This window comes from Phyllobates terribilis, unplaced genomic scaffold (genome assembly GCF_046119375.1).
Source record: "Phyllobates terribilis strain yellow unplaced genomic scaffold, ASM4611937v1 Scaffold_5__5_contigs__length_657084704, whole genome shotgun sequence".
NCBI lineage: Eukaryota > Metazoa > Chordata > Amphibia > Anura > Dendrobatidae > Phyllobates > Phyllobates terribilis.
This window is the reverse complement of record NW_027362765.1, coordinates 145,678,728-145,822,906: the sequence shown is the minus strand read 5'-3', so window position 1 is coordinate 145,822,906 and position 144,179 is coordinate 145,678,728.

Sequence of the window (144,179 nt, the reverse complement as noted above, 5' to 3'; positions counted from 1 at the left end):
GCTTTGTCCTTTGGAGGTTCCCAGTGCTCCTTGGACACATTTGGCTATGGACTTTATAACTGACCTTCCCCCCTCTGAGGGTTTTACTGTCATCTGGGTGGTCGTGGACCGTTTTAGCAAGATGTGTCACTTGGTTCCCTTCGTCAAACTGCCCTGCGCTAAAACTCTCGCTAAGGCCTTTGTCAAGGAAATTGTCAGACTTCATGGCGTTCCTACTGACATTGTTTCTGATAGGGGTCCTCAGTTCGTGGCTCGTTTTTGGCGTGCCTTTTGTGACAGGTTGGGAGTTCATTTGTCGTTCTCGTCCGGATATCATCCTGAATCTAATGGCCAGACAGAAAGGAAAAACCAGGATGTTGAGCAGTTCTTGCGTTGTTTTGTGGCAGACAATCAAGAGGGGTGGTCTGAGTTTCTGCCACTTGCTGAATTTGCTCTTAACAACCATACATCTTCTTCTGCTGGTTGTTCGCCTTTTTTTTGTTGTTCTGGGAGACATCCGTCGTTTGGGTCGTTCTCCAAGTTGGGATCTGCCGTGCCTGAGGAGGAGAATTTTTCCGGTGATTTGGAGAGAGTTTGGACGGATGTGCGTGGTAATCTTCAGGAGGCCAACAGAAAATCTAAAGACTACTTTGATAGGAAACGACAGGAGGTTTTGTTTGCTGTTGGTGACATGGTTTGGTTGTCCTCTAGGAATCTGCGGTTGAGGATTCCTTCTAAGAAATTGGGTCCCAAGTTTGTAGGGCCCTTTAAGGTGCTTCAGGTTGTCAACCAATCTGCTGTTAGGTTGGAGGTTCCTACCTCCTGGAGAATTAATCCGGTATTTCATGTCTCTCTGTTGAAAAAAGCGGTTGTATCGGATTGTGACGCCTCTGCCTCTGTTCCTCCGGTGGTGGAGGACGGGGAATATGAAATTTCTCGCATCCTTAACTCTAGACGGTATAGAGGTAGTTTGCAGTATCTTGTGGCCTGGAAAGGTTTCGGACCCGAGGATAACTCTTGGGTGAGGTCGGATGATGTTTCCGCGTCCAGACTTATCAGAGCGTTTCACAGGAGATTTCCTGATAAGCCTGGTCCTAGGGGATCCGGAGGATCCTCTTAGAAGGGGGGGTACTGTTAGAACCTTGCTCTTAGGTTTTTTCCTTTGCTGGTCACATGACCTTGTTGGCCTATTTAATCCTGCTCCGCCCTTCTGGCTTTGCTGGACTTCATTGTATAACTACTTTCTAGCTAGCCTGTGCTCTGTATCTAACTCTGTTAGTTTGCTTGGTCTACGGACCTCTATGTTCTATATATTTTGTTTGTTCGTCTGTCTGCTACTATTTCTGTTAGGAGGTGTCCCATTTTCCTCCCAGTCCTTAGTACTTGTAGGGATTCCTTCCCCACATCTATAGGTCTCCGTACAGACTAGCTTAGGACTTTAGCAGGTCTGATCGCAGGATCAGGTTCCCTGTTACATCGTAGGGATTAAGCTGAGTTCTATCGTAGGGACAGATCTCCTCTCTTTCCTTAGCTCTGGTAGCAGAACATAACACAGTGTCCCGAGCCAGTGGCTGCGGACTTTGTTGGGCGATGTCCTTTCTGTCCCCTTTGTCCTATATGGCCACCTTTTCAGCGAATGTGTGTGGTTTTTGGCTACGGCACGTGAATATACCGCAACCTCCGGTTTGCTAGCTGAGTCTTGCAGTCCTCCACTAGTCTGGGGCCGGTCCCCCTCTGCGGCCTGATCCCTTCACGGTCAGCGTGAACTCGGGCGCACGGGTGGCATCCCGCACTCGCCGTACCCCTAGGATCACTTCTATCTTTGGAGCCCCTCTCACTGCTCCAGGGTTCTCTTCTCCTGGGCATCTTTTACTGAGCCCTTTCGCTGTCAGGACCTTACTCCTCATGGTCCTCTGAACAACCAACTCCACTCAACTCCTTCTAGCTGTTTCTACCCTTGCTTTTATACTGTTCTGTCAGTGCTCCCCTCCACCCACCTCCTCTACTTAGTTCCACCTTCCTAACAGGGACCAGGCCTGTGCTCTCCCTTAGGAGCTATCTGGACCTTCCCTTATGAAGTGGTGTAGTGTTGGATGTGAGTGGTTGGGTCCCGGGTAGTGCTCCCTCCTTACCTGAGAGTGGGGTACCACACCTCTGGCTGAGATGCAGTACCTCTGTGGCAACAGGACCCGCAGGGGCGCCACATTAGTGATGTACACTGTTTTGTGGCACTACTACAAATATTGTAACTTCTTTCTATTACACGTGTAAAACTCAAGGCTCGCTGGCTGAATCTGCTCCGTCACATCATTTTATGTAGCCTGTGAGGCCTCGATGCAGAAGGACAGGCTCTCCACTTTTCCCATAAGCCCTAAGGAGGAAGTGAAGAGCCGATCTTTCTGCATCCTGCAACTGTGAGTTTCTGAACAGAGCGGTGTGGAGTTGGGCGCCGGAGCTCAAAATCCGAGATGACACCCACTTCCTGTGCTGGGACCCCCGCCCCCCCTTTGCTAAGCGCTGGCTGCGTCCTATGCCGTGCGACGCAGCCAGTTATTATGAGGGAGAGGATGCCATCTTGGTTTCTGAACTCCATACTGCTCTCTGTTCAGCAACTCACAGGTGGTAGCCAAGCTCCGTTTGCCCTACCCAGAAACCATAACCACCCTCCAAGATACGAAGCTCAGTGCTAAAGAGGTGGAAGGGGCTGGCTATTATCAAACTTGGCCCTAAAGGAAATCATTTAAGAAATCTTTTACTGACCAAGTGGCGCACCATAATATCCCTGGTGGAACAATTTATCAGCAACCTATAAAAAAGGTGTCTGCACCATGGAAGGTCTGCTGGGACACATCTATTTGGTGCAACTCCTGGCCGTTTACACCATGGGCCTCCGGTTTTGTATGTAATCCCCGCATCCGGAGTGACGGATATCTCCCCTCCAGTATTTTACCAGTGACCTTCTCACACCCCCCCCCCCCTGTCCAGAGCCGGGGATTTTGGCACCGTCAGTCACTAAACAGGGCATCTGCGTTACAGTTTAGTTTCCCGGGCCTGAAGTCCTGCAGCGCTAGAAACCACCTAGTCACCCAGGCATTCTTCCCCTTCCTTTCTCTCATCCATCTCAGGGGCACATGGTCTGACACTAGGCTGAACTTTCTGCCTAGCAGGTAGTATCTCAGAGTGTCAATTGCCTATTTGATGGGCGAGCAATCTTTCTCCATGATAGCATAAATCTATTCACAGAAGGAGTTTCCTACTTAGGTATAGGATTGGATGTTCCTCACCATTTATTTCCTATGACAACACAACTCCCAACCCAACCTCTGAGGCATCTGTCTGGACCACAAACTCCTTATTGAAATCAGGTGCGACCAAGACTGGCTGTTTACACAGGGCGAGATTCAACTCGTGGAACATCATCTCCTCTTCGGAAGACCACTTGGCCATCAATGTCTTTGTGTCCTCGGTCAGGGTTGTGGCTATCGTGGCGAAATTTGGGATAAACCACCGATAGCATCCCACAGTTCCCAGAAACGCCCTAACCTGTTTCTTCAAGATAGGTTGCGGTCAATTTTGGATCGCCTCTACTTTGTTCACTTGCAACTTTATTTCGTCCCTCCTGACAATATACCCTAAGTATTTGGCCTCCTCCTCCCCCATGGCGCACTTCTTTGGGTTTATGGTAAAACCTTGCCTTCCTCAGTGCATCTAGTACTGCCTGGACCTTCTGCAGATGACTTCCCCAATCTGGGCTGAAGATCACATTATCGTCCAAGTAAGCTGCAGCGTACTTCTTGTGAGTGGCTATGTTACCGTCCATGGCCCTCTCAAAGGTGTCTGGGGCTACCTGCAGCCCAAAAGGCATTCTGATGTAGTGGAAGCAACTGTCAGGTGTAGAGAAGGCCGGGTTATCCTTGGCACTTTAAAACAGGAGAATTTGCCAGTACCTTTTTACCTTTTAGTTAGGTCAAGGGAGATGATGTATCTGTCTGACACTAGCCTTTCAATGAGTTCATCAACCAGGGGCATTGAATCAACTCATCGAACTTGAACACCTCATTCAGCTTCCTATAATCATTACAAAAGTGCCATTCTCTATCAGGCTTTGGCACAAGGACAATGGGGCTGGACCAGCAGCTCTTTGACTCCTCAATGATGCCCAGTCTCAACATTCTCCTCACCTCCTTTGAAATCGACTCACAGCGGGCTCCGGGAATTCGATATGGCTTTAGGTTTGCCCGCACATGCAGTTCCGTCAGGATTTTGTGCTCGACGACCTGTGTACATCCTGGCAACTCTGGAAACAGGTCTCGGTTCCGCTGAAGCAGTTCTCTGCACTGTTGTTTCTGGGCCGATGACAGTGTCACTGCCACTGTGACATCCTTGACCTTGGCTTCGGGATTGACCCCCAGGCACATAGCTTCCACCTGTTCCCTGTCTCGTCATAGCTTAAGCAGGTTGACATGGTACACCTGGTACGGTTTTCTTCTACCTGGCTGGTGGACCTTGTAGTTGACGTCGCCCAGCTTTTCGACCACTTCGTATCACCCCTGCCACTTGGCCATAAATTTACATTTGACAGTGGAAATCAGCACTAATACCCGATCTCCAGGGCTAAATTGTCTCAGCCTCGCTATCCGATTGTAAACTATTGCCTGGGCCTCTTGTGCCTGAAAGAGGCTCTCTCTCACGCATCACCTTCACAATCCTTTCCTGCATCTGGGCCACATGTTCGATGATGCTCCAGTGGGGTGTAACCTTTGCTTCCCAGGTTTACTTTGCAACATCCAGAAGTCCACGAGGGTGCCGGCCATACAACAGCTTGAATAGAGAAAACCTTGTAGTGGCCTGTGGGAGTTCTCTAATGGAATAGCAGATACGGGAGTAGACAATCCCAGTCTCAGCCATCCTTCTCCATGACCTTCTTGGCATTGACTTCAAGGTTTTGTTGAACCTATCCACCGGGTTGACCGTCTGTGGATGGTACACCGATGTCCTGAGTTGCGTAATCTGGAGAGCCTTACACAACTCCCTCATCACTTTAGACATGAAAGGAATTCTTTGGTCCAACAGGATCTCCTTTCACAGGCCCGTCTGGGAAAAAATATAGATTAGCTTTCAGGATATACTCAGGGCGGAGCAGTTTCTCAGTGGTACTGCCTCCGGGTACCATACTGTGTAGTCCATGACCACCAGGATATATTGGTGACCTCTGGTGGACTTAACTAGGGGTACGACAAGATCAATAGCAAAGCGCTCAAATGGGATCTCTATAATGGGACTGGGGGACTAGGGAAGTAGAGACTGGAGCAGTTAGCTGACAGGTGGGACAGGACCGGCAATAGTTAACAATCTCTCGATGATATCCAGGCCAGTAGAACCTCTGAAGGATCCGCTTTTGGGTTTTATCTACGTCCAGATGCCCACCCAAGACATGAGAATGTGCCGGGTCTAACTCCCTACGCCTATAGGGTCCTGGCACTAACAGTTGCTTTATTACCTCCCCCTTCAGTTTAGTAACGCGGTATAACGAGTTTACTGCAAAGTATGGCAACCTGGTGTTGGCCCCGGCTCTTGAATGACCCCATTTAGAAGAGTAACAATTTCAAACACCCCTTTTAATGGTCCTTCATTTGAGCAGTCCCAAAATTTTCACCGGTCACCCCTAAGTCGGGAATATTGGTCTCAGGGGACACAACCTCCTCATCCCCCACAAGGACACAAAAGGGAAACCTGTCAGACTCTAGGGGTGGTGACACTTCTTTAGGGGTGACTCATCTCTTATCCGAGTAACCAAGCTGTGTCTCCTTCTCCCACAAGTCCCAAAACAAACAAAAGTCCCGGCATATGATAATGGGGAGCAATAAGTGCTGGACCACGCCGACCTTGTGGGACTCAGTACCTTGGGCCGTTTCAATGTCTTCTCTGGCAACTGGATAGTCTTTAGCATCCCCGTGGATGAAGCGGATGCTAACCTTCTTCCCAGGCATCAGCTGGAGAGGAAGTGTGGCTCTCACGAGGGTCACCAAACTCCCTGAGTCTTGCAGTGCAGTCACTTTCAAACCATTCACCTTTACGGGACAAGTTTTTGGCCCCTCGTTGGGTGAACGGTTCACACTTAAGGCCGGATACTCATAGTATGAACAGCAGTGTCCCAGGCTACAGTCCATCTGCTCGGAGGTCAGGGGACAACGGGTACCGTGACATTTCCAGCATATAATGTCGCCAGCTAGGACCTTCAGCACTACCTCCATGTGGTCTGACATTGCTTGCTTGTTGGCTTATAGCCGTCTTCACCCAGGATTGTAAAACGGATTGTACACGGACTGCACAAGAATGACAAGTGAGAAAAAAATCGTCCCACTCTCCTGGATGAGAATGGGGATGATTTTTTTATATGACCCTAGCCTAAGGGCGCAGACGGATGGCCGTATAACACGGACGACGATCGCATCGCAATGCTCGGACTGGCCGGCGGATCTCCTGACCCAAGCATGACAGACTGTGTTTCTTTGCAGCTGTCACTCTTGGGTCAGGAGGGCAGCCAGCCAGTCCGAGCATTGCGATGCGATCATTGTCCGTGTTATATGGCCGTCTGTCTGCGCCTTAAGACCGAGGTCGCATTAGCGTATAGCATCCGATGCGATATGCTAATGACACTTATAACACATTGTATTTTGTGTTAAAAATAATTTTTGCAATTGGGTTTCATTCAAATTTCTGCATGGTTTGGGTTAAAGGCTATGTGCCCACGATGCATAAATGATGCAGAAATTTTCCTGAGTGTTTCTGCATCTCCTTGGCAGAAAAAAACACATGCGGATTTTACATGCGTTTTTCTGCCATGCGTTATTTCAAGCACCTTCCAAGTGATTTTGAGCATCACTTGGAAAAGTGCTTGACAAGTTGGTCACCCAAAATAAATCCATGCAACTGGCATGGATTTATATTATGTGACCAATTTATGCTGCTTTAAATGCAGCATCAATAGTAAAAAGAAAAGAATTAAAACGTAAAAAAAATGAAAAAAAAAACATTATACTTACCTCTCCGGTGGCCCTCGGTCTCCTTCTTCGGTTGTGTCCTCTGTCCTCGGCATCCCGCGGTGTTTTAAAAGAACTTGCGCTAACGTAATTTAGTCAGCTGACAGGTCACGCGACCGCCGACGTTAGCGGTCGCGTGACCATCACATTACTAAATGACGTCAGCGCAGGTCCTCTCAGAACACTGCGGGATGCCGAAGACAGAGGATACAACCGGAGAAGGAGACCGAGGGTCACTGGAGAGGTAAGTATAATGTTTTTTTTTTATTTTTTACATTTTAATTCTTTTTTTACTAATGGTACCCGGGTCAGATGAGAGTCTCCTCTTCTCCAGACCCAGGTACCATCCGCGCATTGAACCACATAACATCCGCATGCATACATGTATACATGCGGATGTTATGCGGTTCAATGCAAGTCAATGGCGGCAATTTCGCTGCGTTTACGCACAATAAATGGTTGTGCTGCGGATTTTTCTGCAATGATAATCCGCAGCGAAAATTTCCGCAGCATGTGCACATGCGGATTATCATTGGGAAACATGGCAGACAACTTAACAAGCGTTTTTAATGCGTTTTCGCTTCAGAAACGGCACCGCGGAAACGCATTAAATCCACATCGTGGGCACACAGCCTTACAGGCTCTTTTGTTTCCCTGTAAATTGCTGATTGCAGAATAAATGAACTAAGAATGTGTCAGAGAGCTCCTCCTTGTAAGTTTTATGTGTCTTTTTTGCACTCCTCTTAGCTGAGGTATGGCCACAAAAGTTCAGCTCAACTTTCATGTGGTCATAAATCTGCTGAGAAGAGGTTAAAAAAAGACAGCCATAACAGCTAAAAACTGTCAATCAGATCAAGCTCACTGATGGATTCTCAGCTAACTAATTTTGCAGCCAGCAGAAGGCAAACAGTGCAAAATTTAGAATGAAACCCAAATACAAAAAATATTTTTAGTCCAAAGTATATTGTTAATACACTTTAGGACTTGAATTCTAGTGCCATCTATTGGAAGTAGCAGTCCTAAAAGTCAATATTGACCTTTAACGAGTCTTGCTACATGCCTTAGGATATGAAGTCAAACCAGAGACTCCATTTACACACAGATGTTTCGGGGTGTTTATCCCTCATCAATGCAAAGCAGGAGATCTGATTTGGCTAAGTGAGAGGCCACAGACGAGGTGTCTAAGGAGGTATGTTTTTTCTCGTGGAGAGCGCCATGTCGTCGTAAAGAGACTTATAGGCCATGCAATGTGCCTCTGGCAATTTAAATATGCATGGCACTGAGGGGCAAACACCCCTAAACACGTGTCTGCAAATGGAGTGTCTGGTTTGGCATATTATTCTAAGTCATGTAGCAAGGCTCGTTAAAGAGTCAATATTAACTGTTATGATTGTTACATCTAATAGGTTGTGTTAGGGTTTAAGTGATGGCACCAGGTCTCCCGGGGCTCGCCTGACATTGTTACGCAATGTAAGCCTTGCAGCTAATCAGGGGTCGCTTCCCTTTCACTTCCTTCGGAAGTAACTGACTTACTTTTCCCGGGTGTCAGTTTCGTCTGAAGGAAGTGAGAGTGAAGCAGTTGCATAATAACATCACCAGGTAACTCAGTGCCATCATTGCTGGAACACCGCCGGCACCAGAGTGAAGGTCCAACATATGCAACTCTGCTGCATTCAATAAGAAGCTGCAGAGTTCTCGGGATCACTGGGAGTCCCAGTGGTCGAACCGTCAGTGATCAGCACGTTATCTCCTATTCTATTATTAGAGGATAACTCAATTTGTTGGAAATAATCCTTTAAAAAAGGAGTCATTCAACTGCGTGGAAAAAAAACAAAAACGTGTATAGAAAATGCTGTAATAAAGATAAACTATGAAGTAGAAGGAACAAACACTTGGAGGCAGAGTAAAGGTTTGTAGTGTCGGAGGGCCCTCTAATGGTCATAACTGGTTATATTTTCTCATTTATTAAAGTAATGTTTTTAGTGCTCTAGTCTTACACGTAAATGTATTTTATTGATCATGATTTATTTTGCTTCTGAATACTGTGTTGGGGGCCGTGGGATCATACTGTGTGGGAAGAGCTGTTGATCAAGGTACAAGGGCTGAATAACAGGAACAGTATTATTAATAAAATTTATATTAATATTTATTATTTGTAGTCAAATATATAGTTTTAGCTGCTACTGATAAGAGTCCTACCATAACATGTATTAACATTTTTGTGTGCACCATAGCAGATAGCGAAGGTGCCTAGTACTGTGAAGGGTTAATAATAAAGCTGTAACAACAAAACGACTGTTCATACAGTCATATTGGATTAAATTTGTGAGGGAGGGTCATGAAGGTATTATAAGTTTTAGTGTGGGAAGAATATCCCATCCCCTTTAACCTCAGTGTGTGGGTCATCAGGAACCGTGATATCTGACCCCCTGGAGAAATTGGTGATGGAGCGGGTGCAGCTGCAAGAATCCTCCTGGCTATGGGATATTATGGCCCGGTGCCATCAGCAGGGCGAAGAGCCTTTGGAATTCAGCCGTACTGAATCGCTGGGTCCACGTGGCAGGCTGCATCGCAGAGTCCGCCCAACGTCTTGCTTGTCACCAAGTCCTCCCACACGTCCTGCGAGATCTGCCGGAATTGGATCCAGGGTTTTTCTACCTTGGCCTATAATGTTTGTCAGTGTTTTCCTTTGAAAGGAGAGGAACTGTTCATTTACATGGATACAATCTTTGGTGCCCACAAGCTGCACAGAGGTTCGGCTTGGTGGCGCTTTGACAAGGAGTTACGCCATCAGTTGGCTTTGTCTCCCTCAATCGGCTGGGTGGCAAAGGCAACTGATGTATGGATTCAATTAATGCTTTCTCAAAAAACCCAGTCATGACCTCCCTTTCACGAGGCAGTCGCTACAGGAGCATCAGTGGCTGCCATGGTGGCCAAGGGTCCTACATAAGCCTGTTGGCTCTTCAATTAAGGCCACTGCAGATTTCTTGCCACCTGTAAGTTCCGCCACGAATGCACGATTTGTGGTGGGGCACACTCAGCGCTCTGTTGTTTTAAGAGACAGCCTGAGAACGTGACATTGCCCAGTACAGAAGAAAACACCGGTACGCATCAACGTGATGCAGCATTGGTTAGAGCAGTACCCCAGGAAAAAGGAGGCAAGCCTTCTAAATCTAAAACCTCTGATTGTGTCAGAGCATCTGCACCCAGTAATCTATGTGATACCTCGTTCGATTCAGGGTCTCTTTGCTTACATCAGGTTGCTCTCTGATGAGGTACCAAAAACCTGCTGACAAATTATTCTCTTTATGGAGATTGGTCTGTCACAAGTAGGTCCTTTTTTCTATGGATCCACCCTTCTTGAACCTGAGGGTATCTCCTCTTGGCCTGGTCCCCAAAAAAGAGCAAGGCAAATTCCGGCTTATTCATCACTTATCTTATTCTCCTGGAGACTTGGTCACCAATGGGTTAGCTAAGAAAGAAACTGCCGTGTCTTATACACCTTTCGACATGCCAGTTCAGTGGGTTCGTCGCTACTGAAAGCCTTGCTTGCTAAATCTGCTATAGAGTCGGCGTTTCGTTTGCTGCCCGTTCACCTTGCATGTTATCATCTCTTGGGTTGCAGTTTAGACGGTTTCTTTTTTGTGGATATGTGTCTGCCAATGGGCTGTAATTTGAAGTTTTTGCATCGTTTCTCAAATGCATGGTTAGATTTGAGTCTGGAGTTCCATCGGTGGTTCATTATTTAGACGATTTTTTCTTCGTCGTTTCTAGTATTGCCAATGCCTGTGCATATTTATTGCATACTTTTAGGCATTTTATGGGTCACATTGGCGTTCCTATCGCTGATAACAAGAAGGAAGGTCCGACAACAAATCTTTCTTTCTTGGGCATTGAGCTTGGTACACTCTCTATGGTTTCTCTCCTTAAGAATGAAAAATTGCGGAGCCTGGTGCTCCTTGTTTATCATTTTATATTAGGCAAGAAAGTAAAATTGAGGCAAGTCCAGTCATTGTTAGGTCTCCTGGTTTTTGCGTGTTGAATAATACCTATGGGTTGGGTCTTTTGGAGACACCTGTCATTTGCGACTAGCGGCACTTAAAGACCAGACCATTTTATTCACATTACGAGAGCAATAAGAGAAAACATGTTAGTGTGGCATAAGTTCTTAAAAACATGTAGTGGTAGATTGATGTGCCAGGAGGGTGAAGTGTCCAATTTGGATTTGCAGCTTTTTACTGACGCTGCTGGCAATTCAGGTTTCGGGGCCTTCCTGGGCTCATCTTGGTGCCAGGCAACTTGGCCTAATCGCTAATTTGATGTTTCTAGAGCTTTTCCCTATAATAGTGGCTGTCGAAATTTCAGGTTTAGAATTGGCTAAAAGGCGTATTTGTTTTTGGACGATTAACATCTCTGTGGTACACACGATCAATTCTCTACCCAGCTCTTCTCTGACGGTTTTAGCTTTATTATGGTATCTGATGTTGCGGTGTCTTCAGTTGAACACCTGGTTCAAAGGCCAACATGTCTTGGACGAGGATAAAGAAATCGCACATGTTTTATCTCGTTCGCAGATGAACCTTTTCAGAGTGCTGCATCTAAGTGCATCAGAGGTCGGTTTCCACTGCCCAGATCACTTGTGGGCCCTGTTAGAGCCAAGCTGTTGTGACTAGTGGAGTTGTCAGTGGCACAGTCTATATGGCGGAGTCATGGTACAGCATGGGATACTTGGTTGAGTATTGCCCGTCGTAGTTTTCCTTCAACTGTTTAACAGCATTTAGATATAACTTTGTCTTTACTCGATTTCTGGAGAAAGAAGGGCATTTCCAGTGCTAGTGTGCAAAAAGGGCTTACTGGTACTGGCATCGCCTTCATGCTAAAATTGTGTGGTGCATGTGATGTGACAAACTAATTTGTTGTTAAACAGATTGATAAAGGTTGGAAGAAGGAGAGACTGATGCAGGATCGCAGGCGTCCAGTATTCTTTGCTACGTTGACCCATATTTTTGGTGTGTTGACATCGGTTACAAACAACTCTTTCGAGGCCAGTCTCAGCAGCGATTTTTTCGCTTGCCTTTTGTTCGCAGCATTATACGACGGTGAATTAATCCCACCCAGTGCTGGGTGGTTTGCAGTCCAGCGACATCATTGCCTTCGATGAAGGTTTAAAAATTTGTGTAAAAAAAGTCCAAGATGGATCAAAGCGGTAGGGATTTTTGGTTAACAGTAAAAACCTTCAGGGTCTATTTTGTCCCACTCAGCTGATTAAAGATTTTATGGTTAATTATCCTTCAGGTCCCCAGTTTTTGGTACATGAATCAGGTACCTTTTTAACACGCTATAATTTAAGTCGGTTTTAAATTGTCCTTGCATCTTATCGGGATGGATGAATCACAATTCGTTATGCATTCTTTCAGGATCGGTGCAGCATCAAAGGTCAGCGTGCTTGGTTTGGACGACAAGGCGATTAAACAGTTGGGCAGATGGAAGTCTTCTTGTTTTCGAACATATGTTAGGCCAGATCTGTTATAATGTGATTGGTTTTTATTGCATGTGTGGTATTCCTTAATTTGTTAGAACTCATTGGTTCACTTGGTCTAATGGCGGGGTGGTTTTGTGTCATCGTATGCTGGAGGGTAACAACCAAGATTTGCTGTTGGCAATTGGAGTTCATCTAAAGTCTATTGGAAACAACATTTTCGTATCTGATTTACAAGATGGCAAAGAAGATGTGTTAGAATGTTGGGTGGCAATGGTCAGAGGGTTGAATAGGTGTTTCTACCGCCTCCCTTGGTGGGTTTTTGGCCCTGATATTTTCACATGCTCACTGCCTAGTGCAGTGACCTGGCATAGGGTGGAGTTTTGTTTGATTATACAGAGTTCAAAATGAAAGGTTATGCATCGATTGTTTTATTATAATTAATAATGCTGTGGCCATTCGTTTACCCAACACTAGTGCTTTTGAATCATACAGTATTTAACCCCTTAAGGACCCAGCCACTTTGTACATTAATGACCGGGCCAATTTTTTCAATTCTGACCACTGTCACTTTGTGCGGTAATACCTCTGGAACGCTTCTTCAGATCCCCCTGATTCTGAGATTGTTTTTTCGTGACATATTGCACTTCATGATAGTGGTAAAATTTATTTGATATGACTTGCGTTTATTTGTAAAATAAACTGAAATTTGTCGAAAATTTTTAACATTTTGCAATTTTCAAACTTTGAATTGTTATGCCCTGAAATCAGAGAGATACAGTACAGACCAAAAGTTTGGACACACCTTCTCGTTTAAAGATTTTTCTGTATTTTTATGACTATGAAAATTGTACATTCACACTGAAGGCATCAAAACTATGAATTAACACATGTGGAATTATATACTTAACAAAAAAGTGTGAAACCACTGAAAATATGTCTTATATTCTAGGTTCTTCAAAGTAGCCACCTTTTGCTTTGATGACTGCTTTGCACACTCTTGGCATTCTCTTGATGAGCTTCAAGAGGTAGTCACCGGAAATGGTCTTCCAACAAGGTGTGCCCTGTCAGGTTTAATAAGTGGGATTTCTTGGCTTATAAATGGGGTTGGGACCATCAGTTGTGTTGTACAGAAGTCAGGTGGATATACAGCTGATAGTCCTACTGAATAGACTGTTAGAATTTGTATTATGGCAAGAAAAAAGCAGCTAAGTAAAGAAAAACAAGTGGCCATCATTACTTTAAGAAATGAAGGGCAGTCAGTCCGAAAAATTGGGCAAACTTTGAAAGTGTCCCCAAGTGCAGTTGCAAAAACCATCAAGCGCTACAAAGAAACTGGCCCACATGAGGACCGCCCCAGGAAAGGAAGACCAAGAGTCACCTCTGCTTCTGAGGATAAGTTTATCCGAGTCACCAGCCTCAGAAATCGCAGGTTAACAGCAGCTCAGATTAGAGACCAGGTCAATGCCACACAGAGTTCTAGCAGCAGACACATCTCTACAACAACTGTTAAGAGGAGACTTTGTGCAGCAGGCCTTCATGGTAAAATAGCTGCTAGGAAACCACTGCTAAGGACAGGCAACAAGCAGAAGAGACTTGTTTGGGCTAAAGAACACAAGGAATGGAAATTAGACCAGTGGAAATCTGTGCTTTGGTCTGATGAGTCCAAATTTGAGATCTTTGGTTCCAACCACCGTGTCTTTGTGCGATGCAGAAAAGGTGAACGGATGGACGCTACATGCCTGGTTCACACCGTGAAGCATGGAGGAGGAGGTGTGATGGTGTGGGGGTGCTTTGCTGGTGACACTGTTGGGGATTTATTCAAAATTGAAGGCATACTGAACCAGCATGGCTACCACAGCATCTTGCAGCGTCATGCTGTTCCATCCGGTTTGCGTTTAGTTGGACCATCATTTATTTTTCAACAGGACAATGACCTCAAACACACCTCCAGGCTGTGTAAGGGCTATTTTACCAAGAAGGAGAGTGATGGGGTGCTACGCCAGATGACCTGGCCTCCACAGTCACCAGACCTGAACCCAATCGAGATGGTTTGCGGTGAGCTGGACCGCAGAGTGAAGGCAAAAGGGCCAACAAGTGCTAAGCATCTCTGGGAACTCCTTCAAGATTGTTGGAAGACCATTTCCGGTGACTACCTCTTGAAGCTCATCAAGAGAATGCCAAGAGTGTGCAAAGCAGTCATCAAAGCAAAAGGTGGCTACTTTGAAGAACCTAGAATATAAGACATATTTTCAGTTGTTTCACACTTTTTTGTTAAGTATATAATTCCACATGTGTTAATTCACAGTTTTGATGCCTTCAGTGTGAATGTACAATTTTCATAGTCATGAAAATACAGAAAAATCTTTAAATGAGAAGGTGTGTCCAAACTTTTGGTCTGTACTGTATGTCACACAAAATAGTTAATAAATAGTTAATAAATAACATTTCCCACTTTACATCAGCACAATTTTGGAACCAAAATTTTTTTTTGTTAGGGAGCTATAAGGGTTAAAAGTTGACCAGCGATTTCTCATTTTTCCAACAAAATTTACAAAACCATTTTTTTAGGGACCACATCACATTTGAAGTAACTTTGAGGTATCTATATGACAAAAAATACCCAAAAGTGACACCATTCTAAAAACTGCACCCCTCAAGGAACGCAAAACCACAATCAAGAAGTTTATTAACCCTTCAGGTGCTTCACAGGAACTGAAGCAATGAGGAAGAAAAAAATTAACATTTAACTTTTTTTCACAAAATATTAAATTTAGACCAATTTTTTTTTATTTTCACAAGGGTAACAGATAAAAATGGACCCCAAAATGTATTGTGCAATTTCTCCTGAACATGCTGATGTCAAATATGTGGCGGAAAACTACTGTTTGGGCGCATGGCAAGGTTCGGAAGTGAAGGAGCGCCATTTGACTTTTTGAATTCAAGATTTGCTGGAATAATCAGCAAACCCCATGTTGTGTTTGGAGAACCCCTGATGTGCCTAAACAGTGGAAACCCCCCACAAGTGACCCAATTTTGGAAACTAGACCCCTCAATGAACTTATCTAGATGTGTGATGAGCATTTTGAATGCCCAGGTGCTTCACAGAAGTTTATAACATAAAGACGTGAAAAAAAAAAAATCACAAAAATTTTCTTTTAGCCCTCAATTTTTTATTTTCACAAGGGTAACAGGAGAAAATGGACCCCAAAAGCTGTTGTGCAATTTCTCCTGAGCACGCTGATACCCTATATGTGGCAGAAAACCACTGTTTGGGTGCATGGCAGGGTTTGGAAGGGAAGGATCGCCATTTGACTTTTTGGATTCAAAATTTGCTGGAATAATTAGCGGACGCGATGTTGCGTTTGGAGAGCCCCTGATGTCCCTAAACAGCAGAAACCCCCCACAAGTGACCCCATTTTGGAAACTAGACCCCTTAATGAACTTATCTAGATGTGTGATGAGCACTTTGAACCCCCAGGTGCTTCACAGAAGTTTATAACCTAGAGACGTGAAAAAAAAACATCACAAAAATTTCTTTTTAGCCCCAAATTTTTTATTTTCACAAGGGTAACAGGAGAAAATGGACCCCAAAAGTTGTTGTGAAATTTCTCCTGAGCACGCTGATACCCTATATGTGGCAGAAAACCACTGTTTGGGCGCATTATCCGGCTATACGCTGAGCACTTACTTTGGGGTTTCCATCTAAATCTCCAAATGAGGTGATTCAGATGAAACCCCTGAGGAATCCATTCACTATAATGAGATAAAGCAGCAGAGTTACTCTGGACTCCGTCTGGCCTCTGTTCAGCGTTATCCTTCTTTTCAGAGGTGCACAAAACTGTGGCTGACCGCGCTTTTATTTACGCCTAAAAAGATGGACATCGCCGGATCATAGGTCAGACGCCGTCCACAGTGCCTCCATCAGTCTCATTACAGGGAATCTTCCGTCAGGGGTTTCCGTTTGAATCACGTATTTCAGAGATTTACACGGAAACCCCGGTGTAAGCACTCAGCGCAGAGCGCAGGATAAATGTGCGCTGAGCCTTACTGCGATCTTTGGGAGGTAGAATACACAAATCAGCAGCAGGTGAAGAATTGGTTTTATATATTTTTTACGTCATTCCTCATGCAGTAAAAGTGATTAGACGACTTTATTCTTTGGGTCGGTGCGATTATAGCGATGCCAGATTCATATCGGGTTTTTATGACTGACAACTGTCACTCACTAAAAGACGCTTTTTTTTGCTAAAAACTAATGTTTGCATCTCCATATTTAGAGAGCTATAATTTTTCCATATTTCGGCCGACAGAGTCATGTGACAGCATGTTTTTTGCGGGATGAGTTGACGTTTTTATTGGTATCACTTTTGGGTAAATTACATTTTTTGATGGCTTTCTATTCAGATTTTTGGGAGGCAGAATTAACAAAAAACAACAATTCAGGATTTTTTTTGTTGTTGTTATTTGTGTGGTAAAATTGATAAGGTAGCTTTATTCTTCGGGTCAGTACGTTTACAGCGGTACCACATTTATGTAATTTTTTTATGTTTTTGCGCTTTTACATAATAAAACTTTTATAGAAAAAATAATTATCGTTGCATCGCTTTATTCTGAGCGCTGTAACTTTTTAATTTTTTGGATGATGGAGCTGTATGGCGGCTTGATTTTTATGGGACAAGATGACGTTTTCAGCGGTACCATTTTTATTTTCATCTGTCATTTTGATCGCGTTTTACTCCACTTTTTTCCAGCGGTATGATGAAAAGTCATAGTTTCTAATGTTTTTTTTTTTTTTTTACGCTGTTCACTGAAAGGGTTAATTAGTGTGACACGTTTATAAATCGGGTCGTTACGGAGGCAGCAATACCAAATATGTCTACTCTTTTGTTTATTTTTATTTTTTTTACCTATAAATCTGTATTTATTAGTGTAATATTTTTTTTTTTAGATTTTTACAATTTTTTTTTGTTTATTTTTTTTTACTTTTTTACTTAGTCCCACTATGGGACTTTCACTTTTTTCATAGATATAATGTATTGCAATGCACTAGCATTGTAATACATTATACCTATATTGAAAGCTCCTGAGACCATGCTGTGCATTGGTCTCAGGAGCTTTCTGTAGCTTGGTGACCCCTGGTTACCATGGCAACGGTCGCGCCCCCGCGATGACGTCACGGGGGTGCCGACCTGAAGGCAGAGGGAGCTCCCAGCCCTCTGCCGGTCTCCTGAATGCTGCGATAGCGCTCGATCGCAGCATTCAGGGGGTTAACAACCAGGGGCGGCACTGACACCGCTCCTGACTGTTTAGTGCCGCAGCTCAGCCACTGGCAGCGCTGAGCTCCGGCACTGATAGAGCAGCAGACGCTGAAATTTCAGCGTCTCCTGCTCCATCATGCTGTGATCGGTCAGTCAGATTGACTGACCGATCGCAGCGATCTGGGTGCAGGGACCGACGGCATGGGTCCCTGCACCCCTTCTCGTGCCGCTCAGCTGTTTACATGCTGTGCCAGTTCAAAGCTATGACGGACAGTGCACGCCAATGAGCATTAACTTACACCCGCTCATGCAGTGCAGTGTCCGTCATTGAGCGTTATGGGGTTAATAGGTATAAGACTTTTGTTGTTTATTAAATGAAAGCAGTCATAGCTACTCAACATTCTTAATTCTGCTCAATATTAAGCAATAAAATTAATAGTAATATAATACAATCATAATAATATGTTAATATTAATATCGAACAGAATTAATTTGAGCTTATTGGTTCATCCCTCCTGAACAGTCACAGCCCCTTGGGAAAATGAATTGCACACACCTATTGCAAACTATAGGACTAAAACATTTGCAAAAGGTATCAGCAAATAGAGAATGATATTTTAATGCCAAATCATTTGTATACTAGCTTGAAGGTAGGGGCATAAGTATAGTGCCAGGGTTTCAGTCACATATGGTCCCTAGAAACAAAGGTGTGATAGTGATTGGGGGACCTGTTGGATATTTTGCATTGAAGCCCACAAGCTCCAAGTTACACCACTGCTTGAAACAAGCATTTGCATTGGGGTTCACACGTTTCAAGTAACTTAAAGATAGTCTAGAATGATGTTGGTGCTATATCAGCTTCACTGGCGGACACGGACAGAAAAGGTTCCCTGTGCAAGAACAATATACTGGATCTTTGCAGATCAAGAGCTGCTAAAAATGCAAAATTGCATCTGCTTTGGAGATAGAAATTGGCCCACTTACCTCTTGGTCCCCTGTGTGCGGCTGCAAAGGTTGCACCGATGATATACACCTACTCACCGTGGTCACGGCACGGCTTCTCCTCATGTCAGGCCGTCTTGCTGAGTTTGCCTTTTGCAGCACTCCTCAGCACTGCTGCATCTGCATGTGGTTACCATTTGGCTTTAAGGGCCTGTCTCTGCAGGAATTTAACCCTGCTGTGTCCAGGAGAGATTAGGTTCCCTGGAATATCCTGTGCCAGCTTATTAGGCAGCTTCTCCCACCACTCTTTGCCTGAACATTGGTACCTAGCCTCCTAGCACTTTGTTTATTCATATCTCTGTATTCTGTCTCCCATTATTGACCCGGCCTGTTTACCCACTCTGTTTGACTTCTCCATGCCTGACTCTGGCTTTGTACTGTGAACCCCTGCTACCTTGCTCTGACCTCAGACTGTCTGACTACGCTTCTGTCTTGCCCTCCTGTACCTCGAACCAGCATCCTTGACCCTCCGGTACTGCCTTGGAGTGGTACCTGGTGTCTACCGGCAACCCAGCCTATCCTCACCATCAGAGGCCCTAGAGAAGACCTGGTAGACACTTAGTCACATCCCTCCAGGGTAAGGCCGACCCATGGTGCAGTGTGTCCACACTCACTGGCGTTACATACAGCAGTAATGTTTAAGTTCCTTTTGTGTCCAAATACTGTAGAACTGACTGCTCAAACCGTGACACTTATACCTTAGCATTGTCCTCCTTTTCTGCCCCCATACATATTTGTGGTCCCAGTATAGTAGTGATATTCCCCTATGTGGCCCCATACATTAACAAAGACCCCCATGTGCCCCCCATATAGTAATAATATCCTTGTATATGGCCCCCATACATTAAATATATCCCCCAGGTGGTCCCAATATAGTAGTAACTTCCCCTAATTCTAGCCCTATAAAGTTATAATTCCCCACCCATGTGGCCCTCATATAGTAATTATGTCCCCCAATTCTGACCCCCATAAATTATGTCCCCCAATTCTGGGCCATATATTGTAATGTCCCCCAATTCTGGCCCTTATAAGTTGTACCCCCCTATGTGGCCCACATATTGTCATATGGTCTGCCAAATCTGGCACACATACATTAATATTGTCTCCTAGTTTATCATAATGTTCTATTTTATTGACTAAAAATGCATGCGAAGATGTTCTAACGATATACTAATAAAGTTGAGGATTTTAACCGTTGAGCTGGATTCATTCTATCATATGTTCGATCATTATCATCTTTGGCAGTGACGTTTAGTCCATGCTCCAGAAGAACCAACCAATCACGGTGAGCTGGCTTTTTCCTTTCTTTCTGAGATACAAACAATGTAGCATAGTTGTTACCACAAAATAGCTGAGTTCGTACAATGATGTAGCAGAGTTGTTACCATGAAGAAGCAGAGTTGGTACAATAATGTAGCAGAGATGTAACACAATGTTGCAGATCTACAACAATGGTGTAGCAGAGTTGTGATTTCAGAGTCTGAGTAGCTGAAACGGTGCTCAGGGCAGTAGCTGTAGGCCTAGTGTTATGTGTCCGACACCCTGGCATGTTCTTACAAAAAAGACGAGCCTTCTGTGTGTGTGTGTGTGTGTGTGTATGCTGGCAGTGTTGCTATTGGTACCTTCACCTTCATGCCGGTCCATTCCACTCCTCACCAGGGCAATTAGACTTCAAGACAAGGACGCCAGGCACGTTCTTAAAAACAAGGCACTCTTTACTTGGCAACACACTTATGCACACAAGGCAGCAGGCAGTACACTTTACAACTTCTTCTGTCTCATACAGAGGTATGTTCCTATTGGCTTCGAGCAACGACACTTTACATGTGGATGGTAAACAAGCAGAGCAAATGAGATAAACCTCTATCTTCCCAGTGCAGGGACACACAGATTGATATGTTATGCTGTGTACCCTGCAACAGGGGCGGACACAGACTGTAGTGGGCCCCTGTGCAAGAAATTTTGGGGGGCCCCCCCTGCCCTTCATAAGGCAACAAAGTTATGTAAACATAACCCCCTATGTGCATCTCTCACCCCCCCCATGTGCAGCTCTCATCCCACCCATGTGCAGCTCTCACCCCCCGTGCATCTCTCATCCCCCCATGTGCATCTCTCATCCCCCCATGTGCATCTCTCATCCCCCCCATGTGCATCTCTCATCCCCCCATGTGCATCTCTCACCCCCCCATGTGCATCTCTCACCCCCCCATGTGCATCTCTCACCCCCCCATGTGCATCTCTCACCCCCCCCATGTGCATCTCTCACCCCCCCCATGTGCATCTCTCACCCCCCCATGTGCATCTCTCACCCCCCCATGTGCATCTCTCACCCCCCCATGTGCATCTCTCACCCCCCATGTGCATCTCTCACCCCCCCCATGTGCATCTCTCACCCCCCCATGTGCATCTCTCACCCCCCCATGTGCATCTCTTACCCCCCCCATGTGCATCTCTGATTCCCCCCACTCATAGTTAATTAATTGTATTTAAAAAAAATAAAACTTGTTATACTTACCCCCATGCAATCCCTGCAGAATCCTGGCGCTCGTCCACGTCGCTGCCACCAGGTTCTCCTGACGTTCGGCCATGTGACGGCGCCACATACATAGCCATCAGCTTTTGTTTTGGCCAAAAGATTTTTAAAGCCGCCACCATGATAAGGTAGACTCTTCTGGGCGGGCCCTACTCTAACCTATTATAATTTTCTTAAAATATCCAATACTCTTTTTAGATATATTTTTATTTAGTTTTCTTTAAGGGAATGTGTCATATACATTTTTTTTTTAAATGACCAATAATACCACATACAGGGAATACCGCCACACCATGACCAGACCACATATTACCACAACATAGTGACCGAATAATACCACACAGAAGGGAGAAAAACTGCCACACCATGACCAGACCACATATTACCACTACATTACTAATATTACCACCACATTACTAATATTACCATAAGTGTCATTATACACGGGAGCTCTATACATGGTATGTATAACGTAAGTGTCCAGGTAATCTAGTGATCACCAGTGAAATTATACACAGGAGCTCTGTATATAGTGTCAGTGTACAGGTAATACAGTGATCACCAGTGACATTATACACAGGAGCTCTGTATATAGTGTACAGGTAATACAGTGATCATCAGTGACATTATACACAGGAGCTCTGTATATAGTGTCAGTGTACAGGTAATACAGGGATCACCAGTGACATTATACACAGGAGCTCTGTATATAGTGTTAGTGTACAGGTAATGAAGTGATCACCAGTGAAATTATACACAGGAGCTCTGTATATAGTGTCAGTGTACAGGTAATACAGTGATCATCAGTGACATTATACACAGTGTACATGTAATAGACTGACTCACCGGTGACGTCTCTAGGTGAAGTCCTTCATCTTCGCTTTTCTCCTTCATCCAGCACAGACCGCCATCACGTCTTCCAGCCAGGACTCGTCTCTGCATAAAATAACACAGTTATCTAGAGCACATTCCCCAACTTCTACATTACGCAGCTGAATACAGACGTGCATCCACCATCAATATATGGTTAGTTATTATGCAACCTACCATTCCAAATATAAATTGTAATCCACCACTGTGCCCCCATTAACTGTAAATAGGCACTTAATATATAATTTAATTAGAACCTCTACTCTTTCCGCCAATTTGTTACCAGTCACACTCCTGCATCCGCAACGCCCCCTACTCTATACTTCCTGCTCCCCGCATTCAATATTTACATGCACCCCCTGCCCCAATTCATTATATCATGTCCGTGCTCTCCCCACCCCATCATCATTTATCATTTACTCTCCCCCACCCCACATTCGTTATGTGCAGCTCATTATCCCCCTACTCCCAATTCCTCCATGTGCAGCTCTCAAACCTCCCCATGTGCAGCTCTCATCCCCCCCATGTGCACATCTCTCACCCCCTCCCCCACATGTGCCCCTCTCGTCCCCCTCCCCCACATGTGCCCCTCTCTCATCCCCCTCCCCCACATGTGCCCCTCTCTCATCCCCCTCCCCCACATGTGCCCCTCTCTCATCCCCCTCCACCACATGTGCACCTCTCTCACCCCCCCCACATGTGCATCTCCCATCTCCCCCCCCACACATGTGCATCTCCCATCTCCCCCCCACCACATGTGCATCTCCCATCCCCCCCCACACATGTGCATCTCCCATCCCCCCCCCACACATGTGCATCTCCCATCTCCCCCCCACCACATGTGCATCTCCCATCCCCCCCACACATGTGCATCTCCCATCTCCCCCCCCACACATGTGCATCTCCCATCTCCCCCCCCACACATGTGCATCTCCCATCTCCCCCCCACACACATGTGCATCTCCCATCTCCCCCCCCACACACATGTGCATCTCCCATCCCCCCCACACACATGTGCATCTCCCATCTCCCCCCCCCACACATGTGCATCTCCCATCTCCCCCCCCACACACATGTGCATCTCCCATCCCCCCCACACACATGTGCATCTCCCATCTCACCCCCCCACACACATGTGCATCTCCCATCTCCCCCCCACACACACACACATGTGCATCTCCCATCTCCCCCCCACACACACACACATGTGCATCTCCCATCTCTCCACTCCTAGTTAATTGTATTTTAAAAAAAATAAAACTTGTTATACTTACCCCCATGCGATCCCTGCAGAATCCTGGCGCTCGTCCAAATCGCTGACAACAGGTTCTCCTGACTTCCGGCCATGTGACGGCACCGTCACATGACCGGAAGTCAGGGGAATCATGAAGGCGCTGCTGCAACAGCGCAGCTCAGCGCTGAAAAGTCCCGGACCCGGCGCATAGCATGGGGCCGGGGGCCCCATGAGGAGAGAGACGCACAAGAGGGGGGCCCCCGAGGGGGCCCCTACCGGCCGGGCCCCATACTGGAGTCAGGGCAGTCATGCCCTGATGGCGGCCCTGCTGGAGGCTGGAGGGGCCCCCTCTCCCTCGGGGCCCCCGTTCAATGAACCGGCTGCACGGGCGGTAGTTCCGCCCCTGCCCTGCACCCAAACAACAGTCTGTGACCCCTTACAAAGGCTGCTCCTAGAGCCGCTTCCCTCTTCGGTGTCCTCAGCTGGGCAGCACCCTTCCTTCAAAGGGCCCCCCATGTCTGGGCAACACTGGACTCACTTCTTCCTTTACTTATCCCGCTAATGGGTTTCACCCACTTGCCTGCTGAACTGGATCTCAGTCGCCTCTAAAGTTCCTTCATGCTGCCTCGTGCCTCTCAGCTCCACACTAGTTCTGCTCTCTCTAGAACTCTGTATACTCTCTAACTGCCCTGGCAGTTAGAAAATGGCAGTTGGACAGGGCAGGAGACAGGTAAGACATGCAAGACAATTAAACAAACTTGCTTCCAGGTCATCTTTTTGGCAAACAGTAGTCACCATTTGTATCTGTGCCATTTATACTCTGGTTGCTACAATCATCCACATTCACCGTTCACCCACAAATGCGGCACACTTCATCCATATTAATCCCTCACTCCTCTCTTCTCCTATGTACAGTTGTCATGCTCTCTTCACAATGTTATACCACGCAGATCCATTCATTCCCACCATACAACGCAGGAAACGCTCTCACAAATCACTCAATCATCTGCTCACTCTCTGTATCTTCCTTCTATTAGTCGCAGGTGATATTTCTCCCAACCCAGGACCCTCCAGTAATAATAACACTAACTCTTTCCCTGTTACATTCAGAAACCCTGCTAATCTCATTAATATTCCGTGCATATCTTCTGTCTCATTCAACTGTGCCCTTTGGAATGCACGCTCAGCTTGTAATAAACTCTCTTACATCCATGACTTTTTCCTCTCTAATTCCCTCAACCTTCTGGCTCTCACTGAAACCTGGATCCAGCAGTCGGACACCACCGCCGCTGCAGCTCTCTCCTATGGTGGCCTACATTTCTCTCATACCCCGCGACCTGACAACAGATCAGGTGGAGGTGTTGGTCTGCTACTTTCAACAAAATGTACTTTTCAGGTTATCCCCCCTGTACCCTCCCTTATCTTCCCGTCCTTTGAGGCCCACACAGTCAGACTCTACCGGCCCTTCTCCCTGCGAGTGGCGGTTGTCTATCGCCCCCCAGGTCCCCCCCGTCAATTCCTGGATCACTTTGCTGCCTGGCTTACAAATTTTCTATCCTGCGACATCCCCACGATAATCATGGGAGACTTTAACATCCCAATTGGCGATCCTCTTTCCCCATCTGCCACGCATCTTTTATCATTAACCTCCTCCTTCGGCCTTTCACAGCTTGCTAATTCTCCTACACATGAGGACGGGAACACATTGGACCTGATCTTCTCCCGGCTTTGCTCAGTACATGACTTTACTAACTCTCCCCTTCCACTCTCTGACCATAATCTTCTTTCATTCTCTGTCAAGAACTGTGACTCTACTCAAGACACTCCCACCGTCCACACTTATAGAAATTTACGCGCCATTAACACCCAGAAATTTATAAAAAGGTTGCAATCATCATTGGCCCCAATTTCCTCCCTCTCATGTCCCGAATCTGCATTGAAGCATTATAACAAAATAATGCTATGCGCCCTGGATGAAGCCGCACCTCCTACACAAAGAACAATTCGGCATAGACGGCGACAACCCTGGCACACGCCTCAAACACGTCTTCTCCAGAGGTACTCCAGGTGCGCTGAACGGCTGTGGAGAAAATCAAATCTGCCCGAAGATTTCCTCCACTATAAATTTATGCTGAAAACATATAACTCTGCCCTTCACCTCTCCAAACAAACCTACTTTAACAACCTCATCATCTCACTTTCCAATAATCCTAAACGACTCTTTGACACGTTTCATTCTCTCCTCAATCAAACAGCACAGGCCCCGACCACCGACCTCAGCGCTGACGATCTGGCTAACTATTTCAAAGAAAAAATTGACCATATCCGACAGGAAATTTTCTCCCAATCCCCAAATGTTATGCATGCTCCCCCCCGCCACATTGTATCTTGCTCATTTTCTGACTTCGAACCAGTCACGGAAGATGAAGTGATCAGGCTCCTTGCATCTTCTCGCCCTACCACCTGCACCAGCGACCCTATTCCCTCACATCTCCTTCAGTCCCTTGCTCCAGCTGTCACCTCTCACCTAACTAAAATTTTCAACCTCTCCCTCTCATCTGGTATCTTTCCCTGTTCTTTTAAACACGCCAGCATACAACCATTACTTAAAAAACCATCCCTCGACCAGAACTGCACGGCCAACTACAGACCTGTTTCCAATCTTCCCTTTATCTCTAAACTCCTGGAACGCCTGGTCCACTCCCGTCTAATCCGCTATCTCTCAGACAACTCTCTTCTTGACCCTTTACAATCTGGTTTCCGCTCTTTACATTCTACTGAAACTGCCCTCACTAAAGTCTCTAATGATCTACTAACAGCTAAATCTAATGGTCACTACTCCCTGCTGATTCTCCTGGATCTCTCTGCAGCATTTGACACTGTGGATCACCAGCTCCTCCTCACTATGCTCCGCACTATTGGCCTCAAGGACACGGTTCTCTCCTGGTTCTCCTCTTATCTCTCTGACCGCTCCTTCTCTGTGTCTTTTGCCGGCTCCTCCTCCTCCCTACTTCCTCTTACTGTCGGGGTTCCTCAAGGATCAGTCCTAGGCCCCCTTCTTTTCTCCTTATACACCGCTCCTATTGGACAAACAATCAGTAGATTCGGTTTTCAGTACCATCTCTATGCTGATGACACCCAATTATACACCTCTGCTCCGGACATCACCCCTGCATTACTACAAAAGACCAGTGATTGTCTTTCTGCTGTGTCTAACATTATGTCCTCCCTCTACCTAAAACTGAATCTGTCAAAAACTGAACAACTCGTCTTTCCTCCCTCCATTAATCTACCTGTGCCCGATATTGCCATCTCCGTTTGTGGCTCAACCATTACTCCCCAGCTACAAGCCCGCTGTCTTGGGGTCATTTTTGATTCAGATCTTTCTTTCACTCCTCACATCAAATCACTCGCTCGTTCATGTCATCTACACCTCAAAAACATCTCAAGAATCAGGACTTTTCTCACCTTTGACTCGGCAAAAACTCTTACTGTCGCTCTTATTCATTCTCGTCTTGACTATTGCAACGCTCTACTAATCGGTCTCCCTCTTACTAAACTCTCCCCTCTCCAATCCGTCCTGAACGCAGCAGCCAGGATCATATTCCTCGCCAACCGCTACTCAGATGCCTCTTCCCTGTGCCAGTCATTGCATTGGTTGCCCATCCAATATAGAGTTTGTTTTAAACTTATCACGCTTACCCACAAAGCGCTCCATGCTTCAGTACCCCCCTACATCTCCTCCCTTGTCTCAGTCTACCACCCTACACGTGCCCTCCGTTCTGCAAATGACTTGAAACTAAAATCCTCCATAATCCGAACTTCCCACTCCCGTCTCCAAGATTTCTCGCGTGCTGCGCCAATTCTCTGGAATGCACTACCCAGGACAGTTCGATTAATTCCCAATACCCACAGTTTCAAGCGAACCCTAAAAACACATTTCTTTAGACTGGCGTATCACCTAAACACACTCTGTCCATCCCAGCTTTCCCCCATATTAAAATCTTCTTCAACTTCGGGTTCAAACCAACCATGCACATAAAAGCCTCTGTCAGGACTGCACACATACTGGCTGGCGACCAGTCCATGTATTATTATTTATCCTATTCAGTATATCAAGGCTGCATTATACAATATATGTACTTTTTACCTTTTGTGTCTCCCCCACTTCCTCATAGACTGTAAGCTCGCGAGCAGGGCCCTCACTCCGTTCGATATGAGATATGCTTATTCTGTATTGTCTGTATAAGTCCCCCCTAAAATTTGTAAAGTGCTGCGGAATATGTTGGCGCTATAAAAATAAACTATTATTATTATTATTATTACTCTCCTCTTAACTCAACTGATTCACTGAACTTCCTGCAAAATCTCTAACTACCCAGAGATTCCTGATGCTCCCACCCACTATGGTCTGTCCTTACAGTTAACACTCAAACTGTCCCTGTTGTCTTGTTGCTGGGCAAAACTTAACCTTTCATCTAGTTCTGTATAAGAGTGAAAAGAAAGACGGTGACATCTTGTGACGGTTAGTTGGCACTGTAGCCCACAGGGAAATTAACACTTGTTACCGGAAGAAAACGTATTTCACACAACAATAACCATTAGCATCTTGCCTCGACGTTTTCTGGGGGGAACAGGACTCATTGTTCACCCTCTTACATAGCAGTGCCAGAACAACAATGTAGCGGAGCGAATATGGATGAGGCTGATGTAGCAGATCAATAGAAAAGGAATAGTTGATGCAGAGAGGAGGTTCTCAGCACAAACTAGTGTCAGGACACCAACTACCTGAATGTTTAGGTGGAATCCTTTGCCGCCCGTGCTGGATTAAATAATTTAGCGAGATGATGTCATAGGGGTGCATTTGGTTGCCTTGGTAGTGTGACGAGCAGGAGAGGGGACTGAATCTGGTTAGGAAGAGCAGTGAAACAGCCCTCAGTCTTGAAACCAAGACAAGTGAATAACATTTTGTATGCCTGTGATCATTTATTGAATTAAACTTGTTAATTTCTCATTGGGATATTTGAACCTCTTTGAGACACGGGGTAATAAGAGCCCCTCTTTTTCTCATTTTGGAAGTTGACTTTTTCGGTAAATTTTTTATTTTACTACAGTTTTGACTCCACAGTGTTAATAACTTCTGGATCTTGTGTTTCATCTTACAGTTGCCATGACGATCGTATCTGCATTTTTTACTTCTTTTTAAATTCAAGTCTGTTTTACCCAATAGACATTTAAGAATTTCAATCCAAACTCTTGTATAATGCAAAAAAAAAGGGAGCAAACTAACCGAAAACTGACTTTAGGTCAGCTCTTAGAACTATTTTCAAATTATATTGTCAGTGTGATTTTAAAACAATTGAGATGTAAAACTCCTTAATCTGCCCCACCACATGTGTTTCTTTTTCTTAATTCTGTACCGCTTGCTCCTCGCTCTGCTGTCCTTTGTCATTACAGGTTATTATTGGCCATTGGTATATTTTTCTAATTAGTAAAACCTCCACTTTAGACAATAAAGTAAGAAAAATAATTCTTTCAAATTTTTCCCTTGGGATTAATTAATTAAGCACAAAATAATATTCAATTGAAGAGTAAAAAAAAAGGCCAAAGTTACAAAAAAGGTGTCATCATTACTGTATAATTCCCCATTCCAAAGATAATCAACTCCTCATCATATACAAAGTCTGCATAAATCAAAGCTATCTTTACACTGTTAATTTGCATTAACATTTTACATCTAAACACCTGAAAGGAATTATTTAATGAAGAAATGACCTACTGTGTAAATCAAGTTTTTGTATTGAATGCACTTTTTTTCTCTTAATAATATATATTTTTATTTTCTATATCACTACTAATATTAAAAAATAATTAAAATCTTGTCATTTTTACACTGTCCACTAATTCTAATACTAGACTCATACTTGCTGTTCTTTACAGAAGACTTTTCAGCAGTCTTATTATCATCACAGACAATGTGAACAGTTGTGCTCAAAAGTTTACATACCCAGGCAGAATTTTTCCTTTCTTGGTCTTGTTTCAGAGAATATGAATGATAGCAAAAAACATTTTCTCCACTCATGGTTATTGGTTGGGTGAAGCCATTTATTGTCAAACTACTGTGTTTTCTCTTTTTAAATCTTAATGACATCCAAATGACCCTGATCAAAAGTTCGCATACCCTGGTGATTTTGGCCTGATAACATGCACAAAATTTGACACAAATGAGTTTGAATGGCTACTAAAGGTAACATCCTCACCTGTGACCTGTTTGCTTGTAATCATTGTGTGTGCATAAAAGCTGAGTGAGTTTCTGGGATGCAAAGAAAAACCCACAAATAACATCAGCTAAAATTCAGGACTCTCTGAAAACTTTTTGTTATCATTCATATTTTCTGTAACAAGGCCAAGAAAGGAAACTTTTGAGCACAACTGTATATATAGTCAATCAGATAGAATCTTCCATTCACAATAGGTGATGTCATAGTTCCCTCTTCTCCCTTTCCCTTCACAATGACCTTTGCCTAGATCAGAGCATTGCATTTTTACAGTAGTTGCTGAAAATTATTGAAAGTATGAGTCTAACTTTAGGGCTAATGGCCAGTGTGAAAATGGTAAGATTTCAGATTTTTTTTTAAATACAAATAGTGGTGTAGGAAATAAAAAAAAAAATATCAGTGTATTTTTAGAAAAATACATTGATCATAAAAATCTGATTTAAACAATATGTAATTTTGTGATGACAGATTCCCTTTATATTGTTATTGTAACATACCTGGCGGCGTCCTTGCATGGTGGTCCATCTCCCACTGTGCAAGAGCGCGCACTTGATCTCCAGTCCAGAATGTCTCTCTGGCTTCCCTCCATGCTGTCTGTTTGTGTCTGCTTCTGCTGCTTAAGGGCGGCGCCCGATCACTTCCTGCTTTTTGTACCTGCTGTGGGTCACACCCCTTGTGCGTCCTCAGCCTATTGCTGTCTGTCACCTGGTATATAGCTCAGCTGCTCCCATCTATCCCTGCCTGAGCATAGTGTTTCTTTCAGTGTGTGCTTGCACTCTGAAGGTGCCAGGTCCCGTTCTTTGTCTCCTGCTTTGCGGTATCTGTTCCCGTGTCTGAACTGAGTCCTGTCTGTCTCCTGCCTTGCGGTTTCAGTTCCCATGTCTGAACTGAGTCCTGTCTATGTCTCCTGCCTTGCGGTATCAGTTCCCGTGTCTGAACTGAGTCCTGTCTGTGTTCTCTTGTCTGCCTATCCTGGAGGCTGTATTTCCAGGCCTGTCTGAACACGCTCCTAGCCTGTTCCTCCCGCCTTCTAGGGGCCGATTATCTAGACCCGCTCCGGTATCTTGTCTGTCCTGTCTGAACACGCTCCTAGCCTGTTCCTCCCGCCTTCTAGGGGCCGATTACCTAGACCCGCTCCGGTATCTTGTCTGTCCTGTCTGAACACGCTCCTAGCCTGTTCCTCCTGCCTTCTAGGGGCCGATTACCTAGACCCGCTCCTGTATCTTGTCTGTCCTGTCTGAACACGCTCCTTGCCTGTTCATCCTGCCTCTCTGGGGGCCGTATTCCCAGACCCGCTCCTGTATTCCGCTGCAGTGTCGGTCTCCTCCATACACTCAGTTCCAGTCTGAACTCTCTCCTATCCTTTACCTGTTTTGCCTCTATGTCCGTTCCCTTCCTTTTTCTGCAGAGTCTGAACTCGTACCTAACTCCTGCTTGTTGTCTCTGTACTCCCGTTTGTGAGTTTGTGGTCCACTCGCTACTTCACTGCAAGTACCCTGTGGGTATCTGGCTCTGCCTTTCCCTTCCTGTCTGTTCCGTGTGAACAGAGCCCTGTCCCCCCTGCTCAGCCTTGCCTGCTCTGACTCCTTTGCTCACCGCTCCGGCGGTTCTAGCCTGCTCTGACTCCTTTGCTCACCGCTCCGGCGGTCCTAGCCTGCTCTGACTCCTTTGCTCACCGCTCCGGCGGTTCTAGCCTGCTCTGACTCCTTTGCTTACCGCTCCGGCGGTTCTAGCCTGCTCTGACTCCTTTGCTCGCTGCTCCGGCAGCCTTGCTCCGCTCTGACCCTTTTGCTCACTGCTCCGGCAGTCTCGCTCCGCTCTTATCCTTTTGCTCACTTCTCCGGCAGTCTTGCTCCACTCTTGCTCACCGCTCCAGGCGGTCTCGTCTTGCTCCACTCTTGCTCACTGCTCCGGCAGTCTCGCTCAGCTCTGACCCTTTGCTCACCGCTCCTGGCGGCCTTGTCCTGCTCTACTCTTGCTCACCGCTCCAGGCGGCTTTGTCCTGCCCTGTTCTCGCTCACCTCTCTGGGCGGCCTCACTCTGCTGTGTTTGTCCGCCACATCTATGGTTCTGTTCCTGAGTCCCAGTGTGTACTGGGTCCTATCCCGCCAGTGTCCCTACCTGCTAGTGCCTCCCTGTCTGCACTCTAGCTGTGCTTGCCTGTACCCCTCTGCCTGTATTGTTCCTGAGTCCCAGTGTGTACTGGGTCCTATCCCGCCTGTGTTCCTACCTGCTAGTGCCTCCCTGTCTGCACTCTAGCTGTGCTTGCCTGTACCCCCCTGCCTGCATACCCGCCTGCCTGCATACCAGTTGTGCCTGCCTATACCCACCAGTCTGTGTGCCAGCCTACCAGTCTGTTCCTGTATTCCCCTGTGTGGGTCAACAGCCGTGTCCGGGGTCTGTCCTGGAGTAGCACCTGGTCTCTCTGCTCGGTTCCTCCTTGGTGCACTGGCGTCGTATGCCGTCGTGCCACCTTGGTCGGATCGGGCAGATACTTAGTTACGCCCCTCCAGGCACTCTCTGGTTCATGGCACAGTGGAATCACTACATAAACACGCACACGCCAGTCAGTCCGGGCGTGTGCATAACAGTTATTCCTTGAGATAGACTTACCACTTTGATATTAAGGAGCCTGCTTTCGGCAGCCAGTTAGCTGATGAAGGAGATTGGCTCATCTACATAATTCCAAATCCGGAAGGTCATATATTTTCAGTTAGTGTGCTGTCTACATGCTCAACAGACAGCACACTGATCCAATAATAACTGGTGTTTCTGTGCACACCAGCATTTTTTGACAAGAACCAATCACTCATATGGAAAAAAATTGCAACATGCACTAGGTTGGTCCTATAGTGATACTCTATCAATGGTCGCCGGGCAGCTTAAAATGGCTACCATGGACAGGCTTAGAGCAGGCCACTCCGGTTACCAGATCCCACTGGTTGCCCTGGCCTCAACGTTTAATCCCTGTACAGGGATCTAGACTCAAACAGGACCCTCTGTGTTGGGGCCACGCAATAAGGTGCTGTTTTGTGGTGCAGGCTGGCAGGAGTGGTCAGGTAGACAGGTCAGAAACAAGAGGGCAGGAAAAGTACAAAATATACAGAAATATGCAAGAATAGTCAGTAAACCAAGCCAAGGTGAAAACAGGAAACATTGATAATACAGAGGAACTGAACTGACAAGACTAGACCAAAAGAACACAAGACTATATCTGGCAACTTCCAGCAGTAAGCTGGGAGCTTAAGCAGACTGCTTTTATATCTATAAACCTAAAACTTTAACCTGGATTATCTTATATAATAATAAAACATAATAATAATAAAACACAGTACCACCCCCTGTTGGGTGAAAATTGGCCACAGGTTAATTATGATTATCCTAAACATATCACCAACCACTTTATTCAAAATTCCAACCGCATGCCGGTCACCGTACTACAGTGAGCATGTGATTTTAATGCCAAAAATTTCCCGCCAGCTGTGACAGAATAAACAGAACTTGTATCAAATATTAACCACCAATATCAAACGAAACAAAAAAATACATAACAAAAGGGGGAGGAAGGGTGGGTGTTTTTCCACAGCAGGAGGTCAGAGGGGGTTCACTTCCTGCTCTTTGACATAAATACCCCTTTCTGACCCTCCCTCTTCCCCACTTGCCCAACCAGCACATAACGAACTCTAAATATGTTTAGCTGTAAACGCCGCAACACTAGATGTCGTAGTGATGCTAAGACCGGCAACAATGAAGATGATAATGAATTAACTGCATTGACCACTGGTTTATTATCAGACCAGAAACTAATGTTTTTATTCTCCAAAGCATAATAATAATAATAATCATTTTTATTTATATAGCGCCAACATATTCCGCAGCATTTTACAATTAAGCGGGGACATGTACAGACAATAAATTCAATACAAGGTGAGACAGTTTAACAGTAACATCAGGAGTGAGGTCCCTGCTCGCAAGCTTACAATCTACAAGGAAATGAGTGGACACAATGGGTGAAAAGTGCTTGTCTGGTCTGGCAATTATAATAAATAGGGATTTTCATGTAAGGCTGCATGATCCGGTCATCAGCCCGTATGTTTAAGTGCAATAATCAAGTATCGAGTGCAGTTATCATGTGCATGGAGGGTGTGGAGACAGATTAATAGTAGAGAACAGATTGTGAATACTATTTAGAAGAAGGGAACAGGGGAAAGTTAGTTTACTGAGTTGAGGTGGTAGGCTTGTTTAAAGAGATAGGTTTTTAAAGCACGCTTGAAGAGGTGGTGGCTAGGCATCAGTCGGATCTTCTGGGGTAGAGCATTCCAGAGGACTGGCGCAGCACGAGAGAAGTCTTGGAGATGAAGGTGCGAGGTTCGGATTATGGGGGATGTTAGTCTTAGGTCATTTGTTGAACGGAGGTCACGTGTAGGGCGATAGACAGAGATGAGAGAGGAAATATTAGGCGGTGAAGAACTATGGAGGGCTTTGTTGGTGAGAGCGATGAGTTTATTTTGGATGTTACACGCACACCGCTAGGTTCAGATAGGGCGATACGGGTTTCATGAATTCTTTGGAATCCTGGGTGTACTGTTACTCAGGGCGACCATAGGATGCAGCTTCTCTCAGGCACACGATAGATTCAATTGTTGACCAGACACATCTGACAAGAATCTTTTTGAAAAGTTTAACAGTGGAATTTAATCTGAAGCACGGCCAGTGCAATTCAGGGATATTACAGCAACAATCTTCATTACAGTACAGCCTGAGTTTCTTGAGCAACCGACTCCAGTAACAATGCAGCAGTTTCTTCACAAGGCACAGTATTATAGTCTCTTCAGTAGCATAATTCAGCATAGATCACATCTCTTAGCAGCACACTTCTATGCATACACAACCACAAGTTTTTCCTTCACAACAGCACAATAGTACACAGCATTCTTTATCCTGCATGAAGATGGAGGGGGGAGGGTTTGATGAGGGAGATGATCCCTATGACAGGATTCCTTCCAGTCCTTATCTTTCTGACCGATAATACTCCACACTGTTAGCTCAGGGAGTCTATCTGACCTGTGTTTAGCTTCCCTCCTGACCTGAATTCTGTTCAGTTGCCTTCTTCAGATACAGATAACACACTACCTTCCTCTTCAGCTTCAGCCAGACTGTAAACCACTTTCCCACAATCCGCCTGGGGCTCTGCTAAAACACTCCCTGTCTCCTGTGACTGTGGTAATCCCTCTAGTTACTGGATGCTTCTGCAGCACACTTCCTGTCTCCTGTGCTTGTGTTACTAATAGTTGCTGGATGCTTTTGAAGCAACAGCACTACTTCTGCATGTCACATGGACACTGTAGCGAATGGGTAACCAGTGTAATGACTGGCACAAGATGGAGGCATCTGTGAAATGGCTGGACAGAAATACGACCCTGGCTGACTCATTCAGGACGGATTGGAGAGGAGAAAGTTTGGTAAGAGGGAGACCGATCAGAAGAGAGTTGCAGTAGTCCAGACAAGAGTGAATAAGAAGGACAGTAAGAGTTTTAGCAGTTTCAAAGGTGAGAAAAGTTCAGATTCTGGAGATGTTTTCAAGATGCTGGTAACAAGAGCAGGTGAGTGATCGGATATGGGGAGTAAAGGAAAGTTTAGTGTCGAATATGACCTCAAGGCAGTGGGCATGACCCCAAACGACTACAATGATGGAAATAATGTTACGTCATTTATTATTGCCTCCTCATGCCACTCGTGTGGCCAATCGGATCGACACCACGGCTGGCAAAAAAACGTGCCAAAATCACAGCAACCAGATTTCCGTATCCTGACATATCAACCTCCCATTGAAAGCGTGCAAGATAGTCCTTCATACCCTCAAATCCTCCTTCTCTAAATCCTGACAAAATGATTAGGCCTCTCGATGCCTCTTGTCGCCAAAGACAAGCGCCTGGAAAAAACTCGACCAATAGGAATTATCCTACACGCAAAATCCAGCAAGCCTAATAGGGATTGAACCTGCCGCAACCTAGCTTTTTTTGCCACTTGAATTGGTCAATGAGCGATGTGAGCTTCGATAATTTTACTTCCGGCAGGCGAAAAACGATTGAAACAGTATCAAGCTCAATACCCAAAAAGGAAAGGTTTGTAACTGGGTCTTCCGTTTTTTCTTCCATGACTGGTATGCCTATTTTAGCCATTAACCGCCGAAAAACGTGCAACATGTACGCACACGAATTATCGCTTTTTGGACCTATAAAAGGAAATTGTCAAGGTAGTGTATAACCGACGGGATGCCTAACTCCATGCGCACCATCCACTCAAAAAATGCTGAAAAAACTTTGAAAGAATAGCATGATATCGAGCATCCAATAGGTAAACACATATCCACAAAGTAACTGTCGTCAAAACTGCAACCCAAAAGAGGACAAACAGGTAAGAGGCAGAAGGCCCATTCAATTTCTGACTTAGCCAGCAAGGCTCTATTTGCATACCGTCACACCCACTGTACCGCCGCATCCTCCTTTGATATCGCATCGTTAACCGATTCACCCGTCGGATACAACAAATGTATCAAACAAAATTTACTGGTCTCTTTCTTTGGAATCAATCCCAGAGGAAACACCCTTAAATTTGAAAAGGGGAGAAAAGAAAATGGACCTGCCATGTGACAGGCCTCAATCTCTTTCGCTAACTTGGACCTTGTCTCCTCAGGGTGCTCCAAAACCGATTTAATTTTTTTTTTAAATATTGCACAGGATGATGGCTGAAAGGGGATCCTAAAACTGAAAGAAAAACCTTCAAACAGATGCTTTGCCTCCTCTCTCCTGGTTTACTGGTCTAACCAATGCTGCATCACGTGGATGCGCACTGGTGTTTTCTTCTGTATGGGATCCTGCAGCTTTTTCAGGCTGTCCATTTCTCCTAAAACATCGGATTGCTGAATGAGGGCCACCGCAGATCATGCACTCATGCCTAAATTTGCACGTAGCGAAAAACCTGCAGTGTCCCTCGTTAAAAAGCCAACATGCTCTTGTGGGGCGCTGTGCCACCACTGAAGCTGATGATGCTCCCGCACCGGCTCCCCCGTGAAAGGAAGAGCATGACTGCGGACGCTGCGACAGCATGAGCTGTATCCATACATCGGTTGCCTTTGCCGCCGAACCGATGTTAGGGGACAAAGACAAACACCGCCTAAACTCTTCATCATAGCGCAACCAAGCCGCACCTCCATGCAGCTTGTAGGCACAATGAATCATGTCTAAGTAGACAAATAGCTCTGCTCCTTTTTACAGAAAACACTGTGAAAGTATATACGCTAATGTAGAAAAACCTTGTATCCAATTACCGAATGTCCTAGCCACTCTAACATTTCTATCTTCTCCCCTCTCAGCAAAATGCTCTTTGTCCACCGTCACATGATCCACGGGAATGAGAGACCACACGTCTACATATTCTTGTTTTACTATTTTTTCTCTCGTTTCCGAGGGCACGTGAGTCCCTAATGGCGCTACTCCGCAAAAGATAGAATCGCAAAATGCAAAATTGGTGCCAGTCTCAGGCTGACCAGGCGGGGCAATTGCCCCCCCCTGTGGGTCCTGTGTTTAACGGTCTACCATCCCCTTGCTCCAATTTTGCTAAAAACCCTTTTAACATATCTACAAAATTATCACGTATATTTTTTTTACTATATTCAACTGCCGACGGCCATGGCCCCTGGCTGTGGTGGTGTTGTAACGTCTTCACGGGTTGGACCGGTTGGATCCGTAGGTGTACTCCTTAGTCTGTAGTCCTACTTGTGACGAGGCTCGTGCAGATGAGCTCTTCGTCTCCACCTGTGGCCCTCCCATGGTGATGATTCAATTGTGGACGATGACGTAGATGATGAATCAAATGAAGATGAAGGGCTCTCAGTGTCCTTTCTCTGCTCCAATTCTCGATGACTTCTCCTATGCTTCTGGTGGCGTTGACGATGGGTCCGAATCCCGCTGCTGCCGTAGCTACCTGTGAAAAGTAATGGAGAGCAAGACACTGTCCCAGCACTAGATGACCTATCTTCTTGCCTCCGAACTGTGCTTGAAGTCCTGGCCCTTTGCCTATCGCTCTCCGACAGCGGATAGTCCACAAAGGAACTAGCAGACATAGCAACATTAGCCCCAGGCGCAGCCTCTCTTAGCTGCCCTATAGTATTGTCCCTCCTAGTCTTTAAAGACTGAGGGGTATGGCACGGCCCCTGTCTGGGCCTTACTACATCTGCCTTCTTCCTCTCCCCGCTTTTCTTGCTGCCTGTGCAGCCTATTTGCCCGTTCTGCAGCCATACCATATTGCTTGATTTGGGCTGCCTACCTTGTTTGCCCTTCACAGCAGCACGGCTTGCAGTCTCCTGCGTAGGCCCTGTTTTCTTTACTGCCACGCCCCTTTCTTCTTCCCGTCTCTATCTTGCTAAAGGGGCCTATTCCGGCCACCATTACCGCTCGGCGCGGTCAGCTCCAACACAGCGGAACCAGCTGATCCCACCCTCTCCGACCAAATGCATGATGACGATCCGCAGCTGCCGGTCTCGTGATACCCGTGCGAGATGCAAGGTATTCGGGCTGGGGGGCAGGTGGTTTGGCGTGCGCACCCTCCGATGCGGCCTACCGCAGGGTGCAGGAGAGCCGTCCTGGCTACACAGAATAGGGAGCTCACCGCTTCACTATTGTTGCGTGCGGACCAGCATCTCAACCAGCCAGGCAGATTCCTGCAGCGTCACCCGGTCCAAAATGTCCCTCTCCAATGCGTCATCCATGGTGGTGCCCGCTCCCTGTTTTACCACAGCAGGGGGTCAGAAAGAGGAGGTTCACTTCCTGCTCTTTGATATAAATACCCCTTTCTGACCCTCCCTCTTCGCCACTTGCTCAACCAGAACTCTCTCGCCTCCTTTGACCATCATGCATTTATTTTTTGATTAACCCTAGCAGTCCCTGGCACCTTCACTAAACACTGTGGTGCCTACAAGGGTGTGGTGCTCTCCAACTGGCTGGAGGAGGGATCTGATAACTACAGCAGGACAGCACACCCACCCACACTGTCAGACTGGAAGGCAATGCAGGTCTAAGCCACCCTAATCTAAATGGCTGGACAGTGCCTATGCTGTCCAGAGCTTCTGGTTCTCTTCTATCACCAGTGCCGCCCGCAGAATGAATACAGCGGTGCCTAGCGACAGAAGCAGACGTCGCAGGAGCAGGTCCTGGTGGAGATGTGACAGGTCCCTTTTAATTAACCAGACTAGAGCATGTCAATGTAGGAGCACACAAAGTCTATCCCATCTGCAATTTGTACCCATGACTGGCCCACTTTTTTCATATGACCATTTGAACCTGGGCTTATTGTTTACGCAGGCACAACGCCTCCTATACAATACATGTGGCTATGGTTGTGCCACGTTAGTCCTTGTACTAAAGCTTAGTCCTATTCACACCTAAGGATAGGCTATGAATATTAAAGAGTCCTGAAGCTACCTTTTAAAATTTGCAATTACAATTTTATACTTGGAAATGATGGAGCCCATTTGAAGATGCTACTCGTGTGAGCTGTGAAAATCAAAGCACATTTCTGCATTGTCTAAACACATTACAGGCAGAGCTTTGAAATAAAGAAGTTGATTTGCATGACAGAAAGACACTGGTGTGTACGACATGAATAGGAAAAAGGTTTGCATGCTACAGATACAGACATTGTGATAATTTAGCCGTTGTAAAACAGTTGTCCCAGGCAGGTATAATGAGGGGCTTGCAAGGGGCTCATTAACTTGATGTCTTTGAAGGTGTAATAGAGATCTGATCGTTTGTGATTTATGGTATTGGGGCTGCAATAGGTATGCCCTTTATACCAGCCCGTCTCTGGAATGGCAGTTTTAACAGCTGCTCATAATTAAGAAGCCTCCTAATTCTGCAGCAGATGCTTATCATGCTGCCTGCAAGATCATGTTAATTTGAGCTTAAAGGAGATAGGGTGCTAAAGACATAGGGAGACATTATTATGCATGTCATATATTTCTGAGGGTTATTGCAATTATGCAAATTGTAAAATTATCTTTGTGTATGTAGAACCCTTAACAGTCTGTCTGGCAGCCCAGCAAATGGGTCGTATTTTAGAGAAAGACACAGAATTCGTCAGTGCATGAGAGTCGCTTTGTATGAAAGGACTGCTGCCTGCCTCTTGTTATAGCTTGTTACTCTGTAAAGACATTGACTCATGTTGCTCCATATAAAGGATAGGCTGCAGATAGAATCACTCTCTGCTCAATGATCTGACCTCACCTCCGCCGCTGTATCCTCTTTTTAAAGGTCTTGATTTCTCAAAAGTATTTTTGCTGTCTCTTTAGGTTCTAAAAGACTAAATATATAATGAATTTACCTCTAAGCTGACGTCTTTGAGGCATAAAGTCACTTTAACCCCTTCACCCCCAAGCCTGTTTTCACCTTAATGACCAGGCCAAATTTTACAATTCTGACCAGTGTCACGTTATGAGTTAATAACACTGGAACGTTTCAATGGATCTCACTGAGTCTGAGATGTTTTTTTCGTGACATATTGTACTTCATGATAGTGGTAAAATTTCTTCAATACGACTTGCATCTATTTGCGAAAAAAGTGGAAATTTTGGGAAAATTTTGAAAATTTTGCAATTTTCCAACTTGGAATTCTTATGCCTGTGACATGCAGAAGTAGTGATGTTGCAGAGTATGACATGCAGAAGTAGTGCTGTTGCTTTAAAAGCATTCAGCAACTATTAGAAGTAACACAAGCACGAGACAGGAAGTGTTGTGCTCTAGAAGCATCCAGCAACTAGAGGGGTTAACACAGTCACAGGAGAAGGGGAGTGTTTTAGCATAGCCCCAGGGAAATTGTGAGGAAGATGTTTACTGTGAAGCTGGAGCCAAAGAAAAAGGTGGTGTGTGTATGATCTGTATCTCACAGAAGCGCCCAAGCAAGTGAAAAGGATTCAAGTCAGGAGTGAAGCTAAGCAGTGCAGAGTATTGTCAGGAAGAAAGATAAGGACTGGAAGAAATGGTGTCACAGGGATCATCTCCCTCAGAAAACCCTCCCCCCTCCTCCATCTCACTGTGCTGTAAAGAATGCTGTGTTCATTAATGTGCCTTTGCATTAGAACTGTGCTGTCCTTCCTACTGTGAAGACTGTGAACTACTGTGCTGTTAAGGAAACTATACTGTTTGTCACTGGAGCCTGTTGCTCGTAAGACTTAACTTGCACTGGCGGTGCGGCTTCTTATTAAATGCTACTGTTCTACTGTTTATGAGGACTCTTGTCAAGTGTGTCTGGTCAAGTGAAACAACCTACGTGTCTGTGCCTGAGGGCCAATACCCCTATGTGCCTGAGAGAAGCAGCAGCATATGGTCTATGGTCACCCTGAGTAACGGTTCCCCCAGGATTCCAAAGAATTCATGTAACCTGTCTTGCCCCTATCTGAACCTAGCAGCGTGCTTGTAACATTGGTGGCCCATACGGGGAATCCTGAGCGGGAATTAACGTGTAGAGGGAGAAGAGGAAAAGTGTCTGGAAAAACACAGCAGCATAGCACCTCAACTCAACTCTGCTACATCAGTTAAAGGGGACCAGCCCTAAAGAAAATCTCACTAGCAGCAATGGATGTGGAAATACAAATGGACAGAATTAGTGAGCTGCTTCTTCAGTTAACCTGTGAAGAATTGAGAATAGTACCAGAACATATAAAGATGTTAGTAGAATAGATTTCCAAAGCACACAACCACAGGCAACTGTTAGCTGCCATTAATGCAAAAATGGATGAGCTGGGGGAGAAGAAGCTGAATACATCATGGGGACATTCCTCCAGGACCTAACACAGTCTCTAACCAGGTTGAAGTTGGAGGATGGAGGGTCGGCACCAATTACCAAAAGTGGGAATCTCTGTCCACAGACTGAACTACAGGAATTGAAAGAACAATTCAAAGCCCTAACAACAGCCCTGCAGGAATCGACCAAAACCTCTGAACGGGTGATAGACTCAGACAGGACCTTTAACCTGCTCAGGTTAGATAAATCAGGGAGACGGTCCTCTCTAACACCACAAATTACCATAAGGAAAGAATTTAAGATTCTGGGACAGATTGGAGAGTGTGAACAGAAAGAGAAACTGTCTTATATGAACTTGTTGCACCAGATCGATGCAGGCTTACAGAAAGGCTACCAGCCAGATGAGATCATTGAGGGGGTGGTGAAAGCGATCAGCCCAGGACTGAACCTCCGTAGTATGCTAGAAATGAAAAGTCAATTGACCTTACAACAGCTAAAGATGATTTTAAAAGACACTATAAAGAAGAGAGTACTTCAGAATTGTTCCATCGACTCATTAACCTCTCACAAAAAAGTAATGAATCATCCCCAAATTTCTTGTTCAGAGCAACTGAACTGAAGGATAGACTGTTGTTTGCATCCAGAGATGTCGAAGCGTAAGAGAAGTTTGATGCTGGACTAGTCCAGAAGAAGTTCTTGAGATCATTGGGAACGGGATTAATCAGCAAAGATATCAAGTTGCAGCTGAAACAGCACTTAGAAGATCCTGGCATTTTGGACGAAGTCCTAATTGAAAAAATGAATGAGGCCGCTAGTTTGGAGTCAGAGAGCGAAAAGAAGTTAAAGAAAGGCTCTGCTCCTAAAATCACCAAAATTAGTCAGCTGAAGTTGGAGACCCCAGGTGGCCAGTCCGAAGATCATCATAGAGACCCTCCACTGCCACCTCCGAGAGGGAACCTTAAATCACCAATAAAAGAGAGGCCTGCCAGCGCTGACTGGGAGGAAGTAATAGGAGAAATGCGAGTCGCGTTGATTGAGGTGAAAAAGTTGATTCGTTCCAGGCCAGAACCGGTATCCCTCAGACCCAGGAGTTGGTTCCAAAACAGAAGATACCGTTCATCAAATCAGAGTACGGTGTGTGTCCACTGTCTAAGATGTGGTGAGGAAGGACATTATGCCAAGGAGTGCCAATGGTCACGCGGAAACGCATTAAATCCGCATCGTGGGCACATAGCCTTACTCTTATAGTTCACAGCAGTGTCACCGAATCCTTATCTTTCAGTTGGTGAAACTATTATAGGGAATCTGTTATCAGTTTTTTGCCACCTTATCTGAGAGCAGCATAATGTGGAGACAGAGACTCTGATTCCAGCAGTGTGTCATTTACTGGGCTGCTTTTTGTTTTGTTAAAATCACCAATTTATCAGCAGGAGATTATCACTAGAGGACTAGTAAAACCTGCAGGTAGTCCTCCATATTTGAGCTCTGTATAACCCCACCCCCACTACTGGCTGACAGCTTTCTGCCTCTGCGCAGTGTAGATAGAAAGCTGCCAATGAATGGTGTGGGCAGGGTTATACAAAGCTCAGCATTAAGAGAACTGCTAGATTTGCAGCAGAAAAAATAATAATTTTATCAGAACTGCAGCAAGCAGCTCAGTAAGTGATATATTGCTGAAATCAGGGTATCAGCCTCTACATCATGCTGCTTTCAAACGGGGTAGCAAAAACCTGGTGACAGATTTCCTTTATATAACTTTGATTGGATATTGCCCAGACAATGAGGGGAACTCCATTTGCAATTCCTGAGGTCAATTTATTTAGAGTTCCATGGGCACTTACACAGGCCTGAGGCTGTGTGGCCACATGGGCAGCAAATGCTGATGCACTTTGTGCTCTGACACCTTGCTATCATAGCCACAGTAAGTTTTCCAGCAATAAGTGCTACAGTGCCTCTTGTGTAGATTTGGACTAGACGGACTAGCCTTCATTCCCCACAGGCTTCAGGGAGCATTGGGCACTCAGTTGTCCTCCCTTTGACTAATTTTGGTAGGTAATAACCACTGCATACTAGGAGCTGCCTACAAGACCTTACTGTTTTGGAGATGTTATGACCCAAGTCTAACCATCATAATTTGGTCGTTGTCAGATTCATTCAGATCCGTACATTTACAGATCAATGCATTCATTCAGATCCGTACATTTACAGATCCATGCATTCATTCAGATCCGTACATTTACAGATCCATGCATTCATTCAGATCCGTACATTTACAGATCCATGCATTCATTCAGATCCGTACATTTACAGATCCATGCATTCATTCAGATCCGTACATTTACAGATCCATGCATTCATTCAGATCCGTACATTTACAGATCCATGCATTCATTCAGATCCGTACATTTACAGATCCATGCATTCATTCAGATCCGTACATTTACAGATCCATGCATTCATTCAGATCCGTACATTTACAGATCCATGCATTCATTCAGATCCAGCCACTTTTCCTGCTTCCAAACATCCAAACATCAACTTCAAGAGCTGCCTAATATATCCAACGCTGACAGGTGGCATCTTGATGAGGCCGTCAAAGGGCCCAATTGATCACTTGCATTTTTTTTAAATCTCTTTTTTTGAGTATAGGGTTCGCCAAATTCTTCAAAATATTGCACTTGGTTCGTGAATTTTGAACAAAATCAAAAATGCTGTTTACTTTTAAGCTTTTGTGACTTTTTAGAGTAAAAAAAATCGCATGTTCTACTAAAATGTCACAAAATTTGCACCCAAAATTTTGGATGTACAGGTGAACACATATCAAATAGATGATTGTTATCTAGTGATGGGTACAAACCCAGAGAGTTTCTGGTGTCTTGAATAATGATGTTTATTGGGAAGGGGCATGCAGGCCATGACATTTCCCATGATAAAAACAAATTGCGTTTGAACCAATTTAGAAACATTGTCCTCATCAAAGAGATTGTCTCATGATTCAATATTATATTTCTTTCCTAGATTACACCAACGCTCCTGATATTCCTGTTACATACTTGTTATGATGCTGTGACGATACAGCTTTTAATCTTAATTATGCAGACGTCTAAATTCAGTAGGCCAGGAGAAATACACCACTATGTTTATGTTGACTTTTGAATTTGTGTGTTTCTCTTTGGTGGGTCAAGAAGGACAGACTATTATTTGTATAAGCCTGAATGTTGACCCTTGAGTTAATATTTACTGCAACTTATTGTCTTATCTCTAGTGACAGGGACTCAGGGTCTTTGAACAATGATGTTTGCTAATATGCTAATTACATATTGATCCAGGCCAGCTAGTTTGATGATTTGCAGACTACCAATGCAAATTGATTAAATGCTGAAACAATGAAACATGAACCCTCACACTGTGTTGTCTGAGTAGTATTATGCCCACGGAAGACCCTGTGTCTTCACAGATGCCTCCTGCACTTCTTTTGATTTCTTTTCTGAGCTTAAATTTTAATTGTCTAGTGCTTTTGGTCACACATGCTTAGTTCCACTGGGGCATCCTCTTACATCCTCCTATGATTTGCCTGATAAAATAAGGAAATGTAATAATAAATTGTGGTTCAACACCCTAAAGAAAATCATGTCTATGTCCATCCCTTGCCATCTTACACTGACGAAAAAAGATCATAGCACGTCTATTTTCCTTCATTTCAGCAGTGATGAGCATTAATGGCTCACAAATGTTATCATGTTATGTAACAAAGCCTTTGGTTAATATCCAAGATATTTTTCTTGTTAACATTAATTCTTAACAATCCAATTTGGAAGAGTGGATAACGCCCTTAATTACCCCTGTACAGACTTTGAAAAGAATATCGCTTTCTTCTATAAAAACAAGTATTATTTTGCTCCATGGTAACAGCTGGGCATAACACTACCTTACCATTGCCGGTACTACTAATTGTGTTCACACAACCTGCTGCTATCTAAAAATAATGTTATTGTGCTGTAATTACTGGTGTCCATATCACTAAAGTCTCAATGTAGATTAACCTGGACAAAGAGGATCGTAGACAGAGCAAACAAAGCATATTAACCTTCAATCCAAAATTTATATCAATCTGGGGCGAATTACTGTCTTTTAGTAAAGTCACAGTATACAATGCTTACTGAACATTGTCCATAAACCCATTTGGCACCTCTTGTATATGTCTGGTTTCACCCCTTCACTGCCACAGTTGTATTCTTTACTTAAATAAGTTGTCCACTGCTATCAATGTCTGATCGGTGGGGGAGCGACACCCAACACCCCCGCCGGTTAGGTGTTCTCAGTGCCGGCGGCGGCTGGAAGTACTCAGTTACGGCCAGGTACTGCACGTCCGCCCCCTATTGGTTTAAATAGAGATCAGCTCTGTAACTGAGCACTTCTGTCCGCCGCCAGCACTGAGAACAACTGATCGGTAGGGGTGTTGTGTTACAACCACATTTCCAAAATAGCTAGGCCAATGAGTAAAATGTAAACAAAACAAGAATACAATAATTTGGAAATATCTTATTGCCATATTTTATTCACAGCAAAACATAGAACACAGATCAGAAAGATCAAAAGTTGAAAGTTAGACATTTTTCCATTTAGTTTGAAAAAATTCAAGGGATTGTCCACTACCTGGACAACCCCTTCTCAGTCACTATGTTCCGCTCCATTTAAAATAATAGCAGCTATACTCCCCTTCAGTGTAGGCATCGTTCCAGCGATGTTGACGCCTGCTCTCCCAGGGCTTGCGTGACATTATTATTATAATATATAATATGACCCTCCTCCTATTCATTGTTACATATAAATGACAGTGTGAATAGCTTCCTATATCATAAAACTGCACTCCTGGCCGGATTATCGCCTGTGTTAAAGAACCCCAATGTTTTATAACAATATGTATAATAAGTCTTGCTTGTTGCAGGTATCCAGTGTTCACCCTTATGTAATATCTGAATATCAACCTAAGCTTGTAGATATAGTTTTATCCAGTGGTGTAACTAGAGTCAGATGGGCCCCGATGCAAGATTTGGACCATATATATATATGTCCCTCATCCTGGTATATATATCCCCCTATCATGGTCTATATGTCCCTTATCCTGCATGGGCCCTATCCTGGTATATACAGGTGCATATCACTAAATTATAATATCATCAAAAAGTTAATTTATTTCAGTTCTTCAATACAAAAAGTGAAACTCATATATTGTATAGAGTCATTACAAACAGAGTGATCTATTTCAAGTGTTTATTTCTGTTAATGTTGATAATTATGGCTTACAGCCAATGAAAACACAAAAGTCGTTGTCTCAGTAAATTAAAATAATTAACAAAAAAACACATGCAAAGGCTTCCTAAGGGTTTAAAAAGATTCCTTATTCTGTTTCAGTAGGCTCCACAATCATGGGGAAGACTGCTGACTTGACAGATGTCCAGAAGGCAGTCACTGACACACTCCACAAGGTCCCAGAGTTCCAATTATCATTTGGAAAACAAGTTCCCAGAGTCTGGAGGAAGAGTAGAAAGGCCACAATCCAAGCTGATTGAGGGCTAGTGTGAAGTTTACACAATCAGTGATGGTTTGGGGAGCCATGTCATCTACTGGTGTAGGTCCACTGTGTTTTATCAAGACCAAAGTCAGCGCAGCCGTCTACCAGGAAATTTTAGAGCACTTCATGGTTCCCTCTGCCCACACGCTTTTTGGAGATGGAAATTTCATTCTCCAGCAGGACTTGGCACCTGTCCACACTGCCAAAAGTACCAATACCTGGTTTAAAAACAACAGTATCACTGTGCTTGATTGGCCAGCAAACTCGCCTGACCTTAACCCCATAGAGAATCTATGGGGTATTGTCAAGAGGAAGATGAGAGACACCAGGCCCAACAATGCAGACGAGCTGAAGGCTGCTATCAAAGCAACCTGGGCTTCCATAACACCTCAGCAGTGCCACAGGCTGATCGCCTCCATGCCACGCCACATTGATGCAGTAATTGATGCAAAAGGAGCCCTGACCAAGTATTGAGTGCATTTACTGAACATACATTTCAGTAGGCCAACATTTCGAATTTTATAAAGATTTTTCAAGCTGTTGTTATAAAGTATTCTAATTTACTGAGATAATGACTTTTGTGTTTTCATTGGCTGTAAGCCATAATCATCAACATTAACAGAAATAAACACTTGAAATAGATCACTCTGTAATGACTCTATATAATATATGAGTTTCACTTTTTGTATTGTAGAACTGAAATAAATTGACTTTTTGATGATATTCTAATTTAGTGAGATGCATCTGTATACATCACAGGCCCTTGGGGAAATGAATTGCACACACCTGTTGCAAACTATAAGACTAAAACGTTTGCAAAAGGTATCAGCAAATAGAGAATGATACTTTGATATTTTAATGCCAATTTGCCTTTCCAAATCAAGTCTGTTTAATTAAACACAGCTGGACTCCAATGAAGGAGTAGATCCATCTCAAGGAGGATCACAAGGAAATGGACATCATGTGACTTAAATATGAGTGTCTGAGCAAAGGGTCTGAATACTTATGACCAAGTGATATTTCAGTTTTTCTTTTTTAATAAATTTGCAAAAATTTCTACATTTTTGTTCTTTTTCAGTCAAGATGGGGTGCAGAGTGTACTTTAATGAGAAAAAAATGAACTTTTTAGAATTTACCAAATGGCTGCAATGAAACAAAGAGTGAAAATTTAAAGGGGTCTAAATACTTCCCGTACCCACTGTATATATATCCACCATCCTGGTATATATGTCCCTTCTCCTGGGCCCCATCCTGGTATATACAGTATATCCCACATCCTGGTATATATGTCCTTTATCCTGAGCTCCATCCTGGTATATATATCCCGCCTCCTGCTATATGTCCCTTATCCAGGGCCTTATCCTGACATATATATTCCCCATCCTGGTAATATGTCCCTTATCCTGGTATATGTCCTTTATCATGGACCCCATCCTAGTAATATGTCCCTTATCTTGGTATATGTCCCTTATCCTTGGCCCCATCCTGGTAATATGTCCCTTATCTTGGTATATGTCCCTTATCCTTGGCCCCATCCTGGTAATATGTCCCTTATCCTGGTATATGTCCCTTATCCTGGTATATGTCCCTTATCCTAGGCCCCATTCTGGTAGTCTGTCCTTTATCATGGTATATGTCCCTTATCCTGGGCCCCATCCTGGTATATACACTGCTCAAAAAAATAAAGGGAACACTCAAATAACAAATCCTAGATCTGAATGAATGAAATATTCTCATTGAATACTTTGTTCTGTACAAAGTTGAATGTGCTGAAAACAAAATCACACAAAAATCATCAATGGAAATCAAATTTATTAACCAATGGAGGCCTGGATTTGGAGTCACCCCCAAAATTAAAGTGGAAAAACACACTACAGGCTGATCCAACTTTGATGTAATGTCCTTAAAACAAGTCAAAATGAGGCTCAGTATTGTGTGTGGCCTCCACGTGCCTGTATGACCTCCCTACAACGCCTGGGCATGCTCCTGATGAGGTTGCGGATGGTCTCCTGTGGGATCTCCTCCCAGACCTGGACTAAAGCAGCCGCCAACTCCTGGACAGTCTGTGATGCAACGTGACGTTGGTGGATGGAGCGAGACATGATGTCCCAGATGTGCTCAATCGAATTCAGGTCTGGGGATCGGGCGGGCCAGTCCATAGCTTCAATGCCTTCATCTTACAGGAACTACTGACACACTCCAGCCACATGAGGTCTGGCATTATCCTGCATTAGGAGGAACCCGGGGCCAACTGCACCAGCATATGGTCTCACAAGGGGTCTGAAGATCTCATCTCGGTACCTAATGGCAGTCAGGCTATCTCTGCGAGCACATGGAGGGCTGTGTGGCCCTCCAAAGAAATGCCACCCCACACCATTACTGACCCACTGCCAAACCGGTCATGCTGAAAGATGTTGCAGGCAGCAGATCGCTCTCCATGGCGTCTCCAGACTATGTCACATCTGTCACATGTGCTCAGTGTGAACCTGCTTTCATCTGTGAAGAGCACAGGGCGCCAGTGGCGACTTTGCCAATCCTGGTGTTCTGTGGAAAATGCCAAGCGTCCTGCACGGTGTTGGGCTGTGAGCCCAACCCCCATCTGTGGATGTCGGGCCCTCATACCACCCTCATGAAGTCGGTTTCTAACCGTTTGTGCAGACACATACACATTTGTGGCCTGCTGGAGGTAATTTTGCAGGGCTCTGGCAGTGCTCCTCTGCACAAAGACAGAGGTAGCGGTTCTGCTGCTGGGTTGTTGCCCTCCTATGGCCCCCTCCACGTCTCCTGGTGTACTGGCCTGTCTCCTGCTAGCGCCTCTAGCCTCTGGACACTACGCTGACAGACACAGCAAACCCTCTTGCCACAGCTTGCATTAATGTGCCATTCTGGATGAGCTGGACTACCTTAGCAACTTCTGTAGGTTGTAGAGTACGTCTCATGCTACAACGAGTGTGAAAGCACAACCAACATTTGAAAGTGACCAAAACATCAGCCAGAAAGCATTGGTACTGAGATGTGGTCTGTGGTCCCCACCTGCAGAACCACTCCTTTATTGAGTGTGTCTTGATAATTGCCAATAATTTCCATCTATTGTCTATTCCATTTGCACAACAGCATGTGAAATTAATTGTCAATCAGTGTTGCTTCCTAAGTGGTCAGTTTGATTTCACAGAAGTTTGATGTTATTGGAGTTATATTCTGTTGTTTAAGTGTTCCCTTTATTTTTTTGAGCAGTGTATATCCCCCATCTTGGAATATATGTGTGACACCCCAGGGGTCTGGTTGTCACAGTGATAGAGATATTACGTCTGAGAGCAGGTGGGAGGTCCTTTGGTCAGGGATCCTGTGCATGCCACACCTCCTGCCCAGCCTTGGGAGGGGAAGAACTTCCCCTGTATAAACCCGGGGCTGAGGCAGAGTTAGTGAGTCCAGGAAGAGTAGAGACAAGAGCAGCATAGGAAGCAGCAGAGTCACAAGGAGTCAGGGGCTGGCAGCTAAAGAGCTCGCCCTGACTAAGAAGATTCTTTACCGGACCCGGAGTCCGAGGCTGTGGGGACTAACTTCTACCCAGCAGCAGAATCCGTCAGGCAGGGGATTTCAGGTCCCCTGGCCCAGAAGCCCGAAGGCCCCGAGTCACCGGCCATACGGGTGAGCACCACACGGTACACTCAGGGACGTGGGCTACTTACATCAGCTTCTAGCAAGGTAGCCAGAAGAGTACAGTCAGCTTGGGAGGCCTACAACTACGCCTGGCCAGGGGAGATCCCATCTGCTCAAGGACTGACCAGGCCCCGTTCGCTAGCAAGTACTCCGGGAGGGTCTATCGTTGTTACCAGTAAAGACCCTGAACGCTACCATACCGTCTCTGAGTGGTTCCTGCTACCCTCATCATCCACGTCGGCTGCCCTGAGGCCATACCCCTCCCGTTGGGGGTTATACTATCACGCTGCACCATCCTTCCACCGGCCTCAGCGGTCTGCCCTGCAGCAGCAGCCCCCTGGCTGCATTCAACGGGTGGCGTAGTCATCAACCATTTTCTACCGCTAACAGACTGCCGTCCAGTTTGACTCCCTGGGCACGGACCGGGTCACCGCCACGAGACTACAACCCTAAACAGATCCGGCTCCGGGTAAGCTCCCGCGTGCGCAACGCAGCGCGACACAGGCCCAGGGGCGCGTCAGCTTTGGCGTAGTCGGCAGGATCACGTGCCCGCAACCACCGGGTACTGCGTGCCTGAAAAGCAAAGACTGTTCAAACTTACCAGTGGTGAAGATTCCCGCCATCGGTGAAGATTCCCGCCATCCGGCGCCATCTTCAGCCTTCTTCCCGCCATCGGTGAAGTTTCCCGCCATCCGGCGCCATCTTCAGCCTTCTTCCCGCCATCCGTGGAGTTTTCCCGCCATTGGACGCCATCTTGAGGACGCCGCGCGGGAAGAAGAGGGGCGTGGACTCCGAAAGCGCGCGAGAACTGAAGCCCCGCCTCACGTCCGGACGTTGCGTAAGGTCCTGGAAGGAGCCCAGCAGACGCCGACGTCACAGGAGCGTGACGGAAGGTCCTCAACCCTGACGATCCACTGCGGAGCCGCGGCCTACGGAACAGGATCATCGCAAGGTAGGCCACGGTCCACTAGGGGGGAGGAAGATGTCGGATACGGAGGAGAGCTCCACTGCCTCAACCCCCGCCAGCGCTACCGCTGTTGCAGTTATGCCCTTCACCATGCCCTATATCCCGGGAGCAGCTTGGCTACCCCAGTACTCAGGGGAGTCACATACCCTGCATGACTTTAGAGAAAAGCTGGATAGCCTCTTCCAGGTGTACCCCCTCACAGAAGAGCAAAAAGTGAGCATCCTGGTGGCCCAACTAACTGGGGCAGCCAAAAGGGAAGTAAAATCCTGGCCACCTGGGAGGAAGACTGTCGCAGGGATACTAACCCGGCTGAAGGACACCTTTGACACCCGCACCTCAGCCGAGATTAAACTTAGATTCTACGGGTGCAAGCAGCGAGCGCATGAGAGTATAAGGGACTATGCACTCAACCTACAAGAGGCCCTGAGGGCCATTAAGCAGACCGACCCTAATGGAGTGGGAAACGAGGACAGGCTGTTGACCGAACAATTTATAGAGGGTTTATATTGCAATGCCCACCGCACCCAGTTGCGGGCAATGGCCTTACAGGACCCTCATCTAGAATTTGCACAGTTCAAGGACAGAGCCATCCGGGTGCTCCGAGAACCGGCACCAGGTGGCGTTGTGACCCACAGACGCCCCACTACCACTTACTACCAGGAGGCGGCGCCCTTGTCAGCAGGGCCTGTGGGAGCTGATGCGCAGGCTTTGGACAATGACCCGGCTCCAGACCTACACCATCAGGTCCAAGAGCTAGCTAAAAGCGTTGCTGCGCTAACCCGAACTGTGCAGTCTTTACAGGTTTCCACTCCAGGGAAGATCCAGCTGGCATCCGGACCGGAGGACATCCCGTGGCGTCGACCAAGGAGGACCCCACCGGCCAGAGGAAGACCCAGTGACCGATACAGCGAGGACGGACGACCCATCTGCCGCCGCTGCAATCAACCCGGACATATGGAAAGGTACTGTTCTTTAAACGGGCACAACCTGGGGTAGAGGGCCAACCCCCAGGAAAAAGATCACCAGGCCCATCGAACTGGCGCGACAGATATGTGGGAGGACGTCCAGTCTTGCCTGTGGTACTGGATGGCATTCCCATGAGTGCCCTACTGGACACCGGGTCACAGGTCACCACCATCCCGTACGTGCTCTTCAAGCAGTACTGGAATGACTCGGATATTACCCGCTACCCTGACGACGACTTGAGTATCATCGCCAGCAATGGTCAGCCCGTGCCACAGATCGGATTTAAAGAGGTGACCATCAAAATTGGTAGAGTCGAACTGGCCGCACAGGGACTGATCATTGTAGATATTGACAAACATGAGAGTCACCCAAAAATAACTCTAGGAACTAATGTAATTGAAAATTGTCTTGCAGAGGTGATTTTCCTTTTACAGCAGGTTGCCAAGAATGCCAGCTCCGGCGAGCAGCGGGTGCTCCAGAAAGAGATCCGGGCACTGATGCAACGGCAACAAGTGGAACTCTCCGGCGGTGAGATTGGTAGCGTAAGAATGTGTGACCCTTTTCCTATTGCCATGCCCCCAAAAAGTGAAATGATGATTTGGTGCCGGGCAGCTATTGGTCTGAGAGGTAGAGATTACCAGGCAATGGTAGAACCAGTTTACTCAGACAGTAGGCCCACCATTTTGACAGCACGGGGGGTGGTCAATGTACGCCATGGGAGGGTGCCCGTTCGCATAATAAATATCGGGGAGAGGGAAGTGTACCTGCCCCGGTATGCCACGCTAGCCAAATTATATACCACTAATCAAAATTCTATACAATCTGTGGAACCCTTGCCTCCATCTCACCCGGAGGAAGGTAACGGCTCTAAGAAAGACATGGAGGACTGGTGTCAGCAACTACATCTGGGTACTGACTCCACTCCCTCACACCAGAAACAAGGAGTCTATCGGGTGGTTCAAGAGTATGAGAGAGTGTTTAGTAAACACCCGTTAGACTTCGGGCGAGTCAAGGGGGTAGAACACCGCATCCCCACGGGAGATCATCCTCCCATAAAAGAGAGGTATCGACCCGTACCCCCTGCACATTACCAACACGCCAAGGGGATGCTTAGAGACATGAAGGAGGCTGGGGTAATCCGGGATAGCTGTAGCCCCTGGGCAGCCCCACTAGTTTTAGTCAAAAAGAAAGACAACACCATGAGGATGTGTGTAGATTACCGGAAAATCAACCGTATCACACACAAGGATGCGTACCCCTTACCAAGGATAGAGGAGTCATTGGCTGCTTTAAGATCTGCTAACTTCTTCTCTACCTTGGATCTCACTAGCGGGTACTGGCAGGTTCCTGTAGCAGAGGCGGACCGGGAGAAGACCGCATTCACCACCCCGATGGGACTTAGCGAGTTCACCTGCATGCCGTTCGGACTCTGCAACGCCCCAGGAACCTTCCAACGATTAATGGAGTGCTGTCTGGGCCACAGAAACTTCGAGACGGTCCTGTTGTACCTGGACGATGTCATCGTATACTCCAAAACTTATGAGGACCACCTGAAACACCTGGCGGAGGTGTTCGAAGCTCTGGCGAGTTACGGCCTAAAGGTGAAACCCTCCAAGTGTCACCTCCTGAAACCAAAGGTGCAATACCTGGGACACGTGGTGAGCGCTGACGGAGTGGCTCCCGACCCCGATAAGATCACCGCAATTAAGGGATGGCCAAGCCCCTCCAGCGTAAAAGAAGTGCGGCAGTTCCTAGGGTTGGTAGGCTACTACCGAAGGTTTATTCCCGGTTTCACCAAAAAGGCAGCACCTATGCAGGACCTCCTGATAGGCCAGTCCCGGAAGGCCAAGAACCAGAAGCCGCCCTTCAAATGGGAAAAGCTAGAAGAAGAGTCCTTCCGCCAGCTGAAGATGGCCCTCACGGGGGATGAAATCTTGGCGTACCCGGACTATAGCCAGCCCTTCATCCTCTACACCGACGCCAGTAACATCGGGCTAGGAGCCGTACTGTCCCAGATTCAGCAGGGGAGAGAACGAGTAATCTCCTATGCCAGCCGAAAACTGCGACCCACCGAAAGGAACCCCGAAAATTACAGCTCATTTAAGCTAGAGTTCCTGGCCGTGGTATGGGCAGTCACCGAGCGCTTTAGGCATTACCTCGCTTCTTCCCGGTTCACCGTATACACGGATAACAACCCGCTGACACACCTGGACACGGCAAGACTCGGTGCCCTGGAGCAGAGGTGGATGGCCCGTCTGTCCAACTACGAGTTCACAATTAAATACCGGGCAGGGCGCTCCAATACCAACGCGGACGCCCTGTCCAGGATGCCCAACCTGCCGGACGGAGGAGAAGATCCGGAGGGACTGGAAGAAGTTGAACTCCCTGCGTTCCACCGTCATGGGACTATCCAGTATTCCCACCGGGTAAGGAGTAAGCAGGCTGCTACGTTGAACCCCTTACCTCACTACAACTGGGCGGAAACGCAAGACAGCGACCCTGCCGTCCGACTGGTGAAGGAGATGCTGACTCGCCCGGAGGCTAGCCTGGAATCAGACGCTCCAGAGGAAGCCAAACAACTATGGGCAGAGAAGAGTCGACTGTTCCTTTACAAGGGGAAGTTGTGCCGCAGAATGGTTAACTCCAGGACGCATGAACTACTCTGGCAAGTAGTGGTGCCACGAAGAGACGCAGCCATGGTGATGGAGGCATACCACGACGGAGCTGGACACTTCGGGTGGAAAAAGCTGGAGTTCCTGCTGCGCGAGCGGTTCCACTGGGTAGGCATGAGGGGAACCATCGAGAAGTGGTGCAGAGACTGTGGCCCGTGCAATCTGAGAAGGAAGGACCGGGCCAGCCAGAAGACTCCCCTGCAGTCCATCGTCACCCGGCAACCGTTGGAACTGGTAGCCTTGGATCATGTAAAACTGACCCCCAGCAGAAGTGGCTACGTCTACGCGTTAACCATCGTGGATCATTACTCCCGGTTTCTGGTTGTCGTCCCCGTCAAGGACTTAACGGCTCGAACAGCAGCTAGAGCCTTCCAGCAGCACTTTTGCCGTCCACACGGGTACCCGGACCAAGTGCTGACGGACCAGGGACCTGCCTTTGAAGCGGAGGTCTTCCAGGAATTCTGCAATCTGTATGGCTGCCGGAAGATAAGGACGACACCCTACCATCCGCAAACTAATGGACTTTGTGAGAAAATGAACCAGGTGGTAATGGATCTTCTAAAAACGTTGCCCCTGGAAGAACGCAGTCTGTGGCCTGAGAAGTTGCCCGATCTGGTGGACCTATACAACCACATCCCGGTAGGTTCCACCAACTGTACCCCGGCTTACCTAATGAGGGCAAGACCTGGTAAGTTACCTGTTGACCTGGAAATGGGAGTCCTGACGCCCGAGGACACTTCACCAGAAACAGACTGGGACACAGAGAGGCAGCAGCAGTACCGGAAAGTACAGGAGAGCGTGGAGCGAAGTCTCTGTCAGGCTAGGGAAAGACAAGAGAAGACTTACAACCAGTATGCTCCCGCTGTTCCCCTGGTACCCGGAGAGCAGGTCTTGAAGAGGAAGAGACGGCTCCACAAGTTGGACGACCAGTGGGAGAAGGACCCGTACACCGTACTGCCCTCAAGCCACGAGAACCCGAAGGTCTGTACCATCAGTAAAGACGGAGGGGAAACCACAGCCATTGTATCCCGGGACCACCTGAAGAAGTGCCCCGAACAACTGAGGAACCCTGAGGAGGAACAGGAAGACCATCGACCCGTGGAAGAAAGGGAAGATATGGTTAGTACCGTGCTCGGGGACTTCCCTCGGTCTTGGACTCAAGTCAATGGTGCAGTTGTGGTACCCGTACTCACCTTCCTCCAACCATCATCCCAAGAACCTACGGAGCAACGGGTAGAGCTGGAAGAGCAGCCGGTCCAGGAGGCAGAAGACTCCACCCAAGCGGAACAGGAGAATCCACCCTCTGCTTATAGTGAGCCTGCCGTACCCCTAGTGAGACAAAGAGCCGGTAGACAGCTGCCCAGTTTACCCTTGACAGCTCCTACACCCTGTAGTTCAGGGCCAGACAGTCAGCTCCGTAGGTCCACTAGGGCCACTAGAGGCCAGTTACCCGCACGTTGGAGGATCTAAATGTTTAAGTTGTTTTACAATGTTTACCTGTTTATTGTTGCTTGTGTGTAATTTTGTGTTTCTAGTTGTTTTTAGGAGTCTTCGGTGGATTTGCCGGGAATCCTTTGTATATAGTTGGAGCGTAACCCAGGATGGACTAGAGACTGTTAAGGACTCGGGGTAGGACAGACCCCTACCTGGTTACGTCTCCCTGTGTTGGTGAAATGGACACCTTTGCTTTTCTTCAAAGACTGCACCCGGTTGCGGACATCCGTGACCATCTTATTGTGTTTCCTTATTGTATTTTATTGTTCTTTGATATACCTTGTTATATTTTTCTAAAAAGTGTTTAGTCCCGGAGTACTAAATTTCACTAGGGGGGAGTGTGACACCCCAGGGGTCTGGTTGTCACAGTGATAGAGATATTACGTCTGAGAGCAGGTGGGAGGTCCTTTGGTCAGGGATCCTGTGCATGCCACACCTCCTGCCCAGCCTTGGGAGGGGAAGAACTTCCCCTGTATAAACCCGGGGCTGAGGCAGAGTTAGTGAGTCCAGGAAGAGTAGAGACAAGAGCAGCATAGGAAGCAGCAGAGTCACAAGGAGTCAGGGGCTGGCAGCTAAAGAGCTCGCCCTGACTAAGAAGATTCTTTACCGGACCCGGAGTCCGAGGCTGTGGGGACTAACTTCTACCCAGCAGCAGAATCCGTCAGGCAGGGGATTTCAGGTCCCCTGGCCCAGAAGCCCGAAGGCCCCGAGTCACCGACCATACGGGTGAGCACCACACGGTACACTCAGGGACGTGGGCTACTTACATCAGCTTCTAGCAAGGTAGCCAGAAGAGTACAGTCAGCTTGGGAGGCCTACAACTACGCCTGGCCAGGGGAGATCCCATCTGCTCAAGGACTGACCAGGCCCCGTTCGCTAGCAAGTACTCCGGGAGGGTCTATCGTTGTTACCAGTAAAGACCCTGAACGCTACCATACCGTCTCTGAGTGGTTCCTGCTACCCTCATCATCCACGTCGGCTGCCCTGAGGCCATACCCCTCCCGTTGGGGGTTATACTATCACGCTGCACCATCCTTCCACCGGCCTCAGCGGTCTGCCCTGCAGCAGCAGCCCCCTGGCTGCATTCAACGGGTGGCGTAGTCATCAACCATTTTCTACCGCTAACAGACTGCCGTCCAGTTTGACTCCCTGGGCACGGACCGGGTCACCGCCACGAGACTACAACCCTAAACAGATCCGGCTCCGGGTAAGCTCCCGCGTGCGCAACGCAGCGCGACACAGGCCCAGGGGCGCGTCATATGTCTCTTATCCTGGGCCCCACTCTGGTAATATGTCCCTTATCCTGGTATATGTCCCTTATCCTGGGCCCCATCCTGGTAATACTTCCCTTATCATGGCATATGTCCCTTATCCTGGGCCCCATCCTAGTATATACAGTATAGCCCCCATCCTAGAATATATATTTCTTATCCTGGACCCCATGCTGGTAATATGTCCCTTATCCTTGTATATGTCCCTTATCCTGGGCCCCATCCTGGTAATATGTCCCTTATCCTGGTATATGTGTGACATGCAGAAGTAGTGTTGTTCCAGAGTGTGACATGCAGGAGTAGTGCTTTTGCTTTAAAAGCATTCAGGAACTATTAGAAGTAACACAAGCACAGGCGACAGGAAGTGTTGTGCTCCAGAAGCATCCAGCAACTAGAGGGGTTAACACAGTCGCAGGAGAAGGAGCGTGTTTTTGCAGAGCCCCAGGGGGATTGTGGGGAAGTTGTTTACTGTCTGGCTGGAGCCGAAAAGAAAGGTGGCTTATGATCTGTATCTCACAGAAGGCATGGGAACAGAATTCAGGTCAGGGGGGAAGCTAAACAAAGGTCAGTTAGACTCCCTGAGCTAACAGTGTGGAGTATTATCGGCCAGGAAGATAAGGACTGGAAGGAAGCCTGTCATAGAGATCATCTCCCTCATCACACCCTTCCCCCCTCCATCTCATGCAGGATAAAGAATGCTGTGTACTATTGAGTCCTTGTGAAGCAAAATCCTGTGGTTGTGTATGCATTAAAACTGTGTTGTACTGTGCTACCGGATAATAGACTGTGTACTGCTGTGCTGCAAAGGAGACTGTACTGTTATTACTGGAGCCTGTTGCTCAAAGAGACATTTGCATTGCACTGCCCATGCCTCATTAAATGTTACTGTTCTACCGTTTATGAAGACTCTTGTCAGATGTGTCTGGTCAGCAACTGAATCTATCGTGTACCTGAGAGAAGCTGCAGCCTATGGTCGCCCTGAGTAACAGTTCCTCCAAGATTCCAGCAAATTCATGTAACCGGTCTCATCCCTATTTGAACTTAGGCAGTGTGCGTGTAACATATGTCCCTTATCCTGGGCGCCATCCTAGTAATCTGTCCCTTATCATGGTATGTGTCCCTTATCCTGGGCCCCATCCTGGTATATATGTCCTCCATCCTGGTATATACGTCTCTTATCCTGGACCCCATGCTGGTATATATGTCCCCCATTCTGCCGCTGTTCTTTAATGCATAGGAATAAAATAAACAATTATACTCACCTTCTCTCCGTTCCTTCGCTGAGAGGCGTTGTCTTCTGAAGCCGGCAGCTGACTTCAGCGTGCAAGCGACGGGAGTGCATGACGTCACTGCCATGCGCCCCCAGTCACGTGCACGCTGACGTCAGCTACTGGCTGGCAGCATATATTGCCGCACACAGACCCGGTGGGCCTGTGCGCCGCATTACCCTTCAACTGGATGTTTGTCCGAGGATGCACATCTAGTTGAAGTGTTTGCTGGCGTCGGTGGACCGCTTACCCGTACGGGCTCGGATCCGACCCCTGTGACTGCCATCATCATGCCCCTGGTTTTATCCCTTCAGAAAAAAACCCCAAGAAAAAATAATTCGCCTGCAACCCCTGTCTAGACTCCAGTAATGGTGGACTGAAGCTGCATCATGTATAATAAAATGTTACTCAGCTTTCCGAGCTCCAATCCTCGGGAACAGATATCTGCACACACTTCGAAAAAAAATCATCTTTGAGATAAAATTACCCTACTTTCAGCAATAAAATAAGAAATAAACTTTCCTCATTTAATAATGAAACTGAGTCTATCTCCCCAGAACAGAAATATCCGTATGCTTTCAAATGTCATTAATGTAATGAAATATACACTTAGAATTTTATGCCATGATTATCATCAAATATGGGCATGTGCAAGATCCTCCCTGTCTCCGATTTAATACGTGGTTAGCAGAGTAGATGGTTACATTAACTTTATGCAGCACTAAAAAGGTGATGACAACATTAATTTGTTGAGAAGGAAGCTCCTGCTGTTATAAGATGTGATGTGCAGATTGCCGGAGCATGTCTAAAGCAGAATTAAGAGCCTGCGTTAAGAGATCAGGACCTGCGATGGAGCAGCCAAGGATGGACGCATGACCCAAATCACTTAGTAATTATTTCACTTTCTATCACATCCAAATATAATTTTAAGCGCTATGTTGGAATTATGGATATAAAGTATTTATAACTTGTACCCATATTGACAAGGGCAGCACGAACTCAGTAAGGTACTGTATTAAAAATCCCACCAAGTACATCTACAAGGAGTTTGTATGTTCTCCCCGTGTTTGCATGCGTTTCTTCCAGATTCTCCGGTTTCCTTCCTCACTCCAAAGACTGATTTAATTTAGATTGTGAGCTTCATTGGGGACAGCGATTGTGATGTCTGTGGAATATGATGGCGCAATATAAAATGAGTAAAATAAAGAGTGAGAAGACCAGACTGGGGTCATGGGTGGTTCCTGACTAAAAAAGCACCTTTGCCCCCAACTGGCACCTAAGGCAAACTGTTAATCCAACAATGCATAAAAACCCTCACCTATAGTTCCCTCAGCACAGTTACTGGCATCAGCCTCATACAGAATGGTGGTAATATATATGCCTACTGAAAATAATGCGAGCTTCCAGACTGATGGTAAGTGCAGAAAGTTCATCTTCTAGATAATTATGGAGTTCTGCAGACCTCCAGATTGTCGCTTAGAGTTTAAAACTAGAATCTGATGCTGTCATCATGAGATAGCAAGCTGCTTTTAACCGACCAGCGCTATCATGAGCCACTCAAGAATTTGTAAAGGAAATTTTCCAGTTGCCAATAAAGATATGTTCCCATGGTCTCTTTAAGATGGCAGTGGAGCAAATGCATCAAGAAAACATCAGCAGTTGCTTTTCTGAAGCGTCTTTTCAGAGGTTTTATGGAGTGGCTCTGCCACCAGTGTCTTTGCTTTTTGCCTTCAAGCTTATAGAGCAGACAGCTTACATTTGAAGCCGCCTGAAGAATGAGCATATATCTTTTTTACTGTTTCAAAGTTTCCGAACCCTGGACCAGAGTAAGCAAAATCAAATAAGATGGCTGATGTGCACAGTATTGTTATTTTGACATTGATGTGCACTATATTCACTTTTTGTGGTGGTTTTCTGGTGATTTTTTGGCAGATTCCGAGCCCAGTCGGCCTGAAAGAGATGTCATGTGTACAGGGGCGTACATAGAAATCATGGGGCCCCATAGCAGAAGCTCTAATTGGGCCCCCCCCCCCCAAATAAATAAATAAATAAATATCTGTCTGTGTCACAGAAGAGCAGATCTCACAACTTTCCAGCCTTTACATAGTAATTTTCCTCCTGCTAAAGTCCTAGATCCCTCCTTCATTTCCCCATAAAGTATGATGCCAACAAAAGTGCCCCCCAAACACAGTATGATACCCCCATGGTGCATTCCTCCACATTAGTCTCCACATGCACAGTATAATGACCCTACAGTACCCCACTTCAACTCCCAAGGCAAAGTATGGTGACACCAACACAGTATGATCCCCCAACTGTGACCCCCACAGAGCTCTCAATACACTATAATGGGCTTACATACAGTATAATGGCCTGCACTAGCCCTCCAAACAGTATAATGTCCTGCAGTATTATGGGCACCACGTACTCACTGATTTTTAAAATACCGTATATTTTAAATAAGCCGACCCGAGTATAAGCCTAGGCCCCTAATTTTACTACAAAAAAACTGGAAAAACGTATTGACTCGAGTGTAAGCCTAGGGTGGGAAATGCAGCAGCTAATAGTAAATTTCCCAATCCTGGTACATATGGCACCCCTCATCCCCCAATCCTGGTACGTATGGCACCCCTCATCCCCCAAACCTGGTATGTGTGGCCTCCTCAATGCCCCAATCCTGGTATGTGTGGCCTCTTCAATCCCCCAATCCTGGTATGTGTGGCCTCTTCAATCCCCCAATCCTGGTATGTGTGGCCTCCTCAATCCCCCAATCCTGGTATGTGTGGCCTCCTCAATCCCCCAATCCTGGTATGTGTGGCCTCCTCAATCCCCCAATCCTGGTATGTGTGGCCTCCTCAATCCCCCAATCCTGGTAAGTGTGGCCTCCTCAATCCCCCAATCCTGGTATGCCTGGCCTCCTCAATCCCCCAATCCTGGTATGTGTGGCCTCCTCAATCCCCCAATCCTGGTATGTGTGGCCTCCTCAATCCCCCAATCCTGGTATGCGTGGCCTCCTCAATCCCCCAATCCTGGTATGTGTGGTCTCCTCAATCCCCCAATCCTGGTATGTGTGACCTCTTCAATCCCCCAATCCTGGTATATGTGATCCCCTCAATCCCCCAATCTTGGTATGTGTGGCCCCCCCAAACCCCCAATCCTGGTATATATGGCCCCCTCATCCCCCAATCACTGCACACACAAAAAAATAAACACTAATGCTCACTTTCCTTCCTCACCTCTCCTCCAGAGCTGCGTCCTGTCTGCTGCAGCTCATGTTGGCATCTGAGCAATGCGCATTCTCAGATCCCGAGGTGAGCTGCTGCTGCCGGCATATTCACTCCTCTCCACGCCAGGACTATGGGCGTCGAGAACGTGAATATGCATTCTCTTTAGTAGCAGGCACTGTCAGCAGGAGCTGCGACTCAGCACTCCTCCATGCCCACTACTAAAGAGAATGAATATTCCCTCTTCTCTACGCCCATGGGAGTGGAGAAGAGGGAATATTCATGTCCCTTTAGCAGCGGGCACACGTGATAGCGGCTTCAGCGGCTACTGTGTGTGCTCCGCTCCACCGCAACCTCCCTCGCCCCACCACTATCCACCAATACTCACCTATACAACTCATCCCCACGCTGCTTGGGTCCCCCGCTGCTTGGGGCCCCTCGGCTCACGGGCCCCCGGCGGCCACAGGACCCATAGCAGTGGCATGGTCTGCCGCCATCGGCCGTACGCCACTGCATGTCAGTGTGACACCCCAGGGGTCTGGTTGTCACAGTGATAGAGATATTACGTCTGAGAGCAGGTGGGAGGTCCTTTGGTCAGGGATCCTGTGCATGCCACACCTCCTGCCCAGCCTTGGGAGGGGAAGAACTTCCCCTGTATAAACCCGGGGCTGAGGCAGGGTTAGTGAGTCCAGGAAGAGTAGAGACAAGAGCAGCATAGGAAGCAGCAGAGTCACAAGGAGTCAGGGGCTGGCAGCTAAAGAGCTCGCCCTGACTAAGAAGATTCTTTACCGGACCCGGAGTCCGAGGCTGTGGGGACTAACTTCTACCCAGCAGCAGAATCCGTCAGGCAGGGGATTTCAGGTCCCCTGGCCCAGAAGCCCGAAGGCCCGGTCACACGCGTGGGACCAGCACCGCCATCGTGGAGCGGAAGCCATTAGAAGGCCCCGAGTCACCGGCCATACGGGTGAGCACCACACGGTACACTCAGGGACGTGGGCTACTTACATCAGCTTCTAGCAAGGTAGCCAGAAGAGTACAGTCAGCTTGGGAGGCCTACAACTACGCCTGGCCAGGGGAGATCCCATCTGCTCAAGGACTGACCAGGCCCCGTTCGCTAGCAAGTACTCCGGGAGGGTCTATCGTTGTTACCAGTAAAGACCCTGAACGCTACCATACCGTCTCTGAGTGGTTCCTGCTACCCCCATCATCCACGTCGGCTGCCCTGAGGCCATACCCCTCCCGTTGGGGGTTATACTATCACGCTGCACCATCCTTCCACCGGCCTCAGCGGTCTGCCCTGCAGCAGCAGCCCCCTGGCTGCATTCAACGGGTGGCGTAGTCATCAACCATTTTCTACCGCTAACAGACTGCCGTCCAGTTTGACTCCCTGGGCACGGACCGGGTCACCGCCACGAGACTACAACCCTAAACAGATCCGGCTCCGGGTAAGCTCCCGCGTGCGCAACGCAGCGCGACACAGGCCCAGGGGCGCGTCAACTTTGGCGTAGTCGGCAGGATTTCGTGCCCGCAACCACCGGGTACTGCGTGCCTGAAAAGCAAAGACTGTTCAAACTTACCAGTGGTGAAGGTTTCCCGCCATCCGGCGCCATCTTCTACCTTCTTCCCGCCATCCGCGAAGTTTTCCCGCCATCCGGCGCCATCTTCGACCTTCTTCCCGCCATCCGTGGAGTTTTCCCGCCATTGGACGCCATCTTGAGGACGCCGCGCGGGAAGAAGAGGGGCGTGGACTCCGAAAGCGCGCGAGAACTGAAGCCCCGCCTCACGTCCGGACGTTGCGTAAGGTCCTGGAAGGAGCCCAGCAGACGCCGACGTCACAGGAGCGCGACGGAAGGTCCTCAACCCTGACGATCCACTGCGGAGCCGCGGCCTACGGAACAGGATCATCGCAAGGTAGGCCACGGTCCACTAGGGGGGAGGAAGATGTCGGATACGGAGGAGAGCTCCACTGCCTCAACCCCCGCCAGCGCTACCGCTGTTGCAGTTATGCCCTTCACCATGCCCTATATCCCGGGAGCAGCTTGGCTACCCCAGTACTCAGGGGAGTCACATACCCTGCATGACTTTAGAGAAAAGCTGGATAGCCTCTTCCAGGTGTACCCCCTCACAGAAGAGCAAAAAGTGAGCATCCTGGTGGCCCAACTAACTGGGGCAGCCAAAAGGGAAGTAAAATCCTGGCCACCTGGGAGGAAGACTGTCGCAGGGATACTAACCCGGCTGAAGGACACCTTTGATACCCGCACCTCAGCCGAGATTAAACTTAGATTCTACGGGTGCAAGCAGCGAGCGCATGAGAGTATAAGGGACTATGCACTCAACCTACAAGAGGCCCTGAGGGCCATTAAGCAGACCGACCCTAATGGAGTGGGAAACGAGGACAGGCTGTTGACCGAACAATTTATAGAGGGTTTATATTGCAATGCCCACCGCACCCAGTTGCGGGCAATGGCCTTACAGGACCCTCATCTAGAATTTGCACAGTTCAAGGACAGAGCCATCCGGGTGCTCCGAGAACCGGCACCAGGTGGCGTTGTGACCCACAGACGCCCCACTACCACTTACTACCAGGAGGCGGCGCCCTTGTCAGCAGGGCCTGTGGGAGCTGATGCGCAGGCTTTGGACAATGACCCGGCTCCAGACCTACACCATCAGGTCCAAGAGCTAGCTAAAAGCGTTGCTGCGCTAACCCGAACTGTGCAGTCTTTACAGGTTTCCACTCCAGGGAAGATCCAGCTGGCATCCGGACCGGAGGACATCCCGTGGCGTCGACCAAGGAGGACCCCACCGGCCAGAGGAAGACCCAGTGACCGATACAGCGAGGACGGACGACCCATCTGCCGCCGCTGCAATCAACCCGGACATATGGAAAGGTACTGTTCTTTAAACGGGCACAACCTGGGGTAGAGGGCCAACCCCCAGGAAAAAGATCACCAGGCCCATCGAACTGGCGCGACAGATATGTGGGAGGACGTCCAGTCTTGCCTGTGGTACTGGATGGCATTCCCATGAGTGCCCTACTGGACACCGGGTCACAGGTCACCACCATCCCGTACGTGCTCTTCAAGCAGTACTGGAATGACTCGGATATTACCCGCTACCCTGACGACGACTTGAGTATCATCGCCAGCAATGGTCAGCCCGTGCCACAGATCGGATTTAAAGAGGTGACCATCAAAATTGGTAGAGTCGAACTGGCCGCACAGGGACTGATCATTGTAGATATTGACAAACATGAGAGTCACCCAAAAATAACTCTAGGAACTAATGTAATTGAAAATTGTCTTGCAGAGGTGATTTTCCTTTTACAGCAGGTTGCCAAGAATGCCAGCTCCGGCGAGCAGCGGGTGCTCCAGAAAGAGATCCGGGCACTGATGCAACGGCAACAAGTGGAACTCTCCGGCGGTGAGATTGGTAGCGTAAGAATGTGTGACCCTTTTCCTATTGCCATGCCCCCAAAAAGTGAAATGATGATTTGGTGCCGGGCAGCTATTGGTCTGAGAGGTAGAGATTACCAGGCAATGGTAGAACCAGTTTACTCAGACAGTAGGCCCACCATTTTGACAGCACGGGGGGTGGTCAATGTACGCCATGGGAGGGTGCCCGTTCGCATAATAAATATCGGGGAGAGGGAAGTGTACCTGCCCCGGTATGCCACGCTAGCCAAATTATATACCACTAATCAAAATTCTATACAATCTGTGGAACCCTTGCCTCCATCTCACCCGGAGGAAGGTAACGGCTCTAAGAAAGACATGGAGGACTGGTGTCAGCAACTACATCTGGGTACTGACTCCACTCCCTCACACCAGAAACAAGGAGTCTATCGGGTGGTTCAAGAGTATGAGAGAGTGTTTAGTAAACACCCGTTAGACTTCGGGCGAGTCAAGGGGGTAGAACACCGCATCCCCACGGGAGATCATCCTCCCATAAAAGAGAGGTATCGACCCGTACCCCCTGCACATTACCAACACGCCAAGGGGATGCTTAGAGACATGAAGGAGGCTGGGGTAATCCGGGATAGCTGTAGCCCCTGGGCAGCCCCACTAGTTTTAGTCAAAAAGAAAGACAACACCATGAGGATGTGTGTAGATTACCGGAAAATCAACCGTATCACACACAAGGATGCGTACCCCTTACCAAGGATAGAGGAGTCATTGGCTGCTTTAAGATCTGCTAACTTCTTCTCTACCTTGGATCTCACTAGCGGGTACTGGCAGGTTCCTGTAGCAGAGGCGGACCGGGAGAAGACCGCATTCACCACCCCGATGGGACTTAGCGAGTTCACCTGCATGCCGTTCGGACTCTGCAACGCCCCAGGAACCTTCCAACGATTAATGGAGTGCTGTCTGGGCCACAGAAACTTCGAGACGGTCCTGTTGTACCTGGACGATGTCATCGTATACTCCAAAACTTATGAGGACCACCTGAAACACCTGGCGGAGGTGTTCGAAGCTCTGGCGAGTTACGGCCTAAAGGTGAAACCCTCCAAGTGTCACCTCCTGAAACCAAAGGTGCAATACCTGGGACACGTGGTGAGCGCTGACGGAGTGGCTCCCGACCCCGATAAGATCACCGCAATCAAAGGATGGCCAAGCCCTTCCAGCGTAAAAGAAGTGCGGCAGTTCCTAGGGTTGGTAGGCTACTACCGAAGGTTTATTCCCGGTTTCACCAAAAAGGCGGCGCCTATGCAGGACCTCCTGATAGGCCAGTCCCGGAAGGCCAAGAACCAGAAGCCGCCCTTCAAATGGGAAGAGCTAGAGGAAGAGTCCTTCCGCCAGCTGAAGATGGCCCTCACGGGGGATGAAATCTTGGCGTATCCGGACTATAGCCAGCCCTTCATCCTCTACACCGACGCCAGTAACGTCGGGCTAGGAGCCGTACTGTCCCAGATTCAGCAGGGGAAAGAGCGAGTAATCGCCTATGCCAGCCGAAAACTGCGACCCACCGAAAGGAATCCCGAGAATTATAGCTCATTCAAGCTAGAGTTCCTGGCCGTGGTATGGGCAGTCACCGAGCGCTTTAAGCATTACCTCGCTTCTTCCCGGTTCACCGTATACACGGATAACAACCCGCTGACACACCTGGACACGGCAAGACTCGGTGCCCTGGAGCAGAGGTGGATGGCCCGTCTGTCCAACTACGAGTTCACAATTAAATACCGGGCAGGGCGCTCCAATACCAACGCGGACGCCCTGTCCAGGATGCCCAACCTGCCGGACGGAGGAGAAGATCCGGAGGGACTGGAAGAAGTTGAACTCCCTGCGTTCCACCGTCATGGGACTATCCAGTATTCCCACCGGGTAAGGAGTAAGCAGGCTGCTACGTTGAACCCCTTACCTCACTACAACTGGGCGGAAACGCAAGACAGCGACCCTGCCGTCCGACTGGTGAAGGAGATGCTGACTCGCCCGGAGGCTAGCCTGGAATCAGACGCTCCAGAGGAAGCCAAACAACTATGGGCAGAGAAGAGTCGACTGTTCCTTTACAAGGGGAAGTTGTGCCGCAGAATGGTTAACTCCAGGACGCATGAACTACTCTGGCAAGTAGTGGTGCCACGAAGAGACGCAGCCATGGTGATGGAGGCATACCACGACGGAGCTGGACACTTCGGGTGGAAAAAGCTGGAGTTCCTGCTGCGCGAGCGGTTCCACTGGGTAGGCATGAGGGGAACCATCGAGAAGTGGTGCAGAGACTGTGGCCCGTGCAATCTGAGAAGGAAGGACCGGGCCAGCCAGAAGACTCCCCTGCAGTCCATCGTCACCCGGCAACCGTTGGAACTGGTAGCCTTGGATCATGTAAAACTGACCCCCAGCAGAAGTGGCTACGTCTACGCGTTAACCATCGTGGATCATTACTCCCGGTTTCTGGTTGTCGTCCCCGTCAAGGACTTAACGGCTCGAACAGCAGCTAGAGCCTTCCAGCAGCACTTTTGCCGTCCACACGGGTACCCGGACCAAGTGCTGACGGACCAGGGACCTGCCTTTGAAGCGGAGGTCTTCCAGGAATTCTGCAATCTGTATGGCTGCCGGAAGATAAGGACGACACCCTACCATCCGCAAACTAATGGACTTTGTGAGAAAATGAACCAGGTGGTAATGGATCTTCTAAAAACGTTGCCCCTGGAAGAACGCAGTCTGTGGCCTGAGAAGTTGCCCGATCTGGTGGACCTATACAACCACATCCCGGTAGGTTCCACCAACTGTACCCCGGCTTACCTAATGAGGGCAAGACCTGGTAAGTTACCTGTTGACCTGGAAATGGGAGTCCTGACGCCCGAGGACACTTCACCAGAAACAGACTGGGACACAGAGAGGCAGCAGCAGTACCGGAAAGTACAGGAGAGCGTGGAGCGAAGTCTCTGTCAGGCTAGGGAAAGACAAGAGAAGACTTACAACCAGTATGCTCCCGCTGTTCCCCTGGTACCCGGAGAGCAGGTCTTGAAGAGGAAGAGACGGCTCCACAAGTTGGACGACCAGTGGGAGAAGGACCCGTACACCGTACTGCCCTCAAGCCACGAGAACCCGAAGGTCTGTACCATCAGTAAAGACGGAGGGGAAACCACAGCCATTGTATCCCGGGACCACCTGAAGAAGTGCCCCGAACAACTGAGGAACCCTGAGGAGGAACAGGAAGACCATCGACCCGTGGAAGAAAGGGAAGATATGGTTAGTACCGTGCTCGGGGACTTCCCTCGGTCTTGGACTCAAGTCAATGGTGCAGTTGTGGTACCCGTACTCACCTTCCTCCAACCATCATCCCAAGAACCTACGGAGCAACGGGTAGAGCTGGAAGAGCAGCCGGTCCAGGAGGCAGAAGACTCCACCCAAGCGGAAGAGGAGAATCCACCCTCTGCTTATAGTGAGCCTGCCGTACCCCTAGTGAGACAAAGAGCCGGTAGACAGCTGCCCAGTTTACCCTTGACAGCTCCTACACCCTGTAGTTCAGGGCCAGACAGTCAGCTCCGTAGGTCCACTAGGGCCACTAGAGGCCAGTTACCCGCACGTTGGAAGATCTAAATGTTTAAGTTGTTTTACAATGTTTACCTGTTTATTGTTGCTTGTGTGTAATTTTGTGTTTCTAGTTGTTTTTAGGAGTCTTCGGTGGATTTGCCGGGAATCCTTTGTATATAGTTGGAGCGTAACCCAGGATGGACTAGAGACTGTTAAGGACTCGGGGTAGGACAGACCCCTACCTGGTTACGTCTCCCTGTGTTGGTGAAATGGACACCTTTGCTTTTCTTCAAAGACTGCACCCGGTTGCGGACATCCGTGACCATCTTATTGTGTTTCCTTATTGTATTTTATTGTTCTTTGATATACCTTGTTATATTTTTCTAAAAAGTGTTTAGTCCCGGAGTACTAAATTTCACTAGGGGGGAGTGTGACACCCCAGGGGTCTGGTTGTCACAGTGATAGAGATATTACGTCTGAGAGCAGGTGGGAGGTCCTTTGGTCAGGGATCCTGTGCATGCCACACCTCCTGCCCAGCCTTGGGAGGGGAAGAACTTCCCCTGTATAAACCCGGGGCTGAGGCAGGGTTAGTGAGTCCAGGAAGAGTAGAGACAAGAGCAGCATAGGAAGCAGCAGAGTCACAAGGAGTCAGGGGCTGGCAGCTAAAGAGCTCGCCCTGACTAAGAAGATTCTTTACCGGACCCGGAGTCCGAGGCTGTGGGGACTAACTTCTACCCAGCAGCAGAATCCGTCAGGCAGGGGATTTCAGGTCCCCTGGCCCAGAAGCCCGAAGGCCCGGTCACACGCGTGGGACCAGCACCGCCATCGTGGAGCGGAAGCCATTAGAAGGCCCCGAGTCACCGGCCATACGGGTGAGCACCACACGGTACACTCAGGGACGTGGGCTACTTACATCAGCTTCTAGCAAGGTAGCCAGAAGAGTACAGTCAGCTTGGGAGGCCTACAACTACGCCTGGCCAGGGGAGATCCCATCTGCTCAAGGACTGACCAGGCCCCGTTCGCTAGCAAGTACTCCGGGAGGGTCTATCGTTGTTACCAGTAAAGACCCTGAACGCTACCATACCGTCTCTGAGTGGTTCCTGCTACCCCCATCATCCACGTCGGCTGCCCTGAGGCCATACCCCTCCCGTTGGGGGTTATACTATCACGCTGCACCATCCTTCCACCGGCCTCAGCGGTCTGCCCTGCAGCAGCAGCCCCCTGGCTGCATTCAACGGGTGGCGTAGTCATCAACCATTTTCTACCGCTAACAGACTGCCGTCCAGTTTGACTCCCTGGGCACGGACCGGGTCACCGCCACGAGACTACAACCCTAAACAGATCCGGCTCCGGGTAAGCTCCCGCGTGCGCAACGCAGCGCGACACAGGCCCAGGGGCGCGTCATCTACATACCGTAAGGGCAGTTGCAGAAGACTGTAGATTCTTTCATCCAAGGGAATCTTTTCAATTATGCAAATCACACTCTGATCACACTCTAATCAGAGTTTGATCAAAATGTGATCATAATGTAATCCGATTCTCTTGGTTGAGAAGAAAATGTAGAAAAAAATTCTACATTGTCTCCTTTCTGTCAGTCCGTGGAAATCGGACCACACTTAAATGTCATCCGAGTGTAGTCCCATGGTTTCCACTGACTCATTGACTTGCATAGCCGAGTGCCACCCGTATATTGGATCAAACTCGGGCATGCAGCAATTTTTTCCTTGGACCGACGCAGTCCGATGAAAAAATGTGACATGTGCACGACCCCATAGAATAACATATGTCAGAGTGTGATGTGACATTATTATGCAATGTGTAGAAGGTGGGGTCAGTGATACCAGAAGTAACTGATAACTATGAATTGGAGGCACAAGATCATGTAGACGGGTGGGATCGGAGGGGTTAATGCACATCTGTAAGCTGCAAACTATTGTTTTTCGGTTACAGTTTTTTTTTTCTTTCAATTGACGTTCGGCTTTAAATTGTATCATCCTCTTGAAAGCACATTATAATGGATCTAAGAGGAGGATTTTTTTTTTTATAGTAAAACAAATTTCCCTCAAACAGTAAGTAGTGTCTACATAAATTACCAGGAAGCATCTTGTTTGCATACAATGCGCAACTTACTTCAGTTCTTTTTTTTTTTGCCTTTGACAGTTCTTAAGAATAATTGTCTTTCTAAGATCTATACTTCCAAAAGTAGTTTACAATAACTTCTCGTACATGTATAACAGGCGTTCTTCATGCCTCTAAATGGCAGTGTTGCACAGGTGATAGATTTTCAGTGCTGATTTTATTATACTGTAATCACGCTCTGGCATCTGGTCATAGCTATTCCGTCCATGATATACATACTCCATTTATTTCACATTAAAATGTATAATAGATTTGGACATGTATATTACTGAAAACAGGTAACATATGCTTTAGGGGTTGGAAAACCCTTATTGGGAGTTTGTGAATTGTTTCATGTGTTTTTGTATGGTACGTCGTGTGGAAATACAACATCCGTTGCGGCTGCATGTTGGTAAAGCAGATGTATGTGCGTGTTGCATTAATTGAATTCTACATATACTGTAGTGTCATTAGCCTACCGTATATGCACACTATATGCAAGTAAAGAATTGTCTCCTAGTGTCATTTTGAGACCACCAACAGTTTCATCAATGGGGTTGGGCAAGTGCATCCTTATTTATGGTGCTCTGATTTTAATAACTCTCTCCAAATGAAACTGAACCTGCTCCATGTAGCGCAGATGCTTGCTATAATACACAGCCAGCATCTGCCTGCAACCTCAGTGATCAGGGGTAGCCTCAATCGCTGTTACTGTATTTAACTACTGAAATACCGCTATCAATCACTGTCAGAGGCATTTAAATAAGGCAATCGCAGTTTCGGAATCTCCCACCGCCTCCTTTAGTGATGCTACCTCAAGGGACTGATGGGTTACCATGCTAGTTAAGGCCCCCCTAGCTGCCATCTTGGTACTCCTTTGAAGCTTAACCACAAGCTGAGCTTCAAAGAAGGGCACGATTTACACTATTTACACTATATACTACAATACATTGGTATTGCAATATACAACTTAAGCAATCAAAAGATCATCGGTTCTAGTCTTCTATGGAAACTAAAAAATAATGCAAAAAAAAAAAAAAAGTTTTAGAAAACATAAAAAAAAATTAAGGTTGGGGAACAAGGGCAATTTTGGCCTCAACATGAGTCGCGTGACCAATGTTTTTGGGCATCACTGCTATATTGTAGGGCAATACAAGTGAATGGGGTTGTGTGGCTACCTTGAGAGTACTGTGATAAGCAAACTGCAAGAAGTCCAACCACGTTGGAGTTTTTGTGACTTGCTTGTCGCAATCATAGTACCCTAGGGGTAGCCTGTAACGTGCTGCAATGTTGCAGCAACACCTAGAGGACTGGTGTCGTATTGCAAAGTAATCATGTATACTTGCCTTATTCACTATTCTTTTCCCAGTTTTAAAATAAAGAGATAAAAAATTAATAATGGCAATGACAGCCAGTGAGCTCAGCAGCCTATGCAAACCTGCATTGGCTGCACCGCTGAGCTCAGTGATTGGCTGCAGTTCTGTCAATGTGATGTCTCCGCTGCAGCCTTTGCAGAATTACTGTAAATAGATAAGGAAGCAGCTGCTTCAATAAATGTATTATGGTTGGTTCATCTACATGTAAGATGAACCTTCACTTTAAACTCTATTCAGAGGGTAAGCTTCTTTGTGCAGAATATACGCCGTTCTTTTCATGTGAAAGCTTGGTTGGCATGGGACAGAATCAAACAATATTTTTTGTAAGAATGGTCAGACATAGAGGGACTTCTGTGAATATTGATGGATGTGAAAAATCTGCCGCATACCATTAAACTTTCATGGATTTTATGCAGTTTGTGAATTACTACAAAGCATTTTTTTGGCTCATAAAACCTTTTTGTCAGTTTTTCCTAGATGTGTTAAATTGGACTAAAAGAATTATCTCATGATAGATTATCAAAGGCAGACTCCTCATTGTCTGCTTTGTCCGCTCCAGGGCATAAAGAGTTTGCATATTCATAAATATGTAAATCCTAATAGAAACTAACACGCTGACTATTACTATGTTTTTTAACCTCTTAAAAAAGTCTGCTGAATGGAGTTTCTTACTGAAGTTAAAGGGAACCTATCATGTAAAAAAATGCTATTAACCTGAAGATATGGGGTAAATCTGCAGTTTCATAGCGTTCTGACACTGTGCACACCGTACCGAAAGCTCTGCTGTCAGGAGGACATTAACTTTATTCTCCTCGGCAGCCTCACTTTCTTTGTCACCGCTCTGTGTATAGACAGAGGCGTCTGTCATCACGCAACCGCACTGACTGACAGCCGCCTCAGCATTCCAGCTGGCTGTCAGTCTGTGCCAGGATCAGAATGCTACCAATCGGCAGATTAACCTCATATCTGCCGGTTAATAGCATTTTTTTTACATGACAGGTTCGCTTTAAAGAGGTCATCTCTATGTGACTGCAGATTTGAGAATCCTCACATCGCGAGCACTGCACGCTGTGAGGATTCTCCTGTGCCGGCACCAGGAGCGGTAGTCGCAAGTATGCGATATGTATAGTAGCATTCAAAATAATAGCAGTGTGTTTAAAAACATGAGTTAAGCACAAAATCTTTACTTTACTAGTTTTTATTTCCATGCATTGGGAACATTGCCCACTGTTTTCTAATTCAAAACATGAAGAAAAATGTATATAATTGTTAACTACTTTACAGAAAATAACAAAAAAATAATATTGGGTTGTTCTAAAAAATAGCAGTGTCTGCATTTATCTTTAAAACTCACAATATGTACTTTTTTTTGAGGATTTAGCATTCCTGTGAATTACTAATCTAATATTTAGTTGTATACACACAGTTTTTTTTAGAACTGCATCACATATATGTTGCATAGAGTCAACCAACTTCTGACACCTGTCAACTGTTATTCCAGCCCAGGATGCTTTGACTACATGCCACAATTTTATTGCATTAGTTGGCCTTGCCTCAGAAATGGCAATTTTGATGACATCCCACAAGTGTTCTATCGGATTAAGGTCCGGGGATTGGACTGGACACTCCACAACCTCAATTTTGTTGGACTGGAACCAAGATTTTGCTTGTTTACTGATGTGTTTAGGGTTGTTGTCTTGTTGCAACACCCATTTCAAGGGTATATCCTCTTCAGCGTAAGGCAACATGACCTCTTCAAGTATTTTGATATATGTAAACTGGCTCATGATCCCTGGTATGCGGTAAATAGGTCCGGTACCATAGTAAGATAAACATGCCCATATCATGATGCTTGCACCACCATGCCTTACTGTCTTCAGAGTGTACTGTGGCTTGAATGCAGAGTTTGGGGGTCGTCTGATGAACTGTCTGCATCCCTTGGACCCAAAAAGATCAATTTTACTTTCATCAGTCCACAAAATGTTTATCCATTTCTCTTTCGGTCAGTTGATGTGTTCTTTGGCAAATTGTATCCGCTTCAGTACATGTCTTTTTTTTAATAGTGGGACTTTGAGGGGACTTCTTGCTAAGAGATTAGCTTCACACTGGCGTCTTCTAACTGTCACAGTACTCACAGGTAACTTGAGACTGTCTTTGACCATCCTGGAGCTGATCATTGACTGAGCCTTTACCATTCTAGCTATTCTTCGATCCATTAGAATGGTAGTCTTCCATTTTCTTCCATGTCTCTCTGGTTTAGCTTTCCATTTTAAAACATTGGAGATCATTTTAGCTGAACAGCCTATCACTGTCTGCACTTCTTTATAAGTTTTTCCCTCTCCAATCAACTTTTTAATCAAAGTACGCTGTTCTTCTGAACAATGTCTCGAACGACCCATATATCTCAGGCTTTCAAGGAGAAATGCATGTACAACATTTGCTAGCTTCACCCTTAAAGGGAATCTGTCACCCCCTGGCACTTTTCTGACCTCTAATATGGGCACACAGGTGACAGAAATGTGAATCTATACCTACCTGTATGCCTCATATTAGAGGTCTTGTTCCTGTGAAATTGCATTTTATCCAGATCCCGCGCCTACGCACATCACCTTTTTCTGCAAGGCGCATTTCTTCCTGCTGTCTATGTAACATTGTAGAGCTCTGACTTCCCGGCAACTGCGAACAAGATCCCTGCTCTACAATGGTACATAGATGGCAGAAATGTGCCTTGCAGAAAAAGGTGAAGTGCGCAGGCGCGGGATCTGGCCATAAAGACTGCACATCACAAGGCACTGTGACGTGCAGGAGAGGGGGAAATATTTTAACTACAACAGCAGGCGGGATTTCTTCCCATCCCCTGGATGGGAACACATCATAAGCCAGAAGAAATAAAATGCAATTTCACAGCAACAATATCTCTAATATGAGGCATACAGGTAGGTATAGATTCACATTTCTATCACTTGCATGCCCATATTAGAGGTCAGAAAAGTGCCATGGGGTGATAGATTCCCTTTAAATAAAGGCCACCTGATTCACATCTGTTTCTTCACAGAATGATTGACCTCACTAATTGAAATCCACACTGCTATTATTTTGAACACACCCCCTTTCAATTAATTATTCAAATATACAGACTCAAACATGCAGATCATGAATGCGGAGTCTGTTGGCTTTCTTAGAATCTACTGCACCAACTGGTAAATTGTTTGACATGTGGTAATATAATTTATACCAGAAACAGTGATTAATCTGGTTAGTCATATTGGACTGCTATTATTGAACACTACTGTATACTCCTGGCCATTAACCGATCAGATTGTTTCCGGCTTCACCCAATACACTTGCATAGAGCGAGACAGCGTCCATCTAGTCGGAAAGTGCATATCGAACTGGAGAATCCCCACAGTGTGCAGTGCTCGCAATGTGAGAATTCACAAGGCTGCAGTCCCATAGAGTCAGTGCAGACTTGTAGCTAAGTCCGGACAACCTCAAACCCATCTCGCCCTATCTGAACCTAGAGGCGTGCGTGTAACATTGGTGGTGGCTAGTGTTGAGCATTCCGATACTGAAATATCGGGTATCGGCCGATATTCGCGGTATAGGAATTCCGATACTTAATTCCGATACTTTTGCAATATCGTATACCGGAATCGGAAGTTCCCATAATGCAATGAGCCATTTTCATTTTATTCAGCCAATGAGGATCCTAAGAAGTGTGGGCACATCCTGTTAGGCATGTAGGCATCTTAACTAATGGCATGGCTGTGATTGGCTGCTGAAATGATGTCATGATGCACTATAAAAGCCGCTGCCGCCATTTTGAGCTCACTCTGCTGTGAATTCAGTTAGGGATAGGATGCTGTTGTTCTGAGGGACAGTTTTAGCTACCTATTTGGTCTATTCTGCTTTACCCAAGCTACTTTATAAATTGCTGTGCCTTGCAGTGCTAGTGCACAGTTCTCTGTGCTGTTCACCGCTTTCTGCAAGGTCTGTGTGTGTGAGTGCAGCTCACCCTGTAGTGTGTGCTTCAGCCACATCTGGTTGTAGTGCACTCAGTGTGTGTCACTGCCTCATACATTGTCCTTTTTTGCCAATTCATAATTTTTCCTGATATCTCCTATTAGTGTGGTGGTTCCATCCGTATTCAGCTAAATTGGTTCCAAACACACTATATAGGAGTAGATAGAGAAATTTTTTTGGTCTTGCAGCGCTAGTGCACAGTGCTCTGCATCTGTACTGTTCACCGCTGTCTGCAAGGTCTGGTGTGTGAGTGGAGCTCACCCTGTAGTGTGAGCTTCAACCACGTCTGGTTGTAGTGCACTCAGTGTGTGTCACTGCCTCATACATTGTCCTTTTTTGCCAATTCATAATTTTTCCTGATATCTCCTATTAGTGTGGTGGTTCCATCCGTATTCAGCTAAATTGGTTCCAAACACACTATATAGGAGTAGATAGAGAAATTTTTTTGGTCTTGCAGCGCTAGTGCACAGTGCTCTGCATCTGTACTGTTCACCGCTGTCTGCAAGGTCTGGTGTGTGAGTGCAGCTCACCCTGTAGTGTGAGCTTCAACCACGTCTGGTTGTAGTGCACTCAGTGTGTGTCACTGCCTCATACATTGTCCTTTTTTGCCAATTCATAATTTTTCCTGATATCTCCTATTAGTGTGGTGGTTCCATCCGTATTCAGCTAAATTGGTTCCAAACACACTATATAGGAGTAGATAGAGACATTTTTTTGGTCTTGCAGCGCTAGTGCACAGTGCTCTGCATCTGTACTGTTTACCGCTGTCTGCAAGGTCTGGTGTGTGAGTGCAGCTCACCCTGTAGTGTGAGCTTCAACCACGTCTGGTTGTAGTGCACTCAGTGTGTGTCACTGCCTCATACATTGTCCTTTTTTGCCAATTCATAATTTTTCCTGATATCTCCTATTAGTATGGTGGTTCCATCCGTATTCAGCTAAATTGGTTCCAAACACACTATATAGGAGTAGATAGAGAAATTTTTTTGGTCTTGCAGCGCTAGTGCACAGTGCTCTGCATCTGTACTGTTCACCGCTGTCTGCAAGGTCTGGTGTGTGAGTGCAGCTCACCCTGTAGTGTGTGCTTCAACCACGTCTGGTTGTAGTGCACTCAGTGTGTGTCACTGCCTCATACATTGTCCTTTTTTGCCAATTCATAATTTTTCCTGATTTCTCCTATTAGTGTGGTGGTTCCATCCGTATTCAGCTAAATTGGTTCCAAACACACTATATATGAGTAGTTAGAGGAGCCTTTCTGCAGCATTGGGCCCTGCAGCCCCAGTCAGATTAGTATTAGCCTATTTTTTGCAGCCTATCGTTATTACATCTTTAGGCACATCCAGTGTCTTTTTGTGACAAAAAAAACCTAAATAAAGTTCACCAAACACTCCACTTTACAGTTGTGTAGGCCACATTAGCTCATATTAAAGTCTAGTCCACACTTTATAAAATTAGTGTTTCTTATACCTGTTAGCAGCTGGTCAGGAATAAGCACACTAAGCCCTTAGTACTTTTCTGCCTATCTTTATCAGTCTACCAAGATGAAGAAGGCAGGGAGTAAGGCATGTGGTCGTGGGCGTGGGCGTGGAGTTTCTGCAGGGAGAGGACGTGAGGATTCTGTGCCTGCAGGGAGAGGACGTGGGGATTCTGTGCCTGCTGCGGGCACCAGTGACTCAGCATCCCCCAGTTTTACCAGGGAACAGTCCTTTATGCGCAGCTTTGTAGGAGCTAGCCGTACCCCACTGCTGCGGGAGGACCAAATTGAAGCCGTTGTCGGATGGATGGCAGCTAATGCATCGACTTCAATTAGTTCCAGATCCTCTCAGGTCCTGAGCACTGAAGAGCACCCATCTGTCTCTTCACCACCTGCCAAATTGCCCAGGCAGTCAGAGAGCCCTGGACAGGAGCCATCTCTACTTCTGTTCTCTGAATCTCTTGGCTTGGAAAGAGGGGGCCAGCCAAGCAGAATTCGAGAATTTGAAGAAGAGGTAGTATGCAGTGATGTGCAACCGTTTTGTCTCCCTGAATCTGAAGAGGCGGGTGGGCCAGTGCCTATGGTCAGCAGCACACCTCAGTACGCATCTGATGATGAGACTCAGGTGCCACTTTCTGGTGCGTACTGTGCTGTCGAGACTACCCAGGAGAAGCAGTTGTTTGAAGAGGGTGGTGTAGATGATGAGGTCCTTGACCCATCATGGCGTGAGGGACAGGAAGGTGGTGGGAGCAGCTCTGAGGAAGAGATTCCCCGAACAGCCCAAAAAGGAGGGAGAGGGAGGGGGCAGACTTGGTTGCCTGTAGCCTCCACTTCGGCACCCATTAGGAGCATGGCTCTTCCAAAATCCAAAGCGGGCGCTCCCAAGACTTGCAGTGCCTGGTCCTTTTTTGACACAGTTGCAGATGACATTTGCTTTGTCAAATGCAAGCTGTGTAATCAGAAGGTGAAAAGAGGGAAAAGTGTCAGCAACCTCAATACCACAAATATGTGGAAACATGTGCGGACCAAGCACGTGGTGGAGTTACAAAAACACACTGAAGACCTAGGCCAACCTACAGCGCCACCTACCACCTCTTCAGCTCGTGTTGTAGCCTCTTCCTCCAGCTCACACACAGCTGGTTCGGCTTCCTCACAGGATTGCCATGGAAGAATCTCTGGCACTGTTGTACAGAGACACAGTGTAATTCCACCCACAGCACCACTTTCCCAGTCATCCTCACACTCCCAGGCCAGTCTACAGCCATTGTTAGCACAGGCATGGGAGAAAAGGCGCCCATACTCGGCAAACCACCCCCGAGCACAGGCTCTGAATGCTGGCATTGCTAAACTACTGGCCCTTGAAATGCTATCATTCAGGCTGGTGGAGACTGACACATTCCGTAACTTTATGGCATTGGCAGTCCCACAATACAATGTGCCCAGCCGATTTTATTTCAGCAGGCAAGCCGTCCCTGCCCTGCAACATCATGTGGAGGGAAAAATTAAACATGCGCTACAAAACGCCGTCAGTAGCAAGGTCCACCTGACCACCGATGCGTGGACCAGTAAGCATGGACAGGGACGATACCTTTCCCTCACTGCCCATTGGGTAAATGTTGTGGAGCCGGGTACAGATCTTGAGAGTGGCGATGTACGTGTTCTGCCAACTCCAAGGATTGCAGGAATCCAGTCTGTACACATTGACTCCTCCTCATACTCCAGTTCCTCTGAATCAGCGCTGCAGGAGCCGTCACGGTCTACCTCCACATCGACCCGTGAACGGTTACCTGTTATGGTGACCAATATGAGCACAGCCGTGGCCAAACGTCAACAGGCCGTATTAAAATTAATTTCTTTGGGGAATCGAAGCCACACAGCGCAGGAGCTCTGGAATGCCATCAAGCAGCAGAGCGACGTGTGGTTTGTGCCAGCGAATCTCCAGCCAGGCATGGTAGTGTGTGACAATGGCCGAAATCTGGTGGCAGCTCTGGGCCTAGGCAACCTCACTCACATCCCATGTCTGGCACATGTGCTCAACTTGGTCGTGCAGAGTTTTTTGAGGGACTATCCGGATCTTGATGCACTGCTTCACAAGGTCCGCATAGAGTGCGCTCACTTGCGGCGTTCCAGCAATGCAAGATCACGCATTGCAGCTCTGCAGCGCCGATTACATCTTCCGGAACATCGCATCATATGTGACCTACCCACCAGGTGGAATTCAACGTTACATATGTTGGAGAGGTTGTGTGAGCAGCAGGCAGCAGTAATGGAGTACCAGCTGCAGCAGGCGCAAACAAGTCGCAGTGCGCGCCGTTCACACTTCACCACCACTGAGTGGGCCTCTATGAAGGACATTTGCCACGTTTTGCGTGCCTTCGATTATTCCACGCGGATGGCGAGTGCAGATGATGCACTAGTCAGCATGACTATCCCCCTTATCTGCCTGCTTGAAAAAACACTGCAAGCACTAAGGGACGAGGTTTTGGAAGAGGTGGAGGATAAGGAGTTACAAATGCCATCTGCTTCTCTACAGTCTGCGCAACGTGGTTCCTCACAAAGACCTAGGCAGGGGACACTTTATGAGGAGGATGAGGAGGAGTCAATGGATGAGGAAGACATCTGTCCAGAGGAGGGAGGTACACAATGCTCTAGTAGTCAGTATCTAGAGCGAGGGTGGGGTGATGCAGAGCAGGCAGAGATCACGCCTCAAGCAGGGGACAGCGTTTCTTGGCCAGTTGGCAGTCTGCAGCACATGGTTGATTTCATGCTGCAGTGCCTGAGAAACGACCGCCGCATCGCCCACATTCTCAACACGGCTGATTATTGGGTGTCCACCCTCCTAGATCCTCGCTACCGGGACAACTTACAAAGCCTCATAACACCGTTGAACCGGGAGCGTAAAATGCGGGAGTACCAAGACGCACTGGTGCATTCCATCATGTTCTCCATTCCAACCGAGAGCAGTGCTGCTAGTGCTTTACAAAGCAGCTCAGTGCGTCGAGGCAGTGGAGGAAGCTCTGCACAAAGAGGGAGCAGAAGCAGCGCCTCAGCACAAGGCAAGACCAGTATGGCCGAAATGTGGCAAAGTTTTGTGTCCCCGCCGCCACAAATGTCTACACCATCACAGACGGCTCCAGTCAGCAGGAGGCAACGTTTCCGTCAGATGGTGACAGACTACATGTCTTGCCCTCTTAGTGTACTCCCAGACGGCTCTTCTCCCTTCAAGTTTTGGGTCTGTAAGCTAGATACATGGCCAGAGCTAAGTCAGTATGCATTGGAGGTGCTAGCTTGCCCTGCTGCTAGTGTATTATCGGAATGCGTCTTTAGTGCCGCAGGTGGTGTACTAACAGACCGTCGCATGCGACTATCCTCCGATAACGTTGACTGGCTTACTTTTCTCAAAATGAACAAGGCCTGGATCTCTCATGAATTTGCCAGTCCTCTTCCAGAATAAATAATTGTTGGCAAAAGTATCCAGGTCTCCTGTTCTGTTCATGTTTCTACCACCTGAACTGTAATCCCTGAGCTCCAACACCGCCAGTTGACGCTCGGAAGTGCCATCTGCACAGTCAACACTTGCTGCCGTGTCATTGGGGTTCAGTAACGTCAGCTGTTCCCCGGCTGTGCGGACGGCAATTTCTCCTGCTCTGTCCACATTCTCACTACTACAGATTTTAAAGTTGCTCCAATTACACCTCTGGCTCCTCTGTTTTCAGTATTATCCCTGAGCTCCAACACCGCCAGTTGGCGCTCGGAAGTGCCGTCTGCACAGTCAACACTTGCTGCCATGTCATTGGGGTTCAGTAACGTCAGCTGTTCCCCTGCTGTGCGGACGGCAATTTCTCCTGCTTTGTCCACATCCACTGTACTACTGATTTAAAACCTCCTCCAAATACACCTCTGGCTCCTCTGTTTTTAGTATTTACCCTGGGCTCCAATACCGCTAGTTGCTGCTCAGAAGTGCCATCTGCACAGTCAACGCTTGCTCCAGTGTTATTGGGGTTCAGTAACGTCAGCTGTTCCCCTGCTGTGTGTCCAGCAAATTCTCCTGCTTTGTCCACATCCACTGTACTACTGATTTAAAACTTGCTCCAATTACACCTCTGGCTCCACTCTGATTTTAGTATTTACCCTGGTTCCAGCACCGCCAGCTGGTTCTCGGTAGTTCCATTTGCTCTTGTACCTTCTACTACCCATCCGGGTTCCAGTACCGTCAGCTGGTTCTCGGCAGTGCCTTTGGATTAGGTGCCTCCTTCTCGGTATCCAAGTTCCACCAACGTCTGCTGGTCCTTGGTAGTGCTTTCTGGCACAGGTACCTCCTGCTTAGTAACCGAGTTCCAGTACCGTCAGCTGGTCTTCGGCAGTTCCATTGGCTCTTGTACCTTCTACTACCCATCCGGGTTCCAGTACCGTCAGCTGGTTCTCGGCAGTGTCTTTGGCACGGGTACTCCCTCCTGCCCAGCCTGGTTCCAGCACGCCAGCTGTTTCCGGGTAGTGTCAACGTCACTTTGCCTCCAAGGCGTTGTCGTGTCGTGTTGCAGTCGGGTTAGCCGACTCTATGGTGCCTGCAGTTTAGGTGACTCCTATGTGGGCTGCGGGATCTGGCAATGAAGGCTGGTTCCATAGTGCCTATAGGACAAGCACCCCCTGTAGGACTGTGGGTTTTGGTAACTGCGGCCGGCTCGCGGCCTTGAACTTTTTTTTACATGGGTACCTTCTGCTACCCATCCGGATTCCAGTTCCGTCAGCTGGCTCTCGGCAGTGCCTTTGGATTAGGTGCCTCCTTCTCGGTATCCAAGTTCCACCAACGTCTGCTGGTCCTTGGTAGTGCTTTCTGGCACAGGTACCTCCTGCTTAGTAACCGAGTTCCAGTACCGTCAGCTGATCTTCGGCAGTTCCATTGGCTCTTGTACCTTCTGCTACCCATCCGGGTTCCAGTACCGTCAGCTGGTCCTCGGTAGTTCCATTTGCTCTTGTACCTTCTACTACCCATCCGGGTTCCAGTACCGTCAGCTGGTTCTCGGCAGTGACTTTGGCACGGGTACTCCCTCCTGCCCAGCCTGGTTCCAGCACGCCAGCTGTTTCCGGGTAGTGTCAACGTCACTTTGCCTCCAGTGCATTGTCCTGTCGTGTTGCGGTCGGGTTAGCCGACTCTATGGTGCCTGCAGTTTAGGTGACTCCTATGTGGGCTGCGGGATCAGGCAATGAAGGCTGGTTCCATAGTGCCAATAGGACAAGCACCCCCTGTAGGATTGTGGGTTTTGGTAACTGCGGCCGGCTCGCGGCCTTGAACTTTTTTTTACATGGGTACCTTCTGCTACCCATCCGGGTTCCAGTACCGTCAGCTGGTTCTCGGCAGTGCCTTTGGATTAGGTGCCTCCTTCTCGGTATCCAAGTTCCACCAACGTCTGCTGGTCCTTGGTAGTGCTTTCTGGCACAGGTACCTCCTGCTTAGTAACCGAGTTCCAGTACCGTCAGCTGGTCTTCGGCAGTTCCATTGGCTCTTGTACCTTCTGCTACCCATCCGGGTTCCAGTACCGTCAGCTGGTTCTCGGTAGTTCCTCAGCTTTCTTGTACCTTCTGCTACATTTCCAAGTTCAAGCTTTTTGAAATGGTTCTTGGTAATCACTCTGGATCTCCCTGACGAGGACCCTGAAGACGAGGACCCTGAAGACCAACCCTAAGAAGACGAGGACCCCGAAGACAACGACCCTGAAGACGAGGACCCTGAAGACCACCCCGAAGAAGACGAGGACCCTGAAGACCACCCCGAAGAAGACGAGGACCCTGAAGACCACCCCGAAGAAGACGAGGACCCTGAAGACCACCCCGAAGAAGATGAGGACCCCGAAGACGAGGACCCAGAAGACCAACCCGAAGAAGACGAGGACCCCGAAGACGAGGACCCCCGAAGACGACGACCCTGAAGACCACCCCGAAGAAGACCAAGAAGATGACCCTGAAGAAGTTGACCAAGAGGACAAAGAAGAGAAGACAAGCACCAAGATACAGAAGAACAAGAGACAGAAAACCAAGAAGCAGAAATACAAGAAGCTGCAGAACAAAAAGTGGAAGAACATTAAGCATAAGACTAAAAATCAGAGCAAAAGATAATATCTAAATTATAAGCAGAAGATGACTAAGCAGTGTATGGGGGTGAGTCCGTTCCTCCTCGTGGTGCTCCTGGAAAAGACCTGCTGCTGCAGGCCAAACTGAACGTGGACAAATCCTGTTGTAAATCTTTTGTGACGGGCAGAACGAAAGGTGTAATGTCCAACCTTTTATAGATAACAACTACAGGAATGCCTGTCACAAATAAGAATATGATGAAGAAGAAGAATATGAAGAAGATGAAGAAGTAGAATATGAAGAATGTAAAAAAAAAGAATAATACGAAGAAGGTGAAGAAGAAGAAGATGAAGAAGGTGAAGAAGAAGAGGATGAAAAAGATGCTGAGGATGATGAAGGAGAAAGTGTGGGAGAAGTAAAAAAGAAGGTGAAGAGCATGGAAGTAGTGAAACATAAATATCTGACAAAATATAAAAATACTTAACATAGTCAATATTTCCGTAACTCAGAACGTCTTAAAAAAAATATTAATTCCTGCTATTCCATTTGATTGGGCTAAACCTCTATGCCTTTATTGTCTCCCCCACCTCCCCCAATACATTCTACATTATTCTTAGTTGTTTTCCTTCATGTAGAATTAACCTACAAGGAAAGAAAGGGTTTATTTTCATTCCGATATTTCTGTCCCATTGACTTGCATTGGTTTCTGGTATCGGAATCAGCGATATCCGATACTTTTTCGGTATCGGTCCGATCCAATCCGATCCGATATTTCCCGATATCGGAAAGTATCGCTCAACACTAGTGGTGGCCCATACGGGGAATCCTGAGAGAAATTAACTTGTAGAGGGAGAAGAGGAAAAGTGTCTGGAAAAAAACAGCAGCACAGCACCTCAATTCAACTCTGCTACACCAGTTAAAGGCCTAAAGAAAACACACAACCGCAGGCAACTGTTAGCAGCCATTAATGCAAAAATGGATGAACTGGGGGAGAAAGAAGCTGAAGACGTCATGGGGACATTCCTCCAAGAGCTAACACAGTTTTCTAACCAGGTTGAAGTTGGAGGATGGAGGGGCGGCACCAATCACCAAAAGTGGGAATCTCCGTCTGCAGACAGAACTACAGGAATTGAAAGAACAATTCAAAGCCCTAACAACAGCCCTGCAGGAATCGACCAAAACCTCTAAATGGGTGACAAACTCAGACAGAACCTTTACTCGAGTTAGATAAATCAGGAAGACAGTCCTCTCTAACACCACAAATCACCATAATGAAAGAATTCAAGATCCTGGGACAGATTGGAGAATGTGAACAGAAAGAGAGACTGTCTTATAGGAACTTGTTGCACCAGATCAATGCAGGCTTACAGAAATGCTACCATCCAGATGAGATCGTCTAGGGGGTGGTGAAAGTGATCAGCCCAGGACTGAACCTCCGTAGTATGCTAGAAATGAAGAGTTAATTGACCTTGCAACAGCTGAAGATGATTTTAAAAGGGCACTATAAAGAAGAGAGTTCTCCAGAATTGTTCCACCGACTCATTAACCTCTCACAGAAAAATAATGAATCACCCCAAAGTTTCTTGTTCAGAGCAATTGAACTGAAGGATAGACTGATGTTTGCATCCAGAGATGTAGAAGCGGAGGAGAAGTTTGAGACTGGACTAGTCCAGAAGAAGTTCTTGAGATCATTGGAAACAGGGTTAATCAGCAAAGACATCAAGTTGCAGCTGAAACAGTACCTAGAAGATCCTGACATTCTGGACGAAGTTCTAATTGAAAAAATGAATGAGGCCGCTAGTTTGGAGTCAGAGAGCGAAAAGGAGTTAAAGAAAGGCTCTGCTCCTAAAATCACCAAAATTAGTCAGCTGAAGTTGGAGACCCCCGACAGCCAGTCTAAAGATCATCATGGAGACCCTGCAGTGCCACCTCCGAGATGGAACCTTAAATCATCAACAAAAGAGAGGACCGCCTGTGCTGACTGGGAGGAAGTAATAGTAGAACTGCGAGCCGAGTTGATTGAGGTGAAAAAGTTGATTAGTTCCAGGCCAGAGCCTATATCCCTCAGACCCAGGAGTGGGTTCCAAAACAAAAGATACCCGGCTTGTGAAACGTGTCATTCATCAAATCAGAGTAGGGTGTATATCCACTGTCTAAGATGTGGTGAGGAAGGACATTATGTCAAGGAATGCCAATTGTCATGGTCGTTTGGGTTAAAAGACAGGAGGTTGCCAGTGCAGGGTGACTGGTAACCGCGACACGGAGGAGGCCCCAGAAGAAAATCCAAATCTCACCAAACAACAGAACGGCACATGAGGTAAAATGGCTGCATCAGTACTATCCCCAAGTGTCTTCCTGTCTACAACAGCTGCAAGAGAGACAGGGGCATCAGTAACTTAATGCCCAGTGTAGAGGTCAAACGATGTACTCCTGAGAGGAGGATTCCTCGGTCAGTAAAGATAGCCTCATCAGCCTAATCGGTGAAAGGTGCTTTATACAGTGCCAGCTAGATGGACTCCTAGTAAAAGCACTGTGGGACACAGGAGCCCAAGTGAGCCTTTTAAATGAAGAATGGAGAAAGAACTATATACCACATACCTGCCTTCGGTCATTAAAAGAACTCTTAGGACCAGTGGAACTCCACGGCAAAGCTATCAACCAGACCGAAATCCCTTTCATAGGCGGGATGGAATTTACTTTCCAACTGAGGGCCACGAAGAACAGCAACACCATTGAGCTTTTGGTACCTTTTCTCGTGACCAGTGATCAGAATGTGGCAGAGGATCCTATTCTGGATTATAATCTAATCAGTGAGGTCATCACGAAACACAAGTCAGGGACGTTGGTGGTGGATGCAAAGTGGCGGAAAATGTGATTCATAGAGTAAAGAAAGCACAGAATACAATGGACCTAAAAGAAGTCAAGGTAGGCTGGCGCCCAACCATCATCCCTGCAAACCTATGGTGGAGATGAGGTGTGGAGTCCAGGTAGAACCGGGAAGAAAAGTCCAGAAAAGACTGTTCGTGACAAAAGACTCCTCAGAACTTCCGGAAGGCCTAGTTCAAGGTGAGACTGTGCTTACGATTCCTACTGGTGGGTTTGCTCGAGTGACAGTATCGGTGATGAATACTACGAAACACGAAATTAAACTGGATCCAAAGACTGTGTTAGGTCACATCGAAACCGTTAAAACGGTATATCCAGCCAGTGTGAGACCCGCCCAGTGGTCTACCGTGAATTCAGTCTCCCCACCAAGGAACAGGAGTTGCCCAGGGGAGGAAATTGCATGACCCACCTCATGGTCCTGGGATCCCCCAGTATCCCTGGAACACTTGTGTGCTGAAGATATAGTGATAGCAAAACAGATACTGAGAGAAGAGTGTCATGCATTCTCTAAAGATGACTCTGATATAGGCTGTATCCCATCGTTGCAATTAAAAATCAATTTGAAAGACACGACCCCAGTAACCAGAAGTTACATCTCTGTGCCGAAACCATTACACTGTGAAGTGAAAGAGTATTTACAAGATCTAATCAACAGAGGTTGGGTCCAAAAGTCAAAGTCGCCTTATTCCTCTACTATTGTTTGTGTTAGGAAGAAGGACAGTACGTTGAGACTCTGCTGTGATTACTGGGAACTAAACCGAAAGTCAGTACCTGATCGGCACCCGATACCAAAGATTCAAGATATGCTGGATAGACTATCAGCAAGTACCTGTTTCTCTATCCTCGATCAAGGGTTTGTTGAAGAGTCCAGTAGACCCTTGACAGCATTCATCACACCGTGGGGGTTATATGAGTGGATCCGCATGCTGTTTGGGCTCAGTTCAGCTCCAGCAGAATTTTAGAGGAGCATGGAGACCTGTTTGAAAGGATTGAGGGCGATATCTGCCAGCCGTACTTGGATGACAATGTGATACACAGCAAAACCTTCCAGCAGCATGTTGAGCACATGAGGACCGTAATACAGCGGTATCAACAACATGGAGTTAAGTTGACACCAAAGAAGTGTGAACTGTTCAAAAGACAAGTCCAATTTCTAGAGAAAATTGTGTCCGGAGAAGGATATACCATGGACCCACAGAAATCGCACCGGTACTGGCCTTAAAAGACAAGCGGCCCTCGTCTGTCAGGAACCTGAGGCAGATCTTAGGATTCCACCCGTACTATCGTACTTACGTTCAGAATTTCTTCAGGATTGCTGCCCCGCTATGCCTCCTCTTGGGGGTGATGACAGAGTCAACAACATCAAAGGAGAAAAAGAACGCTTAAAAGAAACAACGCTGTTTCGTCCCAACAGCCCATTCTCTGGACAGCAGACCACCAGGAGGTATTGGAAGAACTAGTAGACTACCTGGCAAAACCACCTATCTTTGGATATCCTGATTTCAACTTACCATTTGTTCTTCTCAAATTTGACTGGGAGCTGCTCTGTGTCAGCATCAAGATGGAAAATTGAGAGTCATCAGTTACGGTTCTAGAACGTTGACAGATGCCAAGAAGAATTACCATCTACATTCCAGAAAATTGGAGTTCCTGGCATTGAAATGGGCTATCTGTGAACAATTTAGAGGTTATCTCTACTACAGCAAAGAGTTTGAGGTATATACTGACAACAACACTTTGACCTATGTCCTCACTACAGCCATACTGAATGCAACGGCTCAGAGATGGGTCGCTGAACAAGCTGACTTCAATTTCAGCACCAAGTACAGGTCAGGAAAATGCAATGTGGATGCTGACGGATTATCGATAATGCCACTAGAGCCTGAGGAGTTCATGCAAGAATGCTTGGAGGAAGTCAGTCTGGAAGCTATTGAGAGCACTACCCAGCAGTGCAAGCTTATCAAGAGGAAGACACACCACTGTGGTGTCTGTTGACAGTGGAAATCACCATAAAAGCGAAAGAACAAGATTACCCCCTGTCCATTCAACAACTACCAAAAGGAAAAATCCGTAGAGCACAACGGGAAGATCAGATAATTGGTAGAATACTACTTTATGTGGACCAAAATCGGTTTCCAAGTAAACGGGAGAGAGAAAATGAGTCACCAGCAGTATCTGTTTTAGTTAAAGAATTGACGAAGCTCTACCTCAGTGAAGACGGCATCCTGTATCGTAAAGGAGGACAAAACCGGCAGTTGGTACTTCCCAGAGTATTCCGTAGGTTGGTCTTCAAAGAACTCCATGAAAACATGGGACACCTGGGAGTGGGAAGGACAACCAACTTGATCCATAAATGTTTCTTCTGGCCATACATGCAGAGAGATATTGAGAGGTACGTGACCAGGGAGTGTGGGTGTCTGAAAGATAAACGTCACAACACGTCAACCCGGGCACCTATGGGCACCATCCAAACTACGTATCCATTTGAGATGGCCTCAATAGACTTTGTTCCCAGAGGGTAATGGACAAGTGAAATGTTTTGACTGGACATCATTGTCGATGTTGCGCACTTTAACAGCTGACGAGAAGAAAGACTGGAAGAGTTCTCTGTCAAAAGTGGTACATGGCTATAACTGTACAAAGAGCGATGCAACTGGTTACTCACCCTTCTTCCTATTGTATGGACGATCGCCAAGACTGCCAATCGACATCATGTTCAATACTCCGGTGCCAGAGACTTACAGAACGTATCTGGAGTACGTTCGGAAATGGAAGGAACGGATGGCAGAGGCATACAAACATAGCGTCCAAAGTGGTTTCGCAAGGACAGAGCAAGAGTAAGGAGTACTATGATCGAAAATGTTATGGAGCAGAATTAGCCCCGGGAAGCCGGGTGCTAGTCAATAATGTACATGAGAAAGGTGGTCCAGGAAAACTTCGTTCGTACTGGGAAGACAAGGTGAATGTGGTCGTAAAGAGGAAAGCCGATGACAGTCCAGTGTATGAAATCCAATTGGAATGAGGGGACAAGAAAACCAGAATAGTCCATTGGAATTTATTACTACCCTGTGATCATCTCCCACTATAACAAGACTTCCCAGAAGAAGATCAACATCGACCGAGATCGACTAAGGGACCACTACAGACTGAAGCTCTGGAGGTGGATAGTGACCTTGAAAGTTCTAATGAGGAAGAGCACACCGTTGTATTTATCGGACCGGCAAGGAGAGGGACGTACCATCCTCAATAGAGTGAACTAAGTTCCGAGGCTCCAGAGTTTGTACCAAGGAGTACAGATGAAGTCCAATTCAGATCGGATGATCGAACACCGGTCACTGAAGAGACAGATCGACACTTAGGAGTAGCAGAATTACCAGATCAGGTGGAAACGGACGATTCAAGAGAAGTACAGGAACTTACAGTGGCATTTCCAAGATCATCTGAGGAAGTACGAGAAATGAGTGCGGGAGAAGAAACTCCTGTAACCGAAAGACCAGTGGTATCTGAGGAACAACCCACCAGGAGGATGTCGACTTGAGAAGTAAGGAGACCCGTGATGCCGACGTACGAGACACTTGGAGAACCGAGTCAAGTGCCATGGACTGTCGACTGAAAACAGGTATCTGCGGACCAGGTAAGCCCACTTGAGTGGTATTCACCACCTAGAGACAGTATGGACAATGTTACCTGGTGGAAAGACTTGTTTTGGCCTGGTGAGAGAGATAGCTGGTTGAAGACGTACAAAAATCTCCAGCGGAAGAGATGCTGATTGTTTTAATTGTGTTAATTGTTTATTTCTTACAGGAGTCCTACAAGAAAAAGGTTGTAAGAGTAGGTTGTTATCAATGTTTATAAATGTTATACCAATTTGACAATCACAAATTTATATATATAGTTACTAAGCTTTCACCACTGTCTCAGAATTGGTCAGATTGACCAATTAAGACGAATATCGAGGATGACATTCAAAAAGGAGGGAAGAGTGGGACATGCAGAAGTAATGCTGTTGCTTCCAAAGCATCCAGCAACTGTTACTAATAACACAAGCACAGGAGACAGGAAGTGTTGTGTTTCAGAAGCATCCAGCAACTAGAGGGGTCAACACAGTCACAGGAGACAGGGAGTGTTTTAGCAGAGCCCCAGGGGGATGTGGGGAACTTGTTATTGTAGTCTGGCTGAAACCAAAGAGAAAGGTGATGTGTTATCTGGATCTGACAGAAGCCACTGAACAGGATTAAGATCAGGAGAGAAGCTAAACACAGATCAGATCAGGTCAGATAAACAACCTGAACTATTGAGCAGGAAGATAAGGACTGGAAGGAATTGTGTCACAGGGATCAGCTCCCCCATCAAACCCCCCCTCTCCATCTCCATGCAGGATAAAGAATGCTGTGTACTATTGTGTCCTTGTGAAGGAAAAGCCTGTGGTTGTGTATGCATAGAAGTGTGCTGCTAAGAGTTCTAATCTCTCCTGAATTATGCTAGTGAAGAGACTATAATACTATGCCATGTGTAGAAACTACTGTATTGTTACTGGGAGCCGGTTGCTCAAGAAACTCAAACTGTACTGTAATGAAGGTTGTTGCTGTAATATCCCTGAATTGCACTGGCCGTGCTTCAGATTAAATTCCACTGTTAAACTGTTGAAAAAGACTCTTGTCAGATGTGTCTGATCAGCAATTGAATCTATCGTGTTCCTGAGAGAAGCTGTAGCCTATGGTCGCCCTGAGTAACGGTTCCCCCAGGATTCCAAAGAATTCATGAAACCCATCTCGCCCTATCTGAACCTAGTGGCGAGTGTGTAACACTATACTCAACTTTTGTGCCAGCTCCGTTCCAGCGGTGTCGGCACTCGCAGTCCCATGGCTGTGATGCGGTGGAATGACATGTGATGCCCGGCGCCCAATTAGCGCTGGCGTCACTGTGTCCGCTTTTCAGGATCAACTGCAGCCCTGGCTTCCGCTTCATGTTCAGTTTGTCCAAAGGCAGGAACAGTGACACCAGAGCTGATTGGGCACCAGGCATCACATGTCATTCCACCGCATCACAGCCCCGGGACCACGAGTGCTGACACTGTGGAACGGAGTCGGCACGGGAGGTGAGTATAGGATTTTTTATTTTATGTTGTTTTAGTAGTGGGCAACCCATTTAAACTGGCCGTGCTCAAATCTCAGCATAAGTCATTTTGAAGGGATCATGTGATAATGACTCCTGAAAAGTCACGGAACAGGAAATATGAGTTTAGAATAATACCTACTGGCCAATGTTGCATTTCATATTTATTTATATAGATAGTGATATGAAAAATTGAAAAACAAAATTTGCTAAACATTATGAAAAATGCATATAAAGGGTTAGACTCATGCTCTTTCTTTAGGAGTGCATCGCTCCCAGTCTCCTGCTTGGTTCAGGTCAGTGCACTCCTGATGATTGATCAGGCCAATGGCATGATGGTGCCACATGTCAGAACTGCACGTTCTCAAATGCTGCTAGCAGAGGAAGCCTTGCTTTTGCAGCATCAGAGGAGCGTAGGAGCCAGCTTCAGAGCAGCGCTCACAAACTCTATAGCAGAGAGCTTGCAATCACTGCTCTCCTTGACCAGGAGACCGACCACCAGGAATGGGTGATAACCTAGTAAGCAAACAGTAAACAGAATACATTTTTTAATAAACGGTAAACTGAAAAGTTGCTTGTTTTTACCTGTGTGACTGGCTCCCTATGCAAGCCTCACTAGGCAACCACCCTCTCCATGAATTGGTAGGTTTGTGAGTGATTGTTTCATCACTATTTGCACCTGTGCTACCCCCGCTTTTATCATAGGGGTCTGCTGCATCCCGCTAGTGCATTGGTAATCTGCCCTGGTGTTGCTAAGGCTGTTTCCTTTTCTGTGACGTCATATTATAATGACATAATATACTTCACTATATTTACTTATGAGTTATTATATTTAAAGTAATCCTTTCTTTCTTTTGGGGCCAAAATGCAGGGATAATTAATTTTATACTATATATTTTTAGAGGGCAGAGCAACAGATTTCCCACTGAAGAATTGCATTCAGAAAACTCTTTGTGGACTACAGTGGAAGCATTGTGTATTGTGAATGAGATTTTATGAAATATCTTCCCATTATAAGGAAAGAAAAAGGTTATGTGGCTTTAATGTCCGCTGTATGTCCACTGATGCAGCCCATGATACCGCAGATTTACAATGCAAAGAATAAAATGTTCAGCAAATCCACCACGTTTTCATAAAAACCTGTGGGATTACACTCTATGATTAGGGTATAGGGTGGAGGGTCAATAATGGTAGAATTACCTAGAAATGCCCACCATAAATGAGGAGGGCACCATCTAATAAACGGGATCTACCTGCAGCATCTCATGAACTAACAAGTGAAAAAATTTTGGGGAAAGAGGAGATGCTAACTAATAGTGATCACCAAAATGATCAAGAAATAAATAAATAGATAGTGATCAATAGCAATATCAATCTATGAAAATATGTCAATTTATTAAATACAAATGTTTCCTGACACATATACATGTAGTAACAAACTAACAAACATATAAAACACCATAAAATAGTGGAAAAACACCACTGTCTAAGGATACACTGTCCAGCTGATACATTATAATAGAATCACGTATATAATGATACAACAAATACTATATATGATAATTCAATGAATGAAGAAATACAGAGCGCAGAGGCTCAGTGCAATATCTGTGATGGTCAATGATGCCTAGACCCTGCAATGCACTAGTTAAATAACAGGGTAAATGTGTAAAGGCAAGTGAAGCACATAAAAGGCTGAAAAAACAGAGTATGGCAAAAGGCAGTACCTGTTTCCCCACACTGAATGGTGCCCCCACAAGGATAAATGCACTAGTTAAATAACAGGGTAAATGTGTAAAGGCAAGTGAAGCACATAAAAGGCTGAAAAAGCAGAGTATGGCAAAAAACAGTACCTGTTTCCCCACACTGAATGGTGCCCCCACAAGGATAAAAGTACGATCCTAATGGATAACCAAATAGGTCCCTATAGCTAACATAAGCTAATGACCACAGCGGAACCTAAAGCACTAAATAAGGGGATGATACCAGAAAGTGAGAGCCTGTGCTGAAAAAAATATAATAAGAACAGCTGGCGCTGCGGAGCCCAACGCGTGTCGCCACTCACGGTGGCTTCATCAGGGGCATGCCTATTTAGATTTAGAAACATATAGTAGATTCTCTTAAAATCACTTTAACTGTTTCATCCTAATCAAGATGATTGTTGAATATTTATGGGACGTTAGGACGTATGCACATGGCCATATTCCAGATCCGAGTTGTACGAATCTGTAACGTGGTACCCATAGAAATATAGGAGTGCTTTCTGTACATTCATTAATCTGTTCATTTAATTCTAACATACGGTATCTGAGAGAAAAAAGATCCTGCCATGTTCTATTGTATGACAGGAGTGGGTGATACATGCAGAATTGGTGACTTGTTTCTATTATACCTTTTGTCTGATTGTTCCTCATCTGGTTTTGGCTCCCACTCCTGAAAAAAATACTGACCAAATACTGACCAAATACTGATAGTGGGGCCCTTGCCTTATGCAATTTCTTTTCGGAAGAATATGGTGATGTTCGGTGGCATCATACAGCAGAATGTTGAGTGTCTGATGTGGAACTGTAGGGATTCTGTCTGCTCATGATCAGGCTTTGTTGGGTGAAGAATGCGCTTTGCCACATATCTTAATAGAGAAAAAGACCTGTTTCCATTTATGAGTCACTTCTGCACTGATCATCCACTTTCAAAAACTACTTCTGATGTCTTCAGCTGCTGCCAGTGGAAGTGTATGAAGAAAGGAGGAGAAAACAGGTATAGAGACAAACAGAGAGGCTGCTGTACCTCCTAGTTATTGGACCCCATAGACGGGAAAACTGTTCTACTTCTCAGAACTTGTTCGGTGCCTATTTAATAGTTTTAGATTTTTTTAAAACTTTTCCCAGTGGTATTCTTTTTACTGTCGCCTTTGTAGAGCATTTGCTCTCTGCATACTTGAATGTCTAGCATTTGTTATGTGAGGTCAGTATTGATTTGTATTTTACCCCTCATAAAATATTATAATAAGTGATTCTAAATGCTAATAGATTATATGACAAATATATTTGGGGGCAAAGATTCAGCATAACCTATTTTTTTATTTCATTTTGATCTCAGCCTATTTGGGGGTTTTCAGTCCAGTGGGCGTTCCTGCTCTATGAGAGACAGTAATTTCTGTATGCACACACAAGGAAAGCTGTCAGTCACTGAGTAAAACCATCTACTGAACTGAAAAGCCCAAAATAATTAAAGATTTAAATGACTAAAGCAGGTTATATTGAATAATTTCCTACCATATTGTATAGCAATCCACTCTGCTCCTCCTGCTCTATACAATACTGCCTACATTTACAATGTAACAGGTTTTCTTGTCTTGTTTTTGGTGGATTTTGCCTGTTTTTCACTTGTGCTGAATTCTTTTAAATTACCTTTTTTATAGCATATTTTGTGTGTGTTCATGTGACGCTGAGTTACTACTCACAGGCAAGCTGTGGGAGAGGATAGTCAGGAGGTCCGAGGTCAGATACCAGGAGGACTCGTAGTACAGGGGGTAAGAAAAAGACGTGGTCAGGTAACAGTCCAGGGTCAAATAACAGGAGTGTACGTCAAAACCAAAGAGTACAACAAATGGATAGTCAGAGGTCAAGTCCGGGGTCAAATACCTGTCAGAGAGTGTCAAAAGCAGAAGGGATAGTCCAAATGAATTGTCACAACAGATCCTAGGTCATCAACAAGGTCAGAAATCAGAGAGAGCAAGCACACACACCTATCTAAAGCAAAGCTACAACTGACAATCTGCTGCTCACAGCAAGCCAGCTAAATACCTAGCAAATAATTTGAGGATGGGAGGCATATGGAGAAACGCCGTCAGACCAGAAAAAATTGAGCAGCAAGGTTGCCAATCAAAATGCTGATAGCCCAGCATGCCCCAGAATAAGAATAGATGACTGGAATGTCATTTACAAAACCTACAACCCAGCATACTCCAGATCCCATAGGGCAGCTGAGCTGTCACTCACAGCATCCCTAGGCCACAGTCAGTGATGAAACCATGACAGTTTGGCTGTTTTTTTATGCTCTCCATTGTCGGCAGGGTTTTTTTTTAGATGTTTTTAGCTGATTCATAGATTGTGACTTTGCTCCATTCCACACCACCCTCCTGGCATGAATTTATGTACGCAAGAAATTTTGCTGCAAATTTTACACCATTTTGTGAAATGTGCGACTTTTTGCACTAAAATGAGGTCAAAGACAAAAATAGAGTATTTTTGGTTTTGCACAAAATTCATCAACCAAGTTCTCCATTTTGAAGAATTTGGTGCAAAAAACATCAATGAATGCCACAAAAAAAAGGAAAAGTAAGTTAAAAAAACTCACAACATATTTTTAGCTGCAACATCCCAGGATGGAACATCGGCTGGATTTGCCTCCCAATATTTTTGTCTTTCATGTCATTGCTGATCTTCAGTTTTGAATTTTGGTGTTTCAGACTGAAGCATAAATGAGCTGTTCCCTGTTTTTATGTATGCATGAAATTTTGGTGCAAATTTTGCACCATTTAGCAAAATGTGCAACGTTTTGCGCTAAAAAGAGTTCAAATACAAAAATAAAGAGTATTTTTAATTTTGCGGAAACATTCATCAACCAATTGCGTCACTTTGAAGAATGTAGCTGTAAAATCCCAGGAGGAAACAACTGGCTGGAATTAGCTCCTAATATTTTTGTCTTTCATGTCATCGCTGATCTTCAATTTAGTGTTTTGGTGTTTCAGACTGAAGCATAAATGAGCTGTTCCCCCTTCACAAGAGTGGAATTGATATAACCCATTAGAATTATATTTCCTTCTGAAGCCTTTTTTCTTTTTGATACATTAGACTGATAGCTCTACGGTAGTGAAATCCCTCATCATCTCATTCTGGATCCTGTCAGCAGAATAAATTGCTCTAAAGAGGGGATTTAAAAAGCAGCATTTAAATGAAGTTTTCCCCACAGGGAGGCAATCTAGTGCCTCTAAACTCGAGCGCTCCTCGCTTCTCCGTCACCTGCCAGACCTCGAGATTAACTAGAAGCAATTTCCATAGCTTTTAGTAGCTTTATCAGGGGCAAAGGCATTCTCGTCGTCAGTGCTTTGGCACAGCTGCATAAACTACTTGTTTATGTGTAATGAACGTGTTTACTCTTTTTCTTTCTATATCCTAGTTATTCTCTTATGAAAAATTAGCCTGTGCCTTGTTTAGCTCATTAATGCATGATAACGGCTGCAAGAGCCGTAGCTTCAGCTATCCTTTCTACAAATCTACAGCTTGGGCATGTGTGTTTATCATGTACATAGAAACAGATGACATAGGGGATTGGATATGATGCACATGTGAATCATTTAGTGTCAATAAGGAAATAAAATTTTTGGCACAGAAGTTTTTCGATCAGTTCCTTTTTTTTTAACGGCAAAGGTTTGCAGAGTTAAAAAGTAACAAAACAAGGTAAACTCAGCTGCTGCTGCGCAGTGCCAGCTTCCACTAGTCCTTGATGACAGGCTGCTGTGGTGACGTCACGATGACTACATCTCTACTGAGCCCATTGCTTGGATTACTGCAGCCAGGAAACAAAGTCAGGGGGTAATGATGGGGAGATGGCACCGGAGCAGTGGGCGAGGGCTCCAAGAGCTAGATAAGAATGAATTTAGAATTTGATTTTTTTTTTATTATGCTTGCTTATAAAGCACCAGCACCTTACAGACATTGTCATGACTATTCTCACTGGGGCTCACAATCTAAATTCCCTATCAATATACACTGCTCAAAAAAATAAAGGGAACACTTAAACAACAGAATATAACTCCAAGTAAATCAAACTTCTGTGAAATCAAACTGTCCACTTAGGAAGCAACACTGATTGACAATCAATTTCACATGCTGTTGTGCAAATGGAATAGACAATAGATGGAAATTATTGGCAATTATCAAGACACCCTCCATAAAGGAGTGGTTCTGCAGGTGGGGACCACAGACCACATCTCAGTACCAATGCTTTCTGGCTGATGTTTTGGTCACTTTTGAATGTTGGTTGTGCTTTCACACTCGTGGTAGCATGAGACGGACTCTACAACCCACAGACGTTGCTCAGGTAGTGCAGCTCATCCAGGATGGCACATCAATGCGAGTTGTGGCAAGAAGGTTTGCTGTGTCTGTCAGTGCAGTGTCCAGAGGCTGGAGGTGCTACCAGGAGACAGGCCAGTACACCAGGAGACATGGAGGGGGCCGTAGGAAGGCAACAACCCAGCAGCAGGACTGCTACCTCCGCCTTCGTGCAAGGAGGAACAGGAGGAGCACTGCCAGAGCCCTGCAAAATGACCTCCAGCAGGCCATAAATGTGCATGTGTCTGCACAAATGGTTAGAAACCGACTCCATGAGGGTGGTATGAGGGCCAGACGTCCACAGATGGGGGTTGTGCTCACAGCCCAACACCGTGCAGGACGCTTGGCATTTTCCACAGAACACCAGGATTGGCAAAGTCGCCACTGGCGCCCTGTGCTCTTCACAGATGAAGGCAGGTTCACATTGAGGACATGTGACAGACGTGACAGAGTCTGGAGACTCCGTGGAGAGTGATCTGCTGCCTCCAACATCCTTCAGCATGACCGGTTTGGCAGTGGGTCAGTAATGGTGTGGGGTGGCATTTCTTTGGATGGCCGCACAGCCCTCCATGGGCTTGCCAGAGGTAGCCTGACTGCCAATAGGTACCGAGATGAGATCCTCAGACCCCTTGTGAGACCATATGCTGGTGTGGTTGGCTCTGGGTTCCTCCTAATGCAGGACAATGCTAGACCTGGCTGGAGTGTGTCAGCAGTTCCTGCAAGATGAAGGCATTGAAGCTATGGACTGGCCCGCCCGTTCCCCAGACCTGAATCCGATTGAGCACATCTGGGACATCATGTCTCGCTCCATCCACCAACGTCACTTTGCACCACAGACTGTCCGGGAGTAGGCGGATGCTTTAGTCGAGGTCGGGGAGGAGATCCCACAGGAGACCATCCGCAACCTCATCAGGAGCATGCCCAGGTGTTTTAGGGAGGTCATACAGGCACGTGGAGGCCACACACAATACTGAGCCTCATTTTGACTTGTTTTAAGGACATTACATCAAAGTTGGATCAGCCTGTAGTGTGTTTTTCCACTTTAATTTTGGGGGTGACTCCAAATCCAGGCCTCCATTGGTTAATAAATTTGATTTCCATTGATGATTTTTGTGTGATTTTGTTTTCAGCACATTCAACTTTGTACAGAACAAAGTATTCAATGAGAATATTTCATTCATTCAGATCTAGGATTTGTTATTTGAGTGTTCCCTTTATTTTTTTGAGCAGTGTATATTTAGAATGGGTGAGGAAACCGGAGAAAACCCAAACAAACATGATCTGCAGGATCTTGTCCTTGGTGGGATTTGAACCCAGGACCCCAGAGTTGCAATGTTATAGTGCTAACCACTGAGCCAAGATAATGTAAGCTCACCAATCAAAAAAATGAAGGAGCCATGTTATAGTAAACTGCAGTCAGGTTTAGAAATTGTTCCTACAAGAACCCAAATACTTGTAAAGCAAAGCTGTCACGACTCTGTTGTTGGGTATCCCGGGACCAGAGGCTCCTTCCCTGTCCCTAACGCTAAGGGGCACCCTAGTTATCCCTGTTCCCTGGATTACTTCTGAAGGTGAAGATGCCAGGGCCATGTACCTTGCTGAGCTCCTGAATCCACCGCCAGTCTGTTCCCTCCCCCCACCCAGGGAAGAGGGGGGTAGTGGTGTATGGCAGTACACCAACCAGACTAACCAGGTAATACGAAAAGCCATAAAGGAAAATATCGATCATACAAATATGCTCATACAAGCAACAGTATGTTACCTAGCCCCGCACTACTAGATGCATTATGTAGAATAGGAGGCCGGTCATTGAACGATCAATGAGCTGTCATAAGAGCATACAGATGAATATGTAAGCAGAGCACCAGATAGCGCGCCCCCCACAGGCCGCCCTGAAGCACAAGCATATCATTATCTCCAAACTGAAAGTAAAGATTACACAAGAACCACAGGATGGATTTCTTCAACCAAGGTAGCATTTTAATCAGTATAATGTCACCCACCTGACAGTGTATGTAGTTTACTGAGCACAATCCTGCTAACAGGTGCGCTTTAAATATATGCATAAAATAAGAAAGCACTCTTTTCATAGTTCATCTGTTCAATGGTTGTTCTATCTATGGTATGAAAGTGTGCCACTCCTCTTCCTACTTGCCGAGGGTGGTGGACTCCAGTTTGGCCATCGACATGGTTGCTACACTGATCTGAACTGTGCACCTTATTATAATGTAGCAGGATCGGAGAACTGGATGGACATTAAAGCTGCAGGAATGTGCGCTCCAGCACAATGTCCAGCTTGTAAGCAGTGATGATGCTTGGCCATTCTGCTTGCTGGAAGCAGTGGCCAGTAAGCTAGACAACAAGCATTAAACAGTAAAATTAAAAATCAATCTATTTTTGAGAATGGAGAAGATTACGATTCAAATTGTTTGTTTTTACCAGAACTTTGCAATTTTTACCATTATTGGTGTTGGGTGTCAACCCCTTTAATTTCTTCTCTAAATGGTTTCCATAACTTATAGTGGTTAGGGAGTTCCAGTTGCAAACAGGTCCCTAAGATAGTTTTCCCCATAGATTCTGCCCATAATGATTAAGCCACGGCCCCACTATCAGTATTGGGTCAGTATTTTTTCTCAGGAGTGGGAGCCAAAACCAGGAGTGGGTGATTAATGCAGAATTGGTGACTTGTTTCTATTATACCTTTTCTCTGATTGTTCCTCACCTGGTTTTGGCTCCCACTCCTGAGAAAAAATACTGACCAAATACTGATAGTGGGACCATGGCCTTAAGCAGAGTCATGAGAGTCACTCTGTTCGATCATAGAAAAACTGTATGTTTGTATAGTTAGGGTATGATCACACAGATTTTTTCACATGGATTTTGAAGTTGATCTATTTCAAAATGTACATTATTATTTATTGTTAGAGCACCATTGATTCCATGGTGTTGTACATGAGGAGGGGTTACATACCAAATACACATAAATTACAATGAACAAACTAACAATGACAGACTGGTACAGAGGGGAAAGGACGCTGCCCTTCTGAGCTTGCAATCTGCAGGATAATAGGGAAAGAGACAGTAGGTTGGGCACTGCAGCAGCTTTGTTGGTGGTGAGGAGACAGTGGGGTCATTGCAGGCTGTAAGTTTTCTTGAAGAGATGGATTTTCAAGTTCTGTCTGAAAGTTCTGATTGTGGTTCAATCAAATGTGTTGAGGCACAGAATTCCAGAGCATGGGCATTGCTTCGGGGAACTTTTGGAGGCGGTTGGGTGAGGAACGTATAAGAGTGGAGGAAAGAAGGAGGTCTTGGGAGGACCGGAGATTCCATGTGGGAAGATATCGGCAGATTAGTTCGGAGATATATGGAGGAGAGAAATTATGGATGGCTTTGTAGGTCTGTGTTCGTAGTTTGAACTGGATTCGTTGGGGAATTGGAAGCCAATAAACAGTTTTGTAGAGGGGAGAAGTGGAGAAGTTAAGCAATAGTTGAAATGGTGTTTTTAAGCGGATCTGCTTCAAAATCCATGTTACAATCTTTGTGTGAACATATCCTTTCAGCTGAATGAGCCTTCTCTATAATCAGTGAAGGCAGGAAATATTTACCTTAATGTTAAACGTTAATGTGGAGCCTGGAATGGTGAGTAACCACAGGACCACAGGTATGCAATTGTGACACCCCAGGGGTCTGGTTGCCACAGTAATAGAGATATTATGTCTGAGAGCAAGTGGGAGGTTTCTCTGGTCAGGATCCCTAAACATGCAACACGGTCCGCCCAGACCTGGGAGGGGAGGAATCTGCCCTTTTAAACTGGGTCTGGGGCGGGATTAGAGCAGTCAGAGCCTGGAGAGGGAAAGGAAGAACTAGGAGCTCTGTAGGAGCAGTAGCAGAAGTCCAGGGGCTGGAGCTGAGCAGAGTTCGCCCTGGACGAAGATACTAAAGCCGGACACAGGAGTCCGAGGCTGTCTGGACTGATCTACACCCAGCAGCAGAAACCAGCCGGCAGGGGATTCCAGGTCCTCTGGCCATAGAAGCCCGGAGGCTCAGTCACAAAGAAGGGACCAGCGCCGCCATCCAGGAGCGGAGGCTAACAGAAGGCCCCAAGTCACCAGCCATACGGGTGAGCACCACACGGTATACTCAGGGACGTGGGCTACTTGTAACCGCTGACAGCAAGGTAGCCAGGAAGAGTGCAGATAAACGGGGAGGCCTACAACTCCACCTGGCCAGGGGAACTCCTGCTTGCTCGCAGACTGACCAGGCCCCTTATACTAGCCAGTACTCCCGGGAGGGTCTGCCTTGTACCATCAGTAAAGACCCTGAACTGCACCACACGTCTCTGTGATTCCTTGCCGCACCAGCACCATTAGCACTGGGACCCTCACACCATCACTCCCATCATCTTCCACATTAGCTGCCCTGAGGCAATACTTCTCCCGTGGGGAGTCATCCCATACTCAGCTGCGCAAACAACATCAGCCTCAGCGGTCTGCAGCACAGCGGCGGTCCCCACTGACCGCAATCCACGGGTGGCGTAGTCGGACACTTATTACCATACAAATAGACTGCCACTGGTTTGACCGCCCTGGGCACGGACCGGGTCACCGCCATGGAGAACTACAACCCCCAGCGATCCGGCTCCGGGTATCCCCCTGCACAGCACAGGCCCAGGGGGCGCGTCAACTTTGGCGTAGTCGGCAGGATTTCGTGCCCGCAACCACCGGGTACTGCGTGCCTGAAAAAGAGACTTTTATACTTACCTGTGGTGAAGTTTCCCGCCGTCCGGAGTCGTTTCCCGCCATCCGGAGCCGATTCCCGCCATCAGACGCCATCTTGGACCGTTTCCCGCCGTCTTCTGCCTTCTTCCCGCCATCCGCAGCCGCTTCCCGCCTTCGGACGCCATCTTCGGGACGCCGCACGGGAAGAAGAGGGGCGTGGACGCCGAAAGCGCGCGAGATCCGAAGCTCCGCCCCACGCTCCGCCCCACGCTCTGACACTGCGCAAGGTCCTGGAAGGGAGGAAGAGCGACGCTGACGTCATCGGAGCGCGACGCCAGGTCCTCAACCCCGACGATCGACTGCGGAGCCGCGGCCTACGGAAGAAGAGCATCGCAAGGTAGGCCACGGTCCACTAGGGGGGAGCAGGATGTCGGATACCGAGGGGAGCTCCACTGCCACAGCCACCGCCAGCGCAACCGCTGCAGCAGTCATGCCATTCACCATGCCCTATATCCCGGGGGCAACCTGGCTACCCCAGTACTCAGGGGAGTCACATACCCTAAATGACTTTAGAGAAAGACTGGATAGCCTCTTCCAGGTGTACCCCCTCACAGAAGAGCAAAAAGTGAGCATCCTGGTGGCCCAATTAATCGGGGCAGCCCAAAGGGAGGTAAAGTCCTGGCCACCTGGGAGGAAGAGGACTGTCAGAGACATACTAACCCGGCTGAAAGACACATTTGATACCCGCACCTCAGCCGAAATAAAGCTCAGATTTTACGGGTGTAAACAGCGGGCACATGAGAGTATAAGAGACTATGCTCTAAACCTACAAGAGGCCCTGAGAGCCATTAAGCAGGCAGACCCTGACAGCGTGGGAAATGAAGATAAGCTGTTGACTGAACAATTTATTGAGGGTCTACTGTGCAATGCCCATCGAACCCAGTTGCGGGCAATGGCCTTACAGGACCCTGACCTGGACTTTGCACAGTTCAAGGACAGAGCCATCCGGGTGCTCCGAGAACCGGCACCAGGTGGCGCTGTGACCCACAGGCGCCCTGCTATCACTTACCACCAGGAGACGGCGCCCTTGTCTGCAGGGCCTGTGGGAGCTGATGCGCAGGCTTTAAACAGTGTCCCGGCTACAGACCTGCACCATCAGGTCCAAGAGCTGACTAAGAGTGTTGCTGCGCTAACCAGAACTGTGCAGTCTTTACAGGTCTCTTCTCCAGGAAAGATCCAGCTGGCATCCGGACCGGAGGACGTCCCGTGGCGCCGACTGAGGAGGATCCCACCGGCCAGAGGAAGACCCAGCGACAGATACAACGAGGACGGACGACCCATCTGCCGCCGCTGCAATCAACCCGGACATGTGGCAAGGTACTGTCATTTAAACGGGCACAACCTGGGGTAGAGGGCCAACCCCCAGGCATAAGACCATCAGGCCCATCAAACTGGCGTGATAAATACGTAGGGGGACGTCCAATCTTGCCTGTGGTACTGGATGGCATTCCTATGAGTGCCCTACTAGACACCGGGTCACAGGTCACCACCATCCCGTACGTGCTCTTTAAACAGTACTGGAATGACTCGGACATAACCCGCTACCCAGATGACGACCTGAGTATCATCGCCAGCAATGGTCAGCCCGTGCCGCAGGTGGGATTCAAAGAGGTGACCATTAAGATCGGTAAAGTCGAACTGGCGGCACAAGGACTGATTATAGTGGACATAGACCGTCATGAGAGTCACCCTAGAATAACCTTGGGAACTAATGTGATTGAAAATTGTCTTGCAGAGGTGATTCTCATTTTACAGCAGGTTGCCAAGAACGCCAGTTCCGGCCAGCAGCGTGTGCTCCAAAAAGAGATCCGGGCACTGATGAAGCGGCAACAGGTGGAACTATCTGGTGGTGAGATAGGTAGCGTGAGAATGTGTGACCCGTTCCCTATTGCCATGCCCCCAAAAAGTGAGATGATGATTTGGTGCCGGGCAGCTATTGGTCTAAGAGGTAGAGACTACCAAGCAATGGTAGAACCCGTCTACGCAGACAGTAGGCCCACCATTTTGACAGCACGGGGGGTGGTCGATGTACGCCATGGGAGGGTGCCCGTTCGCATCATAAATATCGGGGACAGAGAAGTACACCTGCCCCGGTATGCCACGCTAGCCAAATTGTTCACCATACACCAGAATTCTGTACAGGCCGTGGAACCCTTGCCTCCATCTCAACCAGAGGAAGGTAACGGCTCTAAGAAACCAATGGAGGACTGGTGTCAGCAACTGCATTTGGGTACTGACTCCACTCCCTCACACCAGAAACAGGGAGTCTATCGGGTGGTTCGAGAGTACAAGAGAGTGTTTAGTAAACACCCGCTAGACTTCGAGCGAGTAAAGGGGGTAGAACACCACATCCCCACGGGAGACCATCCTCCCATAAAGGAGAGATACCGACCCGTACCCCCGACACACTACCAACACGCCAAGGGGATGCTTAGAGACATGAAGGAGGCTGGGGTAATCAGGGACAGCTGTAGCCCCTGGGCAGCTCCACTAGTCTTAGTGAAAAAGAAAGACAACACTATGAGAATGTGTGTAGACTACAGGAAGGTCAACCGTATCACACACAAAGATGCGTACCCATTACCAAGGATAGAAGAGTCCTTAGCTGCATTAAAATCTGCTAACTTCTTCTCTACTTTGGATCTCACTAGCGGGTACTGGCAGGTTCCTGTAGCAGAGGCGGACCGGGAGAAGACCGCATTCACCACCCCGATGGGTCTCAGCGAATTTAACTGTATGCCGTTCGGGCTCTGCAATGCACCAGAAACCTTCCAACGGTTGATGGAATGCTGTCTGGGACACCGGAACTTCGAGACGGTCCTGTTATACCTGGACGATGTCATCGTCTATTCCAAGACCTACGAGGACCACCTGAAACACCTGGCAGAAGTGTTTGAAGCTCTGGCAAACTACGGCCTAAAGGTGAAACCCTCCAAGTGTCACCTCCTGAAACCAAAGGTGCAGTACCTGGGACACGTGGTGAGTGCTGATGGAGTGGCTCCCGACCCTGATAAGATCACCGTAATTAAGGACTGGCCAAGACCCTCCAGCATAAAGGAAGTGCGGCAGTTCCTCGGGTTGGTAGGCTACTACCGAAGATTCATTCCCGGTTTCACCAAAATGGCAGCCTGTAACATACCTGGCGGCGTCCTTGCATGGTGGTCCATCTCCCACTGTGCAAGAGGGCGCACTTGATCTCCTGTCCAGAATGTCTCTCTGGCTTCCCTCCATGCTGTCTGTTTGTGTCTGTTTCTGCTGCTTAAGGGCGGCGCCCGATCACTTCCTGCCTTTTGTACCTGCTGTGGGTCACACCCCTTGTGCGTCCTCAGCCTATTGCTGTCTGTCACTTGGTATATAGCTCAGCAGCTCCCTTCTATCCCTGCCTGAGCATAGTTTTTCCTTCAGTGTGTGCTTGCACTCTGAAGGTGCCAGGTCCCGTCTCTTGTCTCCTGCTTTTTGTATCAGTTCCCGTGTCTGAACTGAGTCCTGTATGTCTCCTGCTTTGCGGTATCAGCTCCCGTGTCTGAACTGTGTCCTGTATGTCTCCTGCTTTGCGGTATCAGCTCCCGTGTCTGAACTGAGTCCTGTATGTCTCCTGCTTTGCGGTTTCAGCTCCCGTGTCTGAACTGAGTCCTGTATGTCTCCTGCTTTGCGGTATCAGCTCCCGTGTCTGAACTGTGTCCTTTTTGTGTTCTCTGGTCTGTCCTGTCTGAACACGCTCCTTGCCTGTTCGTTCCGCCTTCTAGTGGCCGATTTCCTAGACCCGCTCCTGCGTCTGGTCTGTCCTGTCTGAACACGCTCCTTGCCTGTTCGTTCCGCCTCTCTGGGGGCCGTATTCCCAGACCCGCTCCTGTATCCCTCTGCAGTGTCGGTCTCCTCCGTACACTCAGTTCCAGTCTGAACTCTCTCCTGTCCTTTACCTGTTTTGCCTCTATGTCCGTTCCCTTCCTTTTTCTGCAGAGTCTGAACTCGTACCTAACTCCTGCTTGTTGTCTCTGCAAGTACTGTGTGAGTATCTGGCTCTGTCTTTCCCTTCCTGTCTGTTCCGTGTGAACAGAGCCCTGTCCTCCCTGCTCAGCCTTGTCTGCACTCTAGCTGTGCTTGCCTGTAACCCTCTGCCTGTATTGTTCCTGAGTCCCGGTGTGTACTGGGTCCTATCCCGCCTGTGTTCCTACCTGCTAGTGCCTCCCTGTCTGCACTCTAGCTGTGCTTGCCTTTACCCCCCTGCCTGCATACCCGCCTGCCTGCATACCAGTCGTGCCTGCCTATACCCACCAGTCTGTGTGCCAGCCTACCAGCCTGTTCCTGTATTCCCCTGTGTGGGTCAACAGCCGTGTCCGGGGTCTGTCCTGGAGTAGCACCTGGTCCCTCTGCTCGGTTCCTCCTTGGTGCACTGGCGTCGTATGCCGTCGTGCGACCCTGGTCGGATCGGGTGAATACTTAGTCACGCCCCTCCAGGCATTCACTCTCCGGCACGGTCCAGTGGAATCACTACAATCACACGCACACGCCGCTTAGCCCGGGCGTGTGCATAACACAGCCCCTATGCAGGACCTCCTGATAGGTCAATCTCGGAAAGCCAAAAACCAGAAGCCGCCCTTTAGGTGGGAAAAGCTGGAAGAGGAGTTCTTCTGCCAGCTGAAGATGGCCCTCACGGGGGATGAAATCCTGGCATATCCAGACTACAGCCAGCCCTTTATCCTCCACACGGATGCAAGCAACATCGGGCTAGGAGCCGTACTGTCCCAGATCCAGCAAGGGAAAGAACGGGTAATCGCTTACGCCAGCCGAAAGCTACGGCCCACGGAGAGGGACCCTGAGAATTATAGCTCATTCAAGCTGGAGTTCCTGGCAGTAGTGTGGGCAGTGACCAAACGTTTCAAGCATTACCTTGCCTCCTCCAAATTCACCGTGTACACGGATAACAACCCGTTGACACACCTGGACACTGCAAGGCTCGGTGCCCTGGAACAGAGATGGATGGCTCGCCTGTCCAACTTTGAATTCACCATCAAATACCGGGCAGGACGATCAAATGCCAACGCGGATGCCCTGTCTAGGATGCCGAACTTACCGGACGTAGGGGAAGATCCAGAAGATCTGGAAGAAGTTGAGCTCCCTGCGTTCCACCGTCATGGGATTACCCTGTATTCCCACCGTGTGAAGGACAGGCGCTCCGTGACGTTCAATCCCTTGCCCCACTACAACTGGGCGGAGACGCAAGACAGTGATCCCGCAGTCCGTTTGGTGAAGGAAATGCTGACCCAGGCCGATGCCCGTCTTGACCCAGATGCTCCGGAGGAGACCAAGCAACTGTGGAAGGAGAAAAGTAAGCTGTTCCTCTACAGGGAGAAGCTGTGCCGGAGAATGGTTAACTCTCGAACACATGAGTTGACCTGGCAGGTAGTGGTCCCAAGACGAGACGCGGCTATGGTTCTGGAGGCATACCACAACGGAGCAGGGCATTTCGGATGGAAGAAGCTGGAGTTCTTGTTGCGTGAACGGTTCTACTGGGTAGGCATGAGAGGAGCCATCGAGAGGTGGTGCAGAGACTGTGGCCCGTGCCACCTGAGAAGAAAAGACCGAGCCAGCCAGAAGACTCCCCTGCAGCCCATCATCACCAGACAGCCACTGGAACTGGTGGCCCTGGACCATGTGAAACTGGCTCCAAGCAGATCTGGGTATGTCTACGCCCTCACAATCGTGGATCATTACTCCCGGTTCCTGGTGGTGGTCCCGGTCAAGGACTTAACGGCTCAAACAGCGGCTAGTAGAGCCTTCCAGCAGCACTTCTGCCGTCCACACGGGTACCCGGACCAAGTGCTGACAGACCAAGGACCAGCCTTCGAAGCGGAGGTCTTCCAGGAGTTCTGCAACCTGTATGGCTGCAAGAAGATAAGAACAACGCCCTATCACCCTCAAACCAATGGACTCTGCGAGAAGATGAACCAGGTGGTGATAGATCTGCTAAAAACGTTGCCCCTGGAAGAACGCAGTCTGTGGCCTGAGAAACTGCCCGATCTGGTGGACCTGTATAACCACATCCCTGTAGGTTCCACCAACTGTACCCCGGCTTACCTAATGAGAGCAAGACCTGGTAAGCTGCCTATTGACCTGGATATGGGAGTCCTGACGCCTGAGGACACCTCGCCAGAGGCAGACTGGGATACAGAACGGCAGCAGCAGTATCGGAAAGTGCAGGAGAGCGTCGAGCGAAGTCTGTCTCAAGCTAGAGAAAGGCAAGAGAAGGCTTATAACCAGTATGCTCCCGCTGTTCCCCTGGTACCTGGAGAGCAAGTCTTGAAGAGGAAGAGGCGGCTCCACAAGTTGGACGACCAGTGGGAGAAGGACCCGCACACCGTACTGCCATCAAGCCATGAGAACCCAAAAATCTGCGTAATCAGTAAGGATGGAGGAGAAACCAGAGCCATTGTCTCCAGAGACCACCTGAAGAAGTGTCCCGAGCAGCTGCAAAGCCCTGAAGAAGATCAAGAAAACCCTTAACCCGCAGAGGAAAGGGAAGAAATGATCAGTACCGTACTCGGAGACTTCCCCCGGTCTTGGACACAAGTAAACGGCGCTGTCGTGGTACCCATCCTCACCTTTCTCCAGCCAGCCCCGCAAGTGCCTACAGAGGAACCGGTAGAGCTGGAAGAGCAGCCGGCCCAAGAGGCAGAAGAGTCCACACCAGCAGTACAGGAGGATCAACCCTCTGCTAGTAGTGAGCCTGCTGTGCCCCTAGTGAGCCAAAGAGTGCGCAGAAAGCTGCCCAGCTTGCCCATAACACCTCCTACACCCTGTAGTGCAGAACCAGTTAGTGAGCTCCGTAGGTCCACTAGAGTCACTAGAGGTCAGATGCCCGCTCGCTGGAGAATCTAAACCAATGCACTGTAAAGTTGACTGTTTATTGAAAAATGTTTATGGTTTATGTTTGTTGCCTGTTACTAATTATGTTTCTCAGTTACCCTGCAGATTTATTTGGACTAACAGGTTATGGACACTGGATAACCGGAACAGTTTTGTAGATAGTTGCACCTTGGTGCCTCTTGTGAAGACGGTCGCGGAAGAGAAAACCTGTCTGGCGTGGCCTCCTTGCGGCCCAAAGTAGTTAGTCTACCCTTGCAGCCACGCCCAAGGACAACGCAAGGGGTTTGCTTTGGACAGGTCCCCTATTCTGTGCCAAGACTTCGTCTTGTTGGGTGACATGGACACCCCCTTTGTTTCATAAACTTCACCTTGGGTGATATGGACACCCGGTCACGGAAACGCCGTGACCTCTACAGACTAAAGTTTCTTGTAAATATGTTGTCTTGTTATTGTTATACCTTGTATTTATGTTTCTTCAAAAATGTGTTTAGTCCCGGAGTACTAAAATTTACTAGGGGGGAATGTGACACCCCAGGGGGCTGGTTGCCACAGTAATAGAGATATTATGTCTGAGAGCAAGTGGGAGGTTTCTCTGGTCAGGATCCCTAAACATGCAACACGGTCCGCCCAGACCTGGGAGGAGAGGAATCTGCCCTTTTAAACTGGGTCTGGGGCGGGATTAGAGCAGTCAGAGCCTGGAGAGGGAAAGGAAGAACTAGGAGCTCTGTAGGAGCAGTAGCAGAAGTCCAGGGGCTGGAGCTGAGCAGAGTTCACCCTGGACGAAGATACTAAAGCCGGACACAGGAGTCCGAGGCTGTGGGGACTGATCTACACCCAGCAGCAGAAACCAGCCGGCAGGGGATTCCAGGTCCTCTGGCCATAGAAGCCCGGAGGCTCAGTCACAAAGAAGGGACCAGCGCCGCCATCCAGGAGCGGAGGCTAACAGAAGGCCCCAAGTCACCAGCCATACGGGTGAGCACCACACGGCATACTCAGGGACGTGGGCTACTTGTAACCGCTGACAGCAAGGTAGCCAGGAAGAGTGCAGATAAACGGGGAGGCCTACAACTCCACCTGGCCAGGGGAACTCCTGCTTGCTCGCAGACTGACCAGGCCCCTTATACTAGCCAGTACTCCCGGGAGGGTCTGCCTTGTACCATCAGTAAAGACCCTGAACTGCACCACACGTCTCTGTGATTCCTTGCCGCACCAGCACCATTAGCACTGGGACCCTCACACCATCACTCCCATCATCTTCCACATTAGCTGCCCTGAGGCAATACTTCTCCCGTGGGGAGTCATCCCATACTCAGCTGCGCAAACAACATCAGCCTCAGCGGTCTGCAGCGCAGCGGCGGTCCCCACTGACCGCAATCCACGGGTGGCGTAGTCGGACACTTATTACCATACAAATAGACTGCCACTGGTTTGACCGCCCTGGGCACGGACCGGGTCACCGCCACGGAGAACTACAACCCCCAGCGATCCGGCTCCGGGTATCCCCCTGCACAGCACAGGCCCAGGGGGCGCGTCACAATACTAAAGCTTCCACTGTTCTCTACCAATGATGCTTATTTGTATCCCCTCACTGCCCTAGACAACCAAAGATGCAGATATTAACCTTCACAGCACTAGACTTACAGTGTTGCTCACCATTATTGGTAACCCTTTATTTTTTTCATAGTCTGTACAATATCTTCAGAAATAAATGGAAAGTACCAAAGTTATATCCTCAGGATTTTTTAATTAGTGGTCTAAAGTAATACAACAATAAAACATTGTTTTTCAACTTCCATGTTGCAATTTCAAAGAAGAAACAGAATAAAAAGAATGTGCAGCAATAAAAGACACCCCTAATTAATACTTGGTTGCACACCCTTTGGCATTGCTGACAGCCTCCATACATTTCTTGTAGCCATCTATAAGCGTCTTGCACGTCTCAGCTGGAATTTTCTCCCACTCTTCCTTTGCAGTTTGTTCAAGCTCTTGAATGTTTGCAGTGTTCTTTTTCCCAATGGCAGGTTTGAGCTCACTCCAAAGATTTTCAATGGCGTGAACTCATTGCTGGCCATTTTAAAGCAGTCCATTTTTTCTATTTCAACCATTCCTGTGTACTTTTGGATGTGTGCTTTGGGTCATTGTCTTGCTGGAAGACCCATGATCTTCAACTCAAATCAAGTTTTCTTACACTGTGTAGGACATTTCGCTCTAAAATCTCTTCATAATTCTCTAATTTCATGATTCCTGACATACGGTCAAGGCCTCCAGTACCAGACGCAGCAAAGCAACCCCACAGCATTATGGATCATCCACCATGCTTAACTGTTGGTAAGGTGTTCTTTTCCTTATAAGCTTCATTGCGCTGTCCACAGAATATTTTCCCAGAAGCATTGCGGTTTGTGCCTGTATATGGCTGCATATTATGGTTCTGTACTTAACACCTTCATGACCTTGGACGTATAGGTACATCCAAGGTCGTTTTTGATGCGGGCTTCGGCACTGAGCTCGGCGCAGCACCGAGTATTTATAGAATGCTCGGGCTTTAAGTTTTCGTCGCTCCGTGAACATGATTTGCGACTGACAGATTTAATACATGTGAGGAATGCTGGAAAAACAGGCATTCCTCACAAGTATTAAATCTGTCAAACAGTCGCAAATCATGTTCACGGAGCGACGAAAACTTAAAGCCCGAGCATTCTATAAATACTCGGTGCTCAGCCGAGTATACTCGGCGAAAGGGTTAACCGAACATACTCGCTCATCACTAATTAAAATATAAAGTAAATTAATCTGATCTGTAAACGGCGCAACAAGAAAAAAATAAAAATGACAGAATATTGCAATAACAGGCGATCAAAACATCTTATCTACCCCACAATGGTATCAATAAAAATGTCAGTTCAGTGCGCAAAAGATAATCCCTCACCTGGCCGCAGATCCCAAAAAATGGAGACGCTATGAGTCTTGGAAAATGGCGCCATTGTTTTTTTTTCATTTTTATAAGCTTTAGATTTTTTTTCACCTTTTAAATAAAAAAGAACCTATAAATATTTGGTGTCTGCAAACTCGTGATGACCTGGAGAATAATAATGGCAGGTTAGTTTTATCATTTAGTGAACATGGTAAAAAAGCAACCCAAAAAACAATTGTGTAATTGCACTTTTTTTGCAATTTTACCGCACTTGGAAACTCTGTCCCGTTTTCCAGTACACTATATGGTAAAATCAATGGTTTGGTTCAAAAGTACAAATTGTCCCGCAAAAAAGAAGCCTTCACATGGCCATATTGATGGACAAATAAAAAAAGTTATGGCTCTGGGAAGAAGAGGAGTAAAAAACGAAAGCGCAAAAACGGAAAATTGTAAGATCTTGAAGGGGTAAAAGACTGTACATTAATAATTATTTATCATCTATTGCTTGCTTGGTATAGTCTCCAGGTCCTTAACTTCCCTGCTCACCCACTAAAAAGAGAACAGAGAAGAGAAGTTGAGTGTGGAAAGGGATCTCATGTCAAATTTTTTCACCAGTGTGCTTGAGACTTTAGCTACATCCCAGGTAACTCCTGTGACTTTCAGTGAAGAATAAACGTACAGATATCACCTCTTCATAACTGACGTTGGGAGTTAGAACCGAATCGATCTCAACATTGTGAATTTTGTGTGATATTGTGGAGGGTAAGTTGTTTAACTTCCTTGTTCAAATAGTTTTTATTGGATTTATAATAACATAACAAGGGGAAAAGATAGGTAAATGGTGGGGAAACAAAGGCAAGGAAGGGAAAGAGGGGGGAAATATATAGGGGAAATATAGGGGAAGCTGTTATACATGCTGTTAGGAGGGCGGTTGCAAACAACTTTAATATAATGGAACGCAACTGACCCCGGGGTCCGCAATGCAGGCTGGTGGACTGCTGCCGAACACTTTCCGGGTGGAAAGGAAAGCGACAAACTTAAATGTTAAACCCTTCCGTGTTTCTGCACACAGGAACGAGTATAGCGGTTCGCTCTATCTCCGTTAACTGCACGGGAGAAGAGCGTCCGGGATAGCACCTACTTAACTGATAAACCTCTCCGTGTTAAAGCACACGGAGCCGGATTCAGCGGTTCACACAATCTCCAAGAACCGCAGGGAGACGTGCGACCGGGGAAGAAGCAGTAGCCCTGTCTTCGATACAGGCGCTACGCAGTAGGAGTTGGCGCTAGGATGCGTGTGTGACTATGCCGACGGGTACACGTGCCTCCAGCCGGCGTGCTACCGGACTGAAGGGTACTACTCCACGTGGCAGACAGGTGATAGCCGTGAATAGGACGTCTGCAGGCTGCTCGGGGTGTTAGGCGACCCCTTTGGCAGAGCCAGACTGCTAGATGAAGCTACCTGCCTACTTTCACTAGCATGCCTATTTTCACTATGTGGAGCACAGTCGTCCACACACAGCAACACTTTCTGAATGATCTGAGCGCGCCGCCATGTTTGTGGGCGGGCCTTTTAAAGACTAAGCCCTGCCCACCGATGCGCCATTGGTGACGTTACCCGTGAACCAATCAGACGGTGCCAGGTCACCGGATCAGGCGGTTGCCAAACCACCAATCATGATCTGCCAGGTCACGGACATGCTCAGTGCGGCGAATCCTGGACTTAGACTCCACAAGCCCTGTCTCCCTCTGCAACCCAGGCTTAACATTGCTAGGCACAACTACATGGGAGACAATCTGTATGGCTCGTGGACCAGCTAGGCATTGAGGCTGATGGTGATGCTGAGCAGCATCAGCCCCAGCTGGACTGAAATGGGAGACCACAGAAGGTCCTGAACCCATTTCGAATCCAGCACCAGACCGACGCCTAACATTATCCCCCCTCCACTTGACGCTCATTTTCCTCCATGAGCCGGGGGGCAAGGATGTGGTCCATCGGGTCACAGGGAGGATTCACGAAACTGTGACCCCTCCGGTGTACAGGGTACCCTTCTTTGGGACGGGAAGCAGGATGGCAAGAAGTGACAATTGGTTCTCTATGTGTGGAATCCTTCACGGGTGACAGAGGGAAAGGACCCGCCGGTCTCTGGCAGAAAGATTTATCTCTCGCACAGATGGGACACGCGAGAACAAAGTCCTTGATGTCCTGGCGCCACCAATAGAACCGTTGAAGGGACTTAGTGGTACGTTTGACCCCCAGGTGAGCTCCAGTTTTAGGGGCATGAGCCCAGGAGAGCACCATACTCCGTAGATTAGGGGAAAGAAACGTCCTCCCCGACGGAACCGGGTTGGAGGACACTGCAGCCACCCTCTCTTCCTGAGAGTTCTTTGCGACATAATCTGACCAGACCCGGGTCCTGGAAACAGACAAGGAATTTGTACCGGATGTCGCAATGATAGGAGGATCAGAGACTACTCTCCGGGTGACTTTGACCAAACACTGAGATGCACAATTCGCACTCCAGGAAGAAATTCTCCCCGTATTCCAGTCAATGTGTGGAGTATGACAACGTAACCAGGGGAGACCCAATAACACCTCGTCTAATCCACCGGGAATAATAAAAAAAGAGATAACCTCCCGGTGGCCCTGAGTAAATGACATGGTGAGAGGGATCGACTGATGGGTGATTTGCACATCCAGGAGTGAACCATTGGCAACACTAATGTTCATTGGACTAGAGAGTATCTCAATAGGGATGGCATGCCTCTGGGCAAACGTAGATGATAAAAAATTGCCCTCAGCACCAGAGTCCACCCACGCCTTGGCAGTAACTGCTGATTTACCAAAGGACAATGTCACATTATATGATAACTTGGAGGAAGAAGTCCCGAAATTTAATATACCTCCACCAACAGTGGTAAGACCTACTCGTTTTACCGACTGCTTGGAACCCTTATTTACGGGGTGCTCCAAGAGATGTGCAGGTCGGGAACGAGAGGGACTAGACTCAGTCCGGGATATATCCATAGCCTCAGGCTCCAGGTCGAGAGTCTTGGGTTTGGATCTAAAGACGCCTGGTGCCAACAGATACTGAGGTCTGCCATCCTCTAGCTCTAACTTGTGTTCTGCATGACGCAAGTCTACACGGTCAGCGAGAGATATTAACTCCTCCAGAGAGGTTGGAATCTCTCTGGTAGATAAAGCATCTTTAATATGCCCAGCCAGACCCTTCCAGAACACCGGGATAAGCGACTGCTCAGACTAATCCAGTTCAGCCGCTAAGGTTCTAAACTGGACGGCATAGTGACTGGCGGTGGCCGAACCCTGGACCAACGCAAGGAGCTTAAGAGCCGTATCATGCGTGACCTGAGGACCCAGGAAAACACTTTTTAGGGTCTTAAGGAAAAGACCCGCATTTACTACAATCGGGTCGTTCCGCTCCCATAGAGGAGTAGCTCACTCCAGAGCCCTGTGAGAAAGCAATGAGATGATATATCCCACTTTGGCTCTTTCGGAGGGGAACCGTGCCTCCATCATCTCCAAATGAATGGAGCATACATTAATAAAACCCCTGCAGAGTTTACTATCCCCAGAAAATTTCTCCGGGAGAGCAAACCGGGGTAATGGGGCACTTGCAGTGGTTGCAGTATTCACCGCAGCCGAGTTAATAATATTGTCTGCTAGAGTAGCCGCCTGGGAAGCTACTGCAGTGATATCAGCGACCGGAGCAGTTTGTTCCAGAGTTCTAAGTCTGGTCTCCAGTTGCTGTATATAACGCTGCAGTTGTTGATTGTCGGCCATGTTCGGCAAGACCCTGGCACTCAGATACTGTTAGGAGGGCGGTTGCAAACAACTTTAATATAATGGAACGCAACCGACCCCGGGGTCCGCAATGCAGCCTGGTGGACTGCTGCTGAACACTTTCCGGGTGGAAAGGAAAGCGACAAACTTAAATGTTAAACCCTTCCGTGTTTCTGCACACAGGAACGAGTATAGCGGTTCGCTCTATCTCCGTTAACTGCATGGGAGAAGAGCGTCGGGGATAGCACCTACTTAACTGATAAACCACTCAATGTTAAAGCACACGGAGCGGGTTTCAGCGGTTCACACAATCTCCAAGAACCGCAGGGAGACGTGCGACCGGGGAAGAAGCAGTAGCCCTGTCTTCGATACAGGCGCTACGCAGTAGGAGTTGGCGCTAGGATGCGTGTGTGACTATGCCGACGGGTACACGTGCCTCCAGCCGGCGTGCTACCGGACTGAAGGGTACTACTCCACGTGGCAGACAGGCGATAGCCATGAATAGGACGTCTGCAGGCTGCTCGGGGTGTTAGGCGACCCCTTTGGCAGAGCCAGACTGCTAGACGAAGCTACCTGCCTACTTTCACTAGCCTGCCTACTTTCACTACGTGGAGCACAGTCGTCCACACACAGCAACACTTGCTCAATGATCTGAGCGCGCCGCCATGTTTGTGGGCGGGCCTTTTAAAGACTAAGCCCTGCCCACCGACGCGCCATTGGTGACGTTACCCGTGAACCAATCAGACGGTGCCAGGTCACCGGATCAGCCTGTTGCCAAACCACCAATCATGATCTGCCAGGTCACGGACATGCTCAGTTCGGCGAATCCTGGACTTAGACTTCACAAGCCCTGTCTCCCTCTGCAACCCAGGCTTAACATTGCTAGGCACAGATACATGGGAGACAATCTGTATGGCTCGTGGACCAGCTAGGTGTTGAGGCTGACAGTGATCCTGAGCAGCATCAGCCTCAGCTGGACTAAAATGGGAGACCACAGAAGGTCCTGGACCCATTTTGAATCTGGCATCAGACTGCTGCCTAACACATGCATTGGATCAATTCAGTAACCTAAAACAATTGAATTATTAATAGAACTTGAATGTACAATTTTACATCAAACTAAACTTAACAAATGGACTCATACCTCTAAATGTTATAGCCTAAACAACTTATCCAGTTTTGGGAAAATAAATAAAAATTTCACAAATGTTAAAAAATAAATAAATAAGAATCACTACCCAGGAGTATAATCCTGCACTAGTCCATCGGAGATGCTTTGGTGCCCCATACCGGTCTTTATTTGCAACCTATCACAAGTGACATGCCATAATGGGAAGTGACCACTGCAACCAATCAGTGACCTCAATGGTTAGGTGCTGTACTTACTGGCATCACTGATGCCAGTAGTCTGGAATGTGACCACTGGGGTAATTCATTGGCTATGGCTGTCACATACCATTACTTCACATCATTGCTGACAACTTGCAAACTAAGACGTAAGTTGGGAGTGAACAACAAATGTGAGTTTACATTCACAAAATCTGTATTTTATTGTGTTTTTCATGTGTTTTGTAGCAGTAAATTCTCTTCATAAAAAATGCATACACAACAGAAGATTAGATTGTGAGCCCCAGTGGGCATAGTGATGATAATATCTGCGAAGCGCTGCAGAATATAAAGACCCTATGTGAGCAAGCATAATGAATAAATATAAATAAATGATATTTTACATGTAGTAGAACACGTGTTTTTTCTTAGAAACTGTTCTAAAAATATTCTCTATAATAAAAAAAATTCCATGTTGAGCAAACATTTTTTCTGCTATTTCCAATAGTATTACTTATTCCTAGGCCAGCATATCGTGCACCCACCCTGACTGCACTGAAATCTTAGTGAAACCATGACTGGAGGTGACGCTAGGGTCGGCTATAGCTCATATTATCTACAGTGGGCACGGAAAGTATTCAGACCCCTTTCAATTTTTCACTCTTTGTTTCATTGCAGCCATTTGGTAAATTCTAAAAAGTTCATTTTTTTCTCATTAAAGTGCACTCTGCACCCTATCTTGACTAAAAAAAACAGAAATGTAGACATTTTTGCACATTTATTAAAAAAGAAAAACTGAAATATCAGATGGTCATAAGTAGTGTTGAGCGAACATGCTCGACACTGCTCGGTACTCGCCCGAGCATGACGCTACTCGGGATGTTCGGCGAGCACCGAGCATTTCCGGGTTACTCGGGCGGGAGCTCGGGTCTCCGCCCTGCATGTTTGGCGCTCTTTACAGAGCCAATGAACATGCAGGGATTGCCAGCCAGTCACTGTAATGCTGCAGCCATGTTGGTTGTGGGCATTACAGTGATTGGCTGGCCGCACAGCGTCACCTCGAGTATTTAAAACCGGGCGCCGCCATCTTGGACACAGTCGCTCCGGATTAGGCAGTGTAGGGACAGCGCTGCTGATTTAGGGAGAGATATAAACTGCGAAATAGTTAGTGTAGGGTCTGTAAAGGCTGCCAGAACAAACAAACAGTCCTTTTCAGGACTAATATCCATCCCAGATACAAGGCAGGCAGGCTGTATAGGAGACACAGTGGTTATACCAGCAAACGCTGCATTACAGTCCTGTGTGCTCCTGTTGCTCAAATTGCTGGACTTAGCACCAGGTGTCGGGAGCCAGGAAAAATCCTTTTTTTTCCCTCTAAATCCTCCTTTTTTTTTCCTCCTTCACATTGTACAAATACCCGTCTTATTAACCTTTTGGTGTGTCCCCCCTCCCCCCCCCCCAAAAAAAAGCGTGTCTCTGATTTTTCAGACACAAATATAACTGTTGAAAATAGTCTGGTGTAGGCTAGAGAAACAGAAGTGTTGTTTTGCACTTCCACGGTTCAAACCTCTGTATTATCCATTTTGGGCCATTTGTATCTAAAAAAAAAACAGTTTGAGTGTGTCGCTCACTGTTCAGCCGCAAATATCTCTGTTTAAAAAGGTGTGGTATACCCCAGTAAACAATAACTGTGGTTTTGCCATCCCACGGTAAAAAATCTCTATTATTCAGCTTTTGGTAGTTTTTTCCGAAAGAAAAACAGTAGTGTCTCCTGACTGTTGTGACACAAAAATATATCTGTTGAAAATAGTCTTGTGTAGGACCGACATCCCAGTGTGGTTTCGCAGTTCCACGGGTCAAATCGCTGTACTATCCAGTTTTGGGCCTTTGGTATCTAAAAAAAAGCAGTTTGAGTGTGTCGCTCACTGTTCAGCCGCAAATATCTCTATTTAAAAAAGTGTGGTATACCCCAGTAAACAATAACTGTGGTTTTGCCATCCCACGGTAAAAAATCTCTATTATTCAGCTTTTGGTAGTTTTTTGCGTAAAGAAAACCAGTAGTGTCTCCTGACTGTTGTGACACAAAAATATATCTGTTGAAAATAGTCTTGTGTAGGCCCGACATCCCAGTGTGGTTTCGCAGTTCCACGGGTCAAATCGCTGTACTATCCTGTTTTGGGCCTTTGGTATCTAAAAAAAAAGCAGTTTGAGTGTGTCGCTCACTGTTCAGCTGCAAATATCTCTATTTAAAAAAGTGTGGTATACCCCAGTAAACAATAACTGTGGTTTTGCCATCCCACGGTAAAAAATCTCTATTATTCAGCTTTTGGTAGTTTTTTCCGTAAAGAAAAACAGTAGTGTCTCCTGACTGTTGTGACACAAAAATATATCTGTTGAAAATAGTCTTGTGTAGGCCCGACATCCCAGTGTGGTTTCGCAGTTCCACGGGTCAAATCGCTGTACTATCCTGTTTTGGGCCTTTGGTATCTAAAAAAAAAGCAGTTTGAGTGTGTCGCTCACTGTTCAGCCGCAAATATCTCTATTTAAAAAAGTGTGGTATACCCCAGTAAACAATAACTGTGGTTTTGCCATCCCACGGTAAAAAATCTCTATTATTCAGCTTTTGGTAGTTTTTTCTGTAAAGAAAAACAGTAGTGTCTCCTGACTGTTGTGACACAAAAATATATCTGTTGAAAATAGTCTTGTGTAGGCCCGACATCCCAGTGTGGTTTCGCAGTTCCACGGGTCAAATCGCTGTACTATCCAGTTTTGGGCCTTTGGTATCTAAAAAAAAGCAGTTTGAGTGTGTCGCTCACTGTTCAGCCGCAAATATCTCTATTTAAAAAAGTGTGGTATACCCCAGTAAACAATAACTGTGGTTTTGCCATCCCACGGTAAAAAATCTCTATTATTCAGCTTTTGGTAGTTTTTTGCGTAAAGAAAACCAGTAGTGTCTCCTGACTGTTGTGACACAAAAATATATCTGTTGAAAATAGTCTTGTGTAGGCCCGACATCCCAGTGTGGTTTCGCAGTTCCACGGGTCAAATCGCTGTACTATCCTGTTTTGGGCCTTTGGTATCTAAAAAAAAAGCAGTTTGAGTGTGTCGCTCACTGTTCAGCTGCAAATATCTCTATTTAAAAAAGTGTGGTATACCCCAGTAAACAATAACTGTGGTTTTGCCATCCCACGGTAAAAAATCTCTATTATTCAGCTTTTGGTAGTTTTTTCTGTAAAGAAAAACAGTAGTGTCTCCTGACTGTTGTGACACAAAAATATATCTGTTGAAAATGGTCTTGTGTAGGCCCGACATCCCAGTGTGGTTTCGCAGTTCCACGGGTCAAATCGCTGTACTATCCAGTTTTGGGCCTTTGGTATCTAAAAAAAAAGCAGTTTGAGTGTGTCGCTCACTGTTCAGCCGCAAATATCTCTATTTAAAAAAGTGTGGTATACCCCAGTAAACAATAACTGTGGTTTTGCCATCCCACGGTAAAAAATCTCTATTATTCAGCTTTTGGTAGCTTTTTCCGTAAAGAAAAACAGTAGTGTCTCCTGACTGTTGTGACACAAAAATATATCTGTTGAAAATAGTCTTGTGTAGGCCCGACATCCCAGTGTGGTTTCGCAGTTCCACGGGTCAAATCGCTGTACTATCCAGTTTTGGGCCTTTGGTATCTAAAAAAAAGCAGTTTGAGTGTGTCGCTCACTGTTCAGCCGCAAATATCTCTATTTAAAAAAGTGTGGTATACCCCAGTAAACAATAACTGTGGTTTTGCCATCCCACGGTAAAAAATCTCTATTATTCAGCTTTTGGTAGTTTTTTGCGTAAAGAAAACCAGTAGTGTCTCCTGACTGTTGTGACACAAAAATATATCTGTTGAAAATAGTCTTGTGTAGGCCCGACATCCCAGTGTGGTTTCGCAGTTCCACGGGTCAAATCGCTGTACTATCCTGTTTTGGGCCTTTGGTATCTAAAAAAAAAGCAGTTTGAGTGTGTCGCTCACTGTTCAGCTGCAAATATCTCTATTTAAAAAAGTGTGGTATACCCCAGTAAACAATAACTGTGGTTTTGCCATCCCACGGTAAAAAATCTCTATTATTCAGCTTTTGGTAGTTTTTTCTGTAAAGAAAAACAGTAGTGTCTCCTGACTGTTGTGACACAAAAATATATCTGTTGAAAATGGTCTTGTGTAGGCCCGACATCCCAGTGTGGTTTCGCAGTTCCACGGGTCAAATCGCTGTACTATCCAGTTTTGGGCCTTTGGTATCTAAAAAAAAAGCAGTTTGAGTGTGTCGCTCACTGTTCAGCCGCAAATATCTCTATTTAAAAAAGTGTGGTATACCCCAGTAAACAATAACTGTGGTTTTGCCATCCCACGGTAAAAAATCTCTATTATTCAGCTTTTGGTAGCTTTTTCCGTAAAGAAAAACAGTAGTGTCTCCTGACTGTTGTGACACAAAAATATATCTGTTGAAAATAGTCTTGTGTAGGCCCGACATCCCAGTGTGGTTTCGCAGTTCCACGGGTCAAATCGCTGTACTATCCTGTTTTGGGCCTTTGGTATCTAAAAAAAAAGCAGTTTGAGTGTGTCGCTCACTGTTCAGCCGCAAATATCTCTATTTAAAAAAGTGTGGTATACCCCAGTAAACAATAACTGTGGTTTTGCCATCCCACGGTAAAAAATCTCTATTATTCAGCTTTTGGTAGTTTTTTCCGTAAAGAAAAACAGTAGTGTCTCCTGACTGTTGTGACACAAAAATATATCTGTTGAAAATAGTCTTGTGTAGGCCCGACATCCCAGTGTGGTTTCGCAGTTCCACGGGTCAAATCGCTGTACTATCCTGTTTTGGGCCTTTGGTATCTAAAAAAAAAGCAGTTTGAGTGTGTCGCTCACTGTTCAGCCGCAAATATCTCTATTTAAAAAAGTGTGGTATACCCCAGTAAACAATAACTGTGGTTTTGCCATCCCACGGTAAAAAATCTCTATTATTCAGCTTTTGGTAGTTTTTTCTGTAAAGAAAAACAGTAGTGTCTCCTGACTGTTGTGACACAAAAATATATCTGTTGAAAATAGTCTTGTGTAGGCCCGACATCCCAGTGTGGTTTCGCAGTTCCACGGGTCAAATCGCTGTACTATCCAGTTTTGGGCCTTTGGTATCTAAAAAAAAGCAGTTTGAGTGTGTCGCTCACTGTTCAGCCGCAAATATCTCTATTTAAAAAAGTGTGGTATACCCCAGTAAACAATAACTGTGGTTTTGCCATCCCACGGTAAAAAATCTCTATTATTCAGCTTTTGGTAGTTTTTTGCGTAAAGAAAACCAGTAGTGTCTCCTGACTGTTGTGACACAAAAATATATCTGTTGAAAATAGTCTTGTGTAGGCCCGACATCCCAGTGTGGTTTCGCAGTTCCACGGGTCAAATCGCTGTACTATCCTGTTTTGGGCCTTTGGTATCTAAAAAAAAAGCAGTTTGAGTGTGTCGCTCACTGTTCAGCTGCAAATATCTCTATTTAAAAAAGTGTGGTATACCCCAGTAAACAATAACTGTGGTTTTGCCATCCCACGGTAAAAAATCTCTATTATTCAGCTTTTGGTAGTTTTTTCTGTAAAGAAAAACAGTAGTGTCTCCTGACTGTTGTGACACAAAAATATATCTGTTGAAAATGGTCTTGTGTAGGCCCGACATCCCAGTGTGGTTTCGCAGTTCCACGGGTCAAATCGCTGTACTATCCAGTTTTGGGCCTTTGGTATCTAAAAAAAAAGCAGTTTGAGTGTGTCGCTCACTGTTCAGCCGCAAATATCTCTATTTAAAAAAGTGTGGTATACCCCAGTAAACAATAACTGTGGTTTTGCCATCCCACGGTAAAAAATCTCTATTATTCAGCTTTTGGTAGCTTTTTCCGTAAAGAAAAACAGTAGTGTCTCCTGACTGTTGTGACACAAAAATATATCTGTTGAAAATAGTCTTGTGTAGGCCCGACATCCCAGTGTGGTTTCGCAGTTCCACGGGTCAAATCACTGTACTATCCAGTTTTGGGCCTTTGGTATCTAAAAAAAAAGCAGTTTGAGTGTGTCGCTCACTGTTCAGCCGCAAATATCTCTATTTAAAAAAGTGTGGTATACCCCAGTAAACAATAACTGTGGTTTTGCCATCCCACGGTAAAAAAATCTCTATTATTCAGCTTTTGGTAGTTTTTTCCGTTAAGAAAAACAGTAGTGTCTCCTGACTGTTGTGACACAAAAATATATCTGTTGAAAATAGTCTTGTGTAGGCCCGACATTCCAGTGTGGTTTCGCAGTTCCACGGGTCAAATCGCTGTACTATCCAGTTTTGGGCCTTTGGTATCTAAAAAAAAGCAGTTTGAGTGTGTCGCTCACTGTTCAGCCGCAAATATCTCTATTTAAAAAAGTGTGGTATACCCCAGTAAACAATAACTGTGGTTTTCCTCTTCCACGGTTCTAATCTACTCTTTGTTACCCTTTTTCCATTGATAGTGCAAGTGTAAGCTATTTTACTTCATTTACAATAGGCAAGGCGCGTGGCAAGGGACGTGGAAGTGGACGTTCTGGTGATGGTTCGTGCAGAGGATGGGGCCGTGGCCAAGGTGAAAATGTGACACAACCAACAGCCACATCTTCTCGCTCCCACTTCTTGACCGAATTACTAGGGAAGCACAGAACAACACCAGTATTGAGAACTGATCAGTGTGAACAGGTTATTAATTGGATAGCAGACAATACTTCCAGTTACCTGGGAACCACCACCTCCGGTCTGTCTTCCACACGGTCAACTCTTAGTAGCCGCGAGTCTCGACCGCATACTCCTCCTCTCCCTGATGCTCCTTCCTCCCACCATGCCGAGTGTCGTCAGACAGCAAGTGATCCCACACTTGGACACTCTGAAGAGCTGTTCACTGGTCCATTTCCATATTTGGGCCCCTCGCCTGATACGCTTGAAGTGGTGGAAGAGGAGATCCCATGTTGCGATGCCCAAATATTTGAACAGCCACGGCCACAGGAAGTCGACGTTGGCAATCTGTCACAAGAGGTGGACGATGACGAGACACAATTGCCAGGAAGTGAGGAGGAGGATCGTGGTGCGCAAGTGGAAGAGGAGGAGGTGGTGGATGATCTAGTAACTGACCCAACGTGGAAGGAGGACATGCAGAGTGAGGCCAGCAGCACACAGGGGGAGGGAGGCAGAGTACCCCAACAGGCAGGAAGAAGCAGTGTGGTGGCCGCAGACAGAAGGCAGGCAACCGTTCCCCGTAACACCAACACGAGGGACGTTGCCAGTACAAGCGGTAGGTCTTCCAGAGTCTGGAATTTTTTTAAAGACTCTGCTGATAACCCCAAAAAGGCCATATGTTCCACCTGCCATGCCAGCATCAGCAGGCGTGACAAAACTACCAGCCTGACCACCACCAGCATGATCAGGCACATGGCAGCAAAGCACCCAACTTTGTGGGGCGAAACCCAGGGTCCACGACCAGTGTCAGCGGGTGTCACCACTGCTTCTTCCACTGTTGTGCGTGCAATAGAACCCCCTGTTGTGTGTGCAAGGCAATCCCCTGTCCATACTGCATGTAAAGATACCCCCTCCTCTCAGTCTTCACTTGTTATGGCAGTTTCTCAAGAAACAGCATCAACGTCCACGTCCACGTCCCACCGCAGCGTTCAATTGTCCATATCCCAGACGTTTGAACGAAAGCGGAAATTCGCAGCTAACGCCCCACAGGCCACAGTCCTAAATTCGCACATTTCACGACTGCTTGCATTGGAAATGCTGCATTTTAGGCTGGTGGAGACGGAATCCTTCCGCAATCTTATGGCGGTGGCCGTCCCTCGGTACTCGGTCCCCAGCCGACACTATTTTGCCCGGTGTGCCATCCCCGCACTACACAAACACGTGTCCCAAAGCATCTGCCGTGCCCTCAACAACGCAGTTACTGGGAGAGTCCACCTGACAACGGACACATGGACAAGTGCTTGTGGCCAGGGACGGTACATCTCTCTGACGGCACACTGGGTAAACATAGTGGAAGCCGGGACCCAGTCGGACCTTGGGACGGAACACATCCTCCCCACACCGAGGATTGCGGGTCCTATGTCAGTCAGAGTTGCCCCCACAGTGTACAGCTCCTGCGCATCCTTCTCCTCCTCCTCATGTTCAGCCTCCATCTCAGATATCACCACATCAGTTACAAGCTGGAAGCATTGCAGTACTGCCTCCGCCAAGCGGCAACAGGCTGTGCTGAAACTCATAAGCTTAGGTGATAAACCTCACACTGTTTGTGAGTTGTGGACAGCTGTGAAAGAGCAGGCAGATCTGTGGCTGAGACCGCTGAACCTACATCCCGGCATGGTCGTGTGTGACAATGGCCGTAACCTGGTGGCGGCTCTGAGGCGAGGTGAGATCACACACGTACCATGCCTGGCTCATGTGCTTAACCTCGTGGTTCAGCGGTTTCTTAAATCGTTCCCCGAGTTGCCAGATCTGCTCGTGAAAGTACGCCGCCTGTCAGCTCATTTTCGCAAGTCGGCTACAGCTTCCGCCGCCCTTGCTGTGTTGCAGCAGCGTTTGCAGCTTCCGGCACACCGACTGGTGTGTGATGTCCCCACACGTTGGAACTCTACCCTCCACATGTTGCAAAGGATTTGTGAGCAGAAGAGAGCAGTTGTGGAGTACCAGCTGCAACAAGGCCGTCGATATTCAGGTCAGACTCCACACATAAGACCTCAGGAGTGGACCTGGATGTCTGACATATGTACCATCCTGACAAACTTTGAGGAGGCCACCAAGATGGTGAGTGGCGATGACGCCATCATTAGTGTCAGCATCCCACTTGTCTGTCTTTTGCAACGCTCTCTGCAGAGAATTAAAGAGGAGGCATTGCAGCCAGAGTATGATGAGATGGATCAAGAAGCCGTATCGGGCGATTACACACAGCCCAGCCTCATCTCATCCCAACGTGCATTGGGGGACAATGAGGGAGAGGAGGAGGAGGAGGAAGAACAGGAGCTGCTATCATGCGTTGTAGACGGTAGTACCTGTACAAGTGTCATACCGTCGGTTCAGCGTGGGTGGCCTGAGGACAGGGGGGGAGGAGGAAGACGAGGAGGAGGAGGAGGAGAGCATGGTCAGTCGTCATCTTGGTGAGGACACGGAAATCTTGCCCGTTACCAGTCTGGCACCCATGGCTGACTTTATGTTACGCTGCCTTAACCATGACCCTCGCATTGTCAAAATGTTGGGTGACAGTCATTACTGGTTGATGACACTTGTAGACCCCCGCTACAAGGAGAACTTTCACTCTCTTATTCCTGAGGTGGAGAGGTCTACAAAAATGGGGCAATACCAGAAGGCCCTTGCTGCAGAAATCTTAAAAAAATTCCCATCTGAACACGCTAGCGGCAGAGGTCACAGTTCGTTGCCCAACCAAGGCGTAAAGGCGAGAGAGATGCAGCTCCAATCCAGCAGAGGCAGGGGAACACTGTCAACGTTCTGGGACAGTTTTCTGACCCCCGCCCAGCTTACAGGCCCTGAGGCGCGGGGTACTCTCACAAGGACTGGAAAGTTTCAAAAGATGGTGAGGGAGTACCTTGCCGATCGTACCAGCGTCCTCCGTGATTCCTCTGTGCCTTTTAATTATTGGGTATCCAAGCTGGACACTTGGAATGAACTCGCTCTGTACGCCTTGGAGGTCCTGGCCTGCCCTGCCGCTAGCGTGTTATCGGAGCGTGTTTTTAGTGCTGCTGGGGGAATTAGAACTGATAAGCGCACTCGCCTGTCAACTGACAATGCTGACAAGCTGACCCTTATCAAAATGAACAAGGGCTGGATTGGGCCAGACTTCTCATCACCACCAAATGACAGCAGAGTAACATAAAGTCAAATCCACTGTGTTATTTCGGGAGGTGTATTCACATGCACCGCTTCACACCCACACATGGGTATACGCTTCCTCGTTTCGGCTGTTTAATCTTCTTCTCCTTATCCTCAGCCTCCACCACCACTATACCACCAGGGTGACCGTGGTCCATGTTGCCAGCATTGCAAGTTCCTCTGTCCTAATTTTTGGCAGCTTTTGCTTGGAAGGCATAGGCAAAGACTATGGGAGACCCACTCCCCAATAATGGGAATAATGTTTTTAATATGCTGTACTGCATGGCTCTTGTAAGGGACATTGCAAGTAGTGTTGAGCCACCCCCGTAGTGTTCGAGTTCGGTTCGGTTCGTCGAACACCCGTGTGTTCGCCGAACTGTTCGTCGAACTGTTCGTCGAACACCTTCGAACACCGTTAAAACCAATGGCAGGCAAACAAAAACACATAGAAACACATAGAAAACACCTTCAAAGGTGTCCAAAAGCTGACAAACTGCTCAGAAGACACAACTAACACATGGAAAAGTGACAAGTACATATAGTCATGCGAAAAGAAAAGAGGTGGAGGAGTAAAAGGAGGGGGAGACACAGATATAGGCATGTCATGCCCTTCTAAAATCCAAAAAGTGAGAAGCCGAGACGGCCAGTCCGCTCCTGCCCGTGCCACCTCCGTGTCGCCGGGTTTGTGCCAGAGCCGCGGTGAACCTTGATGGCCAGCCCCCCTCTCCCAATACTGGTGCCTGTCCGCTGGTGGGTCGAGAGAGCCCCCCTGTGGTGGAGGCAGCTCTAAGCTTTTTAATTTAAATTGTCCCTCTAATTTGAATGAATACACTTTAAATCCATTTACAAGGATCTATTGGAGGGCAAGTCTCATGCCAGCAGCCGCGTAATTCCAGCTCCAGTAGCGTCCACTAAAGCTGCTGCAGTTAAAAAGCTTTTATAAGGATCGAGCTCGGCTGTCCACCGCAAGGCATCCTAGTGCCAGTCCCAGCCCCTATGCCTTGGGGTGCCTCCTGATGCTCTTCACTAAGTATCCCGTGGTCCCGAAGCATTTCCTTTGAAAAAATTAAGTGTCCAAACTACAGGTGGTGTAGCTTGCTTAACAGCCGGGATAATCCGCTGACTAGCAGACACTGCTACTAGGCACAAAGTATTTCCTGGGCTAGATGCAGTTAAAAATTTGTAAGTAGATACTCTCGTTGGATGCTGAGAAAGCATTCCATAGAGTCTCCTGGCACGCCATATATGATTCTCTTAAAAAGCTTGGGGTAGGGGTCTAGGGGACCCTTTTATAGCCAAAATCACGGCCCTGTATCACAATACGTCACCTAGGCTGAAGATAAATGGAACTGTAGCACCGAGGGCTCGGTTGCTACAGACGTATTGCACCTCACCCAGAGGTGTGATATCTCACTCTCAGATAAGGATGGAGTGTGGATCAGGACCCGACACCTGCATGCATTACACCACATTGCCGTGGGGCAGGGCGACCAATATGCCCCTGAGATGGGCACGACAGTCCCTGTCCCTGGCTGGAGTGGGGGGAGGGAACACTGAGGAAGGGGAACCCTGCAGTGCAGGAGCAGGGAGGAAGCAGTTCCTGGGTGCATTGAGAAGGGAGTATAAAAGGTGGGCACCATCTTAGTTCAGTGCAGAGAAGTCTGAGCAGAAGTGGCAGGGAGCAGGGGCTCTGCATGAGCTCTGCTCCGGAGGCGGGCCTAGTAACAGAGGCCCAGGCCTGCAAGAGGGAGAAGGAAGGAAGAGGAGCAGAGAAGGCTCCAGGAACGAGGAATGAAGGGATCCCAGGGGTGCGGACGGGCGAGTCGCCACCGCACGCCCGAATCCACCTGCGTGGAGGGGTCAGGCCAAAGGGGGAGACCGGTCCCCGAACTAGTGGAGGCAGGAAACGACCCTCAGCTAGAAACCGGAGGCTCTGACATTTTATGTGGCGCAGCCCCTTGCTCCACCCGCTAGGAAGGCACCACATAGGGTCAGGGAAACTGGCGCCAAGTTTACCAAGAGGAGGCCCGAGGCAGCCGGACAGAAGTGTTGGTAAGAAAGGCCAGACAAAGGACACACAAAGGGGGTCCTGTGAAGCGCTCCAAAGTTATCTGGGAGTTGTCTGAGCCCCTCACCTGGTGAGCACAGTACGACGTGGGCAGCCGTTACCTGCAGACGTGGTCTGGATAATAAGAACTGTGAGTAAAGGCCCTGAACTGCATCACTGACTCCGTGTCGTTACTGCTGCTGCCCTGCACCATCACCCCCATCCTCCGCATACACTGCCCTGAGGCTATACTCCTCCCGTGGGGAGTTATGCTACGCTCTGCTGCACCCACAACACCAGCCTTAGCGGTCTGCCCTGTAGCGGCGGTTCACTCTGACCGCAATCCACGGGTGGCGTAGTCGGACATTTAAACATCAAAACCACATAAATAGTTCCGCCACTGGTTTGACCGCCCTGAGCCACGGAACCGGATCGCCGCCACGAAGACTACAACCACCAGCATCCACCAAAAAGGGTCCGGCTCCGGGTGTCCCAAGGCCCAGGGGGTGCGTCAGAACATTTTCATCACCTTTCACAATCACCAATGGGACAAGGCAGGGATGTCCTCTGTCCCCTCTCTTATACATCCTAGTGACGGAGCACCTGCTCTCATCAATTCGCCATAACCCCAATATTAGGTGGATTGAGGTGGGAGGCACCGAGTACAAGTGCTCTCTATTTGCTGATGATGTCCTAGTATATATCACTCAATCACATATATCCATCCCTGCTGTTATGGCTGAAATAGATCACTTTGTTACATGGTAAAATTTTAAAATCAATGCAGCGAAGTCTGAGGCCCTCGATGTCTCCCTCCCTAAATCCATATAGGATTCCATCCAGTCCAACTTTCCCTTTGCCTGGCCCTCACAGGGTATCAAATACTTAGGAATTCCTATTCATAGAGACCTCTCCCATCTATGTTATCTTAATTTTGGGCCCTTTATTGAACAATTCCATACAGACCACGGTTGGCAAGTTAGAACTGTAAGATTCACTACGTGAACCACTGGTGTTTTGTGGAAAAGCACATGTACACCGCGTTCCAAATTATTATGCAAAAAGTGTTTAGGAGTGATAAGGGAAGAATTTGTTTGTTTGTCAGTTAAACTCATTGATGGTGATGTGTGTCAGGGCTCTTTATATCACTGTAAGCAATTGCAGACACCTGTGCTAATTAGTTTGGCAGGTGTGTCCAATGAAAGGCAAGACTACTTAAGAAGGCTCTCTCACATTATTAAGCAGCCTACATTTTCTGCCAAAATGGGAAAGAAAAAGGATGTGTCGGCTGCTGAGAAGCAACAAATTGTGGAGTGTTTAGGTCAAGGCATGACTACAATCAACATTGTGCGATGATCAGGATGAAGTGTCTTGGCAATCAAGAAGTATGTAGCTGATTCACAGTACACACGTGTGCGTGCTGATAAGGGCAAATTGAGGACTCTTTCCTACAGGCAATTACGTCAGGTTGAAACAGCAGCGGCAAAAAAGCCTTGTCATAGCAGCAGACAAGTTTTTGAAGCTGCTTGTGCCTCCAACGTCCCCCGAACAACAAGATGCAGGGTCCTTCAGAGGTTTGCAGCTGTGCATACGCCATCCTGTCGACCTCCTCTATCCACTTCACACAAGCAGAAACGGCTCCAGTGGGCCAAACATTACATGAAGACTGATTTCAAAACTGTTTTGTTCACGGATGAGTGCCGTGCAGCGCTCGATGGTCCAGATGAATGGAGTGGAGGATGGCTGGTTGATGGACACCCCACGCAAACACGGCTACAGCGCCAACAAGGAGGAGGTGGAGTAATGTTTTGGGCTGGAATCATGGGGAGAGAGATTGTCGGCCCCTTTAGGATCCCTGAAGGCGCTAAAGATGAACTCCATAATGTATGTGGATTTTCTCAAACAGCACTTCCTGCCATGGTTCAAGAAGAAGAACCGTGTATTTCACAGCAAGATCATTTTTCTGCATGATAATGCACCATCTCATGCTGCACATAAAACATCTGCATCTCTGGCTGATATGGGCATAAAAGGGGACAAACTTATGGTGTGACCCCCATGCTCCCCTGACCTCTACCCCATTCAGAACCTTTGGAGCATCATTAAAAGGAGTGTCTATGATGGCGGGAGGCAGTTCACATCTAAGCAACAGCTCTGGGAGGGTATTCTGTCCTCATGCAAAACAATTGAAGCAGAAACCATCCAAAACCTGACAAATTCAATGGACGAGAGAGTTCAGAAGCTCCTTTCGAACAAGGGGTCCTATGTGAAAATGTAACATCACCTAGAATAAAGTTTTGAGTTGAAAACTGTTTGATTTCAGTTTCTAACAACCTGCTAATGCTTATAATTTCAAAAATGACCATTTTTTTGGTCTTTATTAAAATGAAAAGGTTGATCGAAAAGTTTGGGGGATCTAAGAGTGTGGCAACCCAGTAGTCATGATTACTTCGAATTCTGACAATATGAGGGTCATGCTGCAGGTAGTGCAGCAAGAAGGCACTTATGTGTCTTGCGCATCTCGGAGCCCCAAAATTATTTTCCGGGCTAGATGCAGCTAAAAATTATTTTTAATTTTAAATCTGGTGAAGCTTATTATAGATGGCCTAATAGGATCAGTGCTGCACACTGCTACAAAGCCCAAATTATTTTCCAGTCAAGATACAGATAAACATGATTAGTAATTTGAAAGCTTAAAATGGTTGGTAGGGTGATTTTAACCAATCATCAAGCTTTTACTCTCCCCAGGATGACACAGGGGTAGAAAAGTCGTTTCGGATCCATGATTTGTTCATCTTTATGAACGTGAGTCTGTCTACATTATCAGTGGAGAGCCGCGTGCGCTTATCTGTCAGCACACCACCAGCAGCGCTGAACACACGTTCAGACAGAACGCTGGCTGCGGGGCATGACAAGATCTCCAAGGCGTAAGTGGCTAGCTCCGGCCATTTATCCAGATTGGAAGCCCAAAAAGAGCAAGGGTCCAGTGACACAGTCGTGGCTTCAATGTTTACTTGGAGATACTCCTGTACCATCGTCTCTAGGCGTTGACTATGTGTCAGACTTCTTGTCTCCTGTGGCCTTGCAAAGGATGGGCTAAAAAAGTGGTGAAATGATTCCGCAAAATTGATGTTACCAGCAGATACTGTGGTTCTGTTACGGTTTGAGTGCTGAACACTTGACGGTCCCACGGTTGGCAAGTTGGAACTGTGAGATTCACTACGTGCACCACTGGTATTTTGTGGAAAAGCACATGTAAGATTCTGCAACAGTCTCTGCTGATACTCCTGCATGCGTGCATCCCTTTCTATGGCAGGAATAATTTCTGCAAATTTACTTTTGTACCGGGGATCTAACAGTGTGGCAACCCAGTAGTCAGGATTATTTCTAATTCTCACAATTCGAGGGTCATGTTGCAGGTAGTGCAGCAAGAAGGCACTCATGTGTGTTGCGCATCCAGGAGCACCAAGTCCCTGTTGTGTTGGTGGCGAGGTAGCAATCATGCTTCCTTCCTATGTCCTCTCCCCCCAACCTCGCACAACAGAAATGTGATCAAGGTCTCCCTCATCTGATGAGTCTTCCATCAGTTCGTCCTCCATTTCTTCCTGGGCTCCTGCACCTTCCTCACTAGTTTGGCTGCTACCATGCGCCCTGGTAAAATCATCTCCCCCACCCTCACATGCCTGCCGCCTTGGTGCTGCCGACCGTCTGGACCTTGCAGATGTTAGCCCTTCCGCATACAACTCCTCCTCCTCTACTTCCTCCACCTCCTCTTGTGCCACCACCTGACTCCGAATTCTGTTTAACATGTGCTCCAGCATGTAAATCACCGGAATAGTCATGCTGATAATGGCATCGTCAGCACTAAACATCTTCGTCGCCATTTCAAAACTGTGCAGAAGGGTGCATAGGTCCCTGATCTGAGACCACTCCTCCAGCGTGATTTGCCCCACCTCTGAATCTCGTTGGCCCAGGCTATACGTCAGAACGTATTGCACCAGGGCTTGTCGGTGCTGCCACAGTCGCTGCAACATGTGCAGAGTTGAATTCCACCGGGTAGGCACATCGCATTTTAGCCGGTGAAGTGGCAGGCCCAACGACTTCTGTAGAGATGTAAGTCGCTGAGCTGCGGGATGCGAACGGCGGAAGTGAGCACACAGCGACCGTGCCCTCTGCAGAAGGCCATCTAGTCTGGGATAGTGGGCTAAAAATTGCTGGACAACCAGGTTCAACACGTGAGCCATACAAGGCACGTGTGTGACATTGCCCCGGCGAAGGGCCGCACCCAGGTTTGCAGCATTGTCGCACACGGCCTTCCCTGGTTTCAGGTCCAGTGGAGACAACCATTCATGAAATTGGTTCTCCAGAGCTGACCACAACTCCTCAGCTGTGTGACTCACATTTCCCAGACATTTCAATGTAAAAACCGCCTGATGACGTTGAGCCCTACTGCCAGCATAGTAAGGAGGTGTGCAGGATCCCTTCTGCGCAGTTAGAAAGCTTGTGGCATGACCAGACAGCCTTTGGGTGCAGGTGGAAGACCGAGAGGAGGTTGAGGAGGCAGAAGCAGTGGAGGAAAAATGACATAAAGAGGATTGACGCACAACTCGTGGGGACGGCAAGACTTGGACAGCAGCCCCTTGTCCTGCTGTCACCATAGTTACCCAGTGCCCAGTCAGCGACATGTAACGCCCCTGTCCATGCCTACTCGTCCAAGTGTCTGTGGTGAAATGCACCCTGTCACACACAGAGTTTCTCAAAGAAGCGGTGATGTTGTGTGCGACATGCTGGTGGAGCGCAGGCACACCTTTCTTTGAGAAGTAGTGCCGACTGGGCATCTGGTACTGGGGCACTGCGACGGACATAAGGTCTCGAAAATCCTCTGTGTCCACCAGGCGGAAAGGCAGCATTTCTGTAGCCAAGAGCTTGCAGATGGTGAAATTCAACCTCTTAGCTTTCTCATGGCTAGGAGGAAATGGTCTTTTACTTGTCCACATCTGAGGGACCGAGGGCTGGCTATTGTGCTTAGACGGGGTTGATAAGGGTGTCCCCGGCAAACTGCCGGTCTGTGAGGAAGATGCAGGCAGACATGTTAGGTTGCCTTGATCCAAAGGTGGTGCTATCGATGTCGGACAGCGCTCAAGACCAGCTGGTGTTACCACCTCCAAAGAAAATGATGACCTGCCAATCACGCTGGCTGTTGCGGGTAAAGAGGTGGCAGGTCTGCGCCCCAAAACAGGTGTGACTGCTGTCCCCCCAGTCACAGAGGATGAAGAGGCCGCGGATGCACAAGATATGGCAGACGGTGGTTGGCCCGGCCGGCTAGACCGCATTGTAGCACACTGAGCTTCCCACTGCAACTTATGCTTCATGTCCATGTGCCGGTTCATGCATGAAGTACTCAAACTATGTATTTTTTGGCCTCTACTTAGCTTTTGCTGACAAATGTTACAGATAACACGAGTTGGGTCATCTTTATCGATCTGAAAAAATGCCCAGGCTATGCAAGGCTTAGCACCCATGCGACCTGAAGAGCCACCACGACTTGTGGTGAGAGGCAGAGTTGTGTTTGAGGATGCAGTTGTTGACGTGCTTCCAGTACTACGTCTCTGTCCAGGAAGGCGCAACCTGACCTCGTCGTCACTAGCATCTTCCTCCACCTCCTCTGCTGACCTCATCTCTTGGCTGACTGTGGGTTGACAGTAAGTGGGATCTCCGACCTCATCATCATCACCCTGTGCGTTATCACACCCGTCGTCCTCAGAGCCAACCTGTTCCTGCCCTGACAAAAAACTAAAGTTGTCGCTCCAATCAGGTATTTGAGTCTTATCATCGTCTTCCTCATTGTCTCCACCAACAGGAGTTACAGTTTGGGAATGAGGGTCTACATTATGGTCAGAACCTTCTGCGTCTGGTCCTGGATCCGACTCATAAAGATTCTGGGCATTAGTGCAGATCATTTCCTCGTCTGGATTCACAGAAGCGCTGGAGTCGACCTCTGATTCCCAGGCTATAGTATGAGTAAACAGCTCTGCAGACTCAACCATCTGTTCTACCTCATACTCAGACGGGCAGCTGGAGATTTGGGAGCTGTGAGGAAGCAAGTGCGATTTGGGTGACACCTTTGAGGACTGGAGTATTTGTGATGTTGAAGTTGATGTGGAGGAGAGCCCACTTAAAGGAGCACTTGATATCCGTTGAAGCACCTGCTGTTTTTGTGCCTCATCTGGAATTTGTAGCGATTGGCGTGGCTGTAAGAAAGGGATCTTATCACATTGTCCGCTAAAAGAAGTAGACATTTTAGTTTGGCTGAAAGATGGTCTTTCTTCTGCACCTACCCCACGGACACAACCTTTTTTCCCCTTCCCAACACGCCTATTCCCCTTTCCACCAGCAGCAGGCCTTTTTCCACTCATTTTGGTGGTTAACTAATTCACAACTCTAGAGTTGTTTGCACAAAAAAACAATGGATGGTAACCGAGCAGAGCTGAGTGGCCAAACTGTGGTATTAGGCCAAAATTATTGGCTGGGTTAGATGCAGAAAAAAATTATTTTTAATTTGCAACCTGATGGAGGTCAGTATAGATGGACTAATAGACCAAGTCCCACACACCGCTAGAAGCCCAAATATTTTTTCAGAGCTAGATGCAGAAAAAAATTATTTTTAATTTGCAACCTGATGGAGGTCAGTATAGATGGACTAATAGACCAAGTCCCACACACCGCTAGAAGCCCAAATATTTTTTCAGAGCTAGATGCAGAAAAAAATTATATTCAATTTGCAACCTGCTGGAGGTCAGTATAGAAGGACTAATAGAACAAGTCCCACACACTGCTAGAAGCCCAAATATTTTTTCAGAGCTAAATGAAGAAAAAAATTATTTTTAATTTGCAACCTGATGGAGGTCAGTATAGATGGACTAATAGACCAAGTCCCACACACTGCTAGAAGCCCAAATATTTTTTCAGAGCTAGATGCAGAAAAAAATTATTTTTAATTTGCAACCTGATGGAGGTCAGTATAGATGGACTAATAGACCAAGTCCCACACACTGCTAGAAGCCCAAATATTTTTTCAGAGCTAGATGCAGAAAAAAATTATTTTTAATTTGCAACCTGATGGAGGTCAGTATAGATGGACTAATAGACCAAGTCCCACACACCGCTAGAAGCCCAAATATTTTTTCAGAGCTAGATGCAGAAAAAAATTATATTCAATTTGCAACCTGCTGGACGTCAGTATAGAAGGACTAATAGAACAAGTCCCACACACTGCTAGAAGCCCAAATATTTTTTCAGAGCTAAATGAAGAAAAAAATTATTTTTAATTTGCAACCTGATGGAGGTCAGTATAGATGGACTAATAGACCAAGTCCCACACACTGCTAGAAGCCCAAATATTTTTTCTGAGCTAGATGCAGAAAAAAATTATTTTTAATTTGCAACCTGATGGAGGTCAGTATAGATGGACTAATAGACCAAGTCCCACACACCGCTAGAAGCCCAAATATTTTTTCAGAGCTAGATGCAGAAAATTTTTTTATTCAATTTGCAACCTGATGGAGGTCAGTATAGATGGACTAATAGACCAAGTCCCACACACTGCTAGAAGCCCAAATATTTTTTCAGAGCTAGATGCAGAAAAAAATTATTTTTAATTTGCAACCTGATGGAGGTCAGTATAGATGGACTAATAGACCAAGTCCCACACACTGCTAGAAGCCCAAATATTTTTTCAGAGCTAGATGCAGAAAAAAATTATTTTTAATTTGCAACCTGATGGAGGTCAGTATAGATGGACTAATAGAACAAGTCCCACACGCTGCTAGAAGCCCAAATATTTTTTCAGAGATAAATGAAGAAAAAAATTATTTTTAATTTGCAACCTGATGGAGATCAGTATAGATGGACTAATAGACCAAGTCCCACACACTGCTAGAAGCCCAAATATTTTTTCAGAGCTAGATGCAGAAAAAAATTATTTTTAATTTGCAACCTGATGGAGGTCAGTATAGATGGACTAATAGACCAAGTCCCACACACTGCTAGAAGCCCAAATATTTTTTCAGAGCTAGATGCAGAAAAAAATTATATTCAGTTTGCAACCTGATGGAGGTCAGTATAGATGGACTAATAGAATGATGCTATGCCCAAAAGATTTTACTTCACTAGGTGCAGTAAAAAAATTGGTATTCTATACACAGGTGGTATATCTTGCAACACAGATAGGCTACTCCACTGACTAACACACTCTGCAATAGGCCAAAAAGGATTAGCTTTGCTAGATTCAGCCAAATGCTGTGAAAAAAACTTGCACAGCACTGGCACAGACCTGCCTGGCAAAAACTGATAGGAACTGATGTAACCTAGTCCTGAAAAGGACTCCAATTACAATTAGTCTTTACTCCCACAATCTATCTATTTAAGAGCACAGACCTGCCTGATAAAAGTCGTAGGAAATGCTGTAACCTAGTCCTTAAAAGGACTGCAATCACAACTATTCCCTACTCCCAAACTATCTGTATATTTGTGCGAAAATTGGCTTGAAATTAACAAGGTATAGCGCACACAGCAACAGCGGTGCCGTCTAACACGCAGCTGCAGCAGTGAGAAAATGGTGGCGACGGGGAAAATGGCTTGGTCTTATAGGGCAAGGACATGTGACATACACTGCCAATCACACATGCCCTTGCTTGTGTGAAAAAAAGCACTTCGCTCCGTGTGTGCGCTGCTGATAGGCTGACAGATTGCACCTCCCCACTGCAAATGCGGGAAAGAGAAAAAAAAATGGAGATCTTCATTGTTCCTGCAGAGATCCATCCCCTGCCCCTCCCCCCGCCCCGCTGTACACTCAAACTGCGTATTAACATTAATTTTCATCATTACTGAGAAAAAATCCAGTTATGATTTTGGTGCACGAACAGTTATCGAACATAACCTCGAACAGCCGAATTTTTCTCAAATTGTTCGTGTTCGCCGACCGGCTCGAACACCGCCCAAAACAGCTCGAATTTGAGATTGGCGAACAGTTCGAGTAGAACAACGCTCATCTCTAATTGCAAGTTCCCCCTTCCTAATTTTTGGCAGCTTTTGCTTGGAAGGCATAGGCAAAGACTATGGGAGACCCACTCCCCAATAATGGGAATAATGTTTTTAATATGCTGTACTGCATGGCTCTTGTAAGGGGCATTAAAATCGTCTTGTTAAGCTACTGTGACCTCCACGTCTCTTCCAAGGGTCGTTAATATAGTCTTTTTATTCCACTGCGACCTCCACCACTCTTCCAAGGGGCATTAAAACCGGCTTGTTAAGCTACTGTGACCTCCACGTCTCTTCCACGGTGCATTGATATTGTCTTTTTATTCCACTGTAACCTCCACCACTCTTCCAAGGGGCATTAAAACTGTCTTGTTAAACCACTCTGAACTCCACGTCTCTTCCAAGGGGCATTAAAACCATCTTGTTAAGCTACTGTGACCTCCACATCTCTTCCAAGGGGCATTAAAACTGTCTTGTTAAACCACTCTGAACTCCACGTCTCTTCTAAGGGGCATTAAAACCGTCTTGTTAAACCACTCTGAACTCCACAGCTCTTCCAAGGGGCATTGACATGTTGTTTTTAATTACCTCTAACCTCCACGACTCTTGCAACGGGCATTGCATTTCCTCCTAATTTTTGTCAGCTTTTGCTTTTCAATGCATAGGTGAACACTAAGGGAGGCCCACTCCCCAATAATGGGTAGAAGGTTTTTAATACGCTGTAATCCACGTCTGTTTCAAGGGGCATTGCAGTGCCTAATAATTTTTGGAAAGCCTTCCATTCCCTGCTTAGGCCAACAGTGTACAGGAGACCCAGTTGCTATAAATGGAAAAAACGGTTTAGTTAAGGCCCTCTGACCTCCATGTCACTCCCAAGGGGCATTGGAGTGCCTCGAAATTTTTGGTAGGCATTGCATTCACTGTATGCCTTATAACTGTGTAGTTGAACCGCTCCTTTTGGTACAGAAACATATCCTACAAGACATGTGTGGTTGGCTGGCCTGATATTGATGTGAATGGTCCCTGTTCCTCCTGCTCTTTCTCCTTTGCCACCACCTCATCCATCATTCATCACCTGAAGCTTTGTTTTAACGGGAGTCATAGAACTGGGATAGTAGCAGGAAAACATCCAGCAATCCTCGAAGGAGGTAGAATATGCGCCAAAACGCTGACCACCTCAGGCCTAGCTGCTAATACATACATGCGCTTGCATTCCAAGGAACAGAAAGCTAAGGAGGTGGATGGCCTCATGATCATGAATAATTTACTCGTTGTGTAGGAGGCCGACCACTGCTGCTGTCTACCTTCTGAACTTTGTGTTGAAGCCTGATTGACCCAGGACCCGCAATCCTCTATGTCTGGAGGACGTGTGGCATCCCAGTGTCCAACTGTGTCCCGGCATCCACAATATTAACCCAGTGTGAAGGCGTCAGTGAGATGGACCATTCCTGGCCACATTCACTTGTCCACGTGTTTGTGGTTAGGCTGTCCTTCCCACTAAATGCGCTGGGGAGGGCACAGGTAATGTTTTGGTATGCGCGCTTGTGTATAAGGCGCACCGGGACAAATAGGGGCGGCTGGGGACCGTTTATGGACACCCGGTGTTAGAACCTTGCTCTTAGGTTTTTTTTCCTTTGCTGGTCACATGACCTTGTTGGCCTATTTAATCCTGCTCCGCCCTCCTGGCTTTGCTGGACTTCATTGTATAACTACTTTCTAGCTAGCCTGTGCTCTGTATCTAACTCTGTTAGTTTGCTTGGTCTACGGACCTCTATGTTCTATATATTTTGTTTGTTCGTCTGTCTGCTACTATTTCTGTTAGGAGGTGTCCCATTTTCCTCCCAGTCCTTAGTACTTGTAGGGATTCCTTCCCCACATCTATAGGTCTCCGTACAGACTAGCTTAGGACTTTAGCAGGTCTGATCGCAGGATCAGGTTCCCTGTTACATCGTAGGGATTCAGCTGAGTTCTATCGTAGGGACAGATCTCCTCTCTTTCCTTAGCTCTGGTAGCAGAACATAACAGTAAGTCCAGCCTGCAAATTCTCTAAGGAAAGATTTTTCTGTTCCATCATGGTGTCGGTTCAGGATTTGGCTCATCGCCTGCAGGGACTCTCTCTGGAGGTGGCCGAGCTCCGTCAGCACGTGAGTAACTGTCCTGGATCACATTTCTTGGATCCTAAGGTATGTTTGCCGGATTTATTTTTTGGTGAACACCGAGAATTTTTTTTCATTTAAAAATGCTTGCTTATTGTATTTTCGTTTGAGACCCAAGTCCTCTGGGGATGAATCCCAGCGCATAGGGTTCATAATGTCACTTTTGCGCAAAGAGCCTCAGGAGTGGGCCTTTTCTTTGCAACCTTTGCAATACATGCTTCAGATCAGTGGATAGTTTTTTTTCTGCTTTGGGACTATTATATGATGATCCTGACCGTGTCGCATCAGCTGAGACTGAGTTGAGACGTTTGAAACAGGGATCAGGTAATGTGGAAAAATATTGTACTCATTTCCGTCGATGGTCTACTCAAACAGGGTGGAATGATTCTGCTCTGAAAAGTCTATTTCTTGCTGGGCTCAATGAAAGGGTTAAAGACCTGCTAATTGCTTATCCTACACCTGAAGATTTGCAACAGGCTATGCAATTAGCTATACGGGTGGATAGGAGACTGCGTGCAATGGTTAATGAGAGCAAATCCTCTGCTATGTCAGTTTCTGGTTATGAGAATGTGTGTACTAACAGTGGTGAACCGATGGAGATTGGATCGGTGGCACCTCGCTCTCAAGAAAAAGACCGTCGATTTTCTGAAGGCTTGTGTTTCTATTGCGGAAAATCTGCTCATTTGATTAAAGGCTGTGAGCTTCGTATGAAGAAAGAAAAAAAAATGGTCAGTCATGCCCGTATTGCCTGTTTAAATTCCAAGGGTGTATTTTTAGCTGCTTCCACGATTGCTCAGGAAAAATTAATGGAATTTCGGGTGTTTGTTGATTGTGGGTCTACTCTGAATGTAATTGATGGGGGATTCTTGGAAAGACTCAATTTAAAACCCGAACCTTTATCATCCCCCATTGCTGTGGTTTCTGTGGATGGTTCCCCTTTGAAGAATATTACTCTCAAGGTCTGTGAATTTCCTCTCACTATTAATGGTGTTCACCATGAGAAATTGGATTTGGTAGTTTTGAATAACTTGCCTTCTCCAGTAATATTGGGATTGCCCTGGTTAAAATTTCACAATCCTGTACTGGATTGGTCTACCAGTGAAATTAAATCCTGGAGCCATAAATGTTATGACAAGTGTTGTAACGGGCGTATTGCAGCTTTGGATAGGGGAGAATTGCCTGTTCCTATTCAGGATTTTTGGAGAGTTTTTTCTGAGAAGGAATCGCAGGTTTTGCCTCCCCATAGAGACTATGATTGTTCTATTGAATTTGTCCCTGGAGCGACTCTTCCTAAAAGTCGTTTATTTAACCTTACTATTCCTGAGAGGAAGGCTTTGGAGGAATACATACAGACAAGTTTGGCCGCCGGTCACATTAGGCCCTCTAAGTCTCCTGTGGCGGTTGGATTTTTTTTTGTAAAAAAAAAGGACGGCGGTTTACGTCCTTGTCTGGATTTTCGTGAGATTAACAAAATTACTGTACGCAATCCTTACCCACTGCCATTGATTCCTGATCTGTTTAACCAGTTAATGGGGGCCAAGTGGTTCTCCAAAATTGACCTTAAGGGGGCATACAATCTGTTGCGCATGAAGGAGGGTGATGAATGGAAGACTGCTTTTAACACTCCTGTGGGTCATTTTGAGAACCTGGTTATGCCTTTTGGTCTTACTAATGCTCCTGCATTTTTTCAGAATCTTATTAATGACATCCTTAGACCTTTGATCGGCAAAAATGTGGTTGTGTATTTGGATGACATTTTGATTTATTCGCCGGATCTGGAGTCTCATTGGCGGAGCGTACGTGAGGTATTACAGTTATTAATGGACAATTCGCTTTTTGCTAAGCTGGAGAAATGTGAGTTCGCTGTACAGAGAATTAGTTTTTTGGGTTACATTATCTCCAGCGAAGGTTTTGAGATGGACCCGGTTAAAGTTCAAGCTGTACAGGAATGGCCTAGGCCTATTGGTTTGAAATCGATACAGAGGTTTTTGGGTTTCGCCAATTATTACAGAAAATTCATAAAAAATTTTTCTAGTATTGTCAAACCTCTGACCGATCTCACCAGGAAAGGTGCTGATGCGGTTCAGTGGTCTTCTGAGGCCATTGAAGCTTTTGTGTATCTCAAGGAGAGGTTCACCTCTGCTCCCATCCTTATGCAGCCTGATGTGACTAAGCCGTTTTTGGTTGAGGTTGATGCTTCCTCTGTGGGGGTTGGCGCAGTATTGTCTCAGGATAACGGGGATGGATTACATCCCTGTGCCTTTTTTTCAAAAAATTTTTCGGAGACTGAACTGAATTACGATATTGGTAATCGGGAATTATTGGCTATTAAACTCGCATTTGAACACTGGCGCCACTTCTTGGAAGGTGCGGAATTTCCCGTTCAGGTTCTTACGGATCATAAAAATCTGATATATCTTGATGCTGCCAAGCGCCTGAATGCCCGTCAGGCTAGGTGGGCACTGTTTTTCTCGCGGTTTAATTTCTCCGTTACTTACATCCCTGGTACTAAGAATGTTAAGGCGGATGCCTTGTCTCGCAGTTTTTCTCCCATAGTCGGTGCTGAGAAAGAGGAGAACATTTTACAAGAAGGTGTTGTGATAGCTGCTTTGGACTCCGTTTTGGAAGATGAGATTCTTAAAGCACAGAA